This window comes from Stegostoma tigrinum, chromosome 16 (genome assembly GCF_030684315.1).
Source record: "Stegostoma tigrinum isolate sSteTig4 chromosome 16, sSteTig4.hap1, whole genome shotgun sequence".
Taxonomy (NCBI): Eukaryota; Metazoa; Chordata; class Chondrichthyes; order Orectolobiformes; family Stegostomatidae; genus Stegostoma; species Stegostoma tigrinum.
The window spans coordinates 8974924-9119102 of record NC_081369.1 but is presented as its reverse complement, the minus strand read 5'-3'; the positions used below and the strand labels follow the sequence as shown (position 1 = coordinate 9119102).

Here is a 144179-nt window from a genome sequence, read left to right as displayed (position 1 = left end):
AAGATAGGTGGAGAGGAGAGTATAGGTGGGGAGGTAGGGAGGGGATAGGTCAGTCCAGGGAAGACGGACAGGTCAAGGAGGTGGGATGAGGTTAGTAGGTAGGAGATGGAGGTGCGGCTTGGGGTGGGAGGAAGGGATGGGTGAGAAGAAGAATAGGTTAGGGAGGCAGAGAAAGGCTGGGCTGGTTTTGGGATGCAGTGGGGGAAGGGGAGATTTTGAAGCTGGTGAAGTCCACATTGATACCATTGGGCTGCAGGGTTCCCAAGCGGAATATGAGTTGCTATTCCTGCAACCTTCGGGTGGCATCATTGTGGCACTGCAGGAGGCCCACGATGGACATGTCATCTGAAGAATGGGAGGGGGAGTTAAAATGGTTCGCGACTGGGAGGTGCAGTTGTTTATTGCGAACTAAGCGGAGGTGTTCTGCAAAGCGGTCCCAAAGCCTCTGCTTGGTTTCCCCAATGTAGAGGAAGCCATACCGGGTACAATGGATACAGTATACCACATTGGCGGATGTGCAGGTGAACCTCTGCTTAATATGGAAAGTCATCTTGGGGCCTGGGATGGGGGTGAGGGAGGTGGTGTAGGGGCAAGTGTAGCATTTCCTGCGGGTGCAGGGGTAGGTGCCGGGTGTGGTGGGGTTGGAGGGCACTGTGGAGCGAACAAGGGAGTCACAGAGAGAGTGGTCTCTCCGGAAGGCAGACAAGGGTGGGCATGGAAAAATGTCTTGGGTGGTGGGGTCGGATTGTAGATGGCGGAAGTGTCGGAGGATGATGCGTTGTATCCGGAGGTTGTTGGGGTGGTGTGTGAGAACGAGGGGCATCCTCTTTGGGCGGTTGTGGCGGGGGCGGGGTGTGAGGGATGTGTTGCGGGAAATGCGGGAGACGCGGTCAAGGGCGTTCTCGACCACTGCGGGTGAAAGTTGCGGTCCTTGAAGAACTTGGACATCTGGGATGTGCGGGAGTGGAATGCCTCATCCTGGGAGCAGATGCGGCAGAGGCGGAGGAATTGGGAATAGGGGATGGAATTTTTACAGGAGGGTGGGTGGGAGGAGGTGTATTCCAGGTAGCTGTGGGAGTCGGTGGGCTTGAAATGGACATCAGTGAAGCTGAACATGAGAATACCAAAAGGAATCACAACTCAGTAGCTGCTTTTGAGCAGCAAAGAACATAAAGAAATATGGATCGGTAACAAGAAGGACAGGAATTTTCTCCCTCTGGTTCATCTAAGTCATCTCAACAATAGCAACTGATGAAAAGTTTTAAGTTTTGATGGCTGCTTGCTGAAAAGACATGAAAATATTTGTTGGAAGCTACTGAGAGAGGGTTAAAGACAGGAGAGGGGATGCCAATTCATTGCTCTTTACCTGGTCATGAAAGTATTCATCACACAGAGGAGATTATCTGGGGAAAACAAAAACTGGTGGCCCTTCTGAAATCACGGACATCTAGAAGATTGTAACTCTGATCTTGCTTTGGAGGGCAGTTCAGAAGCAGGATGTGATGTGGCGAGACACTGGGACTGTAGCCTGCGCAGCGGGAAAGGTAACTGTCGATGCCAGCCCGGCTAGAGAACATGATCAAGTTGCGAGTCCTGCAGCAGAGGAACTCAGACAGAAGCATCAATGGGCCTACCTCACAGAAAAGTTCCACAGCCATACACACAGAAATGCTGCACACCAATCAGGACAGAACCATGCAGAAAACAAATACACTGCAATGAGCAACACTCCCTTTAAGACATAGTATAGGGGGGTGCATAACAGTCTCAAAGGGATTATGTAGTGCAACAAGCAGGCCATATACATATTAGAGGGAACACTGATATATTGACAAAAGCAGCAGTCACTATCAAGGAGAGTAGAGGAGAGCTTGGCATCAAACACTGCGCAGAGCTTAGAGCCCATCCCTTGTAATGTGACTCAGAATAGTGCAGCCTCTCATGATGGATGTCTTCGCACCCAGTACAGCACTAGCAGAAGCCAAACAACAGCAGAGTGCTGCAGTGGAAGACCAGATTGACGTTTCTCAAGACCAGCTTATTGCAGCCCACGCTGCCACCTGGGGGCCTTGTAGGGACTCTGGAGCAGTCAGCAAGCTACACACGACAGATGTACGTCCTCCCACTCACTCACTCTTCTGTCGCCCTTATACCATCCAACCCATATGGTCACTGTCCAACTCTAGGAACCAAGCACAGTTGCTTGTGGTCTTTCTCTAAGGCCTTTTACAGCCTTTGGCTTTCATAGTCAGGAACACTTTGCCAATCATACTCTGTCAGAATACCAGAATATTAAAAGAAACACTTGAAAGACAGGCACAAGGGGAACACATAACAGTGGGTGGTTGATCTTTGGAATTTTGGATGGTTTGATAAAGCTTTTGGGTTTGTTTTTAATTAAGTGATGGTTTTATTTCAACTTTGTGGCTGAGGGAACACCTCGAGGATCAGTTACAGTGGGATGGTGAGGTGAAGGATTTCAGCGAATAGGGAAATTAGGATTGCAGGCACTAAAATTGCAGCCAGATGAGCTGATCGCAGGCTGCCCAGTCAGAATAAGCATGTGTGTGAGTGCGTACCATCTACCACTCCTCTTCCCCCACTGTTCATCCTGTTCAGTTACTGCTGGTGGCCAGGGTCGTGCTGTCATGATTATTGAATCATAGAATCCCTCCAGTGTGGAAAGTGGCCATTCAGCCCATTGTGTTTACACTGACTCTCCAAAAAGCATCTCACCCAAACCTAAGCCTCCCACCATATCTCCGTAACACTACATTTCCCATGGCTAGCCCACCTATGCTACACAATGCACTGACCTGTAGAGGCATGCATACCAAACGCCTTCTTCACCACAAACTCACCAAGGAACAGTGTGCTTGACATCTCCATTTTCCTGAAGTCTGCCAGTGATACAGATTCAGCATGAAACACTGGAGCCCAGACAAAGATATGCCAATGCTGGAAAAGCTCAGCAGGTCTGGCCGCATCTGTGGAGGAGTAAACAAGGTTAATGTTTCGGGTCTGGTGACCCTTCCTCAGAACTGATGGTGGCTGGGAAAACGTCAGTTTATAGCCTCCCAGCCACCATCAGTTCTGAGGAAGGGTCATTGGACCTGAAACATTAACTCTGTTTTCTCCTCCACAGATGCGGCCAGACCTGCTGAGCTTTTCCAGCAACTTTTGTTTTTGTTCCTGATTTACAGCACGCACAGTTCTTTTTGGCTGTTATATGCCAATGGTGGCTGCAGTCAGTAGTTATTTTGTACAGAGCTGCTTCCAGGCTGAACAGTAGAGGGAGGGGGCATCTCCAACGTTTCTACCCACCATCGTAATAAGTTGAGGAGATATATATACATCACATTCCGTTTATCCAGAGAGGAAATTGTTGTAAGGATCCAGGTTGGACAGGATTCCTTTGGTGCTGATTGGCTGTGTACGCACACCACTTTGTGGACAGCGTGTGCATTTGGTACGCAATCACTCAGTATTCAGCTGGTGTGTCAGGCTTGTCAGTACCCAGTATCCTGGCAGCAGTCCCAGAGTCTTTACTACCCGTCAGCGTTGGAACCACATTGAGAAACCAGGGGGAGTGTACCAGGTGACAACAGCTAACTGCTGTTCATCCATCCCCTGGTTCCTGTGTACTACCTATGCACTTGATGTACTGAATGCATGCGGTAGAAGCCATGCTGCCGCATGAAATGTCACATTGGCATACTTAAGCTGAACATACATTGTCGGGATCACTCTGGACGAGAGCTGTAATCATCTTCGCAGTCTGTCTTTCGCATCCTGCATGGCCTCAGTCCAGTGCTTTCCCTGGAGCGTTGGAGGATAAGGGATGACCTTAAAGAGGTTTATAAAATCGTGAAGGGAATGGATAGGGTGAATAGACAAGGTCTTTTCCACTGAACGGGGGAATCCAAAACCAGAGGGCATAGGTTTAAGGTCAGAGGGGAAAGATTTAAAACGCCCTTTCTCATGCAATGGGTAAATGGATGTATGGAGTGAACTATGAGAGGACATGGTGGAGGCTGGAATAATTACAACATTTAAAAAGCATCTGGATGGTTCATGAATATGAAGGGTTTAGAGAGATATGGGCCAAATGCTGGCAAATAGGACTAGATTTATTTAGGATATCTGGTCGGCATGGACAAGTTGGACTGAAGGGTCTGCTTCCATGCTGTACAACTCTATGAGTCTATGAGTCTATGACTCTATGCCAGAGAATTTCTCTCAGAAGACTCTAAGTGGATATGGCCTTCCACTGAAACCCCTTTTCCTCCTCCTTTCCCTAAATGTCATTCGAATGGAGAAAGATTGCAGAAAGCTACAAAACAGAGGGATTTGGGAGTGCTCCTGCATAAATCACAAAAAGCTAACATTACAAGTTCAGAATCAAAGAAGCCCTAGAAGCAGGCCATTCAGCCCACAAAAACCCTCAGAAGAACATCCTACACCCCTATCCTGTAATCCCCATGGTGAATACACCTAGCCTGCATATCGCTGGACCCTATGCGGCAATTTAGTGTGGCCAATCCACCTAACATGCACATGTTTGAATTGTGGGAGGAAACCCACACAGATACAGGCAGAATGTGCGAACTCCACACAGACACAGGGAGTATATGCAAACTCCACATGGACAGTTGCCCAAGGATTGAATTGAATGCAGGTCCCTGGTGCTGTGAGGCAGCAATGTTAACCACTGAGCCACCATGGCACCCCAATTCATTTCCAAGGAAAAGGACCATATAAATAGAGAGATCTTGTTAAAATTACACAAGGCACTAGTCAGCTGACATATTTTGCACAGTTATGGTTCCCTTATCTAAGGAAAGATATGCTGGCATTGGAGGCAGTCCAACAGAAGATTCCAGTTGATCCGCTGTCTGGAGGGATTTTCTTATGTTAAAAGCTTGAATAGGTTGGACCTGTACTCACTGGAGTTTAATACAATGACAGGCAATGTAATTGAAACATATAAACTTCTTAGGGGATGTAACAGGATAGATTCTGAGAGGTTGTGTCCCCTTGCAGGAGAGTCTAGGGCCATAATCTCAAAATAAGAGATTGGCCACTTAGGACAGAGATGAGGAGGAATTTCTTGTCCTAGAGAGTAGTAAATCTATGGAATCCTTAACTGTAGAGGGCTGCCAAGATTGGCTCATTAAGTATATTCAAGACTGAGATAGACAGATCTTTAATCAGTGAGGGAATCAAAAGACATGGCAGGGAAGTGAAGTTGAGGATGATCAGATCAGCCATGATCTCTTCAAATGGCACAGCAGACTGAATGAGCTGAATGGCCTACTTCTGCTCTTATGACATCTAGAAGGGTCATTTATTCATAAGGAGTGATCTGTTCTCTACAAACAAAAAGAATGTGTTTGATCTTTCTTCTTTTTCATTGTGTGGGAGTTTGTGGAGTCTATACTTTCCCATTACTTTATGCATTGTAATATCTCAGGCACTGATCCAAGTTGCAGATGAATTGACACCCATTTCTCTTGCAGTCTAAATCATCATGTTTGTTTGAAATTTGGCACTTTTGCATTTATCCTGATGAGTGCAAGAAAGAAAGCTTTGGCAACGTGTTTGACTTTACAGCAATAAATGGCCAATCTCTCATTTTGAGATTATATCCTCTGGCCTGAGACTCTCCTGCAAGAAGGGAAACTTTGGCAACATGTTTGACTTTACAGCAATATTCAAGATAACATACGCAGTCTAAAAGTTCAACTTTAAGAATGAAGGCACCAGGAGCAGGAGATAAATGGTGATTTGTGAGGGCCAGCATCTCTGTTGTTCCAAACGTGCCCATGCTGCTGTAATATCAATATCAGTCAGCAGAGGTCACTGAAGCGCCATGTATCATTTACCAAGGCCTTTCTCCCACTTGACACTACCACAGAAAATTTATAGATAATAAAGTGTAAGGCTGGATGAACACAGCAGGCCCCGCAGCATCTCAGGAGCACAAAAGCTGATGTTTCGGGCCTAGACCCTTCATCAGACAGGGGGATGGGGTGAGGGTTCTGGAATAAATAGGGAGAGAGGGGGGAGGCGGACCGAAGATGGAGAGAAAAGAAGATAGGTGGAGAGGAGAGTATAGGTGGGGAAGTAGGGAGGGGATAGGTCAGTCCAGGGAAGACGGACAGGTCAAGGAGGTGGGATGAGGTTAGTCGGTAGGAGATGGAGGTGCGGCTTGGGGTGGGAGGAAGGGATGGGTGAGAGGAAGAACAGGTTAGGGAGGCAGAGACAGGGTGGACTGGTTTTGGGATGCAGTGGGTGGAGGGGAAGAGCTGGGCTGGTTTTGTGGTGCAGTGGGGGGAGGGGACGAACTGGGCTGGTTTTGGGATGCGGTGGGGGAAGGGGAGATTTTGAAGCTGGTGAAGTCCACATTGATACCAGTCCAACCTGCCTCTGTCTCCCTAACCTGTTCTTCCTCTCCCCCATCCCTTCCTCCCACCCCAAGCCGCACCTCCATCTCCTACCGACTAACCTCATCCCACCTCCTTGACCTGTCCGTCTTCCGTGGACAGACCTATCCCCTCCCTACCTCCTCACCTATACTCTCCTCTCCACCTATCTTCTTTTCTCTCCATCTTCGGTCCGCCTCCCCCCTCTCTCCCTATTTATTCCAGAACCCTCACCCCATCCCCCTCTCTGATGAAGGGTCTAGGCCCGAAACGTCAGCTTTTGTGCTCCTGAGATGCTGCTGGGCCTGCTGTGTTCATCCAGCCTCACATTTTATTATCTTGGATTCTCCAGCATCTGCAGTTCCCATTATCACAGAAAATTTATCATTGTTTTAAAATAGTTGAAGCCACAATGGTGGCTTTTTGTGCATAGCAAGCTCCCACAAATGAGATAAACACAAAAAGCAGAACTATCACAGAGCAAAATTAGGCCACTCAGTCCAATTTTTCTGCTCAAAAAGTGCAATTCACCCCAAGCGATTTTCTGCATAACCCTGCAGATCATTTCAGGCAGCAATCAGACTCTATCTTGAATAGTTCAATTGAATCTGGCCCTCAACACATTTTCCAGCAGTGCATTCCAGACCCTAAGCACTAGAGGTCTGATAATAGATTTTATCCTCAAATCACTCTTGCTTCTTTTGCCAAAAGTGCACAAGTCAACCCACCCTCTCCTAGGAGAGGGCTCAGGGTCTTCAGATGGAAAGACTGACACACTGACTACTCTGCTAGGAAGGCAAGCCATAACAATAGTCAGTGACTAGACTGTTTTGCTGGAAATTCTGGACAAACACCCTTGATCCTCTTCTGCTAAAAGAAACTCAGAGAGATGGTGTACAAGGCGTCTCGTTTCCTACACTGCGCGTGGGATTTGATTGCCCTGAAGCCAGAAGGCCCAATGTGGCAGCAGGCCAGTTAACGTAGGTATTGAGAGTGTAGAAATGTGAAGTTGCAGTGAAGTTCAGACCTGTTGCTATCAGGCACTCGCCATGTTCCTTAAATACAGATCACCCTGCATTGTAGAGCATGGACTTGTGAGAATCTGTCCTGTTACAGAGATGGTAGGAACTGCAGGTGCTGGAGTCTGAGATAATATGGTGTGAAGCTGGATGAACACAGCAGGCCAAGCAGCATCAGAGGAGCAGGAAAGCTTGACGTTTTGGGTCGGGACCCATCTTCAGAAAAGAAGAAGGGTCCTGACGCAAAACGTCAAGCTTTCCAGAATCTCTCCTGTCACCGTTTCTGCCACTTGCAGGTAGATCATTGCGGCCTGACTCACTCACAAAGTGGAAAACAAAGTGTGTAGCTGGATGAACACAGCAGGCCAAGCAGCATCTCAGGAGCACAAAAGCTGACGTTTCGGGCCTAGGCCTTTCATCAGAGAGGGGGATGGGGAGAGGGAACTGGAATAAATAGAGAGAGAGGGGGAGGCGGATGAAGATGGATAGAGGAGAAGATAGGTGGAGAGGAGAGTATAGGAGGGAAGGTGGTCTGCCTCCCCCTCTCTTCCTATTTATTTCAGAACCCTCCCCCCATCCCCCTCTCTGATAAAGGGTCTAGGCCCGAAACTTCAGCTTTTGTGCTCCTGAGATGCTGCTTGGCCTGCTGTGTTCATCCAGCTACACACTTTGTTATCTTGGATTCTCTAGCATCTGCAGTTCCCATTATCTCTGATCACTCACAAAGTGGACATCTTCATTTGTCTCTGCCTTTCTACTGGGTCTGAGCACTGGGCAGCCAATGCCAGTTCCAGTGCCAGCTTGGAGCTTATCTGCAGTGTGAATCCTCTCCAGCACTCAAGGATGGTAAGGGGCTGAGTGAGTAGTTCCCATTTACACCCTTTCCTTACAGGCAGCTTCCAAGACTTTTATCCCTCAACTCCTCGGATGTGTGATACCACTTTAAGGAATGGCCTCCTTGCACCTCAGCTGTGCTTGCCCTTCACTCTGACGTGGGTTTATTACCTGATGTTATGCCCTTCGGGAACAGGACTGTCTGCCTTTCCCACACAGAGAAGTCCCTATGGACAATATATTACTCTATGATTCTATCTCCTGGACCTCAAAAGGACTCCCACAGACCCCATTTCGGAAGAAGGGTCCAGACCCGAAACGTCAGCTTTCCTTCCCCTCTGATGCTGCCTGGCCTGCTGTATTCCTCCAGCTCCACACCTTGTTACCTACAGAGATGTCATTTACACACTGCCAGCTTTGACTGAGTGGATAACTAAAAGCATGGGAGGCTGGGCAACACTCATTAACTTTGGGAGATTACATTAAATCCTAGCAGAGCATTGCATACAATTTAAAATTAAGCATCTTGTCATGCATGGGTTGCTTTCTACAATCTTTCTCCATTTAAATAATATCCAAATATCCAAATAATGTCTATTCTTCCTGGCAAAGTGCATAACCTTACATTTCACTACATAATATTCCATCTGCCAAGACTTTCACTCAAAGTTAAATCTGTCTATATCCCTCTGCAGACTGTTTTTGTCATGCTTGCCTTCCTGCCTATTTTTGTGTGATCCCCAAGCATTCATTTTCCTCATTCAACTCATTAATACTGTAAATAAGTGTGGTCCTGAGAAATGCCACTGATCCCTGTGGCACTCCATTAGTTACAGGTTGCCATCCTGAAAAAGCCACCCTTATCAACTCTCTGTCTTTTATAAGTTGGCCAATTCCTTATCAATGCTAATTTACGATCTCCAACACCATGGGCTCTTATCAGATTAAGTAGCTTAATGTGTGGTACCTTATCAAATAATTTCTAATAAATTTGTCAGGTATTAATCCCTCCTTCATGAAGCTATGTTGACTCTGCTTGATTATATTATATGCTTCTAAACACTCTGCCATTCTACATTTAGAACAGACTCCGATGTTTTCCCAATGACAGATGTCAAACTAACTATCCTACAGTTACCTGATATGGTTTCCTTCCTATTTTAATAAGGGTGTTACATTGGCAGTTGTCCTTGGCTTTAAGTAAGAAAAAGTCAAATGTAAATTACCTTTGAGAAAATGATTCCTTTCTAAAATCAAGGACATACAAGCAAATTAGATTATTGGCTGGAGCCACGTGAGAATGTCTGATTTCAATTTTCAAGACATTTTATTGTACAGTAAAATTTGTCCTGAATGCAATAGAATCATAGTTAACAGGTTGCCCCACTTTGCATGGGGATGGGAATAACTCACTTTGGGTGCATTTCAGTGGAATATATTTGTTATCTACGTAGGAGATAGCGAAGGGAAAGCATAGATGAGTCTCATAGGTCAATATTTTCCTCTTTGAGAGTTTTTTTCCTTTGGCCTTTGAAATTTTTAAAAGAAATTAATTTGTTAATCTGGCTAGCACTGGAGATATCAGGATTTTACAGAGGTGAGACAAGGATGTCTAGTTTTGACCTTTTGACGCAATTACCTTGAAGTGGAGAATGTGTGGGATGATATAGCTTGCTCCTGCTCCTAATCTGTATGTTTGTATGTAAATTCATAAATTGGAATACTGGTGTAAGTGTGCAGAAGTGATTTGTTACATGGGAAGTAACTAACATACAAGAGTGGACATGAAGTTTCAGCGAAGACAGGTCCCGTACATGTACAAAATGATTTCTGTGCCCAAGGACCAAGGAAGCACATTATAAACCATCAAGGCAATGACACCTCATTTACAGGGAAACAGACTTTAAGGCAATCAAAGTGGTACTGGTGAGGGGGGGCGTGAAAAGGAATTGTGGCTTGCAACAGGAGAAATCCAAATGAAAATAATAAGCATAAGAATGATCCACAAGATGGATATAGGAAAAGGTTCAGCTGGAGAAGCTTTCTGGTCCATGCATTATCTATCGACTTAATCGTCCATATGTGCATGTTAAAAGCCTAGAAATTAACATCTCTCTGACAAAATGATGAGGAATGTCACTTAGTACGAGGATCAATAGGATGTACTAATACTGTTTAATTTGGTCATTCATGTTCCAAGCCTAGAATGTTGATCAAAATCTGTAAGAAGATCATATATAAACCAGGTAGGTAAGTGGAACTACGGTCCTCACTCAACATTCTGACAAGAAACTTTTTCTCTTTCTTTCAGGCATTAAGGAAGACAAGCTGCAATAACTCCTAGATACCAACACTCTTCTGGACCCTTCCTCCCCCACCCCTTCCCTCTGTCTCCATCCCCATCCCAAACCCTACCTCTTGTCAGGTATGACTATCCCTTTTGACCTTCTACTCACTGATGCTGAATGTTCTGTACTCAGCAAAGAACCTACCTTCTGTCCGCAAAAATTATCCCTGGGCTTCCAGTTGCTTGCCACTTCAATACACCACCGTGTTCGCTGGCCCAAATGTTTGCCTCGGGCTTGCTGCAGTGTTCAAGCAAGGCTCAATGGAAGCCGGAAGAACACCACCTCATTTCTCACTTGTGGGACCCTGCAGCCTTCAGGACTTGATATTGAAATTAATCATTATTGACCCTGAACACCTCTGTCTATGTCCTTTACGAAATCCCCACCCACCAGGCCCTGTCATGAAATAGACTGCTTTCAGCACATCCAACCCCTTCTCACCCACTTACAGTTTTCTTTTTTCATAGAATCCCTACAGTGTGGAAACGGGCCTATCAGCCCAACAAGTCCACCCTGACCCTCAGAGAGTCCCCCTATAACCCACCTAATCTACACATCCATGAACGCTACAGGCAATTTAGCATGGCCAATCCACCTAACCCGCACATCTTTGGACTGTGGGAGGAAACCATAGCACCTGGAAGAAACCCACCCAGACACTGGGAGAAGGTGCAAACTCTGCACAGTTATGTGAAGGTGGAATTGAACCCAGGCTCCTGGCACTGTGAGGCAGCAGCGCTAACCACTGAGCCACCATGCCGCTCCCACCAACTATACCCAACTTTACTTTCTTCCTGGGTGACTATTATCCATCCCTTTGGCTGCCCACCTGCTGTGCTCATGTCTCTCTGGGCTCTCTCCTTCCCTCAGCCCACCTCAACCCCATCTTCAGAATATGTTCTGGGGACCTGGGTTCAAATCTTGCCAAAGCAGATGGTGAATTTCATGCAAATCTGAAACTGAAAGTCAAATGGTGACTGTGGGTTGATTGTCAATTGTTGGTGGGGGGCGGGGGGGAATCCATCTGGTTCACAGATGTCTAATTCTTACCTGGTCTGGTCTCCCTGTGACTTCTGACCACACAGCAACGTGGTCGACTCTTAACTGCCCTCCGGGCATGTAGGGGTGGGCAATAAATGCTGGCCTGGCCAATGATGGCCTCATCCCATGAATGGATAGATACATATATTTAAAAAAGGAGCCAATAGGAAAAATAACTAAAATCTTCGTCAGAGAGAGAGACAGATTTTAAGGTGGGCTTCAAAATGGAAATGGAGAGACTTAGAAGGGAAATTCCAAGGCTTAAATTCTCGATTGCTATAAATAAGGGCATTGATAATTCAAAAAGACACACAAGAGCTTTGGAGCAGAGGAGGCTGAGGCGGGAACCTGCTGGAGATATATGAGATTATGAGGGAAATGGAAAAGGTGAAGAGGAAGCAGCTGATCTGCCTGGTCAAAGGGTCAATAAAATGAAGCTTTAAAGGGGCTTTGAGAAAAACCTTTTCGCACAGAGGTGAAAGGGCCTGGAATGCATTGTCTGGGAGGATAGTTGAGGCAGGAAACCTTGCAACCTTTAAATGGTTTCAGAGATAGTAGGAACTGCAGATGCTGGAGAATCTGAGATAACAAGGTGTACAGCTGGATGAACACAGCAGGCCAAGCAGCATCAGAGAAGCAGGAAAGCAGACGTTTTGGGCCCAAACCCTTCTTCATAAGAAGGGTCTAGGCCCGAAACTGTCAGACTTCCTGCTCCTCTAATGTTGCTGGCCTGCTGCGTTCATCCAGCCCTGACCTTGTTATCTCTAACCTTTAAATGGTACTTAGATGAACACTTGAAGTGTCATAACATTCAAGACTATGGGCCTAGTACAGGAAAGTGAGACTAGTATAAGTAAGAGTATATTTTTGGTGGTACAGACTTGATACGCCAAAAGGCCTCTTCTGTATACAGAATGATTGTGTGAGGTTGTGCAGAGTTCTCAGAGGGTGGGAGGTTGGAGGAAGTTAGCAATAGGGAAGGAGAAGTTCTGGAAAGATTTAAAAGGTGGATGACTCTTTTTAATTTGAAGATTTACCAGTCCAAAAGCCAATGTGGTTTGGCAAAGTGTAAGGACGATGGGCAAACAGAAAGATGCAAGTTAGGATATAAACCACATGATTTTGGCTGAGCTAAAGTCATCAGCGAGTGGAGGGAGCTGAGAGTTGGGTTAGTCAAGTCTGGAACCAGTATTAGGGGAGACTGTAAACCAGCGATCCATTCATTTTTACTGGGGAGCAGGCATGCAATTATGCCATAGGGATGGAACAAAAGCTCACCACACTCACATAGGAATTTTAACTACTGGGTGGGAAGATTGGCCACTGAGTACCCAGTCTGTCTGGGGTTTCCAGCTCATTTTTCACATTATTATCTGGCTAGGTGACTTCTTTATTGAAATGGGTGGCAACATGTTGCTGGGAAATAGCAGAAGGTCAGGCAGTTGGAGGTCCAAGTTAAATGCAGGATTTAGGATCACAACTGCAGTCAGGATTACAGGACAAGATGTAGGAAAGGTCTGTCCTTATAGGAATAGAAGGCTCACTACTGATTGAACCTACCTGGATAGGGGCCTCTCAGGTCTTTGGGCCTGGACCCCAGTTGTTGTCGGCAACATGATCGCTCTCAGATGCAGAGGTGTATAGCAACAGGATCTTAATTTACACTACGTACTTGCCTGCCTCACATTACCAGAGATCAGGCATTTAAAATTGGTGCAGCACGAAATGAAAAGGGGATTACATTTTAAACTCTGCACATTTTCAGTTCTGGTCGCAGAGATATGAGGAACTGCCGATGCAGGAGAATCTGAGACAACAAGCTGTACAGCTGGTTGAACACAGCAGGCCAAGCAGCATCAGAGGAGCAAGAAAGCTGACGTTTAGGGTCTATATTCTTCATCAGAAATGGGGGAGGGGAAGGGGATCCTGAAATCAATAGGGAGAGAGGGGGAGGCTGATAGAAAATGGATAAAGGAGAAGATAGGTGGAGAGGAGACAGACAGGTCAAGGAGGCAGGGTTGGAGCTAGTAATGGTGAGTGTAGTTGGGGAGAGGTGCCACAACGATGGCACCTGAAAGTTGCAGGAACAGCATCTCATATTTTGCTTGGGAGCCCTGCAGCCTAATGGTATCAATGTGGACTTCACAAGCTTCAAAATCTCCCGTCCCTCAACTGCATCCCAAAACCAGCCCAGCTTGTACCTGCCGCCCTAACCATTCCTCCCACCTGTCCACTCTGCCCACCTCAAGCCCCAACCCCATCTCCTACCTACTCGCCTCATCCTGCCTCCTTGACCTGTCTGTCCTCCCTAGACCAACCTATCCCCTCCCTAACTCCCTACCTACACTCACCTTTACTGGCTCCAACCCCACCTCCTTGACCTATCTGTCTCTTCTCCACCTATCTTCTGCTGTGTCCATCTTCTAACTGCCTCGCCCTTTCTCCCTATCTATTTCAGAATCCTCTTCCCCTCCCCCATTTCTGAAGAAGAATCCAGACCCGAAACATCAGCCTTCCTGCTCCTCCGATGCTGCTCGGCCTCTGTGTTCATCCAGCTCTACATCTTGTTGTCTTCAGTTCTGGTCTCCCTGCTACAGGAAAGATGTTGTGTAACTTGAACGGGTTCAGAAAATGTTACAAGGACATTGCCAGAGTTCGAGACTTTGAGCTACAGGAAGAGACTGAATAGGCTGGGGCTATTTTAAGACCATAAGACCATAAGATATAGGAGTGAAAGTAAGGCCATTCGGCCCATCAAGTCCACTCTGCCATTTAAATCATGGCTGATGGGCATTTCAACTCCACTTCCCTGCACTCTCCCCGTAGCCCTTGATTCCTTCTGAGATCAAGAATTTGTCAATCTCTGCCTTGAAGGCATCCAACGTCCTGGCGTCCACTGCACTCCGTGGCAATGAATTCCACAAGCCCACCACTCTCTGGCTGAAGAAATGACGTCTCATTTCAGTTTTAAATTTACCCCCTCTAATTTTAAGGCTGTGCCCACGGGTCCTAGTCTCCCCGCCTAATGGAAACAACTTCCTAGCGTCCACCCCTTCTAAGCCATACATTATCTTGTAAGTTTCTATTAGATCTCCCCTCAACCTTCTGAACTCTAATGAGTACAACCCCAGGATCCTTAGCCGTTCATCATACGTTAAACCTACCATTCCAGGGATCATCCATGTGAATCTCCGCTGGACATGCTTCAGGGCTAGTATGTCCTTCCTGAGGTGTGGGGCCCAAAATTGGAAACAGTATTCTAAATGGGACCTAACTAGAGCTTTATAAAGCCTCAGAAGCTCATTGCTGCTTTTATATTCCAACCCTCTTGAGATAAGCGACAACATTACATTCGCTTTCTTAATTACGGACTCTACCTGCAAGTTAACCTTTACAGAATCCTGGACCAACACTCCCAGATTCCTTTGTGCTTCTGCTTTGCGAATTTTCTCACCAGTTAGAAAATAGTCCATGCCTGTATTTTTTTTTCCAAAGTGCAAAACCTCACATTTACTCACATTGAATTTCATCAGCTATTTCCTGGACTACTCGTCTAAACTGTCTAAATCTTTCTGCAGCTTCCCCACCTCCTCAGTATTACCTGCCTGTCCACCTATCTTTGTATCATCGGCAAACTTTGCCAGAATGCCCCCAGTACCTTCATCCAGATCGTTAATATATAAGGTGAACAGCTGCGGCCCCAACACTGAACCCTGCGGGATACCACTCGTCACCGGTTGCCATTCCGAAAAAGAGCCTTTTATCCCAACTCTCTGCATCTGTCAGACAGCCAATCCTCAATCCAAGCCAGTAGCTCACCTTGAACACCATGGGCCCTCACCTTGCTCAGCAGCCTCCCGTGAGGCACCGTATCAAAGGCCTTTTGGAAGTCTAGATAGATAACATCTACTGGGTTTCCCTGGTCTAACATACTTGTTACCTCTTCAAAGAATTCTAACAGGTTTATCAGGCACGACCTCCCCTTACTAAATCCATGCTGACTTGTTTTAATCTGAGCCTGCACTTCCAGGAATTTAGAAATCTCATCCTTGACAATGGATTCTAGAATTTTACCAACTACCAATGTTAGGCTAATCCAAATGAATCCAAAACCAGAGGGGCACAGGTTTAAGGTGAGAGGGGAAAGATTTAAAAGGGACCTGAGAGGCAACTTTTTCACACAGAGGGTGGTGCGTGTATGGAATGAGCTGGCAAAGGAAACGGTGGGGGCTTGTACAAATACAACATTTAAAAGGGTCTGTGTGCAACTATATGGCTCTATCACTCTATTCCAAACCTTTAACAGTTAGTGAAGTAATATTTTTGGAATGTGTAGTCACTATAGTAAGGTAGGAAATGCAGAAGCCAATTTGTGTCCAGGAAACTCCCACAAATAGTTAACATAATTGCAAATTATATCAATTGAGGTTAAGTCCAATTGAGTGGAGGGTATTGATTGATTGGGTATTTGAGCACAAATAAAGAGACGTAGAGTGACACAGGGAGATTAATACCTGAGATAATGGGAACTGGAGATGTTGGAGAATTCCAAGATAATAAAATGTGAGGCTGGATGAACACAGCAGGCCAAGCAGCATCTCAGGAGCACAAAAGCTGACGTTTCGGGCCTGGACCCTTCATCAGAGAGCTCCGATGGGGAGAGGGAACTGGAATAAATAGGGAGAGAGGGGGAGGCGGACCGAAGATGGAGAGAAAAGAAGATAGGTGGAGAGAGTATAGGTGGGGAGGTAGGGAGGGGATAGGTCAGTCCAGGGAAGACGGACAGGTCAAGGAGGTGGGATGAGGTTAGTAGGTAGATGGGGGTGCGGCTTGGGGTGGGAGGAAGGGATGGGTGAGAGGAAGAACCGGTTAGGGAGGCAGAGACAGGTTGGACTGGTTTTGGGATGCAGTGGGTGGGGGGGGAAGAGCTGGGCTGGTTGTGTGGTGCAGTGGGGGGAGGGGACGAACTGGGCTGGTTTAGGGATGCAGTAGGGGAAGGGGAGATTTTGAAACTGGTGAAGTCCACATTGATACCATTAGGCTGCAGGGTTCCCAGGCGGAATATGAGTTGCTGTTCCTGCAACCTTCGGGTGGCATCATTGTGGCAGTGCAGGAGGCCCATGATGGACATGTCATCTAGAGAATGGGAGGGGGAGTGGAAATGGTTTGCGACTGGGAGGTGCAGTTGTTTGTTGCGAACTGAGCGGAGGTGTTCTGCAAAGCGGTCTCCAAGCCTCCGCTTGGTTTCCCCAATGTAGAGGAAGCCGCACCGGGTACAGTGGATGCAGTATACCACATTGGCAGATGTGCAGGTGAACCTCTGCTTAATGTGGAATGTCATCTTGGGGCCTGGGATAGGGGTGAGGGAGGAGGTGTGGGGGCAAGTGTAGCATTTCCTGCGGTTGCAGGGGAAGGTGCCGGGTGTGGTGGGGTTGGAGGGCACTGTGGAGCGAACAAGGGAGTCACGGAGAGAGTGGTCTCTCCGGAAAGCAGACAGGGGTGGGGATGGAAAAATGTCTTGGGTGGTGGGGTCGGATTGTAAATGGCGGAAGTGTCGGAGGATGATGCGTTGTATCCGGAGGTTGGTAGGGTGGTGTGTGAGAACGAGGGGGATCCTCTTAGGGCGGTTGTGGCGGGGGCGGGGTGTGAGGGATGTGTTGCGGGAAATACGGGAGACGCGGTCAAGGGCGTTCTCGATCACTGTGGGGGGAAAGTTGCGGCCCTTAAAGAACTTGGACATCTGGGATGTGTGGGAGTGGAATGTCTTATCGTGGGAGCAGATGCGGCGGAGGCGGAGGAATGGGAATAGGGGATGGAATTTTTACAGGAGGGTGGGTGGGAGGAGGTGTATTCTAGGTAGCTGTGGGAGTCGGTGGGCTTGAAATGGACATCAGTTACAAGCTGGTTGCCTGAGATGGAGACTGAGAGGTCCAGGAAGGTGAGGGATGTGCTGGAGATGGCCCAGGTGAACTGACGGTTCTCACCCACTCCAACCTCTCCCCCGCAGAACGGGCAGCCCTCCGCTCCCTCCGCTCCAACCCCAACCTCACCATCAAACCCGCAGACAAGGGTGGAGCAGTGGTAGTATGGCGCACTGACCTCTACATCGCCGAGGCCAGACGCCAACTCTCCGACACCACCTCCTACCGCCCCCTCGATCATGACCCCACACCCGAGCACCAAACCATCATCTCCAACACCATTCACGACCTCATCACCTCAGGGGACCTCCCACCCACAGCCTCCAACCTCATTGTTCCCCAACCCCGCACGGCCCGTTTCTATCTCCTTCCCAAAATCCACAAACCTGCCTGCCCTGGTCGACCCATCGTCTCAGCCTGCTCCTGCCCCACCGAACTCATCTCCACCTATCTGGACTCCATTTTCTCCCCTTTGGTCCAGGAACTCCCCACCTACATCCGTGACACCACCCATGCCCTCCACCTCCTCCAGGACTTCCAATTCCCTGGCCCCCAACACCTCATATTCACCATGGACGTCCAGTCCCTATACACCTGCATTCCGCATGCAGATGGCCTCAAGGCCCTCCGCTTCTTCCTGTCCCGCAGACCCGACCAGTCCCCCTCCACCGACACTCTCATCCGCCTAGCTGAACTCGTCCTCACCCTCAACAACTTCTCTTTTGACTCCTCCCACTTCCTACAGACTAAGGGGGTGGCCATGGGCACCGGCATGGGCCCCAGCTATGCCTGCCTCTTTGTAGGTTACGTGGAACAGTCCCTCTTCCGCACCTACACAGGCCCCAAACCCCACCTCTTCCTCCGGTACATTGATGACTGTATCGGCGCCACCTCTTGCTCCCCAGAGGAGCTCGAACAGTTCATCCACTTCACCAACACGTTCCACCCCAACCTTCAGTTCACCTGGGCCATCTCCAGCACATCCCTCATTTATACCTGTTATATTTTTTCTCTGTGAATAAATCTATTCCAAATAAATCTGGTTTCTTTCTAGCCCTACAATCTGATCTAAAACAGTGAGGTGGGCAAAACAATTTTTTTTGCATATGTGATGTCAATTGAGGCACTATTACTTGGCTGGGAAAGTGTGGATGACATTGCAGGTCTTCCTTGAAGGGTTTTTTGTGTCCATTCAAAACAGCAGATGGTTTAAAATCTAATCTAAAAGGCAACACTTACAGCACTGCAACCCTGCTGCACAGGAATGAAGTGGGTGTTTCATCTTGTCTCAGTAAAATTCCAGTGGGAGGGTGGAGTTCAAATTCCCCACCTGTTGCCGCAGCATCTGTGGGAACAATGGGCGAGACACCAGAGTGAAACAAGCAGAACCTGTAAGCCAGCATGAATCAGTATGGGCAGTAAAGGCCTGGCAATAATTGGAAGAGGTGATAATTGACTCTTACCACAGAGTTTGCGGAATGCTTTGTTCCAGTGTAGGTGGTGTTAACGTCAACAGTACAAGCCCATCATCACAATAGAAACCTTGAAATCAGCGTAGCAACGGATGGTAAATATGCTTTTCATATTGCTGACACCCAACTTAAGTAAACAAAGATATTGAAATGTACACAGGATGTATAATTCACCATGTACCTATGCTAATCCCATACAACCATCCCTTCTGTAACTTCTTCTGATTGCTCAGTTCTGGCTATCCCCATAAGACGCTAAAGCTCGATATAGAGTCATAGAGTTATGTCACTCTACGTCTCTTTACTTGTGCTCAAATACCCAATCAATCAACACAGAAACAGACCCAATGGGATCAATGTGGACTTCACCAGCTTCAATATCTCCCCTCCCCTGACTGCATCCCACTACCAGCCCAGCTCATCCCCGTCTCCCTAACCTCTCTGTCCTTCCTCCCACCTATCCCCTCCTCCCACCTCAAGCCCCACCCTTAACTCCTACCTACCAGCCTCATCCTGCTTCCTTGACCTGTCCGTCCTCCCTGGACTGACCTATCCCCACCCTAACCCCCCACCTACACTCACCCTTACAGTCTCCATCCCCGCCTCTTTGATCTGTCTGTCTCCTCTCCACCTATCAGGTCCTTTCTCCATCTTCCATCCACCTCCCCCCTCCCTCTATTTATTTCAAAATCCCTTCCCCTCCCCCATTTCTGAAGAAGAGTCCAGGCCCGAAATGTCAGCCTTCCCACTCTTCTGATGCTGCTTGGCCTGCTGTGTTCATCCAGTTCTCCACCTTGTTATCACAGAAACAGACCCATCTCTCCAGTCAGTTGGTGCCAACCAATCCACAATTAACCTAGTCTAACCTGCCTGCTCCTGGCCCACATCTCTCCAAACATTTCTTATTCAAATACTTATCCAAATGTCTTTTAAATGTTGTAACTGTACCAGCATCCACTGCTTCCTCTGAAAGTTCATTCCACACACAAACTGCTCTCTGTGTAAAAACATTGCCCCTCATGCCTTTTTTTTTAAATCTTTCTCTTCTTCTTAAAAATTTGTCCCCTAGACTTAAAATCCCCCATCCTAGAGAAAAGACTCCCACAGTTCATCTTATGTATACCCCTCATGACTTCAAAAACTTCTCTAAGGTCACCCCTCAACCTCCCACACTCTTGTGAAAAAAGTTCCAGCCTATCCAGCCTCCCTATTCCTGGTAACATTTTGGTAAATCTTTCCTGAACCCTCTCCAGCTTACTAATATCCTGCCCTTAACAGAGCAATCAGAACTGGGGACAAGACTCTAGAAGTGGCCTCACTAATGTCCTCTACAACCTCGAAATAACATCTCAACGCTCTATATAAGAAAAGAAGGCGTGTGCTAAACACTTTCTTAACCACACTTTCTACGTGATGCAAACTTCAAAGAATTATGTACCTGAACCCCTAACTCTCTCTGTTCTACAACACTACCTGTGGCCCTACCTTTAATTGGAGAAATCCTACCCTTGTTTGTTTTACCAAAATGCAAGACTTCGCAATTATCCATATTAAACTTCATCTGCCATGACCAACAGTTGTATTGAGAAATAACACAGAGCATCTTTTTGAAAAGGTTAAACTTCTGCTTGGATGTTGTCACAAAGCCAGGCACATCCACAGAGCAGCTTGTGAGCTGTGAATATGTGTGGCTCATTTAGCACACCTTCCACACCATCCCTCACCCCAACAAAAGCTTTTATTTTTGAAGTGTTCCGATCTAAGAATAACCAGCTGCACAGCTCTTCGCTAAAACAAGATAAAGATTCATTAGTTCAAAAATACTTCCATGGTTTGGTTATTCAAATAAAAGTGATAATATTGTTAGCAAACAAAATAAAGCTTAAAAGTAGGTACAAATAAAACTCATTTGTTAAGATGAATGATTTCTATGTGAAAATGGGACATACGGTTAGTGAGTTTGCAGAAGATACCAAAATTGCAGGTGTGGTGGACAGCAAAAGAAGGTTACTTCAGAGTACAAGGTGGGCCAATGGCCCGAGGAGCGACGGATGGAGTTCAATTTAGATAAATGTGAGGTGTTGCATTTTGGAAAGGCAAATCAGCGAAGGGCTTATACACTTAATGATAAGATCTGGGGAGTGTTGCTGAACCAAAAGACCTTGGAGTGCAGGTTCATAGTTCTTTGAAGGTGGTGGTACAGATAGCTAGGATAGTGAAGAAGGCATTTAGTACGGTTGCCTTTACTGGACAGTGCATTGAGTATTGTGGTTGGGAGGTCATGTTGTAGCCGTACAGGGCGTTGGTTAGGCCACTTTTGGAATTCTGTGTCCAATCCAGTCACCCTGCTATGGGAAGGATGTTGTGAAACTTGAAAGGGTGCAGAAAAGATATACGAGGATGTTGCTGGGGTTGGAGGGTTTGCACCGTAGGGAGAGACTGAATAGGCTGGGGCTATCTTCCTTGGAGTGTCAGAGGCTGAGGGGGTGACCTTATAAAGGTTTATAAAATCATGAGGGGCATGGACTGAGTAAACAGACAAGGCCTGGGGTGGGGGAGTCAAAAACTAGAGGGCATAGTTTTAAGGTGACAGAGGAAAGATTTAAAAGGGACCTAAGAGACAACTTTTTCACGCAGATGGTGGTTTGTGTATGGAATGAGCTGCCAGACAAAGTAGTCGAGACTGGTACAATTACAACATTTGCAAGGGCCCGGGTTTGATTCCAGCCTCGGGCGACTGTCTGTGTGGAGTCTGCACATTCTCCCCGTGTCTGCATGGGTTTCCTCCAGGTGCTCCAGTTTCCTCCCATAGTCCAAAGATGTGCAGGTTAGGTGGATCGACCATGCTAAATTGCCCGTAGTGTTCAGGGGTGTGTGGGTTATAGGAGGACGATGTTTCAAGGGGCGATGTGGACTTGTCGGGCCAAACAGCCTACTTCCACACTGTAGGGAATCTAATCTAATCTAATCTAATATAAAGAAAGGCAACTGGATGGGGACATGAATAAAAAGGGCTCAGAGAGATATGGGCCAAATGCTGGCAAATGGGACGAAATTCATTCAGGATTTCTGGTCAACGTGAATGAGTTGGACTGAATGGTCTGTTTCCGTGCTGTAATTCTCTATGACTCTGTGACAGTAATCAAGGAATGTTATCATTGCAGACCCGGCATGATTGAAAATTTCTCTTTTTGAGATGGTGGGATTGAAAATGTGAAGTCAGTATTCAGCAGCAACAGTGGCTCGTGTAGTTAATTTGAGGTTGGGACTGAACAGAAAAGTTTCTGGGAAGGACTGAAAGCTTGCTTCTTTCGTGTGCAGGTTGTGGCACTTGGTGGCAGCTCTTCATCTGGTGTTCGTTTGTCCATCCCTCAGTCAAGAACTTTTTTTCTCTGTTGGGGGCCTCAGAGCTATTCTTAGAGTTCTGCTCAAAATGGTGTCTGCAGCCTCACATCACAACCAAAGCAAAACAACTGCGATGTATCATCGCTCCTCAAAGTAAAGTGAGTTACGTTGAAATTTCTTGTTGTGTTCTTCCAGTTTCTGGTTCCCTTTGAATTCTTACACCTTCAGAAAAATCCACGCTGCTGCCCACAATTGAATTCTAATTGCTGCTCCATTTCTGATTGGTTTTGGGATGACATTCCAGCAAATCTGCAGATCAAAAGTGCATTCACGTTGTGGAGCCATATATGGAAATCACTGGCTACATGCAGGACGTCTATCAATGGCCCACTGATGTTTGGATAGTGACAGAGCTTCCCTTCCAGAGGCTCCATGTCCAGGGAGAGACCCAATGGGTATCATTGGCTGCTTCTGCAATCTTAGTGTCACCTCCGGATCATTCACACTGTTGTATGAGGGTGCCAGCTCAATAAGTTATATGAACTTCTGCCCATAATAAATGTTGTTGCCATCATCCTTTTTAAGGGGGGAAAAATGCTGGTGTGACAGATAAAAACTTGATGGTCTATCTAAAAGTCCCTTAGTGACCAAGTGCATGTTAGCAGCTCGGTATGGATCTGCCTTCTAAAGTCAAAGGAATGCAATTTTAAGTAACCTGTGCTCCTGACTTAACACTTTAAGCTCCAGTGTCATTCTAATGTGTATTTGCATTGTATCCTCTCCAGTATTTCAGGAGGTGCTAAAGATGAATATATTACTCTGGATGAGACTTTATACGACACAGCGCTTGACATTATAGGAACATCAAGCAATGAACCACAGAACTGTTGCAGAGAAATAGGCCATTCAGCCCATCATGCCTGCACCAGTCAATTTCCCAATGCATTCCATATCCCTCCACACCATTTCTACCCAGATAACCATCCAACACCCTGCTGAATACCTCAAATCCGGGTTTCCCTGCAAAGGGATGTTGCTGTGAAACTTGAAGGGGTTCAGAAAAGATTTACAACTCTGGATATTGCCAGGGTGGGAGTGTTTGAGCTGTAGGGAGAGCCTGAATAGGCTGAGGCTATTTTCCGTGGAGCGTTAGAGGCTGACGGGTGACCTGATAGAAATTTATAAAATCATGAGGGGCATGGATAGGGAAAATAGCCAAGGTCTTTTGCCGAGGGCAGGGCAGACCAAAACTAGAGGGGCATAGGTTTAAGGTGAGAGGGGAAAGATTTAAAAGGGGCCTAAGGGGCAACTTCTTCCACTCAGAGGTATGGAATGAGCTGCCAGAGGAAGTGGTGGAGGACGGTATAACTGCAACATTTAAAAGGCATCTGGAATGGTTCAAAAACGGGAATGGTTCAGCGGGATATAGGCCAATGCTAACAAATGGAACTGGATTAATTTAGGGTACCTGGCTGGCATGGACGAGTTGGTCCGAAGGGTCTCTATGACTGTAATCGGACTTCTCTTCATTACATTGCCAGTGCATTCCATACCCCAACTATTCGCTGTGTGGAAAACGATTTTTTTTCTCTCTCTCTCACACACCACCCCCGCTCCTTTTGTCCAACAGTTCAAAACTTATAAATGACGCGCCAATCAGCTAGAAACAGTAAGTCGCCCCTGAACGCAAAACTGCAGCCAAACGAATACACCTCCTCCCACCCACCCTCCTGCAAAAATTCCATCCCCTATTCCCAATTCCTCCTCCGCATCTGCTCCCACGATAAGACATTCCACTCCCGCACATCCCAGATGTCCAAGTTCTTTAAGGACCGCAACTTTCCCCCCACAGTGATCGAGAACGCCCTTGACCGCGTCTCCCGTATTTCCCGCAACATATCCCTCACACCCCGCCCCCGCCACAACCGCCCCAAGAGGATCCCCCTCGTTCTCACACACCACCCTACCAACCTCCGGATACAACGCATCATCCTCCGACACTTCCGCCATTTACAATCCGACCCCACCACCCAAGACATTTTTCCATCCCCTCCCCTGTCTGCTTTCCGGAGAGACCACTCTCTCCGTGACTCCCTTGTTCGCTCCACACTGCCCTCCAACCCCACCACACCCGGCACCTTCCCCTGCAACCGCAGGAAATGCTACACTTGTCCCCACACCTCCTCCCTCACCCCTATCGCAGGCCCCAAGATGACATTCCACATCAAGCAGAGGTTCACCTGCACATCTGCCAATGTGGCATACTGCATCCATTGTACCCGGTGCGGCTTCCTCTACATTGGGGAAACCAAGCGGAGGCTTGGGGACCGCTTTGCATAACACCTCCGCTCAGTTCGCAACAAACAACTGCACCTCCCAGTCGCAAACCATTTCCACTCCCCCTCCCATTCTCTAGATGACATGTCCATCATGGGCCTCCTGCACTGCCACAATGATGCCACCCAAAGGTTGCAGGAACAGCAACTCATATTCCGCCTGGGAACCCTGCAGCCATATGGTATCAATGTGGACTTCACCAGTTTCAAAATCTCCCCTTCCCCTACTGCATCCCTCAACCAGCCCAGTTCGTCCCCTCCCCCCACTGCACCACACAACCAGCCCAGCTCTTCCCCCCCACCCACTGCATCCCAAAACCAGTCCAACCTGTCTCTGCCTCCCCAACCGGTTCTTCCTCTCACCCATCCCTTCCTCCCACACCAAGCCGCACCCCCAGCTACCTACTAACCTCATCCCACCTCCTTGACCTGTCCGTCTTCCCTGGACTGACCTATCCCCTCCCTACCTCCCCACCTATACTCTCTCCACCTATCTTCTTTTCTCTCCATCTTCGGTCCGCCTCCCCCTCTCTCCCTATTTATTCCAGTTCCCTCTCCCCATCGGAGCTCTCTGATGAAGGGTCCAGGCCCGAAACGTCAGCTTTTGTGCTCCTGAGATGCTGCTTGGCCTGCTGTGTTCATCCAGCCTCACATTTGATTATCTTGGAATTCTCCAGCATCTGCAGTTCCCATTATCTCTGATGAAGGGAACTGACGGTCGTGAAGGGCGGTGTCGTCGAAAAAAATATTATCACAAAAAACTTCTTGTTAGCAAGACCACGCCTTCTCCCAGTTGCCATTGGTGCCGGAGGAGACCTGTCCGGGAAGCCAAGTGTGTGACTATTCAAAAAAACAAATAAACAGGTAGCCAGTCTGGAGACTTGTTGTGTCAGGCTAGGGGCTAAATGTATTGCATTGCAGATCCTTCCTGCAAGTGTTTGTAGCTCGGTTATTGCATTCGGGAAATCTGGAAGCCGTCGTCTTACCAACACTAACCGGGTAGGTCTTTCAGTTGATCCACTGGCCAATGTTTTGGAGAGTTGGTAAAGTTACGAATACTGCGACAGAAGATTTTGATTCTGTTTCAGGATTGTGGGAGGGGCGTTTTTTTAAAAAAATAAACTTTTTCGTTGGAATTTACTTCGTTTCACATTTCAGGAACCGTGACCACTCTGAACACAGCAGAGGTCCAGGGCTGAGAGTTTAGATCTGGCATATTGCATCTTGGAGTCTTAAAAAACATGGAAATCCTCCTTTTTAAAAAAAGTACGCTACGTTTAATTTTTAAGAGACACTCAGCGCACCAGCCACAGCGTTGAATACCATTCAAACAGGCCGTGTCCCGGTTTCCTGGTATAGCACAGGTGGCAGTGACTGTTTATTCTGAATGTCATGGGTGAGGATGTGAATTAATCCTTCCTTCATTCAGGGCTGACCCGAGCACGTTATTTGTAAAAACAAAACATTCATCAAGCTGCTCGGGAGACCTGGAACAACGATACTCCCAGCGCACACAGGTTAGCAGGAAGAAAGATCCACCCAGATTTCGGTGAGGAAGATTCCTTATGCCTGAAATGTGAAGTGTTTTCCCCAGTGACGCTGCCTGGCCCACGGGGGTTTCCAGCCTCTATTATTCTGGGGACAGACAGCCAGATCCACGGGGAGGGGCTGGGGTTAGAGGTTTTGCTTGGCATGTGATGCTCAGTCGCTTCATCACAGCAAACAGGCGGGGCTGGAATGGTCAGTGTGAAAATGTGTCCTCTACGCTGTCGCCTAGAACAGTAAATGTTTTACTGTGAGATAGTAGGAACTGCCGATGCTGGATATAACAAGGTGTGGAGCTGGAGGAACACAGCAGGCCAGGCAGCATCAGAGGAGCAGGAAAGCTGATGTTTCGGGTCTGGACCCTTCTTAAGAAAAATGTTTTACTGTATCTGCCTTCCCTTCTTGTGACATGGTCCCTGGAATGCAAGTCTGCCAGACTAGGCCAAGCTATGTTCTGGAGATCTACCTGTTTAAACGCTGACATGATCCCAGCTGAAGGTAAGACCGGTCAAGTCAGATTCCAGACTGAAACCTGGCTCCTTTCAGTTTTGAATGCAATTTGGTTACCATTTTGGTTAGCCACTGGACATACTCACTGCCCTGAGTTGGAAATGCATCTCCGGTCCTTCACTGTCGCTGGGTCAAAATCCTGGAACTGCCTCCCACATAACATCGGATGGACTGCAGCAGTTCAAAAATGCAGTTCACCAGCACCTTCTCAGGGCAACTAGGGATGAGCAGTTAATATAATGCCAACCAGAGAATCCCACATCCCATGAAGGATTGAGAAACAAGAGACTGCCAATGTCCTTTAAACAAAATAATTTAGGTTATTCTATAAGACAAGGTAAAAGCTACAAAAACAAGTCAATTTGGAACTCTTATGACAAATGGCAAAAAAGAATCAACCACTTATCCCAGCAATAACTTGTACAGAAACTCAACCCCAATGAAGAATCAGCCCTATCTTCACTGTTTAATTTCTTACTCAACTGATGAAATTGCTGGCATTTCCTTTCAGTGAATTTCTCCAAATTCACCAGAAGTGACTCTCACCATGACTGTCTTTCATCAAGATTTGCTTGAATAGGCTAATTCCCTAACATTGCTCCACAAAACTATAAGACAATTTCAGAGCTTTTACAATAGATAATAGGAACTGCAGATGCTGGAGAATCTGAGATAACAAAGTATGAGCTGGATGAACACAGCAGGCCAAGCAGCATCTTAGGAGCAGGAAAGCTGACGTTTTCAGACCTAGAAAGGGTCTAGGCCCGAAACATCAGCTTTTGTGCTCCTAAAATGCTGCTTGGCCTGCTGTGTTCATCCAGCTCCACACCTTGTTATCTGAGTTTTTTACAAGTCTTGTCTACTTGAACTGCTAAAACAGCTTAAGATTTCTTTCTGGTTCTGATGGCCTGATCGACCAAAACACAACTGCTATTGTGCTGTTATGGACATTTTCTTCTGAACTCAACCTGCTTCCAGCCTCTCTTCCTGTACTCCATAAAAGCTCAACATAGTAACCACATCAGCAGTTATATCACCAGGTAGCTTACCTAATCATTTGGCTTAAACTGTATAATTTCTTGGACGTGCTATTTTGACCCACTGCTGAAAAGAAAATTGAGTTTCTAATCCTTTAAAAGAGCATTCGAACAGGAGTGAGCCTTTCAGCCCATCAAACCTGGTAGACTACTCAAACATTTCAATGCCTTTAACCTATTCCATCTCCATAACTCTCTTTGTCTCTGGGATTCAGATATCTATCAATCAAGAAAAAAAGGAACAATCTCTATCTTAAACATATTCAAAAACTAAGCTCCACAGCTCTCAGTGGTAAAGAAGTCCAAATATCCATAACCCTTTGCGTGAAAGTAATTCCTTTCATCTCAATCCCAAATGGTATCCCCCTAACTTTTAAATTATGCCCTTAACTCCCTAACCAGGGTAAACGTCTCACCCTGTATCTATCCTATCTATCCATATAAATAATTTATAGGTTTCAGTCTCATTCTTCAAAACTGTGGAGAATACAGCAAGTTTGCCCAATCCCTCTTCATAGGACAGTCCTATCATCCTGATAACAAATCCTAGTGAACCCTCATTGTGCTCCATCCCTCAGCCAATTTGTGCCTCTTACCTCCATGCTTTCCCTTACTCAGATTTAATGCCCTTGCTTCAGATTGAGCTCCCTTCCTTTCAAATGTAATGAAAATTCTATCCTATTGCGATCACTCATCCCTAAAGGATTTCTTTTAACTGCAAGATTATTAATTAGTCTTTTATCGTTACATAATAGATCTAAAATAGTTTGTCCTCTAGTAGGTTGCTTGACATTCAGCTTTAGAAAGCCATCTGTAACAGAAACTCGTCCAGAAAGTTGTTTCAGCTTTAGCACTCGGCTGGTTTACCCAGTATGTATGTAGATAAAATTTACTCATGCTTATAGTGCTGTCCATCTCCTAATTAATATCATGCCGTACACTATCACTATTATTTGGTAGTCTATAAATAAGTTCATTGTTTGTGCCCTTCGCTATTTCGTAGTTCCACCTGAACAGATTCCACAGGTTGCTGTTCTGATCTGAGACCTTCCCTTACTAATCCCATCCCTTATTATCAGTTCTTCTCTGCCACTTTTTCATCCTGTCTGACCTTTCTACATGTTGAATATTCAATTCCCAGCCCCGGTCACCATGCAGCATTGGTTTTGTAATTGCAATTACCTCACATGCATTTACCTTTTTGTGCCTTTTAGGTCATCTACCTTGTTATGAAAGCTGCATGCATTCAGGTAGAAAACCCTTAATTTTGTTCTTTTGACATCACTCTGCATTTGAAGCAGCATGGAAATAGACCCTTCAGTCCAACTCATCCATGCTGACCAGATATCCTAAATAAATCTAGTCCCATTTGGTCCATATCCCTGTCAACCTTTTCCATTCATATACCTATCCAGATGCCTTTTAAGTGGTGTAATTATACCAGCCTCCACGACTTCCTCTGGCAGTTCATTCCATTCATGCACCATCCTCTGCGTGAAAAAGTTGCCTCTTAAGTCCCTTTTAAATCTTTGCCCTGTCACCTTAAACCTACACCCTTTAATTTTGGACTCCCCCACATTGGGGGATAAGACCTTGGCTATTCACCCTATCTATGCCCCTCATGATTTTAGAAACCTGTATAAGGTCACCCCTCAGCCTTTAATGCTACAAGGAAAATAGCCCCAGCCTATTCAGCCTGTACCTATAGGTCAAACACTCCAACTCTGGCAACATCCTTGTAAATCTTTTCTGCACCCTTTTCAAGTTTCACAACGTCCTTCCCATAACAGGAAGTCCAGAATTGAATGCAGTATTCCAAAAGTGACCTAACCAATATCCCGTACGGCTGCAACATGACCTGCCAACTCTGATACTCAGTGCACTGACTAATAAAGGCAAGCACGTCAAACGCTGCCTTCACTATCCTGTCTACCTGGGATTCCAATTTTAAGAAACAATGTACCTGCGTTTAAAGGTCTCTTTGTTTAGCAACGCTCCCCAGGACCTTGCCATTATTTGATACTAGACTTAGTTTGTCCTGCCATCCAATTTTCCAACCAGCTTTTTGACTTCCTATTAACAATGTTGCTTTCTTCCTATTTGGGTTACCCCTCAGGTTCCCAGTCCCCTGACAAGCTAGTTTAAACCCACGCCAACAGCACTAAATACCATTGCAGAGATGTCTGTCCGAGCCCTGTTAAGCTGTCATCACTCCTGTTGATGCAGATCATGTCCATCCCAAAATTGATCCAAAACACTCAGAAATCTGATGCCCTCCCACCTACACCAGTTCACCAACCACATCTTTAATTGATCAATCCTGCTGGTCTTACTCCCAGTACCAATTTACAAGAATAGCATTAAAAAATCGTAGAATCCTTACAGTGCTGAAAGAGGCCACTTGACCCATTGAGTCAAACCAACTTTCTGAAGAGCATTTCACCCAGACCCCTACCCGATCCCCATGCTTCCCATGGCTAACCCATGTAGCCTATGTGTCCCTCGACTCTAGGAGCAATTTAGCATGGCCAATCCACCTAAACTGCACATGATTGTGGGAGGAAACCGGAGCACCCAGCAGAAACCCATGTAGACACAGGGTGAATGTGCACACTCCACACAGACAATTGTTCCTGGTGTTGTGAGGCAGTGGTGCTAACCGCTGAGCCACCATGCTACCCAAAGTAATCCTGAGATTATGCTTTTGAAGTTCTGCTTCTTACATTTCAGGCAATTGTCCTGTCTATGCTCTTGGTACAAGTGTGGACCACACCTCTCACTAATTCTCCCTTCCACAGAAAGATGGTCCTGCTGCTTCTCTGTGATATTCTTGACACAGCAGTAGAGAGGCAACTCCCAATCCTGCAGTTACTTTTAATGGCACAGAAATGCCCAAGTAATCCCTTGACTCAGGAATCCCCTGTCACTACAGTCCTTCCATTCTTCTTGACCACCCATCCAGTTGAGACATTTATGTGCACACTCCCAAGGAATCATCCCTCCCACCAGTTTTCAAAATGCAACAACTATTAGCAAGCTCAATAGACTCCAGGGAGTCCTGCCCTCCCCCCTGGTTGCACTTTCACAGAACAGAGGAAACTGAAGGCAAAAATCTATCCCGTTAAAAGGCAAGTTAAAAAAACTAGTCAGTGAGGACACACTAGGGTTGAAATAAGAGAAGAGTTGAAAGTAAAGTAAAAGGTATACATCGAGTACCTGGACAAAAACAGAGGAAAATGGAAAGGGAATATTAACAGGTTAGGAAAGAAAAACCATAACTAGCAAAGTAGAAGAGAAATTGCAAAATCAAATTATCATGGAATCGTAAATAGATTTTAAAAAATTACAAAACAAAAAATAGGGTAGGTTAGGATTCTAAGAAATACATATGAGAAACTCATAGGCAATGATAGCAGGAGAACTAAATAATTACTTTGCCTGGAGACTTAGCAGGGAAGTTACTTGGTCGACATAACTTTAGAAAAAGAGATCTTAGAGTATGAAGACACACAGATTGGAAGTGTAGACAGAAGTAATAAATTAATTAGAGAAGATAAAACCCCACAGTAGACAGACTGTCTCTAAGTATATTAGAGGAAATCAGGGAGGAGATGGCAGAAGCAGTAGAGTCATAGGATTTTGTAATGCAAAAAGAGGCCATTTGGTCCATCATGTCTGTACTGGCTCCTGACAGCGCCACTCAACTAGGCTTGTTCTCTAGCCCCATCTCCTCCGTAACCCTCTAAACTCATCACTTTCAAATATATATCCTCTTCTCTTGTAAAAACATAATACCTTTTGTTAAATAAAAGAATTAATTAGAAAAGGAAGAGTGTGTGAAGACTTGTGGATAGGAAATGTCATCTGTATGTGTATATATGTACATGCACATAAAACTAGATGTGCTCATGAGATCAGATAAAGAAAGATGGGAGGAACACTAGCCTAACCCATTGCGCTGAATGGCTGGTTCTGTCCTGCAACTAGATTGTAATCCCTAGATAGGGTTGCAATTTGAGGGTAAATTCATCACAAGTTAGTTAATTTGGCTACTTATTAAGAAATCTCACAATCAAGTACTGAAACAATGATTTGAAGTTTATTGCATGTAGTAACCAAAGTAAAACCCCTCAAGTAAGCCTCGCAACACAAATTGGCTATTACTCGATTTTAATGATGGAACTTGGCCAGGGATTTGACCAACAGTGTCTGTCTCTGGAAGTATGAACGGTTCAATCCTTGTACAATGTTGTTCTTTGAAGTTCTACTACTGATTTGTCCTGGTGTTGAATTCTTATGGAATGTTCTCTCTTTAGAGCTTGTGGTGTGACATTATTGATGATACAATAGATTCTTACATTCCCAATATCGACTATTCTTTCAGAGACCTCAAGTGTATCGATTGCCTTCGTATCAATAGTGGTTCTCCTATTCCTTGTTACATTCAGGGTTAGCTGTCTAAAACACAGCTTTGCCTGGGGTTAACATCTTAAATTGTTCTGCAGGGCAATCTTTGTCCTTTGCAATAATAGAGCACCAGGTTATCAAGCAGATATCAAAGCAGTTGTTATCTCCTTTTCTGTCAGGAAGCAGATTATTTGTTAATGTAGCTTCTTCCCAGGCATGGTTAATCCAAGAGATAGTAGGAACTGCAGATGCTGGAGAATCTGAGATAACAATGCGTAGAGCTGGATGAACACAGCAGGCCAAGCAGCATCTTAGAAGCAGGAAAGCTCACGTTTCGGGTCTAGACCCTTCTTCAGAAATCCCAAATATTGCTTTCAGTCTCTTTTGTAACAGCTTGTCTTTTTCTCTTACATCTTGAAAAACTGTTTATTGCTGACACAGTTATGCTGATTCTTTCACGAATGACAGCTTATCTTTGATTCATTCAATCAATGAAGTTATTAAAGTTGTGAAGTTTACAAACTGGTGGACGTTGCTACACTTTTTAGCTTTTGTATTACATCTTTTGCTGCTTTTATAATAGGAGCTTAACATAGATGTCCACACTCCCCAGTGTAAATTGGCCAATCTATCGGTAGTATCCGTTCTCACAGCTCTCTAAAACTGCTCTTGGAACCAAAATTAGACCTTCCAAAATGCATCACCACGCATTTGTTCGAATTAAATTCCATTTGCCATTTCTCCGCCCAAGTCTCCAGCCTATCTATATTCTTCTTTATCCTCTGGCAAATCCTCCTCAGTATCTGCATCACCCCCAATCTGTGTCATCTGCAAATTTACTAATCAGACTACCTGCATTCTCCTCCACATCATTTACATTACAAACAACAGGGGTCCTAACACTTATCCCTAGTCACATATCAGCAATCTGAAAAACACCCTTCCACTGCTACTCTCTGTCTTCTATGACCATGTCAGTTCTGTGTCCATTTTTTTAGCAGCTGATCATGGGGGATGTGACTTCAGCTTGTGTATTAGCCTGCCATAAGTCTACTGTCAAAGACTGTTATCCAATTTTCCACCTTTGCCTGCACTATGTCTGTATCCCCAGTGCCTTTAATATGTAGTTACAGTAGCTGAGTTAATAAAGGAACACTTGCAGATTTATGTGATAATGCAGTATTCACTGACTCTTCTACTTCAGATAAAACAATGTACTCAAATATCCTGAGGTGTAATTGCAACGTGCATACTCCTATCATCTGGACATATAATACTGTTCCCAAAGTGAACATATAATGTATTTTAAATTGTCTGTTCCTGCAGAGCAAACATTCTCAAATAGTGAGCTCATGCCGCATTCCTGAGACTTGAACAAAATCTAGGCTGGCATTTCTGGGCTGGACTGAGAGACAGCTGTATTGTCGAAGGTGACGTATTTTTAACAAATGGATTGATGTAAAAGGTCTCCCTCACCACATGAAGATGTGGACAGTTCTCCCCAGTGCCCTCGCTAGGATTTATCCCTCAAACAGCAATTTAAATGACGAGATGGCTCATTTATTTCATTATCATCTGTGACAGTTTGATATGTACAAATTCATTAAAGTGACTCACTACATTCTAGCACTCAGCAGCTATTTCATTGGATGTCCAACAAACACGATTAGCGGTGTATAAAGGTGTGTTCTTTCACATTTTTCAAAGGGACCAAGTCACTATTTTTTAGAGTTAGCAACTAGGCAAATACATTGTCCAGAGAACCTACTGCCATAACAAGCTGTCTGTAGGAGTGTCTGTCCACACCCAAAGTTTGAGTAAAGCCAGCTACAGATTGCAAAGCAAGTGGCTTAGGTTTATAATATTTCTGAAGAAGGGTCCCGACCCGAAATGTCAGCTTTTCTGCTCCTCTGATGCTGCCTGGCCTGCTGTGTTCCTCTAGCTGTACACTATTATCTTAGACTCCAGCATCGGCAGTTCTCACTGTCTCTGGCTTAACTTTATATTGGGCCTTTCAGTTATAGCCATTAAAATGGTAATTCCAGTTTCAGGATATGCTCCCACTTATCATGAACCCCTATTTGTCCTGGCAAAATGATGGGTACTGGCATAATTCTCTCTAGTTTATTTTGACAATTTGTTTAAGTGCCTGGTCTCTTTTTAAGTCTTTTAGTGCAGCAGCACGAGAGGCAACTTAAAGGGACTGCTCTGTTAATAGCCTGCATTGGGAACTTCAGGTAGATGTTCGTTTACACAATGAGACTTTACTGATGGGCTTTTTGCTCAAGCTGCTGCTGTTCATGTGGTGATAGTGCTTCCACAACAGGGAAAAGGAAAGAATTCCAGCCTCGACTCCTGGCCGCCTGGTTAACATTTGAGATACAGCCATCTAACCAAGGCTGGCAAGTTGTTAGCCAACACAGTGACTGAGAGGATCTAATTATACTGTAATAGCAGCACAGCATAGCCCACAAGAACTTGTGAAACTCAAAGCTCAAGCCCCATATCATAAGACATGAAGGGTCTAGGCCCGAAACATCAGCTTTTCTGCTCCTAAGATGCTGCTTGGCCTGCTGTGTTCATCCAGCTCCACACTGTGTTATCTCTCTCCACATGGAAGGGTTGTCCATGACCTGATTTATTGGGTTGATAATGAGAAGGGAATCCTTCACTACCTTCACACTATTCCTCAAAACAGAAGAAAGGTGTTTGAAAGTATACTGTCTTTTTAAAAACGTGCCTAACTGAATATGCGCAGAGGAGTTCTCTAACCTTATGCGCTCTGATGCTTAATGGTCTGTGCTCAGGAAAGGATTCAGTCCTGTGTCCCTGCCTCTGTGTATTTCAGACACAGTATAATATTGAACTGTTCTTCCATCACCTTTGCCTGTGTACCCACTTCTTTCAACAGGAGCCCACTCATTGTTCGGCAGACCTTTCCAACCCTCTGTAATCATTCCCTCTCCACCTGGACCCCTTCCCTGGGCCTTTTAGCTAGATCTCTTCATTGAGAATTCTCAATGTGATATCAGCTGTCTTTTCTTTTTGAGATAACACTCACAGACTTCCTCTTGTCTCCCCCTGCAGATCATGACCCCACCATTGAACATCAAGCTGTTGTTTCCAGAGCTGCCATGGACCTTATCTTCTTTGAAGGTCTTCCTTCCACAGCTTCCACCTCAGTCCCTCAACAACGCACAGCCCGCTTCTACCTCCCTCCCAAAATCCAAAAACAGGACTTCCCTGGTAGACCGTGGTTCTTATGGTTTCTGCTCCGTTTGAACTTATTTCTTCCTATCTTGACTTTCTTGTTCAATTTCTCCCTGGTTATGTTTGTGATCCTTCTCACGGTTTACATCTGTTCCACATATTCCCTTACTGGTCCCAGCCACTTTCCCTTCACCGTGGATGTGCATCCATCTGGATGGTCTGAAGGCTTTCTTCCCTCCTTGAGAGGAGGTCTGCAGTCTCCATCCACCATCCTCTTCAATATCTGAGCCTGTACTCACTTTGAACAGTTTCTCCTTCAACTCATCTCACTTTCTCCAAGACAAATGTGTAACTATGACTACGCATATGGATCGCGGTTGTGCCCGTCTCTTTGTGGGGTATCTGGCAAGTTCCTCTTTCCAAGCCCCACCTACAACTCTCTCTTCAGTACATAGATGCCATTATCTGTGCTGCTTCCTGCTGTTGTCTGAAAATTGAATAAATTGTTAGTTTTTCTTCAAATTTCCATCCTTCCCTCACCTTAACCTGGTCCATCTCTGATTCTTCCCATCCCTTCCTGACTTCTCTGTTTCCATTTCCGTGGATAGGCTGGCCAAAAATATGCATTTGAAACCCACCAATCCCCACAGTTGCCCTGACTGTATGTCCACACCCACTGCTTTCAACAGGAAATCCTATTTGTTCTCCCAGTTTCTCCATCTCTGCTGCATCTGTTCCAAAAGATGTTACTTCCAACGTGTGTACCTCCAGCATGTCCTCCTTTTAGTTCAACTGAAGACAAAGGGCTCCATGACTCCTGAGCCGTTTCTAACATTTGGGCCCTGACACCTTCCTAGAACAATGAGAGTTATCCAATTGTTCTCACTTTCTGCCCCACATTCTCCATTTTCCAAAGATCATTTTCCACCATTTTGACCAAATCCAACAGCTTGCAACCACCAAACACATCTTCCCTACCTCTTGCTTATCAGCATTTTGTGTGACCGCTCCCTCCACGACACCCTGGTCTACCTGGCTGTCACTCCTTAGTACTTTCTCAACCCCGTCCCCATCTCTATAGCGCCTTACCTTGCAATCAGAGATGGAGTTACACTTGCCTTCCACCTCTTCCGTCTTTACTGTTTGAGGCCCCAAACACATCATCTAAGTGAAACAGCATTTTATTTATACTTATTTGAATCTAATCTATTGCATTTGCTGCTCACACTGTGGTCTTCTTTACAGTCTGTGTGACTGTTTTGCCAAACACCTGCAACTCTGTCCCTAAGAATGACCCCAACTTTCCTGTTGATTGCCATTTCAATGCATCATGTTGATGTTGTGTAGTGACTTCTGTCACAGTCCTGCCTTGGTGTTTCAGTGAAGCCCAACATAAGCCACAGGAACATCCTCTTAATTTCTGTTTAGGCACTTTACAGCCTTCAAGGCTCAACAGTTTCCAACCCTGAATACTGTCCTCCGTTTAATTACATCTGCTCTTCCCCAGCACTTTGTTTGCACGGATTCTTAACAAAGCCAAACAATTTTGACTATTGACACCTTTCATTAACACCTAGTATGGATTGATATCACTCCTTTACTACTGTTAGCACTCCATTTTATCTTTTGCTCTGGCTGCCCTCACTGACTGTTTCAAACACTGCACTTCCCCTTTGCCAACAACATAAAACCCATCATTTAGCCTCTTTTGGTTCCGAAGAAGAGACATTGGACTCAAACCATTCAATTTGTTTCCCTCTCCCCAAGGTACTGAGTTTCTCCAGTACGTTGTTTTTATTTCAGACCTCCAGCATCCACAATATTTGCTTTAATGTTTTAATGTGGTGGGGAGTGTTTGGTGTATAAACAACAATTTTAAATGAAGTGGGGGGGGGGAAAAAATCAAGAGATAGACCTTCACCAAACTAAACATTTATTTAGAAATGGACTGAATCATCATTTGATTTGATCCAGTGTTTTTTGGCTCTTGAGATTGGTTGCCTGGATTTGGCTGATGTGGAAAGGTCAATTAATGCATGGGTTTATGAACAAATCACTTGTAACTGTTGCACCAAAATACTACTGTTAATGTGGGATGTCAACATACTACTTGGCTAGTTCTTTCTTTGGGTGTATATTTGAGCTCATCAAAGGAGTGGGAGGTGATTTGAATGAGTGTGGAGGGCTTCCAGTTCTTCTCTATAACAGGGCACCTAGATTATTAATCCAATTGTCAACATGAGAGTGCATCCAACAGAAGCAAAACCATGCCCCTGAGATCAACTACAGTCTTACTTTCACACCACCTATTATTAAGGGCTTGTCTCCTCCAGGTTTAACCTGCAAACTGTTCAACTGGGAGCGGTAGGGTAGGGGAGGTAACAGGAGAGCTCCAATTTCAGAGTTGATTTGTTAAGATTCCAGTCTCTAATTGTAGCAAAAGGCCTTTTCTACCATGTGCTTGATTTTTATTTGGTTTTAATTTGCTCCATGTTTAACTCTAATCTTTGTAGACCTCCATTTTTGGACATTCCACCCCTGCTCAATCCTTGTGCGTATTGATGTATCAAACGTGAAAAATCAATGCAAACCACAATTTCAAGTCATTCTAGTTTTCTATTCAAGTGGCATGTTGGGAATGAACACCAGAGGGTCAATGATGGAACAGTGTCAATGTTACTGTGCTAGCAATCCATAACCTGAATACTCCAAAGATATGAGTTCAGATCCCACTAATAACAAGGAAATTGAAATTTAAATTTAAATTTATTAATATGTCTGAAGTAAAACGCTCATATGCTTAATAAGCATGACACTAATTGACGATATAAACTCATCTGACTTATTGAGTTCATGGAGTCATAGATACGTACGGCATGAAAACAGACCCAACTCGTCCATGCTGACCATTCTAAATTAATCTAGTCCCCTTTGCTAGCATTTGGCCCATATGTCTCTAAACCCTTCCTATTATGTACTCATCCAGATGTCTTCTAAATGTTGTAATTGTACCTAGATCTGACATCACCTCCGGCAGCTCATTCCATACACACACCACCCTCTGTAAGAAAAAGTTGTCCTTCAGCTCCCTCTTAAATCTTTCCCTTTCATTTTAAGCCTATACCCTCTAGTTTTGAACTCACCTATCCTGGGGAAATCCCCTTAGCTATTCATCCTATCCATGCCCCTCTTGATTTTATAAACTTCTATAAAGTCACGCCCTCAGCCGCTGACGCTCCGGGGGAAAAGTCCCAGCCTGTTCAGTCTCTCCTTATGGCTCAAAAACCTCAAATCCCAGCAACATCCTTTGTAAATCTTTTCTGAACCCTTTTCAAGTTTCACAACATCTTTCCAATAGCAGGGAGATCAGAATTGAAAGCAGTATTCTAAAAGTGTTATATACAAACATAATATGACATCCCAACTCGTATACTCAATGCACTCATAACTGCCCTCTGGATAATAAATGCTGGTCTAGATGGTAATGCCCTCATCATATACATGAATAATTGAGAAACCAGGCACTCTAAAGCCTTTCTGGGCAGTTTAGATTCAACCACATTGCTGTGGGTCTTGAATCCCTTCTCGATGAGGCTAGGTAAAGATGGCAGAGATCATGGGAACTGCAGATGCTGGAGAATGCAAGATAACAAAGTGTGGAGCTGGATGAAAACAGCAGGCCAAGCAGCATCTCAGGAGCTCCTGAGATGCTGCTTGGCCTGCTGCGTCCATCCAGGTCCACACTTTGTTATCTAGGTAAAGATGGCAGTTTCCTTCCCTAAAGGAAGTTGGCGAACCAGGTGGGCTTTTCCAACAATCGGACATTGGTCCCCATTAGACCCGTAATTACAGATTTTTCTTACTTTGGATCAGTCACTTTCTGCCGCTTTAGAGAACCCGTGCCTGATATCTCTCTGTTTATAATGGGAAGGAGGACGTACATAATCTGCCCATTGATTAATGGCAGCTCTTCATTTCACCCCTGTCTGGTCCCAGGCCCAGCAGTGCATTTGAATATAACCAAAGCTGTTGTGGTGCTTTTGAAATGGTCTAATTTAATGAGCTCTTGTGCTTGCTGTTGGTGGATGTGAACAAATGACGGTGAATCTCTCCTCCAGGAAGACAAAAGTGAGATGGGCTACCACTTGAGCCGCCACCAGCCGCGGCGTGAGCCGAGACCCTCGCACCTGAAGCAGCACCGAGGGCCGTACCTCAGCGGGACGTGGAGCTTTGCGGACGCGGCCTGCTGTCGCGTCAACATTAACACGGCCACCGAGGAGGAGCTGATGACGCTGCAGGGCATCGGCAGGACTCTGGCGCACAACATCGTGGTTCACCGGCACAAGATCGGCGGCTTCCGCAAAGTCGAGGACGTGGCTTTAGCGCCGGGAGTAGGGGCTGCGAGGCTGCAACAGATCCGGCCCGAGATCTGTGTGAGCAGCCGGGGCTCCCCTCAGTCCGTGGGGAATTTGTCGAGTTTCGATCTGCTGTCCTCCACCCGGCTGAACGTCAATGTCGCCTCGGAGAAGCAGCTCGCGGCATCGCTGGGGATCGCGCCAGATCTCGCCCAGAGTCTTGTCCAACACCGCACCTTGCACGGACCTTTCCAACGTGTCGAGGATTTGCTTCAGGTGGACGGGGTTGATGTGCCTTTGCTGAGCGCGATCAGATCGAAACTCAGCGTCTCCCTTCCCAGACCGGTCTCCGCCTCCTCATGCACCCGGTTGGTGAACAGACCCGATCAAATGTCCTCTTACTACAGCTTGCAGGACCTCAACTTGAACCATGGTGTTTGTGGTCGCTTCACTTCAGCTGGGAGCCCAGCTGAGGCCTTCAGTGGGATTTTTGACAGGAGGAAGGTAATCCGTATCGGCACTTGGAACCTACAGAGCCTCACGTTGGACAAGGTCAACAATCCAGGAGTGAGGGAGGTCATCTGCTTGACTCTGCTTGAGAATGGGTTTGTCACAACTTCTGTCATTCATAGAATTACTTTAGTTCTGATTATTTGGTAGTACAGCATGGAAACGGGCCCTTCAGCCCAACTTGTCCATGCCAACCAGGTTTCCTAGACTGAACTAGTCTCCTGAGATGCTGCTTGGCCTGCTGTGTTATCCAGCCTCACATTTTATTATCTTGGAATCTCCAGCATCTGCAGTTCCCATTATCTCTGAACTAGTCCCATTTGCCTGTATTTGGCCCATATCCTTCTAAACCTTTCCCCTATCTGAGTACCCATCCAGATTTCTTTTTTAAGTGTTGTAATTGTGCCTGCCTGTACCACTTCCTCTGGCAGCTTGTTCTATCTATGCACCACCCTCTGTGCTAAAACGTTGCCCCTCTGGTCCCCTTTAAATCTTTTCCCTCTCACCGTAAACCTATGCCCTCTAGTTTTGGACTTCCCTACCCTGGGGAAATGATCTTGTTTATTTACCTTATTTATGTCCCTCATGATTTTTATAAACCTCTATATGGTCATCCATCAGCCTCCGACGCTGCAGGGAAAAATGTTCCAGCCTACCCAGCCTCTCCTTTATAACTCAAACCCTCTAGAGTTGATCCTCTTGGCCTCCGTCCCCATCCTTCATCTCAGCCAATCAGCCTAACCTTCTAAACAATTCTTTCCAACTAGGTGTGTGTTTGTATTCCCTTTAAATGCATCATTTTCTTCCAGAGACCTGGAATTTCCAGAAGGGTCACCTGAATTGTCTGAGCGTACCATAACATCGTTGCTTAACTCAGAGAGGCAGAATTGACAGTGTGGAATTTGAGCTCAGTTTGCGAGAGAATCTGGAAGAGTAACCCTAGCTCAGGAAATAGAGTTGTGTAGTTGTCAGGAGGTCATGAATACCCGAATTATTCACAAGAGTCCTTTAGCGAAAGAGAGCTGCTGGTCAAATCTGGTCCGGTTCCATCTCCACATTTAACATGGCTAACTCTGAGGTCACTCAGCAAGTTTTATGAGAAGAAATCGAGTAGGCTGGAACTATACTCATTGGAGTTTGGAAGACTGAGGAGGAGGAGAGGATCTTAAAGAAACATGCAAAATCATGAAGGGTATAGTTAAGATAGGAGCAGTGAGGTTGTTTCCATGGGCAGATGAAACTAGAACTAGGGGGACATGACCTCAGAATGAGGAGGAGCAGATTAGCACTGAGTTGAGGAAGAACTTATTCACCCGAAGGGTTGTGAATTTGTGGAATTCGCAGTGAGGCAGTTGAGGCTACATCGTTGAATGTTTTTAAGGAAAATACAGACAGATTGAGTGTAAATGAAAAGTTTGAATAAAAAGGCTTGTTTTCAGCAATACTCTTGTCCTGTATCATCAAATGACTACTTGATCAACCATTCTTTTTGTTTCTTCTCTCTTGTTTACTGACTTCTGTCGCGACATACTTTCCCAAATAAAATTTAGCTTTACTCTCCAGATTGTCCCTGGGTGTGGTTTTCTGGTAAACAACAATCAAACTAAAGTAAAAGGAGATGCATTTGGGGAAGTTGCATGAATAAATGAGAAGGAAAGGGACAGACGCAACATGATGCCCACGTTGATCCAGTCAAGACCTCTCTGGGTTCTTATGTTTCGACAAAGTCACCTCTTACTCCTGTGAACTCCTGCAGATGCCAGCCTGCCTCTGCAATGTTTGTCCATAAGAGAAGCTGCCCATTCCATGTTAATCTAGTAAACCTGCTCTGAACTGCTTCCAGTATGTTTGTATCATTCCCTAAATAATAAAATGAACAGTACTCCAGATATGGCCCTGTCGTTGCCCTGTATAATTGAAGCATTACTTCCCTCCTTGTGCATTGAATTTATTTCTCAATTAGCAATCAGTTGATATTAGCTGTCCTAATTATGTGTTGTACCAACGTACTAACCTTCGGCAAGTCATGTATAGGACACTCAGATCTTTCTCCATCTCAAACCTCTGTAATCTCTCACCATCTCATCATGTGTTTTTTCTCTGCTTGCTACAATGGTCACTTTCACATTTTCCTACAATCTGCTCTATTTGCCAGGTCTTTGTTCACGTACTGACCTTAACCTCATCCATATTCCTTCATGGATGCCTAAGGTCCTCTTTCCTACATATTTTTGTCTCAATTTCAGCAACAATACATTCAAGCCCATTGTCCAAGTAATTCATATTAAATGAAACTTGAATGCTAGGAGATTTGTGTATAGTATGACTGCTGGCATTCACCAGGTGAGTCAATTTGCCTGTTCTATGTGTAATCTCACTGATGCTTCCTTGCCAAGAGATTTAGTTGGGGCTGGGTTTTCCAAATTAGGTCCAGAATCATGACAATGACTTCAATCCCCAGTTTGGGAACCCCAGAAATTGGCCAAATGGGGTGTCAATCGCGGTCATCCAGGAGGCCACCAGGCACAAAGCTGCCTCCAGGAGCCATGCCTGATTAAGTATGGCAGCGGAATTGGGAGACCAGGTCAGAGGGTCAGTCATGACGACTGGCTGGTGAGGTGGGCACTTGCAAAAATGCCCTTTGACAACACTGTCAAATAAAATGATTTATGGGCAGAGGTGGTCACAGTGTGGAGGACCCTTTAATGGGCCCAGTGATACACCTCTGTGAGGTGATTGGGGGCGTTGCGGTGGTGTGGGCTCATGTTGGAATTAAGTGATGTTGTAGGGAAAGCTAGTTCTGAGCTTCAGCTTCAGTGGTTTGTGGGTTCGGATGTGGTCGGGGCCAATCATTTGCAGTTGTGAGGATTCTGGTGGCGCCACCAATTTGACTCTATCTGAGAGCATAATGAAGCCTAATTAGCTAAGCACCACTGGATGGATTATGGTGCCAGTCAGAATCTGCCTTGGCCAAAGTTGTAAACAGGCAGATTGCAGAGTTCAGGTTCTCTCTCCCACCACGCCCGTCCTCCAACAATGTAAGATTCTGTAGTTCTGCTCCTCATCTTACCTCCATGGAAATGGGAAATCTTCACTTAGCCATGAGGTAAAGTGACTGATATCAGATTGTGTCTTTTGTAGGATTAAGTTATTGGCGGTACAGGAGATACTGCATGAAGATGCTTTGGAAAAGGTAACTCGCGGCTTGTTTTTCTATTGAATGTTATATGAAATACATAAATATATAATATACACTATGGAAACTGCGAGAGACCATTCAGCCATTCGTTTAAGATGATAATTCAATTCCTTCACGAAAGCCCTGATAGGATCTATATCTGGAAAATGCTGGAAATATTTAGTAGTCTCAGTCAGTGCATTCTGAAACGTAACCACTTGCTTTCAGAAAAAGCTTTTCGTCAAGTGTCCATTTCTGCTTTTGCCAGTTACCTTGAAACAAGTGTTTCTGCAGTGGCAGAACCACCAATGGGAACAGTTTTTTCCCTGTCTAGACTCTTCAGTGCTGTCATGCTATCACATCTCCCATTAGCCTTCTCTTCCTCAGGAAAAGCTGCCCTAGCCTCTCCAATCTATCTAAATGATTGAAGTTCCTCTCTCCTGGAATCTCATGTATGGAAATACTCCCAACGTGTTATTCAGTCTAAAGGGGAATTTTCCACAGAGCAATTTCTTCATTGACATTTTACATTGGCCTCTATGGTTTCTGCTGCATTACACAAGATAACAGGAACACTGTGGGACATTCTCCATTTAAGGCATTTCTGTATCAGTGGTAGTCTCCAAGACATGACATTCCAGTCAAGTGTTCCTGTTATTTTGGGGTTAGCAAGTCATAGTTATGAGCCAGCACTACGAAATTTGACCTACTGAATATTTCCAGCATTTTCCATTTGAAGCCGACAATAACCACCTTTTCCTCTGGAAAAACTGTGACAGAGATAACGTGTGACATCTCCGGGTTGGAACTCAGGAAACAGGCAGTTTGCTCACCCCTCGCACGTTGAGAGTTTTATTCATAAAGTGCATTTAGTCTAGTTTCAGAACTGTCAAAATTATTATTCCTATAAATCAAACCAAAAAAAGGGAATTCGGGAGATCCAAGATGTTGGTTGATATCAGCTCAGGAGGCCCAAACCATAGGGTTAAGTTTCGTTTGAATTGGAGGCCTCAGTGCAATATGCCTGTTGTGGGAGGCTGACAAATGGACCTAATGACTCTAAAGTAGTCAGCAAGCTTGGGCTGAGAGAGAAGGGAGGGAATCTGGAAGTGGGGAAGGAAGACAATCTGTTGGGGGTGAGGGTGTTCATTTCTGGAGAGAGGGGGAGAATGCTGGGGTTGGAGAGATGAGAATGGAAGATAGTGAGGTAACTCAGCTTGGCACAGTGTAGAGGAATGATTGCATCTTGTGCTGGTGGACAGGTAACCCCCATGTGGGATCGGGGCGATCAGGCAGGAATGAGTGAAGGAGAAGCAATTCAGAGGCAGAAGTATTTGGGGAGAGAGCTCAAAAGCATTCTTCTTTGGATGGGACCTTTAGTTGCTCCTACTTCACCTTGGGATCACAAAATGAAAAACAGATTTTTAGAACTTTTTGTTCATCAGCCTTTTCACGTCAGAAACTTGAGATTTCTACCAGCTTGTGGGACAGACTGAGAATTTATAAATCTGGGAATCCAGAAGGTATGCATTAAGTGGACCCAAAACCAAGAAAATTGGACATTAGTGAGCATTTCTAACGGAATGTTCTCTCAAAAAGATGAAATAGTTGTGTGAGTAACAAAGTAGGAATAGTGACATTGATGGATTGAATGAGTTTTTCCAGTTTAACAGGTTCTCCTGCTGTGATTAACACACACTCTCTGTAACGACCACATTAGTTGCACATTCCTTTCATTTTAAATTTTAGTTAGAATACATTTTGGTTCTTTTGACCTTTTGCACCAGGGGCCTAAGGGCTGCAACAGTTTAGTTAACCCCACGTTGATCCCTTGTCACAGTATATGATAGGTATGCAGTTTTTTCAACCTGGTCCCTGAAAGTGGACTCGTTCCTTTATGATTAATTGGATTCCAAGCATGTATTGTTTTTCAAGCATATGTCTGCAACGCAGGCCCATTGCTAAATATAGATGTGAATATTTATCATGCCTTGGAATATTTGTGAACTGGATTGTTGTCTGTCACAGGAGCATGTTGCTGCTTTTATGGTCTCCTACAGTAAATCCTGGCTGCAGCCTCTCCTGTAAATATTTCAATCTGGTTCAGAAAGGGAGAGGATCAAGCATGAATCATTGGTTTTAGAATTCCCTATGCCTGAGAGTGAAGATAGGGAACCTTCCACTTACTACCTTCCCTGGTGGTCTAGGGGGTAGCATTTAGTGTTTCCACCATCGCAGTCTGGGTTTGGGTCCCAGTCAGTGAATAAGATTTTACGTATTTTTCCAATTTATTGAGTGGCTCAGTGGTTAGCACTGCTGTTTCACAGTAGCAGGGTCCCAGGTTTGATTACAGCCTTGGGAGACTGTGTGGAGTTTGTATGCTCTCCCCATGCGTATCCTCCCAGAGTCCAAAGATGTGCAGGTTGGGTGAATTGGCCATGTTAGATTCCCTATGATGTCCAGGAATGCGCAGGCCAGGTAGGTTAGCCATGGCAAATGTGAAGTTAGAGGATTGGGGGGATGCTCATTAGAGGGTCGGTGTGGACTCCATGGCCTGCTTCCACACTGTAGGGATTCTAAGAGGAAATTCTGTAAGCCTGGTCTGTAATTTTTTAGCCTGCAACCAGAATGCAAAGCCGTCCTGCTCTGTGCTCCCAATATGGCCCTAAAGCAATAAAGTAACTTCCATTATGTAACTCCATTGATACCACTTCGAACTGCTCGAAGGGAGATACCAATGCCCAAGAAAACTGAGCCCAAATGGACTGTTTGTTGTGAGGCAGACCATCTGTTGCCATGAGGGGAAGTTGCGTCCGTGTCTGGAACGGTGGTCAATGCCTACATATCCTCAGCAGGATTTTGGCAACTGACCAGGAGCTCTCCCTAGATCAGATCCTGTACAGTCATCAGGAGCCGTTGCTCTCAAGTACCTCCCTGGTCGGACATCAAATTTTCCAGCACTTCCTGTTTCAGCATTCTCCTAATTAATGAGGTATTGTCCACAACCCCAGCCCAGCAAGCTGCTTGGGAGTGAGTGGTGTATTGAGGGAGGTCGATGCAGGAATTCTTTCTGTCAGTCTGTTCCACAGACAGCCACCAGTTCACTGGACACCTTGAGGGCCTACTCAGGCTGTGTTCATAGTTTCCTTGGTGGTTCTTTGTTTCCAAACTGCTTTGGCCCATTCCAAAGATTTACAACAACTGTACACAGAGGATGCCGACCGATGTGTCTGTTGTGTACAATTGATGTTTCAGCTGAGGCTCGCTCTGTTCATGAAGTTTATGAATGCACTCAAAAGTCAAACAAGGTAAAACAGAAAAAACAAGTTAAAGGGCACAATTTTAAACTGAGTGTAGGAGAGGAGAGACCTGAGTACACCAAATCACGGAATTAACTATCCCTTAAAAGGGCACCATGGCAAGAATTATTTGAACAAATGCAGAGAAACGGTTCTCATTGATGAGAGGATTGAAAACTAGTGGGCTCTGACTTAAGGTTGTTGGTAACAAGAGGAAAAATATTCTTGTGCAGCGAATGGCTAGTATCTGGAAAGCAGTACCTGACAATGCGCTGGAGGCAGTCATCTGTTTGCCTTTGATAGAAATTAGTTAATTATCTGAAGAGCAGGACTGCAGGGAACAGGTGGTACTGAGACCAGCTTGATAGCTTACAGGGAGCTAAGACCAACATGACGGGATGAATGGCCTGCTCGAATACTAGTTTCATTCTGTGATTTTCTCACATGATGCTGCAATGTAGTGGTGCGTGAAGCCAACAAACCTCAGAGTGACATTTTTGATTTACTGTACAGTGGGCAGAAGCCTGGTTACCACTCAATGGAGCCTAAGTACATCCACTATGAAACAGCAGGAATGATCAGGCTTTGACCATTTGTTGGGTATTTCCACCGACTTGACCTTTAGCCATTGTGACTGGTTACAAAGCATGAATGGTGAAAGCCTTAGACAAATTTATGACCAACCTCCTTGCTGTGAGCTGCAAGAGTGGAACAAAGAAAGCAGAGAAAATAATCTTGCCCTGACCTACAGGAAATATCTGGATCTGTTGGCATTTTAGATGGGGGGCGCATTTTGGTGTGTTAGCACCTGCTGGTGTTTAGACAGGAGGAATTTAGTGGGTTGTCATTTGTCAGTTTCTCTGAGTTAATTGACAGTCCTGAGTATATAACCTGAGCTGACACCTTGTAGCATTAATGTTAAGCTCTGTGTGGCACTGGAGATCCCGCTCCTGGATGAAAAGTCAAACCAAGAACTCACGTGGCCTTTAGGGTGAATGTTAGATCACAACCTGATTTGAGCCCTGTGTTCTCCAGTGAACCAGTGAACATTCCTCCCTTGAATCAGAAAATTCAGAGTTGTTCATTTCACTGCTCTGGCAACTTGCAGCGTGGAAAATGATAGTTATGTTTGCGTACTAAGACAGAGATGCAACTTGAAATGAATCTGAAATAATTCCACCGAGGCTGGTATCTCGTCAACAAATCACCTTTTATTTACACATGCATAGTACTTGACACTGATCCGGCTTTCTCAGAGCGAACAGACCCCCTGACACTTCTGTTTATATCTGGCAGCCAGGGCTCTCTGATTGGACCAGCTTAACAGTCCCAATCAGGGAACCCATTCTGAGGTCCCCTGGCTGATCTCATTACAGTCACTATAGAATCTGTGTGAACTGTGTTTTGACATGTTTGTCATAGGAGCCCCACAAATATAACTGTCTTCTTCACCAATCGGGTTGCTGTGCCCTTCAACTGTTTCACTGATGGAGGACACCAGCTCAGCACATTCACATCATTGTTACCTTCTCCAATGCTTCATTTCCCCAGATATGCCTGGAGCTTGAGAAACCGACTATTGCTACAGTGCAAGAATGGAAAGGAGACCGTGGCAAGTGGAAATATGTTGCATTAAATACCTCACTAGGACAGGAAAAACGGGTATGTTCGCAAGCAAACATATTTAATAAATTAAAAGATCTGCCTGAAACAAATTTGAAATTATGTCTGTAATAGCATAAAACAATGCATGGTGCCTGACAGGAGTGCTAGTCCACAAAACTTCACACCAGTCCACTCAAACATATAGATGACCAAATGTTTAGTTAAGAAGGTTGTGAGGGGAACCTTAATAAGGAAACGTTTACAGGGGAATTTCAGAGCCTAAGGCTTTGAGGATTGAAGGCATTTCACAGCACCTAGATTCAGGAATGCATGACAGGTGGAATTGATCTTTTAGAGGATTGTGGACCAGAGGAGATTACAGAAGCAAGATGGCAAAATGTTTGATTCAACAACAATTGGTACACTGAGATAGAAATTTAAGGCTTAGTATAAAACACAAACACAGAAGAGATGTCGAAGCAGGTGTAAACCTTTTAGTTCCACTGGACTTAGTATAATAGGAGAAAAAGTTCTGTGATCTCTTGAACTCCTGCTATATCTTCAGTGGCAGATCAGCAGAAATCCTGAAGATCGAGTGGAACAATTGCTCCCCAAGGATCTAGTAATTTTCAACCAAAGCTGGGAGAACCTGTCTGTGAAATACCCTGTAATGCGAGAGGTGGAAAATCTTAGAGTAGGAATGGAAACAAAACTGCAGTAGTTAATTTTGGAAATGGAAGTGGATTCATTGTTTGGAAAAATGAGAATTTAAAAGTGTATGAGGAAATGGCAGGACAGTGGACCTAAAGAGATTTTGCTTTGAGAGGTGGCCTGGGAAAGAGCCCCTTTCTGTCCAGTGAAATTCCATGCGTGTGTTAATCCAATACTTTTATGGACTTTATAGAAGTATCTCACTCGATAGATGTTTACTCAAGAAGTACAAATCAGGGATAAAGTTCCAAACACACAGGATACACTGTATCTTATCCTCTGACGAAGGAGGCTGTGACAATGAGTCATCGTTCTAAAACTGTGCGAGAGTATGTGAGTGGAGGTGCAGAGAAACTTGTACAAGCCATGTTGTGCATTACCTTCCTTATGCTGTCTTCACAACAGCTTAGTTCCATTGGTTTGACAGTTGATGTAGCCTAGAAATGCTTGGAGCAAGCAGAAAAAGATAGATTTCTGCTGAGGGAGAAGGGAGAAATGAGAACAGTTTTTGACTACCCTACAAATAATCGGTGCAGTGTGAATGACTGAATAAAAGGAAGAACATTTTATTTAGCCTCCTTCTGAGCTGATAAGATCCATGGCTCTAATACTATATTGCTTGAATTAGGATTATTGTCGTGTTTTCACAAGTGCAGTGTAAAGTTCACTCACCACCATCTTGGATACAAAAGTGTCTAGATATGGAATGTTAGTTACAAAGCAGAAAATAAGGAAAACAATGTTTAAAAAATTAAACATTACTTTCTTACTAAATGTTTTTAAAAAAAAAAGAAATTCAGTTAACAGTTCAACGTCATAGCCCATAAATGCCTAGCCATGTGCGACTCGCACTCCTCACAAGAGCTCGATCTCCCTGACTCCAGGTTTGACCTCATCCCCATTAACGCTGTAGGCCGCCTGCTCCTGCTCTCGCTGCTGGCCACACAGGACCGCCAGCTTGCAAGGTCTGACCTTACTGTGTTGTATCAATTTGAAGCAACAGATTTTGTTACTTGTACACAGGCAGTAGGTATTCCTTGAAGCTTCAGTTATAGCCCTATAACTAGGACCAGCCTGAAAATGTAGTTGTCAGGCAAGGAGATGCATGTTTGTCGTTTGCAAGAATTAATTTGAAGAGAATCAAAGATTGTATCCAGGCCTATCCTGCATTGCCTGACCTTCCAGATTGTAAACTGATTGAATTCCAGACACGGTAACAAAGAAGTTAGCGCTGACACTTTAGTGTATAACCGAGGGCGTGTGCTCCATCAGAGCTGGCATCTTTCAGATGAAGTCTCCAGTCAGTGCCCTCTCATTTGGTCATGAAAGTCTCACAGCACTAAATGGAAGAAGAACAGGGGTTATCCCCAGGATCTGGTCAATATTTATCCCTCAAACAATATCACAAAAACAGTATATCTGATTATCAGATTGTTGTTTATGAGAGCTTGCTGTGGGTAGTTTGACTGTTACATTTCCTCCATTACAGTAACACCTGAACTTAGGGAGTGTTCCATTGGCTGAAAAATACTTTGGGATGTTCTATGGTTGTTTAAGGTACTATACAAACGTAAATATTTTTTATTTTTTTATTAATATTTTTGGATGAGGCCTTTCGGTAATGACCTCTTCCTTTGCTGCCGATGTGGCTTCATCTTTTAGCTTCATATGAAGGAAGCATGGATTTTATTCTGGGAAAAGCTCCATGTAGATTGCATATAAAAGCAAGTCCTCTCGTCCGTAAAATAATACAGAGGTAGTGTGCACTTCAGTAAGTGAATGGGGATTAGTATTCACACCACTTCTCACTTTGTGCGGTGTTGCCCGAATATGATTCGTTTAGATATTTGTCTTCTTTAAGTGAAAACTCACAGGTTTCAACTTTTGCTCCTACCCCTACCACAGAATGTTGAACAGGTGGCCTTCCTTTGGGACACTACCTCAGGCCTTGAGCTGGACCGGGCCATCAGCCTAGAGAAGCTGCTGGAACAGTATAACAGACATCAGCCATACAGCCAACCTTTGCTAGGCTTCTTTAAGGTAAAAATTTAGTCGAAAAGTCTTTGTTGTGACTTGACACTATCTGTATTAAATCTGTGCATCAAGGAATGGGAAAGGGAAAGATCCAACATTCCACACCTACGGTGTGGAAGCAAGCCATTCAGCCCATCAAGTCCACGCCACCCCTCTAAAGAGCAACCCACATAGACTCACCCCACCTACTGTATCCTCATAACCCTGCATTCCCATGGCTACTTCACCTACATGTCCCTGAAAACTTAGCATGCCAATCCACCTAACCCTGCACGTCTTTGGATTAGATTAGACTCCCTACAGTGTGGAAACAGGCCCTTCGGCCCAGCAAGTCCACACTGCCCCTTGAAGCATCCTACCCAGACCCATCCCTCTATAACCCACACACCCCTGATCACTACGGGCAATTTAGCATGGCCGATCCACCTAACCTGCACATCTTTGGACTGTGGGAGGAAACTGGAGCAACCGGAAGAAACCCACGCAGACACGGGGAGAATGTGCAAACTCCACACAGTCGCCCAGGGCTAGAATCGAACCCGGGCCCCTGGTGCTGTGAGGCTGCGGTGCTAACCACTGAGCCACTGTGCCACCTTTTTTTTTGGAAAGGAAATTTCACTGTTAGAACTTTATTTTAGCAGCACAGACATAATTGAGACTGCACACCATTTGCACAAAATATTATGGCAATGGTGAATAAGAGAATTCCTTATTAGTAAGATTGACATGGGTCCTGATGGTCTTCGTGGTAAGTGAAAGAACTTCCAGGTTCCACCACCTGTGCATTATGTTCTATATAATGAATTTTTTCTTGATATTTTAGCTCCTATTCCCAGCAGAATCCTGGGCTCTGGAATTCTCACCAAATCACAGATTAAAACCGATTGGTCAATTTCATGTCCAAACTTTAGATAAATTTCTGGGAATAAACTTAGAAAGCAGTAAACAGGTTACAACAGTACAAAGGGCTGTTTGCTGGTCCTGGAGTTGAGCATTTTAGAATCACGTTAATAGGTTTTTTTTTCAGTTGTGTTTTTTTTGGCTGGGCTGCCAGAAAGAGTGCTACCAAGCAGTAAATGGTCCCGCCAATTGTCAATGCCATTGTAGCCCTGTGTAGTAGTCGATCAGGGACACCTTGCTTCAAATGTACAGGCAGACTATCTGACTGTGGGAGAAAACTGGAGCACGCACACATGGAGAGAATGTTCAACTCCTCAGAGAAAGTCGCCCGAGGCCGGAATCAAACTTGTGTCCCTGGTTCTGTGAGGCAACAGTGCTAACCACTGAGCCACTGTGCCACCCCATAGAGTGTCACTGAATAGCAATACTGCCTCTTTCACCCTGCCATATCAGAACGTCAGAGGATACCGGGTGGTGCAAGAAACCTAGTTGAAAAGTTATGCAGTTCTGTTTGTCTCATTCTTTACAACTTTCCCCTTCTATCAGGCTCAATATAACTCAGCTAATTTTGCCCCTGTCCAGAGTGTAGACTCGAGGCTGATACAAATTGCACCTCTGAGTGCAGCATGGTCAAAGGTTGCCTCCTTTATTTGCACCGTGAAACTAGGCCCCTGCACTTTCTGCAGTGCATCTTGTAGACAGTACACATTGCTGCTATTGAGGGTTGGTGGTGGCGGAAATGGATGCTTGTTGATCTGTTGCTGATCAAGTGGGCCACTTTGTCCTGGATGGTGTCAAGTTTCTCAAGTGTTGCTAGAGCTCTTCTAGTCAGGGCAAATGGGGAGCATTCCATCACATTCGTGCCTTGTAGATGGTGGACAGACTTTGGAGAGTCAGCAGGTGAGTTACTCACCACAGTGTCCATAGCCTCCTCTTCATTATCTTGGCGATGATAATGCTTTGTCTTTTAAGATATAGTATCGTATAGTGATTTAAACCTGGTTGAAATTTAGTTGCCTTGTCTACAGAGTTCGAGATGAAAAGTTTTCTTATCCCGTACCTTCAAGTCCATTGCTACAATTTCACTAAAGTCTCTTACCTAGATTCCCTAGATATGTGATAGTATCCTCCCCTATGTTTTACATATTACTAACCCCTTCTATAAATTTACTGAATTCGTTTTCCTTTACTCCTGTATCCTCCAGTTGAGGTTTGAACCTGTTATAAGGCACATGGACAAGCTGCTGATGTTATTTTGAAATAGTTAGCTCTTTTTCTTAATATTTTAGCTCCTATTCCCTGATACCATTAACACTGCTTTCATATTTTGACTAGAGAGATGTGGTCTGATGAAAAGGATACAGTAATGTCTATGATCGGGTAAACTGTAAAACCTAATGACTTGCCAAAAACAGTTGCCTGTATTTCATTTGAGCCTTTTGTATAGACAACTCATTCAAAATCAACCTCATACACAATTGTATGAATTATGTGCTTTATCCCACTTATTTTACATGGAATGACTGCTCTTTTCATTCTTACATTCACCAATTCTTGTTGTCTATCAACTGCTGAAGGTACCTCTGTTATCACTGTCTGTATGATTATCTTTCAAATTGACACTTGCATCCCCTTTTTAGGACAGTCTCAAAATGCCAGTGCTACTGAACCCTCCATTCCTCGTGTTACTGTTGAATGTTATGAAAGCTACTGGAAACTAGTACTTATCCTCAGGGATAATGGGAACTGCAGATGCGGGAGAATTCCAAGATAATAAAATGTGAGGCTGGATGAACACAGCAGGCCAAGCAGCATCTCAGGAGCACAAAAGCTTCCAAGATAATAAAATGTGATAAAATTGTGCTCCTGAGATGCTGCTTGGCCTGCTGTGTTCATCCAGCCTCACACTTATCCTCAGGCCTTCCTTTCTTTGATGTTTCTGATATCTGTTCTAAAAGTGTGCTTTTTTTTTCTGAAAACTTAACTCAAGCTAATATTAAAAGTCTATCCATTTTTAACACTTCTGAACCGACAATGTAAAGGCAAGCATTGAATTATGAATCTCGAAGTAAAATGTTAGCAATCTTGCGTATATTGTTCTGTAGAATATCCATCCAGTTTTTAAAATTTCTCTGTCTGACAATGCCCCCTCACATACATTTAATATGTCATCTTTCTTATAAAGTTTTATTCATGAATTTTGATAGAATATCCAAATCTTCTTCAGTGTCCAATTATTAAGCCTCTAGCTCTAGACATTTTATCTGACTTTGCTTCTCATAGTTCATGATTGTGCCAAACTAATCCTTTACCCTTTTTCTCCACCTTTGCACTTAATTTTTCCATTGTTTTAAAGAACCTAATTCAAACGAAGTCGGTGGAAAATCATACACTGACATTTTGCACTTGGCTTTAGCCATTCTTCTCCGAAATAACTCCAATTACAATTTTCTGTCTGAAAGAAGTCTTTGTTCCTGGTCTGCACTTCTAGCAGCTGCCCTCTGCTGTCATAGAATCCATACAATGAAGTTAGAGGCTAGTTGATCTGTTGAGTCTGCACTGACCACCTCACTCCCCATCCCCTGTAACCCCACAGTTCCTATTGTTAATCCACCTACTCCAGCATCCCTGGACACAGAGTGGAGCAGTTTATTCAGTCTGAGTTGTAGAGATGTACAGCACTGAAACAGACCCATCAGACCAACCTGTCTATGCTGACCAGATATCCGAAATTAATTTAGACCCATTTGGCCCATATCCATCTAAACCCTTCCTGTTGGTGTACCCATCCAGATTCCTTTTAAATCTTGCTATTGTACCAGCTTCCACCACCTCCTCTGGCTGATCATTCCATGCACGCACCACCCTCTGTGTAAAGAAGTTGCCGCTTAGGTCCTTTTTAAATCTTTCCCCTCTCACTTAAACCTGTGCCCTCAAGCTTAGGACTCCCCTACCCTGGGAAAAAGACCTTGGCTATTCACCCTATCCATGCCCCTCTTGATTTTATAAACCTCTGTAAGGTCACCCCTCAGTCTCTTGACGCTCCAGGGAAAATAGTCCTGGCCTATTCAGCCTAGTGTACCAATCTATCTAACCTGTGCATCTTTGGACTGTGGTAGTAAACCAGAGCACCAAGAGGAAACCCATGCCAACACATGGAGAATGTACAAACTCCACACAGGCAGTCACCCGAGATTAGAGTCGAATCCGGGTCCCTGGCGCTGCATGGGCTAACCACTGTGTGTCATTGTTCCACCCTGTGTTATTGCTGTTCATAGATCTCTAGCCAGTTGGAGAAACAGAAGAAAAAAACAACACAATTGCATTTGCTTTTGGAGGGGAGAGTTTGTTGACTTCCTCAGTCTTACTCCTCTCTTTCCGTGCCCTGTGTCACATCTGCTCCCTATGTCTGTGTTTCAGACAATGAATATACATTGCCTGTTTGTCTTCACCTTGAATAAAGACCTTAACAATGTGATGAACCGGACATTAACAGATTGGCTGGTGATAAATTCATGTGAGGGTTCAGAGAATATAATTAGCTTGAACTTTTGTTATCTTCAAAGTATACAGTTACTGCTTTGCAACGATACCCTGCCGTCTGTCTCCAGAAAAATGTTCAATGTCACATAACATCCTTTCAATCAAATTGCATTTCCCTCACCTCCAGCCTATGAAAGTGTGCACTTGGTCGAGATGAGGGGCAAACTATGGCAGCCAAATTCCCATTGTAACTTGGAGAGACACCCTGCTATGTTGTTACTCTGCTTTCTCCTGCCCATAACAGGGTGGCACGGTGGCTCAGTGGTTAGCACTGCTGCGTCACAGCGCCAGGGACTCGGGTTCAATTCCAGCCTCAGGCAACTGTCTGTGTGGAGTTTGCATGCTCTCCCCACGTATGCGTGGGTTTCCTCTGGGTGCTCCGGTTTCCTCCCACAGTCCAAAGTGTGCGGGTTAGAGTGGATTGGCCATGCTAAATTGCCCGTAGTGTTCAGGGATGTGTAGGTTAGGTGGCTTAGCTGTGGGAAATGCAGGGTTATAGGGACAGGCTGCAGGAGTGGGTCTGGGCAGGATGCTCCCCTGGAGGAGCAGTGTAGACCTAATGGCCTGCTTCCACACTTAGGGATTCTGTGATTTCCCACCTCCATTAGGGTTATTGATCCTCCCAGGCTAGCTGGGAGTCAAGAAAATTTGTTATGTCTTGGCAACCAGTAAAAGCAATACTGGGGAAATTTAAAACATTGATTTTGTGATCCCATTTTGTTACGTTGACCTTGGCCGCTTGGTGACAGTTGTGTTTGAAGCAGCCACACGGTATGACGACACACACGCACACACAGCATCAGTTGCCAGAGCTGCCCTGTGTGGTTTGTGTACACTGTGGGTTGCCTCACTGCTGCCATCTCAATCTCTTTTTTACTCCTGCAATCGCTGTCTGAATCTCAAGTCGACTTCGGGAGTCTCAACCAACGACCTAAACGTAGGAAGTGCCTTTTTTTTTGGCATACCAGCGACAAGTACCCACGTGAGAGTCATGGGTGGGCACTGGGCCTCACAAGTGACCTAGATCTCAAAAGCGGGTGAAGATTCCTTCCTGGGTTGGAGCTGCTCTTTTAGGGCCAATCCGACTGTGAATGGAGTAGGTGAGATCCTGGCAACATACCGCTTCTGCATCCTGGGCAAACTGGGGATTGAATTTCTATGGGCTTGAGGCAGACAGTCTCCAAGCAATCCTCCCAAAGTTGCACATGTGCCAACTTGCCATCACCACCCCCATGAGAAGGAGGTGCCCTCCCACTGACCCTTATCTGCTCAATCTTCAATACAACTATGTGGGCTCGTGAGGTCCTTGCTGTTATCTTTAGGGTAAAGCTGTGTCATGTGTTCACCAAAGCTATGCATCTGAAAGATTAAGCAGCTTTCTTGCTGACTTTATCCCACCTGTGACTCGCGTAGGTAGGAACGCTTTTGCTCAACATCATCAACGTTCATCTTAAGTCCAAATCGGATCCTGAAGTCGTCACAGGCGTCCCACAAAAAACCCTGCCAATGGACACGCTCCAAGCACATCTCGCAGGTATTTATTTATTGTCGTCCCATGTACCTAGAAAAGTTTTTTTGTTTTGCATGGAGTCCAGGCAGATTATACCATCCAAAGTGCTTTGGGGTAATAGAACAGAACAACATGATGGAAAGAAAACAGAAGTCATACCAGATTTACGAGCTGGAAAGCGAGCTGTGGGGTCAAGGTGAGTGAGCAGAGCAGCTCTGGTCCTTAAAAGCTCAGTTAAGGGGAGGAGTGCATGACTGGGGAGCTCTCCAGGGAGTTGCAACCACATAGCTCAAACTGGGGTAAAGACAGACTCAGATGTGAGCTGAAACTGAAAGACAGAGTTGAGGGGTTGCGAAAAGAGTATTGTAGAGAAGGTTTCAAAGGAAGAAACAGAGGAACATAAAAATGGGAGGAGTAGGCCATTCAGCCTTTTGAGCCTGTTCTGTATGATCATGGCTGCTCATCCAACTCAGTCGCCTGTTCTCATACTCTCCCCGTACCCTTTGGTCCCTTTAGAACTAAGAACTATACTTAATTCCTCCTTGAAATCATACACTGTTTTGGTCTCAAGTGCTTTCAGCGGCAAAGAATTCCACAGGAATTTCTCCTCATCTCAGGAAAGGATAGATGGGGAGAGAGAGAAAAAACAGGAAGGAATGGGTAAAGGTGACCCTAGGAGAGTCAGTAGCTGCTAATGGGGACCATTAGTGGCTGCTGGTGGATTTTTTTTTGTGGTGGCAGCCCATGTGATGACAAGGCCTGGTGAGTGGGGGTTGGGCTAAGGACACAGGAGAAGATGCTCAGGCCATAAAATTATTGAACTTGATAGTGAGTCTAGAAAGACTCGTTTACTCCTTCCCTCAACCCCATCTTGAGTGTATATACCAACATTTTCAGCAGTGCTAACCACTAAGCTGCCGTGCCACCAAATTGTGAATGAATTGGCTGCTCAGAAGGCTGTCAACCCTCCGCATTTGCTGAATCTGAGAAACAACCTTGACTCCCATGCTCCAGGGGAGATCAAGATGGCACACTTTATTTAAAATAAAAAGTTCAAGAGTGAAGACAATCGACAATGAGCGAGAAGGAAATACGAGTGGAGTTTTATTATTAGCTAGCAAGACCTGGAATAAACTGCCTCAAACCACGGGGGAAGCAAATCCAACAGCAACCCGTAAAAAGGCAGCTGGATAAATGTTTGAAAGGGAAAAGTGTTCAGACTGGAGTGGGAGTGAGGAAACTACTGGACAGCTCTTTCAATGAGCATCGGCTGCATGGCCACCTTTGGCGCTGCATGATGCTATCATAGGTTTAAATGGAGGAAAATAAGAAATTTCAAGTTCTGACTGATTAAATTCCTGAGCTGAAATTTATCCTTTTGCCCTGTCTTCCAGACCAGAAGCAGCTCATCATTCTGGGGCACTTTGGTTTGCAGCCCGATGCCATTGAGTTCAATATACTGAGAGAGAACCACTTCCAACACTGCGTCCCCAGTGACGTATTCACGAACGTCAGCAGCAATGACCAGGACAGAGATGTCACCCAGGGCAACATCTGGTGGAACCAGGAAGTTGCAAATGCTTACACAGGTAAAAGAAATGTCACTTCCCGTCTCCTTCCTCCCAAGGAGCAAATCACATTGTCTACCAGACAGCCCCCTCTGAAAGAAACTGAGCCATTGTTCAAAAGCAAATGAAGAACGTACATTGAGTCACTTCATTCAGCGACCAAGATGCCGTTGTATCACTTCTTGATGGGGTTTTTTTTAGTAACTTAGTTACAAGAATCTCAGTCATTTCCCATCTCTCTCCACCTGACTTGAGATGGAATGGCTCATTTGTTGGACTCGCTGTTCCCAAACATGATGTGAAAACATATTTGTCTCTGAATTAGAAGGAGCAGGTTTTGAACCCTGCTTCAGATAGTCCAGTTGAGAGGAGACCAGTGGTGGGATGTTGAACTTAATATTGACTAGGATAAGCTGGCCATGGATACTTAGGGGGTTCAGGGTAGATAGGCAATGGCAGACATTTGAAGAACACTTGGATGAACTTTAACAACTGTACATCCCTGTCTGGTGTAGGAGTAAAACAAGGAAGTTGGCTTAACCATGGCTAACAAGGGAAATCGGGGATAGTGTTAAAACCAAAGAGGAGGCATATAAATTGGCCAAAAAAATTAGACTGTTAATCCAGACACCTAGACAAGGTGCTAGGGACCCGGGTTCCAATCCTGCCTCAACAGATGATGGAATTTGAATTCAGTTTAAAAAAAAAGTCCGGAATTAAGAATCTAATGGCAACCACGTAATCATTGTTGTAAAACTCCCATCCAATTCACTAATGTCCTTCAGGGAAGGCAATCTGCAGTCTTTACTGGTCTGGCCCACAGTGACTCCAAACCCATTTACAATGTGGTTGACAATTAAGGCTGGGCAATAAATGCTGGCCTAGCCAGTGACGCCGTCATCCCATGAGTGAATTTTTTTAAAACGTGTGCTGGCGGCAATTATGATCCATGCTGGAGGGGAGGGTATCTCCTGCTTATCTTTTGGTGCTTCCTCCGTCACTTTCAGCTCTGAGCAGCTGTGTGCAAATTGACCCACACAGGCCGCTTTTGTTACCAACTGGAGAATTAAGGCAGCTCAGAAACAGGGCCTTTGACAGGCTCCTGAAATTACAGTCTTAAACAGGCTGCCTGCTACTTCTTGTCATGAAGACCAGGGCCAGCGAGCTGCATGCCCCCACTGCTTCTGGCCCATTTACAAACCCAGCTTGGAGTGCTGGCATTCAGTAGGAGGTTCACGTCTCACAGATAAGGATTCCATTTGTCCACACACTGAGCTTGTCAATCCCAGGCTGAGCGCTGTGGGTTGTAAAAGCCCCTGATACTTTCCCATGGCATTTTTAAAAACAATTCATTCATTGAACATGAGCAGTACTGGCTAGGCAGGTATTTATTGCCCATCTCTAATTGTCAACCACATTGCCATGGGTTTGGAGTCACATAGATTCCCTACACTGTGGAAGCAGGCCATTTGGCCCATCAAGTACACACTGACTGTCTGAAAAGCATCCAACCCAGACCCACTTCCCCCATCCTAGATTTCCCTTTGCTAACCCGTGTAGCCTGCACACTACGGGCAATCTAACATGGCCAATTCACCTAACCTGCACATCTTCAGACTGTGGGAGGAAACCAGAGCACCCAGAGGAAACCTGCACAGACATGGGAAGAATGTGCAAACTCCACACAGGCAGTTGCCTGAGGGTAGAATTGAACCCAGGCCTCTGACGCTGTGGGGCAACAGTGCTAACCCCTGAGCTACCGTGCCGCCCAAAGTCTGGGCCATGCAGTGACTGCATATTGCCTTCCCTGAAAGATGCTAGTGAATTGGATGGAAGTTTTACGACGATGACTATATGGTTGCCATTAGGATAGCTTTTCCATTCCTTTTGTTATAGAATTGAATTCACATTTCACCACTTGCCGTGATGGAATTCGAAACCATGTCTCTAGAATAGTAGCCTGAGATTCTGAATTTATGAACCTACTGACATTACCGCTGTACCACCATCAACAGGGCTAGTGATATATCAGCTGGTATAAAGGTAATTATAACCATGGAAAAAGTGTTCACTTAACATAGTGTCAAGAATGTAAATCCTTCTGCCATTTCACATTATTCCAAAGCAAAGAGTACAACAACAGCTGTTACTCCATTTGAGTCCAGAAAGTTCACCCGACGAATTTCATACCCTATGTGTTTTAGTGCACAAAGGCCTCGATTTGTTATTAAGCCAAGAAATCTTTGCAAAAGGTTGTTAATTTTCTTTCTTAAATATGCTCTTTTCCTGTGAGACTCTGTGTGATTGTTCTCGAATGCTATCCCAGCTGTCTGTCTCAGCCTGCCGGAAACTTGTCTCATTTGTTTCCCAGGGAGATGGGGGGTAATTCGACAGGGCCTCAGCAGCCCCTGGATTCCAGATGGTTGGAAATGGGGAGGAGTCATTTCCCAGCATTGCCCAGTTTGGATGGAGATCTTCACTGACGAGAAATAAACCAGGAAAATCAATTTACACTGAAACAGCCATCAAGAATGACAGAGAAAATGGGCTGGCAGGATGATTTCAAGTAGCTTGTTTGTTTGGTTTTCCAATTCAATGACTCTTGGGCAAGGTTTTTCATTGACCTGTAGAATCTTCTAATTCAGTTACCAGCAGACAATCTTGATTTCCTGTAAATCCCGATCACCTCGCAGACTACAGGGTGCCTACAGCAGTCGCGTGGCATGGAAAACATTGATTTTGACGACTGTTTGGTCATCGGTTAAAATCTTGTTGGTCAGCAATTGGGAAAACCTCTGTAGAGCTTCAGTGGATTCAGACTTGGATTTTACTTGTTGCCTTTGGGCCTCTGGGCAGCAGAGTGTCTCAGAAACCCTCCGATACCAATCTATTGGAAACAGGAAGGCTTCACAACATTGGTTCGTCTTACCTCTGAGATCATCATAATGACTGACATTAATGGATGCCAATAGACTTTTGGATTGAGGTCCACATTCCACAAGGTGCACCTTCCAGGTTAGTTTGATCCTGTCATCCATTTCTATATTTTTTTTATTTTGAAAATGCCTTCATTTGCTCATCAAAACTGACGCCAGTGTTATAGCTGGGGTGCATTCTGTGCTGTTGCCACTCTTGTGCTTCCTGCAAGTGGTGTCGAGCACCACCCTTCAGGGGTCTTCATTGTTCCTGAAGAGTTTGTTCCATTTTTCTCCATGCAGATGCTGTGCATTTACTCATTTTCTGCTTTTTTTTTCAGATTTCTAGCATCTGCTACAGTTTGCTCTCTTTTTGTGTTTGACAGAGTCTTCAGGTTTCTCTTCCACCCTGCTCAATAGAAAGTCCACTTGTAATTCTTCAGATTTTTTGTATAATTGGAAACATTTTCTCCCCCGCCGGCTTCTTATTAAAAGCACTGGGCATGCCGTGTTACAGTGTCACAGACATTGGCAGCTCTCTCGTTCCAGCTTGAAATGGTCATTCTCTAACAGCAAGCCCGACTATGAAGGATGAAGGGCATTTTGGAACCATAAAGGTATCATATTATACCTTCCCAGCTTGTTTCTCAGCAGAGACTGTTACAAAATGAAGAAAATCAGGAAACTGTCTAATTAATGCAACTTTCCAACAAATCTTTTGAAACAATACAGTTAGCATTCCACTTTCCCGCAGACAAAACTAAACTGTTGCTCTGTCTAACCACAGATGAAAAGTCTTTTCCCAGTACTGACTTAATGTAACTTATTTGTACCTGGCACACTTTTTTATTCAGTCATTCAAAGCTGTGCACTTTGTTTGTAGATATGTTTGCTGTTTGACAGTTTGTTTGCACTTTTAGTGACTATTGCCATTACTTTTGCTTGTACTAGAATTAATACCATCATGATGTTTAATGGGTGCTTCCCAAATTATAGTGTTCTGATTGTTCTTCAAATCCACTCTCCATCGAGATGATTGTATGCCATTCTCGTGTGTAACTCTTGTGTGAATCACTGAGCACTTTGTTACTGACGTATCGTGTGTATTTCCTCTCCCTCAAGTTCATAGGATCCCTGGTGTGGAAGCAGGCCATTCAGCCCATCGAGTCCGCACTGACCCTCCGAGGAGCAGCCCTCCCAGACCCATACCCCCTACTTTAACCCTGCATTTTCCATGTTAATCCACCTAGCCTGCACATCCCTGGACTATGGGAGTAAACTGGAGGAAAACAAAAGCATACCCAGAGAGAACGTGCAAAATCCCCATAGGCAGTCATCCGAGAGTGCAGTCAAACCTGCGTCCCTAGCAATGTGAGGCAGCGGTGTTAATCGCTGTGCCACCATGCTGCCCAAGTTCTCAGACCATCTTGCAGACAAGTTACGTTTCACAAGTAGAACACCACAGCTAAAACAAAAATCGCAGCAGAACTTTTACTACTTTAAAATAGGAATTTCAAATGAAAAAAAATGCACAGACCTCAAGTAAATAAAGCCCCATCTCTTCTCCAGATATAGGTCTGAACTGAAACCACTGAAGCATATCCACTTATTTTAGCAGTGTGGTATTCCTCACAGCTATCCTTGCCGCCCCTCTGAGGATGGCTAACAGGTTACGGGCAACATAGTAGCATTGACTGATGTTCGTTAATGGGGTGGGCACTAAACCCATTTTAATGGAAGGAAACCTTCAGCCTATCGACCTGGGCAGGATTCGAATCCAGGTCAGTGAGGGGGGAAAAGGGCACCCTGCTGTTTCACTGAAGTAGAGTGCCAGAAGTGTCATACAATTTGTGTAATTTTGGATTTAAAGTGTATAATAAATATCTTTTCATATTGTAAACATAAAAACGTATCACTGGTCCTCGCGGTCATTTCAAGTTTATTGTACACAACACGATACAGAACTCCAGACATGATCTAAAAAAATTTCAGTCATTTCCACTGGTTTTCAGTGTTGCAGGTAAAGGTTGACTTCAAAAGCGGGAGAGTATTCCTTCATTCTGACATTAAGTTTTGCTCTCCCATTGCATTCAGTATCTCCAGTTGCCTGGAAAAGAAGGAAGCATGACCTTTGAACCCAGGGTGGCCAACTCTGCTTGAACATACTGCCAGGGGTTCCATCACCAAGAGGACCTCCTGATTCCAACCACCCTGCCCAGTTAAAACGGCCTTCCCCAAATTTTCCATTACCTCTATAATAACCTGTTACATGAAATTGATCAAAAGGAACTGAAAATAACACAACACAGTTCTTTTAATGGCAGTGACTTTTCTCCTGAAGTGGAGTATCCTCCACCTTTAATTCCTGGAGGCTGTCAGCCTAACCCTGGAGGATCTCAGATTTTATAGGTGTCACCTTAACTTCCCCATTAATGAGGTTTCAAAACCGATCGCAGAGCACTGGCATGTTATCAGACATCCATGTGTAAGCAACGGCAGCATTTGGACCAGAGAGAAAACATACACTCTGACATAACCAGCTGATCGGTCGCCAGTCAGTTTGGACAGGCTCAATCCTCTAACCTGTACCTGGTCTGTGTCAGGGAGCTCAGGACTCATGTTAGGAAGGAGCCCCAAGCCATAACATCTGTCAAGGGAATTTGGGTCATTTCATTACAAATGCTTTCAATATCAGTGATGTGCCACCTTTCAATTTCTGGACTCAACCGTCATGTATCCAGAGATGTATATTCAAAGCTAGGCCACGAAAACATACCTTTTATTTTAAAAAAACATCTGTTTTTACCCCAGTTGTTTCTCCATCTTGTGATATGGTGGCCGTCATTACAAGGCTACCTGGTACAGACGGAGGCTATTCAACTCATTCAGACTATTTTGGTGAGCTACCCAATAAATCTCACTCCTTTGCCCGTTCTCCAAAGCTACAGATACATTCCCTGAATGTATTTATACAGTTAGCATTTGAATGGTTTTATTAAATCTACTCCCAACCGCAGTCATTCGCAACAACTTCATGTTCACTTATCTTGCCTTCGGGCCTATTGCAACGTGTCCCCTGGACAATTCCATTCTGGGGGCAACCACTCATGACTTACTCCAACAAAACCCCTTCATTATTTTGAACACCTCTATCAGACTTCCTCCTAACCATCTTTGTTCTTTGGAGAACAATCCCAGCTTCACTAAATAATTGAGTCTGCCCAAGTACTGTTCTTGTAAAACTATTCTTCATCCTTTCTAAATGATTAGTATCTTTCCCAAAGTATGGTGCCCAGAATTGAAACTATTATTCTAACTGAGACCTAACCGATATTTGATCAGGGTCAGCATATTGTCCTTGCTTTCGTACTCTATTAACAAAGCCAAGGATCCCCCAAGCTCTCTAACTGTCTTCTCAACTGGATATGAAGATTGAAGATGTGAATTAGGACCAGGAGTGGTCTCTCGCCTGCTCCACTATTCCATAAGGTCATGGCTGATCTGATTGTGGCCTCAGTCCTATTTTTCTGCCACCTCCCAATATTCTTCAACAAAGGACTTTAATCAACTTATCCTTAGACCTTCAGAGATTCATGTATAGACATCCCCAGGTCTCTGTGACATTTAAAATTGCAACACTTAGATAATAATGTCTCTTACAATTTTCCCACTCGAAGCAATCACTTCACACTTCTCTGGGTTAAACTGCATCTTCTAAATGTCTGCCCATTTCATTACTGTATCTCTGGCCTACTAGTATTTACCCCATAACTTGCAAAGTTTTCTGCTAAGTCATTTTCAGCTTTTTTTTCTGTCTTTATTTTTAAATTTCATTTGAGCATAAAGTTTTCATCGAAACAATGATGCAGAACTGGTTCAAAAATGCAATGGCTCTGACAGGGGGCTGGCTTGCTCTACAGAGGGCTGGAATGAATTTGAAGGGCCAAGTGGCTTCTTTCGGTTTATAATGACTCTATAACTGAACCAACATCATGCCTTTACTCAGCCTGAGCAAAGCCCTGTCACAACCACCGATAGAATGCACACGGACAATACTGAAAGAAATGTCTAATTTTTTCATCCATCCCTCCCTTCCCACCCCAACCAACCTTTCTAGCAAGAATTTAAATTTTTTTTTTAAAAGCAGCACCTTTGCAAACAATAAATACAAGTTTAAATAGGAAATGCGTGGCACACAAAGGACAGAGGTCAGAGGGTGAAGCTGCAGCTCCAGGCTTTAGCTTCAAATAGAAACAGTTCCACAATTTTTCATACAAATGTCCATCGATGCTCCAGGGCATCACCGCAAAAATTTAAGGCCACTGTGCCTTTGGGGGGTGTGTGTGTGTGTATGTATGTGTTTACATGCACTGCAATGAAGCAGTACATTGAAAAGCAGACTGGATAAAAAGCCTTTTGAGAGGCTCCCTCTTCCATCACCAGCACCATCTACTTGGGGATAAGCCGCAGCAACTCCTCGTCTGTCAGTCCATTGACTGCGGTGATGTGGTGTAGCTGATCCAGGTAGCGGGCCTGATCCCTCATGAAGTGCGGGATGCGCGTGTTTTGGAGGATGGCGCACTTCTTCAAATGCTCCACGTCTTCGAAGGAGACCTGGTTAACATTATTGAGCATTATTATTAAACTGGGAGACAGACAAATGGGTAGCAAGATCACTGACACTGAAATAATGTCTTAACGTATTATAATGCTCCCAGTGCTTCCCAGAGGTGTCATCAGAAAATAATCTGATGCCACACACTGGTAGAGAGAGAGATGCAGAGAGGTTGTGGAAGGGAAGTCAAGGGACTTACGGCTGTCTAGCCCAGCCTTGGCCATTTAACAATGCAACCCTGTTTTGGTTGAAAATGTCAAAGGTTCACAATTGTTTCATTGGGGAAAAAAAAGGTCATCATCTCAGTCCTAAACAATAGGCTGTTTAGCCCAAGCCTAAGTTCTAGATTCCCCATTCCTGTCAGTATGTACCCTGTCAAATGCCTGCAGAATCAGATACATTTCAATTAAATCACCTCTCATTCTTCTGAACCGCAGAGAATATAAGCTCAATTAATTGGCATCTTACCGTAGTTCAACCCATTCATCCCAGGAACTTAATCTATGCTCTACAACTTTCAGGACAAGCTTTCCTCAGAAATGGAAGGTTAGACAGCGATTACCTTTCCAAGTGCTGCCAGCATCTTGAAGTCAATGGTCTTTCTGTACCGAAGCAGGAGCAACACGCCATCCAAGTACACCTGGTCTTTACTGAAACAACCTGCAAAGGAGACAACAGCCAGTCAGGCACAGCCGAGACGACATGGCAAACAGTAATCATTGACTGTGTTCCCTCCACTCCCAGCACCAAATCCCCCCGAGAAAAGATTACTGACATGACTCCCTCTTCATTGTGAAAGCTATTTTTGAGAGATGGCTAAGCTAGTTAGTGTTGATTCATTCAAATAGCAATTAGGTAAGATTTATTGGGGATGCAGTATATATGTTACAGTCATACAGCAAGGAAACAGCTCCTTCGGTCCAACCAGTCCATACTGACCATGTTCCTAAACTAAACTCGCTCCACTTGTGTGCTTTTGGCCTACGTTCCTCCAAACCTTTCCCATTCATGAATCTGTCCAAGTATCTTTTAAACATTTTAACTGTACCTGCATCCACAACCTTCTCTGGCAGTTCATTCCACACAAAAAACCCACTCTCTGTACATGAAACAGTTATTCCTCATGCTTTTCTCCTCTCGCCTTAAAAGTATGCCCTCTAGTCTTGAACTCCCCCACCCTACGGAAAGGGCCTTCTCATTCATTGTATCTTATTCATGACATGTCGTGAGTACAGCAAAGCCAGGCGAGAACAAATTAATTTGGGATCAATGATTTTAAACACTCCTCACGACTGAGTTTCCCTCCGAGCAGACAACAGCATGGGGTTAATGCCACATGTCTTTATTCGTAATCCAGAGGCCCAGGCCAATGCTTCAGGGTAATGGGTTCAAATTCAACCACTGCTGTTATATCTCAGCTGGTTTTCAAGAGCACTCAGTAGGAGTGAGACTGATGAATGGAACTCAAGGCATGTTACCTAATGTCAATCACTGCTTGTTGTAAAAATCAACGTTCACTTACGTTAAAATTTACCCTCTTTACCTGGTATGGTCTAAATCACTCTGGATCCAAGATAATGCGGTTGACTCTTAACTACTCTCTGAGGTAGACTAGTTGCCATTCAATTGAGGGCAGTTGGGGGTGTGCAAGAAATATTGGCTTTGCCTGTGTCTCGCACGTCCCATGAAAGAATTTAAAAAGTAGTCTGAATCTCATTGATGGAAACTGATTGGCTGACAGCCATCAGCAAACAGGATCTCCATCAGCGTCTTTAGTCATGGGGGAATCTCTGATGTTGACCACTTATGTGCCTGAAAAGCACTCAATTCCATCAAATCCACTGGTGAGAGTATGGCTGAGGAACCTCTGCCAGGACAAAGTGTCACTGAGTCACAGTGTTTCTCAAGGGGTGTCTGAGACTGGTGGGGAAAACGAGCTTAACAGAATCAAGTGTTTTTCAGGCATTTAACTGGCCACCATTAGGTGGTCTTTGTTCAGGTCACTGTTTTCCACTGAATATCTGTAGCCTTCATGTTGTTCAAATACCCAACTGATTTGTTAGGGATTTTCCAGAGTATAGTTCCTCTTCTATTAGATCTTGGGAATTTTGCTTCCTTCCTTGCCTATTCCTGGAGATTCATGGCATAGTGTGAGGTGAGGGCTGGGTGGAACTAAACATACTGCATTGCATTGTGGGACAGGCTCCAAGGCCCAGCTGGTCCTTTCCTGTCATTCAACATTGTACATTGCTGTAGGTCATGGCCCTGAGGCATCTAACATAATAGAGGGCTACAGCACAGAAAGAGGCCCTTCAGCCCATCGTGTCTGCATATTAGAGGCATACAGCACAGCGACAGACCCTTCAATCCAAACTGTCCATGCCAACCATAATCCCAAACTAAATTAGTCCCACCTGCATGTGTTTGGCCCATATCCCTCCAAAACATTTCTTATTCATGTACTTATCCAAATACCTTTTAAATGTTATAACCGTACCCGGATCCACCAATTCCTCTGGAAGTTCATTCCACACATTAACCATTCTGTGTGTGAAAAAATTGCCCCTATGTCTTTTCTAAATCCTTCTCCTCTCACCTTAAAATGATGCCCCCTGGTCTCAAAATTTCCCACTGTGGGAAAGACACCTACCATTTCCTTATCTATGCCAGTCATAACTTTATAAATCTCTGTAAGGTCACCCCTCAACTTCCGACACTCCAGTGAAAAAAGTCTCAGCCTATTCACCCTCTCCTTAGAAATCAAACCCTCCATTCCTGGCAATATCCTGGTAAATCTCTTCTGAACCCTCTCCAGCTTAATAATATCCTTCCTAAGTACACATCTAAATACTGAAATAAATAGTGTGAAGGGAATGGGAAATGAAGCAAGTTTGCAGCAAAATAACAGTCTTAATTCAGCAGCCGTTTAAAATTTGTTCACAGTTACAACACCTCAGAACTTTGAGCAGAAAAGCAACGCAGAAAGCTCGATGATCAACTGCGTGGATGATGTGATGAGAGGGGTCAAGTTTTGGAGAGTTTTGAAGGGCTGGGGTAGACGGGATGTAAGATCATCTACTCATAAAGTCAAAGTGTGTGGAGAGCACATCAATCCCCAGAACGGGAGGCACGAAAGATTTACAGACATCAGGGACAACGGCAAGAATTTTCAGGTCAATACTCTGGAGTTCAAAGAAGTCAGGGAGGCTTAGCACAGAGCTGGAGAGTGGAAATAGGTTTTGGATCAGATATTTAGATAAGGAACAAAAGGAGTTTACTCTGAACAGTATGAAGATGATTGGACAAGGAAATGGATTAATTTTTTTTGCTAGAAAGAAAGATGGAAGAAAGATCATTCCCAAAGTGAAAAAAATATCAGATTTACCAATGAGTTGCATCTGATCTAGCAAGGTCAGCTCAGGGCAACCAAATCGTGAGGGGTTTGGACAAGCTGAGGCAGAAATGTTTTCATCTTATTTGGCCTTGATGCTCAAAGTGCATTGAAACAGATTTACAACTGCGTTCAGACTAATGGTCGGGACAAAGCAATAGAAGTAGTGATAACAAAGTGTAGAGCTGGAGAGACACAGCAGGCCAGGCAGCATCAGAGGAGTAGGAAAGTTGATGTTTCAGGTCAGAACCCTTCTTCAGAAACAGGAAGGAGAAAGACAGCTCAGAAATAAATAGAGAGGAGAGGTGGGGTTGGGGAAGGTAGGTGAGATGGTGATAGGTGAGTGCAGGTAGGGAGTGGAGGGGTTTGGTCAGTGAGGTAGGAAGAGCAGATAGGTGGGAGAGAAGATGGTCAGGTTGTGTCAGGTCAATGAGGTGGGGTTGAGAGGAAGGGTTGGTCATGGGATGAGGGAGATTTTGAAACTGGTAAAATCCATATTGAGGCCATCGAACTGCAGGCCCCTGAGGTGGAATATGAAGCACTGCTCCTCCAGTTTCTGGGTGGCGTCATTGTGACACTGGAGGAGACCCAGGATGGACATATCACCCAGGAAGCAGAAGGGGGGAGTTAAAATGTTTTGCCACTGGAAGGTGTTGTTTGTCATGTACAGAGCGCAGATGCTCTACAAAATGGTTTCCGTAGAATACTGTCCACATTGTGTATAAAACATGACCTGCTGTTCTGAGGGTGGGGCAGTGACTCAGTAGATAGGGTGCAGTAGGGACAGCTTCATTCGGTACCTGGTTCTGCTAGAGCTCATCAAGGCACAGCCTAAAGAGGGAAAAACTCATTTGTGGTAATACCCTTACCCCTACTTTACAAAATGTGTAAATATTCTTTAAAGTACTTCTTTCAAATTTCCACTATCACTGGTTATTTACCACCCATCCATAACTTCCCTTGAGAAAGTCATTTGGAATCACCCATTGCACATCTTTGGACTGTGGGAGGAAGTTGAAGCACCCAGAGGAAACCCACTAGGGCACAGGGAGAACGTGCAAACTCCACACAGACGGTCAGCTGAGGGTGGAATCGAACCCGGGTCCCTAGTGCTGTGAGACAGCTGTGCTAACCACTGAGCCACCCCACTTCAGTGGGCAATATTCAAAGCAAAAAGTCAACCACCTCGCTGAGGATGTGGAGTCTCAAATAGGTCAGCGTGGATCAGGGCAACAGATTTCCTTTTCTAATCATATTGGGTTCTCTTCCAGCAGTGGTCACACAGTCACCCTGGCCAATTTTTATCCCACCTCTTAGTTTAATTAACAGGAAATACACTTCCCAGCTGTTATGGAGGGATTTCACCTCCATTTTCTGGATCATTATCGCATTATTAGCTGTAATGTTATTAAAGGCAGGGCAGGGTCAAGGGACCGAATGGCCTGCTCCTGCTCCTAATTTGCATGTTCTTCTTAGTTCAGGATGTTGGATTGTTAGCCCAGTTTAATACAACAACAAGATATCACTCCGAATTCAGCTTAGAAGAAGTTATTTGAAAATACGTGTGACCTGGTTGAGAAGTGTCCATTTGACCTCTCTTGGCTCTCACACAATACTCCCAGCGAGTGTTTGGATCCTCCACAAACTTGGCGATGTCTTCAAAGAGCTGACAGAAGGGCATCCGACTGGCCTGGAAGACGGTATAGTACAGCAGGGCAGCCCTCCACAAGAATGGGTACTTGCGGTACAGGACACTGTTCAGGCTGGCAAGGCCTTCTTCTGTCGGGTTGGCTGGCTTCAGGCCATACAGCTTCCTGCCCGCTGCACTGTGCCAGGGTTGGTAGCTGTTGTTAACGCCTCGGATGTAGTGCGTCCCTGATATCAGACAAGGCTTATTAAGAGGAGCAAGGGCAGGAAGAAAGTATCACCACATCACAGAGCGAGCTTCTGCCTCCGAGTCAGTCACAGAACACCATTTCAGTCAGTGATTAGCAGAATGTTACACATTTCCAGGGCAGTACCAGTTGTTTGAGAGCAGCCAGTTCCACTGTGGGCAGGGACCAAGATGTGACCCTGGGCTGAGGGTAACTAAGAGGGAGGGACACCTCAAAGCTAGAAAGTGACAGCGGGGATAGCATAAGTGTTCGCCGGGCCATGGTGGGCTTTGGCACAGCTTACATTGTAGTGTTTTACGTGGAAGAAAATGTTGTCCCATGCTTTATCATGAAGACAGGAGGTCTTTAACATGCTCTCCCCAGTGCTTGCAGAGTGATCTGGCAGACTTTGTAACCCAAAGTCAATTTCAGTGACTGTAAACTAAAGTCAATTTCAGCCAGCGAGGTGAATTTCAGCCAGTGAACGTCAATAAGTTTCAGCCAATGAACTACAGTGAATGTAAGTGAATTTCAACTGGCCAGTGAGGGAATGCTCTGTCAGATGGTTCAATACACTGGCTGAGCATGGAACAGAGCCAAACTGGATAGGGCGAAGGAACACAGACTGCAGGAGAGCCACCGCAATTGTCTGAATACCTTTGGACTCTGGTGAAGAACTGGTATGAAGAGCAGCCAGTGCCCCGGCTCCTCGCCTGGTTACAGTGACCCTGTTGCATGTGGCTATATTGAGGTTTGACACTGATCAGCCCATGACTGCCCTCAATGGAACAAACATGCTCAGCCCAGACTCACACGGAGAGTAATAGCAAAGGGCTGATGGTGGCCGATGGGACCCTCTTAGTAGTCAGGGTCTTCAAGATAAAGGGCAGAAAGGAAAACTGACTGGGGATGACAATAAAACACAAAATTTGCCTTTGATCCTACCTGAGTCACTTGCAAAACTGACCTATCTCATGGCGTAACATTCCCTCTAGCCAGTACTGACGTGCTCCTGCAAGGTTAATCGTCAGTGTGGGCCGGCAGTTCTCCACCATCATCACCGCCTGAGACAGCAGGTCTTCACTGAGCCGCACCACGACCTGCAGAGAGAGAGGAGAGAGAGAGGAACAGCTTCAGTCAGGTGACCATATCCCACAGAGGCACTCATCAGTACGCTGAGAAAGCCTGTCCCTAATACCCAGCCTGCTTGTTTGTCACTACATCCCTCAACCCCTTCTTCTTGGCTTTCGTCACCTGCTTCAGTGAAAGAAAGACGTGCATTCCCATCGCGCCTGTCACCGCCTCAGGCAGGGCGCCCTGAGGTCATGGCCAGTGAAGTGCTTGTGACTTCTCATCATTCACAGGAATGTTGGAAGCCAGTAAGCTAACACACACAGCAAAGGAGATAACTAACCAGTTCACCTACTTTTTAGGTATTGAGTAACAGCAAAAGTAGTGCTAACTTCTATTTATACAGTGACGTTAAAAATCTTCCTATACGTACTAGGCGTTGTAAAACAAAATATGACACTAAGCCACGTAAAGCTATGTTAGGTCAGATGACTAAAACTGTGTTCAAACAGGGAGGCTTTAAGGGCGTTGTAAAGGTGTCATAGGGTTGTAGAAAAATGACAGAAGGGAACTATAATCCAGCCTGGCTTGAGTGCACTCATTACCAGAGTAATTCCAGCAACAGTTCCTTTCCCTGCCTTTCCAGGACTAAATGTTAAATCCTTCAAGAGTTTATCGTTGGTTTCTCTTCATCTTTGCCTTGAAAGCACGGTCGGATATGAGACCAGCTTTCATGTGTGTCAGTGACGCTCCCATATATATAGCCTTTGCTGATCATCCAATACATCGTCCTTACTGGAGAAGCAGTTTCCCCACAGATCTCCATTGCTAAACCTGCAACCATTATTATCAGTCTCTGCAGCAAACTCTGCAGCCTCGCCAGCAATTACACCCCAATCATAGGCCATTATCTCAGGCTGAATGAGGCCTTTTGCAAACTCTAATCACTCGTCAACACTGGATTGACTTTCAGACCCAGCATAGTCTCCATTGCAAAGACCATCCCACTGTTATTTCTGTAATGATGTCCACATCTGCTCTTGCCCTAGCCCCTGTGCTGTTTTATCCATGTCTTACCATCTTCTGCAGCCACAACTATCCCAGTTCTTTATACAAGTCTCTCTAAACTTTAGCTCATCCAAAAGACTCATTCTGAATTGTGCTCAGTTTTTGCTTATTCGTCATCTCTGTTCTTGTTAAATATTGACCAGTTTAGCAGAAGAACTCGATCCTTTGTAAATAGTGCGACTGGATCTTTCACAAGGGAAAGATTTGAGGGAATATGTGATTAAATCAATCATATTCATTCAGAACAACTCCACCACCTGCCTCCTTCTTCTGGTGCCTAGGAAGAGATTAATAGCTAAGAACAGGCAGACAGAGAGCACTTAGTGCTCAGTTCCTTAAAAAAAAATCCTTTCGGATCAATCAAGTTATGGAGACAATTAATGGATTGGTGCAGACTGGCCAAGGAGAACTGGCAGGCATAGGACACAAATGCAGCCAAATGCTGAGGTACACTGTTCTATCGAGGAAGGTCTTCTAAAGACACATGGATGGGACAGAGACATTCAAATTCAACCAAGGAAAAGGAATGAAATTTCAGGGTAGTCAGCATCCAAGATTTCGAGCTAACACATCACCAATAATGGATTTTGAAACAATGATGTTACGGGCTTGTCAGGAAAGCTGACTACCAACTTAATACAGGAGAGTTTAATCGCTGGTGTTATTTATCATACAGAGTTACAGATCATCAGTGACATCTATTTGGAGAGCAACACTCTGGGGATAGACTTAAAATATCCATTTCTGTAAGCTTTGTGAATTGCCAGCCAAGTCCTTCTAGGAGGTCAGTTTGACCTTTGCTCAGAAAATGACCTTTGGTTCTGAATTCTCAGCTGAAAAATACAAATGGCATAAAAATGGAGGAAGGTCAAAAGCTTTTTGCTACCAGTGCCTTGGCCCTTAAATTGCTTCTTCTGTATCCATTCTGCCCCCCATTTTACGATGAAAATATCTTCCTTCCTCTGTGATGACCAACCTCACCCATAACAATCTACTTCTTGACTCCCCAGCAGATGGTTAGCTGATCATTTACCAACCCTCCAATGCTGTTAGCCAGCTAAAACTCCCTTCTACCTCCTTCTTAGCCTACACCCAATGAAATCCTTCTCCCCTCATGAGGAGGAGACAGTGAATGGTGTACACTCTGGATCTGTGTCAGGAATTCCTTGTGAATTGTCAACATTTGCATGGTGTTCTGGGAGTGAGTCCATATGTACGACACAGCAAGGAGAGGCAGTGGGGTTCCTGGCTATGTTCCCTCTAAAATGACAACTGAGTAGTTATACACTAAGCTGTCACATGTATTAATACCACATACACAAGACCCAGACATGCAGATTAACTGCCGCTCCGCTACTGAATACTTTGTGAAGCCATCATGCCACACATGGTTGAAGGCCCACTGATGCTGACCAGACCACATGGTAGCAGAGGATTGGATGGCAGCTCACCCAACGTTAGTGCAAGAAGAGGGAGTGTGATGGAAGCAGGAAAATGTAGAGGGAAAGTAGATGCCATTTGAAGAGTTGGGGAGTTTGTGAGACTTGCTGTGAACCAGCTACCCTTTTCCGAGGGCCTGTGAACTCCGCAGTTTCTAATAAGGATTCCTAGCACAAAATCTGATACAATTATTTATTTGGCCCAATTTTAACGTGAGATGTGAGGATTTACAGAACACGCTGTGGTCAGGGGAGGAGGCGAGTAGGTGGAATCAGCTAGTCAGGAGAGGCAACGAGCAGGAGAGAAAATGGCAGACGGGAGGGTTGGTGAGGAGGGAGAGGCAGCGAGTGAAGGAAGCAGTGAGTGGCGAGGAAGGACAGGCAGCAAAGCTGTAGGTGGCACGTGAGACAATTAGGAGATCAGTTATTAAGAGGATTTTTGGCCCACTTAGGTTCAAGGCAATCAATTGTTTTTCAATGTAAAATTTACAGGGCAGAGTCATTGCACACCATTATTACTTATTTCCTTAAGGAAATGAGGAAATAAGGAATTATTTCCATGTCCTAAGTAAGGGACAGCTGTTCTTCACTGGCTGTAAAGCATGTTGGAAACCTCCTGAGGTGGTGGAAGATACTATATAAATGTAAGATCTTTCGTTTATACACTCTGAATTTTGGCAAGTGCTGACACCATCATACTGCTGACTGGTAAGTAATGGTAATAAATTTAAATTCAATTAAGTTTGAAAAGGTACAGTGACATTGTGTTGGCTTGAATAGGTCTATGAAGTTGCTTGCAACCCCTTCCTTTTAACAACCAGGTCCTAACAAAAGCAAATATTTGTTTCCATGGTATTGCGCATCAATACATCACATTGATATTCGTGTGCATTTAAAGAAAAATCATTCTGCAAATGGATGGAAAAAAATTAGTGGGAATATTGGTCCCTGGAAGTCTATCAGTATTTACAAGGGGTCCTTAGGAACGTGTCACTTTTCACAAGGAGAGTCCGGAAGAGTATCAGCATTTAAAGGAATGTGTAATGTGTGTCAGCTTTTAAAAGGGGATTTCTGGAATGTGTCTACGTTTACAGGGTGTGTGTCACAAGTTAGACAGGGCTCCCAGGCTAGTGTCTCAGTATTTGTAGAGATTCCCAGGTGTTCATCAGTATCTACAGGAGTCCCAGGCGTAAGTATTTCCCGGGTATTTGGGTTTGTGCCAGAATTTACAGAGGGTCTCCAGCAACGCTAGAGGAGTGGGAGTGGGATAGCATCTGCAGCCGAACTCCAAGAGTGTGACAGCATTGAAAGGGGTTTCCCCCAGAGCTTGTCAGTATTTATGGGAATGAGTTTCACTCTTTACAGCTGCATCCCAGGATTTTGCCACTAGAGGGCCCCACAATGCCAAGTATTCAGAGAGCACCCAAGATAATAAAATGTGAGGCTGGATGAACACAGCAGGCCAAGCAGCATCTCAGGAGCACAAAAGCTGACGTTTCGGGCCTCGACCCTTCATCAGAGAGGGGGATGGGGTGAGGGTTCTGGAATAAATAGGGAGAGAGGGGGAGGCGGACTGAAGATGGAGAAAAGAAGATAGGTGGAGAGAGTATAGGTGGGGAGGTAGGGAGGGGATAGGTCAGTCCAGGGAAGACGGACAGGTCAAGGAGGTGGGATGAGGTTAGTAGGTAGATGGGGGTGCGGCTTGGGGTGGGAGGAAGGGATGGGTGAGAGGAAGAACAGGTTAGGGAGGCAGAGACAGGTTGGACTGGTTTTGAGATGCAGTGGGTGGAGGGGAAGAGCTGGGCTGGTTGTGTGGTGCAATGGGGGGAGGGGACGAACTGGGCTGGTTTAGGGATGCAGTAGGGGAAGGGGAGATTTTGAAACTGGTGAAGTCAACATTGATACCATTAGGCTGCAGGGTTCCCAGGCGGAATATGAGTTGCTGTTCCTGCAACATTCGGGTGGCATCATTGTGGCACTGCAGGAGGCAATGACATTCCACATTAAGCAGAGGTTCACATGCACATCTGCCAATGTGGTATACTGCATCCACTGTACCCGGTGTGGCTTCCTCTACATTGGGGAAACCAAGCGGAGGCTTGGGGACCGCTTTGCAGAACACCTCCGCTCAGTTCGCAACTAACAACTGCACCTCCCAGTCGCAAACCATTTCCACTCCCCCTCCCATTCTTTAGATGACATGTCCATCATGGGCCTCCTGCAGTGCCACAATGATGCCACCCGAAGGTTGCAGGAACAGCAACTCATATTCCGCCTGGGAACCCTGCAGCCTAATGGTATCAATGTTGACTTCACCAGTGTCAAAATCTCCCCTTCCCCCACCGCATCCCTAAACCAGCCCAGTTCGTCCCCTCCCCCCACTGCACCACACAACCAGCCCAGCTCTTCCCCTCCACCCACTGCATCCCAAAACCAGTCCAACCTGTCTCTGCCTCCCTAACCTGTTCTTCCTCTCACCCATCCCTTCCTCCCACCCCAAGCCGCACCCCCATCTACCTACTAACCTCATCCCACCTCCTTGACCTGTCCGTCTTCCCTGGACTGACCTATCCCCTCCCTACCTCCCCACCTATACTCTCTCCACCTATCTTCTTTTCTCTCCATCTTCGGTCCGCCTCCCCCTCTCTCCCTATTTATTCCAGAACACTCAACCCATCCCCCTCTCTGATGAAGGGTCTAGGCCCGAAACGTCAGCTTTTGTGCTCCTGAGATGCTGCTTGGCCTGCTGTGTTCATCCAGCCTCACATTTTATTATCTTGGATTCTCCAGCATCTGCAGTTCCCATTATCTCTTTCATAGAGCACCCAGCTAGCACATCAGTGCTTATGAGGGTCTGCGGATGTCAGCATTTACAGAGAGGTCCTGACAGTGTGTGTGTTCCCTCCCTAACAGCATTGTGGGCCTATCTACAGCACATGGACTGAAGAAGTTCAAGAGGGCAACTTCTCAAGGACATCTCGGGACAGACATTAAATTATGCAGCCGTGTCCAATAAGTGAAATGAAAAAGTGACCATTTTTACATTCCTGGCCCAAGACTAACAACAGAACACCATTCCATCGTCAGTAGTGTCCCTTGTCAGCTCAACTGTGGACCCTGAGACGTAGCTCCCTATGACTATTTTCATGAGATAACTAATTGCAGCAAACTTCTGTTCCTTCATTTAGATTTATCTTTGCCCTCAACAGCACAAAAGCAAATCAGCTGGTCATTACCTCATTGCTGTTTTGGGATCATGCTACACAAAAATTGGCTGTGACTTTCTCTATATCGCAACAATGACGGCACTTCATAAGATTCCTTTTAAGAAAAAACAGAGGCTGAGAAATCCACTCCACACAAAAAGTGGGGAACTGGATATACATAGAACATTACAGCACCGTACAGGCCCTTCGGCCATCGATGTTGTGCCGACCTGTCATACCGACCTCAAGCCCATCTGACCTACACTATTCCATGTACGTCCATATGCTTATCCAATAACGACTTAAATGTACCTAAAGTTGGCGAATCTACTACCGTTGCAGGCAAAGCGTTCCATTCCCTTACTACTTAAGGAGTGGTTGACTTGAGGAGGAAGCTAGACCTTCAATGCAGAAAGAAATAGAGAATTACAATGGGAGGGGAGGAGGTTCAGATTGGGCATAAATAACAGCAGTTATAAAATATTTGTGGTTTATTATTTGGAAACTTGGGTACTAAAATGCATGAAAAATGGATTTTAATTCATCAGTTGTAGGCGAATGCCAATTTTTTAAATGTACAAATTGATTTTTTGACCCTGAGTTAAACACAGAAATGCAGTTAAATATAGAAACTAGGATCAGGAGTAGGCACATCAGCCCTTTGAGACTGATCCGCTGTTCAGTATGATCATGGCTAACTCTCCATCTCAATGCCATATTCCCATTTACTCCCCATATACCTTGACGCCTTTAAGATCTGTCTCCTTCTTGAAAATATTCAGTGACCTGGCCTCTACAGTTTTCTGTGGTACAGAATTCAACAGGGTCACTACCCTCTGAGTGAAGGAATTTTTCCTCAACTCAGTCTGAAATGGTCTTCCCCATATCCCGAGACTGTGACCTCTGGTTCTAGACTCCCTAGTCAGGAGAAACAACCTCCCCATATCTAGTCTGTCCAACTCTGTTGGAATTCTATATATTTTAATCAGATCCTCTCTTTCACCCTTCTAAACTAGAGTCAATACAGGCATAGTTGAATCAATCTCTTAAATGAAGTCATGGGATGTCAGCTAAATTGTCAGCATGTTATGTGGGGAGATAATTGCTATAAAGTACTTACTGACTTCAGTTTTACAACCACTACACAGACAGAGAGATAGATAGAGAGAGACAGAGAGGAAGACCTGAAGCAGATTGATTCGGAAAGAAATTCATAACAGCACAGGTGTTATTATTAGCAATCTCCAAACAGGTAGGGTTGGAAGAAGTCCTCAGCTGATTAGAAATCAGTGGACAAAACAAAACTGCAGTAGCAGATGGCCGTGGAGGTTTCAGAAAAGAAGACATCCTGCAAAGTTGCTGAAGATGAGAGTTTAGAGAACCTGTGTTAAGCAATATGTGAGCTGAGTTAGCAGTTTGTTTTAAGGGTCTTGGGGAGAGATGTTAATTGAAGAAAATAGCATTATATGAATGCACAGAAAAAGTTGCCAAGACGAATCTGATTATAGCCGTGCCAACTGTGAAACAAGCGTTAGCGTGGAGATGGGGTGACACTTCATAGAGGTTTAAGTATCTGTGTGAGATTACTATTGGGCGAAAGGGTTGACGCTTTCTGATATTTGCAAAAAGATTCCTCAAATTGGTCTTGTATAGTGCAATGTAGAGCATGCTTTTTATTCTTTTGTAAACTTCTAGGAAGGACACTGAAATTAAGTTCAGGAAGACAGTAAACAAAGAGAAATAAAACCTATCATCTCTGGAATCTGGCTTGTCCAGTAATATGTTGGGATCACCATGAAGCATGAATTGGTTGGGATGAATGGCCATTTTGTCTCCTGTAAATCTACGTAATTGGCTGTAAAGCAATTTGAATCATCCTGAAGTTGAGAAAATATTTGTGCAAGTGCAAATGTTTCTTTTTGTTGTGAAACATATCCCATTTAAGAAAAATGGGCTGCGCAGTAATGGTCCTGCCCCTTCACTCCATCCTCTATCCAATCAGCCCCATCCAGTGTTTCTTTTTGCCTCTGGTCACATTCCTTCACATTCTCTTCGGGTCTCCTGGACTTGACCCTGAAGTCAGTGTTTAAGTGCAGTCTGTATACACTGCCTATGTGTGAGTTAGTAATTGCTTGCAGAGCTCTGAGAAAAAAAAGACTGAAATCATTCATTCACTGATCAGGACACAGCATTCCACACTGTCCCTTCTGGAGTTTCTGTGACTCATGCACTGTTGCTCATGCCAAAAGCAGTCTAAACTATAATTTCACTAGAAAGCATATTGTTAAAGGCAACAGGTCAATGTCACTAATATCAGTGTGATGATATTATGGTTTTAAGAGGTGTATTTTGTCCTTTTTTAATGAAGTAAGGTTGAAATACAGGCATCAAGTAGTCTGCTCAAAGTAAACATCTTTGAGGCCTTGGCCTTTTTTTAAAACAATGTTGGAACAATAGACGCAGCCTGGATGTGTGGGGTCAAGCTCCCACAAACCAGGATTTGCAGTTTTTGCTTTCTGCAGTTGTTGGGATATTGAAGCTGCATGTGGAAGCTTTTATTCCTCTCTCTGCGACAGCTAAAAGCTGGGGTTCTCTTCCTGCTGCTAGAAAACCGCATGAGACCATCTATTTTACTGAATTTGCCTTTGCCAAGGGTCTGCCTATTGGATATTACTACAGGTAATTAGTAATGGTCCTACAGATATATTAGATATATTATTATTTTGTTAATCATTTTGATAGAATTGCAGTCAAGTCAATTCTTTTATTTTTACTTTGTCTGTATTTTAACTGTGGTGTAAAAACTAAAGCGTGTTTTGCTAAATGTCAAGTAGTTTGAATAACTGAATTACGCCTGGAACGCAACATCTTACATTTACATTTAAAATAAGAAAAAGTTAGGAGATAGGCCAGCTTCTTAATATATTTTGAAGGAGTTTGGTCTGATGCATAATAATTAGAAATGAATTTTGACTTGAACATCAGACAGAAAACAGATTGTAATTGACTGGCTGCTCAGTATAAACGCCACAAACTGTTTGATTCTTTGATATCAATGGACTAAAACTAAAATAGTGCATTACAAACACTACCCTTACCACAGAATACCCAAATAAAGATCACACATTTAAACAAAACTGTATAATCCTATACATTATCACAATATGCTATTGACACTGTGCGTTCTGACAAAGTATGAAATACTATACTACAAGAAATTTGGATTAACACTGTACACTGCCACAATAAAGCATATTAAAAGGTCCAGTTTGGCTATTCTAAGCTTCATGTACACTACAACAGTCTATCTCCGATACTATATTTATTTACAATACACAATGTATACTGCATACAATAACAAGTATTTGCATTTATGTGCATTGACATGATGAAAGTCCACAAGAACATTATAAATCAACTTGTGACAAGAAGCCACATACATAGAACATAGAACATTACAGCACAGTACAGGCCCTTCGGCCATCGATGTTGTGCCGACCTGTCATACCGATCTCAAGCCCATCTAACCTACACTATTCCATGTACGTCCATATGCTTGTCCAATGACGACTTAAAAGTACCTAAAGTTGGTGAATCTACTACCGTTGCAGGCAAAGCGTTCCATTCCCTTACTACTCTCTGAGTAAAGAAACTACCTCTGACATCTGTCCTATATCTTTCACCCCTCAATTTAAAGCTATGCCCCCTCGTGCTCGCCGTCACCATCCTAGGAAAAAGGCTCTCCCTATCCACCCTACCTAACCCTCTGATTATTTTATATGTTTCAATTAAGTCACCTCTCAACCTTCTCTCTAACGAAAACAGCCTCAAGTCCCTCAGCCTTTCCTTGTAAGACCTTCCCTCTAAACCAGGCAACATCCTAGCAAATCTCCTCTGCACCCTTTCCAAAGCTTCCACATCCTTCTTATAATGTGGTGACCAGAACTGTACACAATACTCCAAGTGCGGCCGCACCTGAGTTTTGCACAGCTTCACCATAACCTCTTGGTTCCGGAACTCGATCCCTCTATTAATAAAAGCTAAAACACTGTATGCCTTCTTAACAGCCCTGTCAACCTGGGTGGCAACTTTCAAGGATCTGTGTACATGGACACCGAGATCTCTCTGCTCATCTATACTGCTAAGAATCTTACCATTAGCCCTGTACTTTGCCTTCCGGTTATTCCTACCAAAGTGCATCACCTCACACTTGTCTGCATTAAACTCCATTTGCCACCTCTCAGCCCAGCTCTGCAGCTTATCTATGTCTCTCTGCAACCTACAGCATCCTTCGTCACTATCCACAACTCCACCGACCTTAGTGTCGTCTGCAAATTTACTAACATATCTTTCTACGCCCTCATTCAAGTCATTTATAAAAATGACAAACAGCAGTGGACCCAACACCGACCCTTGCGGTACACCACTAGTAACTGGTCTCCAGGATGAACATTTCCCATCAACTACCACCCTCTGTCTTCTTTCAGCAAGCCAATTTCCGATCCAAACTGCTATGTCTCCCACAATTCCATTCCTCCGCATTTTGTACAATAGCCTATTGTGGGGAACCTTATCGAATGCCTTGCTGAAATCCATATACACCACATCAACCGGTTTACTCTCATCTACCTGTTTGGTCACCTTCTCAAAGAACTCAATAAGGTTTGTGAGGCACGACCTTCCCTTCACAAAACCGTGCTGACTATCCCTAATCAATTTATTCTTTTCTAGATGATTATAAATCCTATCCCTCATAACCTTTTCCAACACTTGACCAACAACTGAGGTAAGGCTCACTGGTCTATAATTACCAGGGTTGTCTCTACTCCCCTTCTTGAACAGGGGAACCACATTTGCTATCCTCCAGTCATCTGGCACTATTCCTGTAGACAATGACGAGTTAAAGATCAATGCCAAAGGCTCGGCAAGCTCCTCCCTGGCTTCCCAGAGAATCTGAGGATAAATCCCATCCAGCCCAGGGGACTTATCTATCTTCACCTTCTGAAGGATTTCTAATACCTCTTCCGTGTGAACCTCAATCCCACCTAGTCTAGTAGCCTGTATCTCAGTATTTTCCTCGACAACATTCACATCTAGAGTGAATACTGTTGAAAAATATTCATTTAATGCTTCCCCTATCTCATCTGACTCCACACACAACTTACCACTACTATCTTTGATTGGGCCTAATCTTACTTTAATCATTCTTTTATTCCTTAAATACCTATAGAAAGCCTTAGGGTTTACCCTGATCCTATCCGCCAACAACTTCTCATGTCTCCTCCTGGCTCTTCTGACCTCTCTCTTTAGGTCTTTCCTGGCTACCTCGTAGCCCTCAAGTGCCCTAACTGAGCCTTCACATCTCATCCTAACATGAGCCTTCTTCTTCCTCTTGACCAGAGATTCCACATGACGGAAAATAACCGAAAAGTTACTCAAAGACAAATGTTTTAAGGAGCTTCATAAAATAGGGGAGAGGAGATGATCAGCAACTGATGGTACAGCCACCATCTGTTGGAACAGTGAAAAGTTGATGATACTCAACTAGCCAAATTTAAAGGAATGCAGATAATCGATCCATGTAACCCCGCATTTTCCATGGCTAATCGATCTAATCGACACATTCCATGGACACCACAAGGCAATTTAGCATAGCCGATCACCTAACCTGCATACATTTGAACTGTGGGAGGAAATCCATGCAGACACGGGGAGAATGTGCAAACTCCACACAGACAGTCACCTGAGAGGGGAATCAAACCCGGGTCCCCAGAGCTGCAAGTCAGCAGTGCTAACCACTGAGCCACTGTGTCCAACTGGAGCTGATTGAAAGAGCAGTCCCATCCTGACGGATGACAGAAAGGAGGTGTTGGAGGAGAATAGTTTGGTCAGCCATATCAAAGTCTGCAGGCAGGTCAAAAGGGACTTGTGCCATAATCACACATTGGCGATTTGGTAAGCGATGGACGGAAAGCTGATGGAGGGATACCAACATGGAATTCCAGGAAATATAAGGGAAGGTAACAACACATCCAGAATTGGGGCAGGAAGTAGTGTTGGAGATAGGACTCCAGGTTATAAGGGGACTGGAACAAGTGTCTTTGTTTGAAATGGGTGACTACAGCATATTTGAGAGGGTAGAAGAACAAGGTTGCTTACACCAGGTAACTTTTACAATCGGGAATGAAATCTGGTTGATGAAGTTAGTGGGTATACGGTCAAGGGAGGTGGTGTTGGGTCTCAGTAACGATCTCAGACAGAGTGTGTTATGCGATTGCAAACTGTACAGGTTACAATTAAAGAAAAGAATATGTACTAGATCACAGTCAATGCAGAAACTGGAAACACGAATCTCCGACTCAGGGCCCAACATCAGTGAGAAGATTGGCAGTGCCTTAAACAATGATGTATATATAATACATGGACTTTGTTGTAACCCAATCAGTTAGTTAGACTTGTTCAGTTCACTCCACTTTAAAACATTGCAAAACAATTACGCATCCTGGCTAGAACAGGTTTACCAGGATTAGCAGTGAGAGGGAAACTTGCTACTTGATTTCAAGGTTCAGACAGAGTTCAGTGAGACAACAGCAGTATATTAAAACACAGGGCAGATCTGCATCTGTACAGACTGCCTTAGATGGAGCATAAGTTCAAATCAGTCAAAATATCCTAAAAATCAGACACAACCAGACCAGTGAGATCCAGGTGTATGAGACTTGAATGTGGCTGACTGCTTCAGCCTGCTCTCTGGTGGATAATCCCTGGCACTCAGTCAAAGACGAAAATTAGAGAGGTGCAGAGCTACCGACCATCTTGGCAAGAGACCAGTGACAGAAAAGTGGTCGTGCACGATCTGTAGGTAACGGTTAATGAGTCTCAGCAACATGATCTGAGAAAAAGACAGACTCAGAGTGCAGATGTGCAAATTCTCTTGCACTCGGGATATCTCTGATCTTGAAAGGATGCAAGGAGATTGCGCAGATTTTGTTGTAATCAGAATGATGGAAAACTGCAGCATTTAGGCTTGGCGTCAGATTCCTACTTTTATTGCCGGAACTGCAGCAGCGAGGCACATCGACATTTACTAGTGATGCCAGAAGGGGCGGTCACATCTGTGACACTCCCCCGCGCTTCAGAAACTCAACAATAGCAGACAATCATTTACCCAGCAAAAGAAATCTGTGTAGCACTCTGGGAACCTTTGTCTGGAGCTCCAGGATTCAACTTTACATTGACAATGCCTTATTCAGCAGAGGCTGGAAGAGAAATATTGCAATGTAGGAAGTCAAGAATGGAGCAAGGAGAAGGAAAAGGAGATGAGAATTGAGAGTTAACATAGAATGAGTTGGAAGGAAAGGAGAGCCAGAGATAAATAGAGAGAGCAAAAAGAAACAATAGGAAAACGCTCAAATGAACGAGAGAAACAAAGGGAATATGTTGAAAGGAAAAGTTAATCTGAGAGCAGAAAACGAGAAAATAGAGAAAGGGAACACAGATGTAAAAAGAGAACAGAATGCAATAGAAAACACAATCAATATCTGAAGAAAAAGAAGAAGAGTTCAGACAGTCCAAAAATAGAGCAGTGGAAAAGGAAAAATAAACATGAAAGAAACTCAGCCTTTGTATTTTAAACTTATTTTATGTAACACTTTTCATATACCCGCGCCTTCACAAACGTGCTTTATAATCACTGATGCACTTTTGAAGTGTAGTCACTGCTGCGATATGAAAGGAGACAGACAATGTCTACACGGAAAGGTAGGCTCAAAGCAAAGAATAATGTGATAATGGGATGTTGGCTAAGGACTAAATGTTGGATGAGATTCCAGGGGAAACTTGCTCACTTTTCTTCAAAATAGAGATCTTTTGCATCCATTTGAGAAAGTTACCAAAGTGGAGCACTATTGAATAACTTCTGCCTTTTAAATGAGTTGGTAGACAAAGGACCCATCAGATCTATCTTTCATAAAGATCCAATACCAATATTTCATAATGGTAAAGAGGTTCAGACCAATATTTATCCTTCAATCATTTAAAAGATGAAATAAGAAATCATGAGATTATCTGGGGGTTACCTCATACTGTTAGTGGGATTTTGCAATGAGCAAACAGATTCCTGTGTTTCCAATATTACAACACTTCAAAACTACTTCATTTGTTGCAAAGTGCTTTGGCACATTCCTAAATAGCACAATGTAAATTTGGGAATTTCTCAAGGCCTACTGAGGTTAGGCAAGCCTAACAAGCCAGAAAATCATTCTTAAAATTCCTTACATGATGAAATAGCGTAGCCAAGGAGGAAGGAATCACAGTGAAGAGAAACACCAGCGACAAAATATGAATCAAATTTACTGGGGGTTGGAAAAGCAAATCAATTGTGGGCCTCAGAGGAAACAAAACATCAGAACGTGCGTGCGTGCGCGCAGGCGCACACACACACACACATACACACACACACACACGTGCACGCGCGCACGAAACAGTCAGATATTTGAGCACTGACATGCATATTTCATGACAACACAGACACATCAACGTTTCATGTCCCTCACCTCTCCAGAGCATCCCTCCTTCCTCATGTAACTTCTGATACAGGTCCATATTTTACTCTTTGACAGCATTGCACCCCCAGTGGCCACCTCGAAGTTCTCGTAGCTGCCATACATCTTCACCACACTCTTCATGATCCGCACAGCCTGGAAGAAAGATGAGGGAATGGTGCTTTGGTTACTGCACAGCATCTTCTGCAGACTCTTCCCTAGTTAATAGCTTGCCATCTCGAGACTTACGCAGGTTTGTACTGATCTGGTGGAGCACCCCTGAATTCTTACTCAGCACTTCCAAAGATGGGAGTCCAACAAGGCACCAGTAAACTGTTAAATATTGGTTACCTACAGCTCAGTAAATATGCACAAGGAAAAAGTGCGGTACTGACCACTGCCAACTAGTAGATCTCAGTGTCATGGACAGGTAGGTGAAATCAATTTGAACTTGGGGGGGAGCTGGGAAGTACTCTAATGGTGTTCTCAAACTCAGAAGCAAAGAAAATCAGCCAAGATTTCCACTTCTTGATTTCTGTCTAGCACCACTGTTTGACAGAATGAGCATGTGCAATGCTGTCAAGGTAAATTAATGAAGAATCCCAGTCTAATGTTCAGGGGACATGGGTTAAAATCCCACATGAGATTTGAACAACAATTTTGAATTCAATAAAAGTAAATCTGGGTAAAGTTGGCTTAATGGCAACCACATCACTGTTGATTGCCATAAATCTAATGTCTTGCCAGAAAGTAAATCTGTCACCCTTTCATGGTCTGGCCTACATGTGACTCCAGACCCACAGCAATGTGGTTGGCTCCTGCAGCCTGATGGGCAATTAGGGATGGGAACATAGGAAGGCAATAAATGCTGGGCCTAGCCAGCAACATCCACATCCTGTGAACAAATTAAACATTTTTTAAAAGCATTTGTGGAAGGCCACGCTGTTCAGGCAGACATGACAGCTTTTGGACCATTCATCAAGCTGAGGCCCGTTCCCCCCCTCTCAAACACACAGGGACACAAAAAGGAGACAAACATTTTGGAGAAACGACAAAGAGCGAGAGGCATCGTAACTAAATTTGCAGGCTTTGTACCAATAGTAGGCGAACGGCAAACTGGGAGTCTGCAGCTAAAGAAAAGAGAAAGATGAGGCATCTACAGATCAGTCATGATTTCACTGAATGGTGGAGCAGATTCAACGGGCAGAATGGCCTACCTCTTCTCTTACATTTTATGATTTTGTGGCCTCCTGGTTATACAGACTAAAGCAGAGACTGTGACTGAGAACGGAAGTGGGGGAAGAGAGAAAGTAAGAGGTCGACAAAAATACAAGAGAGGAAGAATGGAGATGGATGTAAGGAGACATAAAACACACAGAGGCACATGCATGCAGAATTGCAGAGTTGAATTAAATGTAAGATCTGGGCCATCTCTTCAATCCTGAGGTCATGCAATGATTTACCTTGGTAATATTGTTTTGTTCAAAAAGTCTCTCCTTAGTCTACACCCTTTGACTCTGCTGTTTATTTGTCATTTTTAATGGACTTTATGTGGCAAAGCAAAGGGCACTGATATCGCTAGTAGTTGTGCCACCAATACCCTGGTCATGTGCTCTGAACAGGGCAAAGATCAAGGACTGAATGTGGCATTATTCAGCAGCAGGGTAAACTTCAATCTTTCTGCCATCAAAGCCACTCAGCCTTCAGAGCAGCACAAAAAGATTTGAAATTGACAAACAAAACCCATTAAACACAACCTATGATTATCTATAGGCAGAGAATACAATTCTCCTGACAGTACAAAGTTTTCCACATTCGGCAGCTTGGAATTGATTGTCAAACTGAATCAGATGCTAATATTGCGGACTGACAGGTCCATATGAATCTCAAGATAGTGGAGAGATGGCGCCACTAATGTAAGCCAACAGCGAGGCAGAAACTGCAAAAAACTGCAGCCCAATTGCAAACACCACATCAGAAACTCATTCCCTCCACTCATTACCCAACAAGGCTTAAAAGCAGCTGACCAGCACAGAATCTGGTATCTCCTTGACCTGCACAGATCAGTATGATATCGAACAGTGCTAAACGTCCGCTTTGCCATCAGAATTATTTTTGTTGACTTTGTTTTCCTGAGGTGTTCACACAGTTCACACACAGCTGATGGAAAGCACACCACCAAAAGAGCGAAATGCATTTATGTAGCGCCTGCATTGCAATATCCATTACACAGGGCTGTGGAAGCACATTTTGAGTATGCTTAAAGTAGGAACTGATAAATTTCTGACTAACAGTGGCCTACAGGATTACCGGAATGGAGGGAATAAAAGGCATTACAGTGCTCTGTCAGCTATGATTGTACTGAATGGCAAGGCAGGCTTGATGGGCTGAGTGGCCTAATCCTGTTCCTAGGTAGTAAAACTTTCAAAGGTGTTTCACCAGATCAACGAAAAACGAGAAAAGGACTACAGCTGCTGCAGATCTGAAACTGAAAATAGGAATAGCTGGAGAAACTCAGCAAGTCTGTGGACAGAAAGCAGAGCTAATGTTTTGGGTCTTCATCAGAATTACAAACAGGGCTTTGCGAAGCTCTATTAAGGCAGGTGAGTAAAACAACAGAGGTAGGTTGGAAGAAAAGTCTTAAAAGAGGAGACAGGACAAGGCTTAGGGAGGGAATTTGGCTCAATCTGAATGGTGGAGCGGTGGAATTTGGAGGCGCACAAGAATCTACATTCAGGAAAGATCAAAGATCAGATTGAACTGGAGGAGGGTACAGAGATTGGGTGCATTCAAGGTTGAATCATGGGTAGACAGGGCACTGAAGAAGGCATTTGGTATGCTTACCTTTACTGGTCAGTGCATTGAGTGTAAGAGTTGGGATGTCATGTTGCGGCTGTACAGGACACAGGTTTGGCCATTTTTGGAAGACTGCGTTCAATTCTGGTCTCCTTGCTATAGGAATGATGTTGTGAAACTTGAAATGGTGCAGAAAAGATTTACAAGAAGGGTGACAGGGTCAGAGGGCTTGAGCTACAGGAAGAGGCTGAACGGGCCGGGGCTGTTCTCCCTGGACTGTCAGAGGTGACCGTATAGAGGTTTATTAAATCATGAGGGGCATGGATAGGGTGAATAGCTAAGGTCCTTTCCCCAGGGTAGGGGAGTTCAAAACAGAAGGGCATAGTTTAAAGCTGAGAGGGGAGTTTTAAAATGGACCTAAGGGACAACTTTTTCACACAGAGAGTGGTGCGTGTATGGAATGAGCTGCCAGAGGAAGTGGTGGAGGCTGGTACAATTACAACATTTAAAGGGCATCTGGACGTGTACATGAATAGGAAAGGTTCAGAGCGATATATGCCAAATGCTAGCAAGTGGGACAAGATTAATTTAGGATATCTGGTTGGTATGGAAGAGTTGCACTGAAGGGTCTGTTTCCATGCCGTACAGCTCTATGACTCGGTAAAAATTGTGGAGGGATTGAACACAAGGTTGAGTATTTGAAAGTTATGATGTTGACAGACCTGGAGTCAATGCGGGTGAGTGAGATCAAGGTCGAAGGATGAATGGGACCTGGTGTGAGTCAGGGAGTGGGCAGCGGCATTTGTCAATGAGCTAAAATGCATGGAAAGCATCAGAGGCTGAGGGATGACCTTATGAAGGTTGATAAAACCATGAGGGGCATGGATACGGTGAATAGACAAGATTGTTTTCGCCAGAGTAGGGGAATCCAAAATTACAGGGCATGGATTGGGCTGAGAGACAACTGTGGAAGTAATGGAGTCCAGTCACTTCAGAAGAAGCTCTTACCTGTTCAATGAAGCGGTCAGAGGCCACACTGTACTTGCTCATGATGCTGCTGCTGAGGGGCTCAGAGTACTCAAACTGAGGATTGTAAGCATACTTAGACTGGAAGAACAGCTCTTTCTCTTTGTCAACGTTTGTTGGTCGCAGCGCCACCAAGAGGCAGGGGCTTTTAACAGGCGGTGGCTCCCGAGCGTTATACCTGGCTATGTGCGGGAGAGACATGGCGCTCCTGATCCGGGTCCTGGGGCAATCGGAACCTGTGCTGTTCACACTGTAGGAGCTTTCGCTCCGCCTCATCCAGCTGCAGTGTCCATTACCGACAGGACTCGATCCTGCTCCGAGGACCCGGTTAACCTTCAAACTGCAAGTGAGCGTCCCGGACGTCTGCGGCGCAGTCCGTACAGGCCCCTCTGCCTGCGGGCCAGCGGGGCTACTCTGTGACTGGACCCCGTTCTTCTCGCCGTTCTTTCGCTCGGCTGCTTTCTTGAGCACTTTGGCTGTGCCTGTCCTCTTGCTCTTCTGAGGCCCAGCCAAAGCCTGAGCTGCTGGATCAAGCACCATCGCCGAGGCCAGGAGGCAGTATGTTGGGAAGCGAAACTTTAACCTCGATCTACCCTTCTGCACAAATGGAAGAAAAGAAATGAAATCACTTCCTCCGTGGAATTAAGTCATGGGCCACTTTAAACTTGACACCTCACTTCCTGCCCAAGGAACTGACCGTTTTAAACAGAGTTAGAATTAAGATTAAAATTAAAAATATTTTAAAAACACATAAAAGGCTTCCTCCGTTGGCCTGGCAAGCTAGGAAGTCTTGAGTTGGATTACACATTAATCTTAATTGAGGGCCACAGAGATTATAATCGGAATTTTATGGCCTGCCAATACAAGTATGTCTCCAGACAGTCATTGAGCCACTCTGAATCAGGGGCTGCACTGGTCAATATCTTGCAAAGATGGCTGTGGGAACACTGCGTGATTGGAATCGGTAACACTGTTTCAGAGGCTGAAATTGACTGCCTGACAAAAATGGCTCAGCTTCAGATTCAGAAATCATTCCTGATCACTTTGAAATAAACAAGACAACTCATTATCTTTTGCAAAAGCAAAATTCCGCTGACACTGGAAATCTGAAAAAAAATCTCAGCGGGCATTTGCAAAGAGAGAAAGACAGTTAACTTCCCTGACCTTACTTCAGCAGTTGCACAACACAGGTTTCATTCTGTAACTGACAGCAAATGGGAACTCCAGAACAAACACACTTCATTTTCTTGAAAGGAATGTATACGGTTGACTCTCGAAATCCTCTGGGGATGGCTAACTTCCCATAGCACTGACACAAAAGATTGAAAGTGGTCCTGCATGGTCTTTTCCTGCAGAGGTTCACTGAATTTACAGTGTAAGAGAAGACAATCCCCGTGTCAAATCATGGCCAGCTCTGTCTTACCAGCAGGATAATGCATTGTGGATTGTGGTCCAATCCTTCTGTCTTCATGCAGCATCATACTCCCAATTACTACAAAGAGTACTTCAAATATTGGCAGATCACACCCTCACACCATGTACAAATGTACATTATCGAAAAATAATTCCTTTGCCTGGTTGAGTTTTGCTGAGTTGTATTTTACAACAACAATTAATACAGCACCTTTGGTGTAGCAAAACAGCTCAAGGCCCTTCACAGGGGCATTTTTTTTCTCTTTAATCTTGCATGGGACGTGCATGTCAAGAACAAAGTCAGCACTTACTACCCATCCTTAATTGCCCTTGAATTAAGCAGCTTGCAAGTCCATTTCAGAGTGCATTTAAAGTTCAACTGCACTGTTGCAAGGTTGGAATCACACAGAGGCCAGACCAGAGAAGGACAGCAGATTTCCTTCTCTAAAAGGATATCAGTGAGGCAGATGGGTTTTCTGGCAGCAATCAATGGTAGTATCATGGTCATCATCATTTGGACTGGCTATTAATTCCAGATTTATTCATTAATTGAACATTAATCCCACCAGTTACTCTAGATAAAGAGTCATCCAGACTCGAAGCATTGGCTTGCTCTCTCTCCATGGATGCAGCCTGATCCACTGTGATTTCCAGCATTTTCTTTTTTGTTTTCAGTACAGGTTCCAGCATCGGCAGTAATTTGCTCCAATATGGTAGGGTGTGAACCTGTATTCCCAGAGCATAAGCCACTGACATTATCACAGCACCATTGTCACCTCCAGAGAAAACATTTAAGTGCTACAGAAACGCTAGGATGGACTGGTTGAGTCAAATGGCCTGCTTTTTTCTGTGCTTTACATTAGATGTAAAAATTTGACACTATTATGTTAGGCGACCAAAAGTGCGGGCCAAAAATAATGTCTTGAAAGAGGAGAGATCTAGAGTGGCACAAACAGTATGCAGTCACTAAACCAGTTAAGAAAAACACATGTTCCAGTAAGAGGTATGCTGATTTACATTTGACTGCAGTCCAAGTGATCTAAATTTAAAATCTGCTTCTGTCCTGACAAGTCTACATTTGGAGGCGGCTTCTCGCTGCTGGCTTTAACACTGCACCAGCTGTTAGGAGTTTTATTTCCTCTCACTTCCTGAAATTTACGCTATTGAACTATCAAAAGCTCCGTTGGCTCAACAATGAGGAGTTGTGGAGTCCCAGGCGAAATTGTGAGACTGCCTGGGAACCATGGTTTGGCCTTCAGTCAATTCCACTAGGAAGTAACAAAGCCATATTTTCATTTGGCAGTCAAGGTATGAACCAAATACCTGGTAGTAAATTGGCTGAAAATTAATTAAACAAAATTGTGATGTGATCATATCCACTCCCAACAGTGAACAGCTTATAAAAAAGGGAGGTATAAAAAGCATTCCCTACTATATATGTTGTTGTTTGTTATTCATTCAGGGGATGTGAACATTGCTGACTGGGCCAGTATTTATTGCCCATCATTAATTCCCAAGTGCCAGTTAAAAGTCAACACATTACTTTGGGCCTGGAGTCATACACAGGCCAGACTGGGTGAGGATAGCAGTTTTCTTCCCTTAAGAACATTAGGGAACCAGGTGGGCTTTTCCTGATGACTGGCAACAGTTGTCGTGGTCATCATTAGGTTCTTAATTCCAGATTTGTTGTTGAATTCAAATCTCACCACCTGCCGTAATGAGATTTCAACACAGGTTCCCAGAACATTTTTACCTGGATCTCTGGGTGAATAACCCAGCGATAACACCGCTAGACTATCACTTCCCACTTTATTGTTGCAATTTGAATTATCTTTTTCTTTAATTTCATTGAATTTTGAAATAACGCAGCACAAAAGACAACCAAATTTGCCGATCACGTCCATTTTCATGCTGTGAATAAACTACCCAATTTTTTTTCCAAATCATACCAAAGAACTTCTTTATCTTCATTGCTCTTTCCTGTTACCTTGTGTTCTTTTGTATACCTGAATTCTATGTCGTCTGGTTAGTGACACACCTGCCACTGGAAATTGTTTCTCCTTATTTACTTCATCAATGTGATCACATCGAGCAGATTTCTGTTTAACCTTCTCTGTTGCAAGGAGACCAGTTTCTCCAGTGACTGCAGATCCCCAATTGCATGCTAATTGATGTCTTCTGCTCCCACTTTAAGGCCTTGACATCCTAAATTCATGTACTCACAATCTGATCCTCTTTGAAGGCCACCTTACTGCTCACTTACTGCATAACCTGATCATTTTCAATTTCAGTCCAGATCCCTTTCCAATCCAATGAAACTCACCTTCCTCCCAGCTGAATATTTCCACATTTGTACTTTCCATAGCTACGCTACCTAACAACAAAATGACCACTGTGTCCAAAATGCACCCCACCGAAATATACTCCATTTGCCCCTTAGTTCCTTTTTAAATCTTTCCCCTCTCATCTTAAATCTATGCCCTCTAGTTTTGGACTCCCCCATCTTGGGTAAAAAGGTCTTGGCGATTCATCCTATCCATGCTCCTCATAATTTCATAAACCTCTCTAAAGTCACCCTTCACCCTCCTATGCTCCAGGGAAAATAGCCTCAGCCTCTATTCAGCTTCTCCCTATAACTCAAACCCTCCAATCACAGCAACATCCTTGTAGATCCTTTCTGAACCCTTTCCAGTTTCACAACATCTTTCCTATAGCAGAGAGACCAGAAATGAACATATTTCGGGAGTTCCTGCCCCTCTTTGCTCATTACTCAGTTTTGCTCAGTTATTTCCCCAGTCAATAGGTAAAGTTTTTGCTGCAATTCACTCCAGGTCTTCTCTCTGTTTGTTGGTGACCACGAAAATGGACAGATATAGGATTCTCGCTGTGCATTGTACTATAGACTGTATAATGAAGACAATATGCTGCACAATGTGTGCCTTTAAGGCCACTAAGGGGGAACTGTTGCTAAGAAAACATTGAATGACATGAAAGTTTAAATTAGTCTTTAAGCTGCACACTGAATACTGGAGAATTTTTTTCCCCAAACTACACCATGCAGAATACAGGAAGGAAACGCTTATCAAAAGCTGTCAATTAATTCCATCAAAAAAGAAAACAATTCCAGGACAAGGAACGTAGAGAGACAGAAGTAACAGGGTTGAAGGTATAGATAGATTAGATTAGTTTAGATTCCCTACAGTGTGGAAACGGGCCCTTCAGCCCAGCAGGTCCACACCGCCCCTTGAAGCATCCCACCCAGACCCATCCCCCTATAACCCACGCACCCCTGAACACTACGGACAATTTTAGCATGGCCAATCCACCTAGCCTGCACATCTTTGGACTGTGGGAGGAAACCGGAGCACCTGCAGGAAACCCACACAGACATGGGGAGAATGTGCAAACTCCGCACAGACAGTTACCCGAGGCTGGAATTGAACCCGGGTCCCTGGCACTGTGAGGCTGCAGTGCTAACCACTGAGCCACTATGCCACCCGTTAGCAGAACACAAAGCTGCTGACTTCATTTGTAAAACGTAACTGGCTTTGTGTGAAGTACAGAGGCAGGAGAATGAGTAGACAATTATTTTTGATGCAGAACCTAATGGTGATTGGTACTCAGCCCATAAACACACCATTCCTTCAAAGCATCAGAAGTACGTTTGACAATTTATAATATCCTGCTCTTCATTACTTGTATATAATGGCCAGAAACGGCTTCAATAACTATAATTATTAAAAAAGAAAAATCAGTAACTCCATATGCTGCAAGATGCCCTGCTTGAGAAAGATCAAGTCTGATGTGTTTTTCAAAATTCCTTTTAAAGTTGATCCATCTGACAATGGAAGCCTTGCTTATGGCAGCTACTATAAATAATCTTCTGCTTTTCTAGTGCCTCGTCATCATCTCAAACACAATACATCATTTTCAACCTCATAAAGAAGGTTCTGTTATCATTTACGCTCCATTAAATTTGATCTTGTTCTCATGGTTCTACTGAATTCCACACAGCCTCATAACCACTCTCCCCTACATCAAAGACATTTCCGAAATGACTGCCAGACTACTCAGACCTCTTGGCATCAGGGTAGCCCACAGACCCACCAACACACTAAAACAGCAGCTAATGAACTTAAAAGACCCTATACAGACAACAAGCAAAACGAACGTCATCTACAAAATACTTGCAAGAACTGTGACGAACACTACATTGGACAAACTGGCAGCAGGCTAGCCACCAGGATACATGAACATCAGCTAGCCACAAAACGACATGACCCACTATCACTCGTATCCTTACATACAGATAAGGAAGGACACCACTTTGATTGGGACAACACATCCATCCTAGGACAAGCCAAACAGAGACATGCACGAGAGTTCCTAGAAGCATGGCATTCCAACTGGAATTCCATCAACAAACACATTGACTTGGAGCCAATCTACCATCCCCTGAGAAAAAGAACAGGAAATGACATCACCAACCCAAGGAAACCTAACCAGATAAATAGAAAGCGGGACATAACACCAGCGCTTCGTCGGAGGCTCACTGATGATGTTACCTAGAATGGTGACGAAACGTCAGAAAACTAACCTTCCAGCTCAGCGAGCAAACTCACATCCAGAACCTCAACCTGAGCTACAAATCTTCTCAAAACTTGCTAACAGCCTCAATCCTTGGAGGTGATGGCCTCAGGGCATTATCACTATACGATTAATACAGAAACTCTAGCTAATGTCCCAGGGATCCAGGTTCATAATCTGGCCAACGGCATGTTTTGAAATGTGAATTTAATTTTCAAAAAATTTGAATTTAAGAATCTACTGATGACCATGAAACCAATGTCAATTGTTGGAAAACCTCATCTGGCTCACTACTGTCCTTCAAGGAAGGACATTTCCCACCTCACCTGGTCTGGTCTACATGTGACTCTAGACTGACAGCAATATGCTTGACTTTCAACTTCCCTCTGAAATGGTCTACCAAGCCACTCCATTCAAGGGCAACTACAGGCAGAGAACTAGTGCTGTCCAGCCAGCGATGCCCATCTCCCCATAATGATTAAAAAAAATCTCCATTTCAGTCCGCCTCCCCCTCTCTCCCTATTTATTCCAATTCCCTCTCCCCATCCCCCTCTCTGATGAAGGGTCGAGGCCCGAAACGTCAGCTTTTGTGCTCATGAGATGCTGCTTGGCCTGCTGTGTTCATCCAGCCCCACACTTTGCTATCTTGGATTCTCCAGCATCTGCAGTTCCCATTACCTCTCCATTTCCAGTGTGTTTGGTATCGAATGAGGGAGAAACGGAGACCAGGGGAGCTGAGAACTCTCCTGCTCTTCTTTGAATAGCACCCCAGTATCTTTTGCATCCAACACAGAGGTTTCACCTTTCATCCAAAGGTTTGCAATTCTAGTGGTGCAATGTTCCTTCAAGTGACACCCAGGGTTATGTACTCAAATCTGGAGGGTTGGATTTAACCCCACAACTTCTGTCTCATGAGCTGAGAATGCTGCCACTGAACCATATTTGACAGTTGGGGAATCTGTGAGTTTCACCGAGATAATGGGAACTGCAGATGCTGGAGAATCTGAGATAACAAAGTGTGAAGTTGGATGAACACAGCAGGCCAAGCAGCATCTCAGGAGCACAAAAGCTGACGTTTCGGTCCTAGACCTTTCATCAGAAAAGGGGGATGGGGAGAGGATCCTGAAATAAATAGGGAGAGGGGGGAGGCGGACTGAAGATGGATAGAGGAGAAGATAGGTGGACAGGAGAGTATAGGTGGGGAGGTGGGGAAGGGATAGGTCAGTCCGGGGAGGACAGACAGGTCAAGGGGGCGGGATGAGGTTAGTAGGTAGGAAATGGAGATGCGGCTTGAGGTGGGAGGAGGGGCTAGGTGAGAGGAAGAACAGGTTAGGGAGGTGGGGATGAGCTGGGCTGGTTTTGTGATGCAGTGGGATGAGAGGACAAGCTGGGCTTGTTTTGGAATGCAGTGGGGGAGGGGGTGATTTTGAAGCTTGTGAAGTCCACATTGATACCATTGGGCTGCAGGGTTCCCAAGTGGAATATGAGTTGCTGTTCCTGCAACCTTCGGGTGGCATCATTGTGGCACTGCAGGAGGCCCAGGATGAACATGTCGTCTGGGGAATGGGAGGGGGAGTTAAAATGGTTTGCGACTGGGAGGTGCAGTTGTTTATTGTGAACCGAGCGGAGGTGTGCTGCAAAGCAGTCCCCAAGCCTCCGCTTGGTTTCCCCAATGTAGGGGAAGCCACACCGGGCACAGTGGATACAGTATACCACATTGGCGGATGTGCAGGTGAACATCTGCTTGATGTGGAAAGTCATCTTGGGGCCTGGGATGGGGGTGAGGGAGGAGGTGTGGGGGCAAGTGTAGCACTTCCTGCGGTTGCAGGGGAAGGTGCCGGGTGTGGTGGGGTTGGAGGGGAGTATGGACCGGACAAGGGAGTCGCGGAGAGAGTGGTCTCTCCGGAAGGCAGACAAGGGTGGGGATGCAAAACTGTCCAGGGTGGTGGGGTCGGATTGTAGTTGACGGAAGTGTTGGAGGATGATGCATTGTGTCCGGAGGTTGGTGGGGTGGTATGTGCGGACTAGGGGGATCCTCTTTGGGCGGTTATTGCAGGGGCGGGGTGTGAGGGATGTGTTGCGGGAAATGCAGGAGACATGGTCTAGGGCGTTCTCGAACACTGCAGGTGGGGTGGGGGGGGTGCGGTGGGGGGGGGAGTTGCGGTCTTTGAGGAACGCGGACATCTGGGATGTGTGGAAGTGGAATGCCTCATGCTGGGAGCAGATGCGGCGGAGGCAAAGGGATTGGGAATAGGGATGGAATTTTTGCAGGAGGGCGGGTGGGAGGAGGTGTATTCTGGGTAGCTGTGGGAGTTGGTGGGCTTGAAATGGACATAGTTGCTAGCTGGTTGCCTGAGATGGAGACTGAAAGATCCAGGATGGTGGGGGATTTGTTGGAGATGGCCCAGGTGAACGTGAGGTCGGGGTGGAAGGTGTTGGTGAAGTGGTTGAACTGTTTGAGCTCCTCTTGGGAGCATGAGGCATCGCCGATACAGTCATCAATGTAACAGAGGAAGTGGTGGGGTTTAGGGCCAGTGTACGTACAGAAGAGGGATTGTTCCACGTAACCCACAAAGAGGCAGGCATAGCTTGGGCCCATGCGGGTACCCATGGCCACCCCCTTTGTCTGTAGGAAGTGGGAGGAATTGAAAGAGAAGTTGTTGAGGGTGAGGATGAGTTCGGCTAGGCGGATGACGGTGTCGGTGGAGGGGGACTGGTTGGGCCTGCGGGACAGGAAGAAGCTCATCCCCACCTCCCTAACCTGATCTACCTCTCACCTATCCCATCCTCCCACCTCAAGCCGCACCTCCATTTCCTACCAACTAACCTCATCCCGCCCTCTTGACCTGTCCGTCCTCCCCGGACTGACCTGTCCTCTCCCTATGTCCCCACCTATACTCTCCTCGCTACCTATCTTCTCCTCTATCCATCTTCGGTCCGCCTCCCCCTCTCTCCCTATTTATTTCAGAACCCTCTCCCCATCCCCCTCTCTGATGAAGGGTCTAAGCCCAAAATGTCAGCTTTTATGCTCCTGAGATGATGCTTGGCCTGCTGTGTTCATCCAGCTTCACACTTTCTTATCTGTGAGTTTCACTGAGTTAACATTGTATCATATTCTATTATAATATGGTACATGTTTAGTCTTAAAAGTATTTATACACATGTGGGAACTACAGTGTAATTAACACAGTGTGGAGCTGACGGAACACAGCAGGCCAGGCAGCATCAGAAGAACAGGAAAGTTGACGTTTCAGGTCGGGACCATGCTTCAGAAAATGAAGACCTTTCTGATGCGAAACATCAGCTTTTCTGTTCCTCTGATTCTGTCTGGCCTGCTGTGTTTCTCCAGCTCCACGCTGTGTTATCTCTGACTCCAGCATCTGCAGTGCTTACTATCTCTGCAGTGTAACTAACTTTGTTTTATGGAACAACACTATGAAGGTTAACTTAGCAGGCATTTTGCCTTGGTTGTGATAAAGACAATCATACGTGAGATACCATTTTGTCAGAACTCCAAGAAGAACGCAAAGGGTAATATCAGAGAGAAAGGGGCTTGGGTGGGAAGATAGGAAATCACAAACCACCTAAGATCTACTGTACTGAAATAGTCTACCAATCTGGATGCCTTTGAGGCAAACTAAAAGAAGTATTCTCTCCCACCCAGAGCCTCTGACGGAAACCTGTTCAAATACAGAAGATATTGAGCTGCTGAATTCTGACCTCAAATTTGCAACCCTTTCAACTTGGAGAGGGAAATCTTCTATCAAACCCGGCTTGCAATGATAATAGGCTGATCTTACGTTCACCTTTACAAGCAACTTTTATACAGACCTACTTTTAATCTTTGTACCTCCTTAAGAGTGAATAAATGGATCGGTTTTTACTTAGTACCATTCAGTGGTAGTTGTGTAATAAAGTGACCTTTGATCATTTTTAAAGACTAAAGCGTTGCTGTTGGTGGGTTTTAAATTGGAACTCTTACAAAATGAAAAGGTGACTAAATTAGCAACAATAATTCACAGATTATGACCACTTTATGGGCACATGTGGTATAGTTGTGACAATATTAGTGACTTATCCAAAGAGGCAGAGAGTAATATATCGACTGATGCTACAAGTACAGTTTGAAAAGGAAAGTCTGACAAGGACACAAATAGATATATATTAAGCATGTGGACAAGATGACAAATTGCATATAATTATGTCAATTTCCAAATGCTTAAAAATTGTAACAGCTGATGTCCAGACAGTCATGTGTGCATCTGTTCAAGCAACTGAAAAACCAGAATGCAAGTATGGCCAGCCATTTGCAACACAAATCACACTTTTGTTTTAAAATTACAACTGGATTGAAAGATTGGTCAGAGTATTCGGAATTTGCCCCTTGGTGTGAGTTTAGAAGAATGGACAGGTGATCTCACAGAAATTTTCATGATGATGAAGGCACTTAGATACTGAGATGTTGTTGCCCAGTTAGGGAATCCAGAATAAGTTTGAGAATGAGGGGCCAAATATTTAGGACTGAGATGAGGAGAATTTCTTCAGTCAAGGGGCTGGGATCTTTGGGAATCTTTACTCCAGGGGTTGTGGATTATTGATTATATTTAGAGCTGAAATAAACAGATCATTGGGCTTTCAAAGAACATGCAACACAGCAGCTAGCACTGCTACCTCAAAATTCTGACTGTCTGTGTGGAGTTTGTACATTCTCTCTGTGTCTGCATGGGTTTCCTCCAGGTGCTGTGGTTTCATCCCCCAGTCCAAGGATGTGCCGATTAGGAGAACTGCATTGCCCACAGTGTCCAGGGATGTGCAGACAAGGTGGATTGGCTGTGGGAAATGCAGGGTTACAGGGATAGATTATGGGATGGGTCCGGGTGGTGTGCTCTTCAGAGGGTGGGTGTAGCATCAAGGGGCTGAATGGCCTCCTTCCACAATGTCGGGATTCTAAGGGATAGAAAGACCAGGCAAGAAAGTGGAGCAAAGTACAAAACACTCAATATATATTCCCGCTTATTCTGATATCCTTCTGTGCCTTAACAAAAATCTACCTCCGCCTTATTCAAGGACTCAAGATTCTACCACCCAGTGTGTGTTTTAAATTGGGCGACAGCCTGATTTTTAAACAGAAATCTCGTCCACCCTTGCTCTTCATACCTATGTTCTGACACTTTGAAATGCTGACGGCCTGCTCACGCAATCGGAGTATTTTGGTTGGTAGATAGTGGGATGGGAGGAGGGAGCCGCAAGAAGAAATCTTCTGCCCCAACCAAACTTTGCATTCAGCCAACCACCTTCCGTTATTTCCTGCATTTACGGCGCCAGCATTCGAATATCAGCGGTTCTAATGCGATTTCTCCAACATTCTTCCATCCCAGCTTTTGTTGTAGCCCGGGCGCCCTCCCCTGCGGGTAAACGGATCTATTATATCGGCCTGCCTACCATGATTTCCTCCGGTCTGGAGCGTGGCAGATCCTGCAGACAGTGATCTCCTGCACATCATACACAAATTCAGAGATTGTCAGGATGAGCCCATTGGTGCTGCTCTCACGCCCGAATTAAATCTCTCTCACTCTTACAATTTCGACTGTCCTATCAATCTTGCACTATTTCCCTGGTCTGTGTCTCCTCCAGCTGCTCTGGGCCCTTCTATCGCCGGCTCCTGTCATGTCAACCCCTCTTAACTGCCACTGAAGCATTTCTTGGGAAATTCATTTCTCTATATTTTCCCTAGCGCTGTATCCCACGCCCCTTCCCCATTTCCTTTGTTCTGCTCTGTTCTAATAAGCTGCTCCCTATCGTTCAGTCCAGCATTCCAGGCGGACTATAGGGTCCTGAAGATCCAAGATTCCAGAAATACTGAGCATTTTTCATGAAAGTTTTAAACAATTTAAAAAAAAAAATTGTACATATTCAGATTGCATATACTGTATATTCGGGATTTTTAATTTTCTTTTGTTTAACAAAAGATTCCATATATTCAGATTCCACATATTGTACGTTTTGGATTTTTAAATCATTTTTGAATTTTTTTTAAAAATTGCACATATTCAGATTGCGCATATTGATGCTCTGGACTTTTAAACAAATATTTAAATCGTGTTTTAATTGCACATATTGTATGTTCTGGGTTTTTTAATAAATTTTTGATTTTTTTGAAAAAATACATATTCAGATTGCGCATATTATACTCCTGAATGTAAATGCCTACGTTAGAGCACTGGATCCTGAGTACCAGTGCTTGTGTACCTTTGAATATCGACTCAACCACATTAATCTTTTGAAAATCTTTTTTCTGTTTCAAAACCGCGAACCCGAACTTGCCATTCTACGACCGGTAGTTTAGGCACTGCTGAGATCTGTTAGTCAACATCATAAAAGATAGAATAGTTTTCTTTCTTGTTTAAACAACGTGGAAATAAAGAGCTTTCTGAACCCCTTTAAAGCTGAGCAGACAAAAAATATTGCGTGTTGATATTGCCTGACTCAGGACTCCAAACTCTGTTACAGCCCTGGTTAGCACCAGTCACCACCCCCACATTTGCCTCCAACTTGACAACTGCTGTTCACTTCGGCCAGTGAGTCAATCTCAGGCAATGGGTGGGTCAGGAACAAACAATAGAAACAGATGGGGAAGACAGGGAGATGTCTAGCCGTCAGTAGCAGGTAAGCAAAACAGAAAACACAGGTAACCAAAACATAAACTTACACTGCTCCGCTTGCCAGATCATATCAGCATCTGCACCGCTCCTAGGCAAACAAATAATGCCGTATAATAAGAATCAGTGAACTCTGTGGCAAAAAAAGTGTATAAAGGCGGGTCTCACAACGGGTCCGCCTGCTGATTGTCCAATAAACAGATTGTTGGATAATGCCGTTCATACAGCACAGAGCGGGACTCACTCGCACAATAAACAGTCCTTTTCTTTCTCTCTTTCTCACACACACACACACAAATACACTGAACCACTGGTGATAGCTCCCTCAGCCGATTTTGACATTCTTTGTAACCCCATCTGCCGCAGAATTCTCCCTAAGAATTGCACAAACCGCCCGAGACATATCTGAAAAATATCACTTTTAAAGAAAAGCGACGAATGTCCGATCTGGGACTTTGTTTTGGACGTGGGGGAAGAGGATATATCAGAGCGGAAATAAAATCACCCACTTACATGTCAGTCGTTATAAAAGCGTGCTACCCCTCCAAAAAAAATGTACAGCCCCTGGCGGCGGAGAGAGTCTCAGCTTAAAAACCTTCCCTTTGCAGGATTTGTCTTCTGTGCAGAGGAAGCAGGCTGCTGGAGGCGCTATTCTAAGAGTAGGGGAAGGAGATGAAGGGAAGCAGCTGACAACCTTTGCTATTATTAACGCAGGACAGCGAGCCGATGATCACAGTTTATTCGACTGCCCCGTTCCCGAAGAAAAGGGATTCAGAGGACAACAGGGGGATTACAGTACGGCCATCCTTAATCATCCCCATACACACACACACACACTGCAGCCGCAGCTCTGAGCCAACAGGGCGGGCATTACTGCTGTTGGCGCTGACGAATGAATGAAAAAAAATCGCTTCCTTTACCGATCCCGCTGGGTCACTCTCGGCCTGTAGTACCGTTAGAATTTTGCAATGTTGCAGCACGCCCACTGATTAAACCGACCAGCGATTCTTCTCTCTCGAATGAGAGAGCAACCCCTGTAGTCTTCTGGGACTATGGCGACTTTACCTTTTACAAGTTCCTTGCAAGTTCTGTAATATTGGAGTGGAATGTTTTGTGTTTTCGTTACAGATTTTATAAATAAAGTATTTTTTTGGGAGGGAGGAATAGAAACTCCTCCCATATTGAAATGAGGAACAGGATCGAAGAGCCAAACGGCCTACTCCTGCTCCTATTTCACTCTTTTTCTATATTCATTGGTAACAAAGAGTCTAATCAGTTGGAGAGTCAAGGAGTTACAGAGTGTGAGGTCCACATTTTCCACCTCACTCTGCATTATTTGCCTTGCCAAAGCTGACGTTTCTGTTGTCCTCCAGGAAGCCAGGTATCCATTGTCAGCTCAAGTCATAAATATCAGGAAAACAAAGGAACAGAAATGAATGAATGCAATGTCTCATGGTATGTTCTGTGAATTGGTCAATTTTACACCCACTTGAATTAGAGTCAGAACTCATAGGATTTTTTTTAATGTTGTCAACACCCTTCTGAATTTGACCACAGTTTCAGAGTTCAGAACAAGTACCTGTAAATAGGAGGAAGGCCCTGTAGTTGCTGGTATGTCAGACATCGCTAGGCCTCTGGCCTGATGGCTGAGCCCTCCCCAAATTTTCAATATTGAGGCAGGAAGATCTTACAGAGAACTTTATTCAAGATGAGGAACTTGGGCTACTGCTTCACTCTTGACTGCAAAATATCAGCCATTGGCTTCGAGCTTACAATGGCAATAGGTGTGAATATTCAGATGTTCATTGCTGTGGCAATGCAAATTGTGAAGGAGAACTGGCTTGTACAGTATTAATTCAGGAAAAACAAGCTTACAATGGGCAAAATTACACTGACAAGGGTGTTCCAAGAATGTCTCAGACCTTGACTTTAAGTTGGCATAGTGGCACAGTGGTTAGCACTGCAGCCTCACAATGCCAGCGACCTAGGTTTGATTCCAGCCTTAGCTGTCTGTGTGGAGTTTGCACATTCTCCCTGTATCTGCATAGGTTTCCCCTGGGTGCTCGGGTTTCCTGCCACAGTCCAAAGGTGGAACGGCATGCTATATTGCCCCGTAGTGTCTGGGGATGTGCAGGCTAGGAGATTTAGCCATGGGAGATGTGGAATTATGGGGAGAGGATGGGGGACTGGGTCCAGATGGGATGCTCTTCTGAGAGTTGGTATTGACTTGATGGGCTGAATGATCTCTTTCCACCCTGTAGGGAATCTCAGGGGTGGAGATTTGGGCTTTATGCCTATACCTACCTGGATATTTATCCTGGGACTGTCCTGCTGCTAATCTGAGGCAAAGGACAATGGTCAATGGCAGGTACCGCTGTTGCTGATGGCCTCATAACCTACGCACTCTCTAATAGACTCCCACAACCTCAACAACGCTCACTTCCCCACCCTAAACAATATTCACACCTTGCATCGCTCCTGACATTGCTCACTCCCTCCAGTATCATCCAGAATGCTTAGATCTCCAATCTCCTCCTAACATTGCTTATCCCCCACATTGCTGCGAATGCTCCCTCTACTCTACACCCTCATTAACCTTCACAACGCTGACCATCTCCCCATTCTCTTGTCATGGCAACTCTTGCAACAATGCACTGCTTCCTCCACTTGCAGTAATGCTCATCTCCAGCAATACTCTCCCCATGCACTCAAGAAACTGCATCCCCAACAACATTTATCTCCCTTAATCACGCCTCCCAACAAAGCTCACTCACCTTTCCCAGCAGCTGCAAGTGTTCCTTCCCATCATTCCCTCTTCCAAAAACTCTCCTGTCCTCTCACGACGATGCTCACCCCGACAACCCTGACCTCACCGTCATCAATCAGCACCCCCACCACAAATACATAATGATCACCACAAGCTTCAAATGTTAAGGTTGAATGGTTAGTTTTGTTAACTTGAATCAGTACAAAAAATATTAAGAAGTTTTACAAATATCACATCTCTAAGGGTAGGAGGCCCTTAAAGGGACTTATTTAAATTGACGACAAGTAGAAGTAGACCTTACCATTCTCAGTCCACTTTAATTCCCCTGTGATGATTTCTTACTCTGAGAAAGAAGTCGTGTAACATAGTGAAAAATGGTAAGGGGTGCACTTTAAGCTGTGACCAGTGACAGCATTAGTTTGGCCACAAACTGTTGTAAATTCTAGCCGATAACAACCCAAATAAGGTCAATGGGACGACCTGAACATAAAATCTATTGATCCATTTGGTAAATGAATTAAAATTAGGGGTAGAGAAAGGAGCAAAGCAAAAATAGGAATAGGGTGAAATAGAGTCAAATTGGATACAAAAAGAGAAACAAAAAATGGGAAGAATTTGAGAAAGGCAGGTCAAAATGTTAAAAATTAAAAGTTTAATCCAAAAAATCCCTTATGAACATTTTACTCCCTGCTGAAGTGAGATTTGTCAGTTTCAATTTTTCCCCATTTCAGGACTGCAGGTTGGGGTTTCATTTTCAGGACTTAAATGGCGTAATTGACAGGATCTTTGCAACATGAATTATCAGTCCTCAATGTTTGCAATGAGATACATTCATGTTTGTGGTGCAAAGTTAACTGTTTTCTGATACTCACGGGGATGCTGGCATTGAGCTCATGTTTGGCAAGGCTAATGGCACAGTAATGTAAATCACTCAACAACAATTTTGATGTTTTTTGTTTGTGGGATGTGAATATCATTGGCAAAACAGCATTTGTTGCCCATCTGTATAGTTGTCCTAGTGCAGGTAGTTGAGCTGCTTTCGTGAATGCTGCAGTACTTGTTGCTTTTGAACACTAATATTGTTAGCAAGGGAATAGACCCGTGGGAAGGGAACCTGAATAAGGTGATGCTCCCCCGAATCTGTTGCCCTTGTCCTTTTAGGTGGGATATGGCACAGGTTTGGAAGGTACAGTTGAAGAAACCTGATGCAGTGCTTCTTACGTATAGCAAATATTGACAAACTGTATCAGTGGTTGATGGTAAGAATGTTCAAATGATGGATGGGGGACCACTTTGTCCCCATAAAAACTCTTGATTCGATTTGATTTATTATTGCCACATGTACTGAGATACAGTGAAAAATATTGTTTTGAGTGCTATACAGGCAGATTGTACCATACAAAGTGCATCAGGGTAGAGGGACAGAGTGCATAATACAGTGCTACAGCCGCAGAAAAGGTGTAGAGAGAGAGATTAGAATTAACATTTGAGAGGTCCATTCAAAAGTGTGATAACAGCTGGGAAGAAGCTGTTCTTGAAACTGCTCGGATATTTATTCAAACTTGTGTATTTTCTGCCCAACAGAAGAGGGTGAAAAAGACTATAATGGAGTGGGAGGGGTCTTTGATTCTGTTGGTTGCTTTCCCGGGGCAGCAAGAGATATAGATGGAGTCAATGGTTGGGAAGCTGGTTTACGTGATTGCCTGGGCTGTGTTCACGACTCTGTCGTTTCTTGTGGTCCTGGGCAGAGCAGTTGCCATACCATGCTGTGATGCATCCAGATAGAATGCTTTCTATGGTGCACCTATAAAAATTGGTAAGGTCATTGCGGACATGCCAAATTTCCTTCGCTTCCTGAGGAAGTAGAGACATTGTTGTGCTTTCTTCACCATTGTATCCACAGGGATGGACAAGACAGATTGTTAGTGATCATGACTCCTAGGAATTTGACAATTTCCACCTCAGCACTGTTGGTATGGACATGGTGTGCCCTCCGCTCCACTTCCTGAAGTTGATTATCAGCTCTATCATTTTGCTGATGTTGATGGAGAAGTTGTTGACTTTACACCAGGCTGCTCAGCACTCCATCTCCTTCCTGTACTCCACCTCATTGTTGTTTGAAATCCGCCCTAAAATCATGGTGTCATCAACAAACTTATAAATGGAGCTGGAGTGGAATTTGGCCACACAGTCATGAGTGTGTAAGGAGTACAGTGGGGGACTGAGCATGTAGCCTTGCAGAGTACCAGTGTTGAGGATTATAGTGAAGGAGGTGTTGTCACCTATTCTGACTGATTGCGGTTTATGGGTCAGGAAGTCAAGGATCCAGTTACAGAGGGGGAGCCAAGATCAGGGTCTTGGAGTTTGAAGATGAGCTTGTTTGGTATTGTGGTATTCGAGGCAGAGCTGTAGTGAATAAGTAGGAGCCTGACGCAGATACCCTTGTTACCTAGATGTTCCAGAGATGGGTGTAGGGCCAGGGAGATGGCATGTGCAGTGGACCTGTTGTACCAGCAGGTGAATTGTAAAGGATCAAGGTAATCTGGGAGGCTGAAGATGTGAGCTATGACTGACCAAGCACTTCATAATTATGGAGGTCAGAGCTACAGGATGGTGGTCTTTGAGGCAGACTGAATGATTTTTCTTTGGCACTGGGATGATGGTGGTCTTGGTGAAGCAGGTGGGGACTTAAGATTGACTAAGGAGAGGTTAAAGATGTTTACGAATACTCCAGCCAGCTGGTCCACACTGGATCTGAGTGCATGGCCGGGGATTCCATTCAGGTCAGTCGCTTTCTATGGGTTCATTCTCAAGAAGGCTGATCTAACATCTGCGGGAGTGACCATGGGTACAGGTGCATCGGAGGCTGTTGGGATAGGTGCCATCATTTTACTGACCTTCTGTTCAAAGCGAGCATAGAATGCATTGAGCTCATCGAGTGCTACTGGAGCTGCAGTCGTGCATGCAAATACAATGTTGTTGCAAATATCGAATTCATGATTCATGTATTTTAGTATATCATTTTTAGTATTAGAAATTAAAGTTTAATCATTGAAAATGGGTTAAATGCAATTGAAGCCCTTTGAAGTCATGCTGCTTTAACCTTTAAGGAGGTAACATATTTAAAATATTGGGCATTAGTGATTGCTAGGCCACTAAGAACAGGTTGCAATGCAGAAGGATACCCATAGAATGAGAATTGAAGAGAGAAAACTGAAATAACTCCACAGAGGCTGGTATCCCATCACCAAGTCACCCTTTATTTACACATGGAGAGTCCTTGACAATGATCCAGCTCTCTCAGATGCAGCTGTCAAGAGTGAACAGGCAGGCTGTTTCTGTCTGTCAGCGAGGGCTCCCTGATTGGACCAGGTTAACAGCCCCAGTTGGGGAACTCATTTCCTAGGTGGTCCACCTGGCTGTTTTCATTACAATCCCGCCCCCTGGCAGTCTGAGGACAAAGTTTTTTTTGTAGCTCCCCCTGAGACACTATAGCACTGGGTCAGGATCCTCCAACTCTGCTCTGAAACTGGTGGCATGTATTGCACAGTAGCTCGCCTCACGCTTGGAGCATCTCAGAAGAAACTCATTCTCCTCTTCAGGTGGCAAAAGCATTGAGAAGGTGACATCTGCTGTGTCCATCTCAGATTCCAACTTATTTTCAACGGTTGATGGAGAGGGAGGACCCAAGGGTTCCAGAACCTTTGAAAAGGCAGTCGAGGAGCCAGAAATGCTTTGCTCCAGCACCATTTGCAAGTATGCAACTTTCATATGGTCCATGTGCCTATTCAGGACAGTTGCACCCAGTCAAACTTTACATGGCACTGGACCTGACCTTGTGTCAATCATGCCTCTTACCCATGCATGGCCATTCCTGTGGTTCCTACATGAAACTTCGTGGCCAGAAGTAAGCTGTATTTCTCACTTAGCGCAGTCTTGTGTTCCAGCATTAAAGTTCCTGATGCCATTTCAAGGTCCAGGAAGATCGGATTTAACCTGGTGCAGAGTCTTCTCCCCATTAGCAACTTGCTGGAGCAATCCCTGTAGATGCATGAGGGCTGGTCCTATAATCAAATAAGAACTGGAACAGAGATAACGGGAACTGCAGATAACAAAGTGTGGAGCTGGATGAACACAGCAGGCCAAGTAGCATCTTAGGAGCACAAAAGCTGACGTTTTGGGCCCAGACCCTTCATCAGAAGGGTCTGGGCCCAAAACATCAGTTTTTGTGCTCCTAAGGAACTGGAACAGTTTGGTATCTGGGAATATTGCAGGCCTTCAACATTTGAACCACTCCTTGGGCTGCCAGACCATTGGATGATTGATGATTTGGAGCTGTCCTTATGTGATGATTACCATCTGATTTTAGAAAACGCTCAAATTCCCTGCTGGTAAACTATGACCCGTTATCTGTGACCAATCCTTCCGGGAATCTGTGTATTGTAAAAGATGCAGACAGTTTTTGTACCGCGTTTGACAAATGAGTTTCGTGCACGTCCAGCCACTTTGAGTGGACATCCACAATGACAAACAACATTGAGCCCATGAAAGGGCCTGCACTATCAATGTGTAACTGAGTTCAGGCTTTACCCAGCCATTCCCACAAATGTGGTGGAGCTGCTGACCGTAATTCTTGTTGCTGGCACTCTAGGCATTTCCCCCCCACCAATACAGCTTTGTCTGCATCCAGTCCCAGCCACCAGACATACGTTCTTGCCAACATGTTCCTCTTGGAAACCCCTGGATGGCCATGGTGGAGTACAACCAGTAGCTGGAGGCTACCATTGCTGGGGGACAATCACTCTTGCTCCCCATAATAATATGCCAGCCTCAGTTGTGTTCTGGTCTCTCTGTGTCCAAAAAATGTTTCCACATCTGGTGTCCGAGGGAAAGTTAGGCTCCCCCAAATCTGCAAACCCTAGGCAATTGTGGGTAGCCAGTCCACCCAATCTGCACATCTTTGGACTGTAGGAGGAAACTGGAGCACCTGGAGGAAACCCTTGTAGACATGGGGAGAATATGCAAACTCCACACAGATAGCCTCCCGAAGGTGGAATCGAACCTGGGTTCCCAACACTCTGAGGCTGCAGTGCTAACCACTGAAGCACTGTGCCATCCCTCTATAAAATTAACAACTGACCTACTTCACTGGAAACATAGCTTTGCAAAGATTGCAGTAATGAAGGTTCAGAGAAATTGTTTTTGTGGTTAGGTTAAAAAGCATTCAGTGAACTCTGAAAGCCTGTAAAAACACAATGACTCAGAATAGGTATGTCACCTCAAGGCTGGGTGGAGCTTAAAAAAGTTCTTTGGTTTTAACTTATCTGAGAATTTGCTGCGAGTGCTTTGCTGTAACTTGAAACAGGAAGAGTGCTGAAGCCAAATAAAGGGAGCAATCCTTGGAAGGCATTGATGATGACTTTTCATCATCAATGACTTCTGAGTCATAGAGTCATACAGCACGGAAACAGACCCTTCCGTCCAAACAGTCCATGCAGAACATAATCCCAAACTAAACTAGTCCCACCTGCCTGCTCCGCCCATATCCCTCCAAACCCTTCCTATTCAGGTATCCATCCAAATGTCTTTTAGACATTCTAATTGTAATTGCATCCACCACTTCATCAGGAAGTTCATTCCACATGTGAACACCCTCTGTGTAAACAAATTGCGTCTTATGTCTTTCTTAAATCTCTCTCTTCTCACTTTAACAATGTGCCCCCAACTCTTGAAATTTCCCATCAAAGGGCAATATCAAGTACCATCAACTCTACCTCTCATTATTTTATAAACTTCTACCAGGGTCGCATCTCAACCTCCTGTGCTCCAATGAAAAAAGTCCCAGCCTATCCAGCCTTTCATAATAACTTAAACTTTCCATAACAAGCAACATTTTGGTAAATCTCTTCTGAACTCTCTCCAGCTTGACAATACCCTTCCTATATCCGAGTGACCAGAACTAGACATAGTATTCCAGAAAGAACTTCACCAATATCCTGTACAATCTCAACATAAAGTCCCAACTCCTATACTCAAAGGACTGAGCAATAAAGGGAAGCATGTCAAACACCTTTTTAACCATCCCATCTATATGTGACTGCAATCCTAAGTCCCTCTGTTCTACAACACTTACCCAAGGCACTACCGTTCATTGTAGAAGCTTACCCTTATTTGTTGTACCAAAATGCAATACCTCACACTTATCCAGATTGAACTCCATTTGCCATGTTTCAACCTCTTGACCCATTTGATCAAAATCCCTTTGTAATCTTAGAAAACCTTCGTCACTTTCTATGATGCCACCGATTTTGGTGTCATCCTCAAACTTACTAATCATGCCTTCCATATTCTCATCCAAATTATTTATATAAATGACAAAAGAGGACCTAGAACCGATCCCAATGGAATATCACTGGTCACAGGCCTCCAGTCAGAAAAGGAAGCCTCCACCATTACTCTCTGTCTCCTACCTTTTAGCCAGTTATGTATCCAATGTGCAAGCTCACCCTGAATCCCATGTGACCTAACTTTACAAATTAGTCTACTGTGTGAAACCTTGTCAAAGGCTTTACTGAAATGCAAATAAACAACGTTTACTGCTCTGTCATCAACCACCTTTTTGGTAACTTCCTCAAAAAACTCAATCAAGTTTGTGAGACATGATCTTCCACACATAAAACCATGCTTGCTATCCCTAATCAACACTTGCCTCTCTAAAAATCCTCAAATCCTGTTTATTTTATTCACCTCCACTAATTTACCCACAACTGAAGCCAGACTCACAGGTCTGCAGTTCCTCAGTTTCCCCTTAAAACCTTTCTTAAACAAAGGTACAACGTTAGCCAGCCTCCAGTCATCAGGCACCTCACTCATAGTTATAGATGATGCAAATATTTCTGCAAGGGGTCTCGTAATTTCCTCCCTTACTTCCCACAACGTTGTGTGATTGCTTGGTGCATCTGAGTGTGTGGTGAAGAAGGCTCACAATCAGTATTGATTCAGAGATAGTGGGAACTGCCGATGCTGGAGAATCTGAGATAACAAGGTGGAGAGCTGGATGAACACAGCAGGCCAAGCAGCATCAGAGGAGCAGGAAAGCTGACGTTTCAGGTCTGGACCGTTCTTCAGAAAATGAAGAAGGGTCCAGGCCCGAAACGCCAGTTTTCCTGCTCCTCTGATGCTGCTTGGCCTGCTGTGTTCATCCAGCTCTACACCTTATTATCTCACAATCAGTATTTGCATGATGCATCTGAGAAAGATTGTAGCTTGACTAAATTCAGTGACATCTTGGGAAGCTAACTGTTTTCTAAAAGTTTAAATTCTGCTGGTAAGTAAGTGTTGAGGACCTGTGCAACTTACTCTTGGAAGAAGAGATTGAAACATCAAGATATGGGCAACCTTTGAGGCAGTTTGAAGCAGAGAGATTTTTGAAGGGGTTCTGAAGCCAGATCTTAATGTGAAGAATTCAAATTCTTTGTAGAGGAGACAGTTTTAATGAGCTTTGGTGACCCACAACGTCATTAACATCTAGGGGTGGGGTCTGTTTTGACTGGACTAGCCAGTAAAGTGTAGTCTGTGGGAAGGTTAACCCCAGTTTGTCTATTAACATATTGTTACCTTATGTTAATTCTGGATGTTAAGAGTACAAGTTGTGTTAATATATTGCATATTTTTATCATTCCAATGTTGTATGGTAATGTTAATTTTGTTTGTTCAGACCAGTGTAATCTTGTGGCTTTTTCCTCTAATTATGTCCCCAACTTCATTTCATATGAAATTACTGGTCTACCGCCAAACTGTAACATAAATTTGGTGATCTTATCACAGGTTCTGACACTAATACTTTGCTCTCCTAACCTGTGTTTGCAGATAGTAGATAACGAAGTGTGGAGCTGGATGAACACGGCAGGCCAAGCAGCATCTCAGAAGCACAAAAGCTGACGTTTTGGGCCTAGACCCTTCATCAGAGAGGGGGATGCGGAGAGGGAACTGGAATAAATAGGGAGAGAGGGGGAGGCGGACTGAAGATGGAGAGGAAACAAGATAGGTAGGGGGAGAGTATAGTTGGGGCAGTAGGGAGGGAGTAGGTCGGTCCAGGGAAGATGGGCAGGTGAAGGAGGCGGAATGAGGTGGTAAGTAGGAAATGGAGGTGCGGCTTGAGGTGGGAGGAAGGGATGGGTGAGAGGAAGAACAGGTTAGGGAGGCAGGGACAGGCTGGGCTGGTTTTGGGATGCAGTGGGGGGAGGGGATGAGCTGGGCTGGTTGTGTGATGCAGTCAGGGGAGGGGACGAAATGGGCTGGTTTTGGGATGCGGTGGGGGAAGGGGAGATTTTGAAGCTTGTGAAGTCACACATCAGAACAGTGCTGATATGATATGGGTCCACTTCCCACCATTATCACCTGTTCATTCTGTGTGAGATGGCCCATTTGTACCACTTGGTTCAAATTAAGGGCTATGTTGTGTTTTATATCAACAAGCACAAAGAACCATTCGCTTTGACTATTCACAGCATTTCATTTAGATGCCTGAAAACAAGCATGGGCTTTCATCTTCTCAGTCTGGGATTCAAACACAATTTATAGGGCAGTTTGATGTTAGTATGCGTGAGGAACTAGACTAAGGCTGATACAATTATGTTGCATCTTTGAAGACAAATAGATGGGGAAATCTTTAAGGTTATCAGACCACATTTAACTTAGAACCAGCATTGTAAAGTAAAATAGGTACCAATGCTATGAGGGAGCAAACTCCACTGCTTGGAGTTACACCTGGCACATATTAAGGTGGTCGTCAGTCCATGACATCTCTGCAAGAGTTCCTCAGGGTAGTGTCCTCAGCCCAACCATCCTGAGCTGCTTCATCAATGATCTTCCTCCATCTTAAGGTCAGAAGTGGGGATATTGGACGATCATAGCACAATGTTCAGCACCATTTGTGATTCCTCAGGTACTGAAGCAGCCCGTGTCCAAATGCAACAAAATCTGGACAATATCCAGGCTTGGGCTTATAAGTGATCAGTAACATTTGTGTCACACAAATGCCAGGCAATTACATTCTCCAATTAGAAACAACCTAACCACCACCCCTTGACATTCAATGGTGTTGAATCCCCCAATATCAACATCCTTGGAGTTACTATTGATCAGAAACTCAACTGGGCTCACCACAAACACAATGGCTACAAGAGCAGGTCAGAGGTTAGGAATACTGCGGCGAGTAACTCACTCCTGACTCCCCAGAGCCAGTCCACCATCTACAAGGCACAAGTCAGGAGTGTGATAGAATACTCCCCACTTTCCTGGATGAGTGCAGCTCCAATAACATGCAAGAAACTTGGCACCATCCAGGAGAAAGCAGCCTGCTCAATTGGCATCAACGCACAAGCAACCACTCCCTCCACCATCAACATTTAGCAACAGCAGTGGGTACTACCTACAAGATGCACTACAGAAATTCACCAAGTAACCTTGAAGAGTACCTTCCAAACCCACTCAGCGATAGCAAGAACTGCAGATGCTGGAGTCAGAGATAACACAGTGTGGAGGTGAAGGAACACAGCAGGCCAGGCAGCATCAGAGGAACAGGAAAACTGATGTTTCAGGTCAGGACCCAGCTTCATAAAGAGGCCCAACCCAAAATATCAACTTTCGTGCTCCTCTGATGCTGCTTGGTCTGCTGTGTTCCTTCTTCCAAACTCATAACACTTACACCTAGAAGGACTAGTTCAGCAGACACATGGGAACGTCATCACATGCATGTTCCCCTCGAACTTAGCATCATAACTTGGAAAAATATTGCCATTCCTTTACTTTGCTACGTCAAAATCCTGGAATTCCTTCCCTACTTGTGGGTCAACTTCAGGCTACATGACTGAAGTGGTTCAAGAAGGCAGTTCACCACCACCTTCTCAATGGCAATTCGGGGATGGGCAATGAGTGCAGACCAGCCAATGACACCCAAGGGAATTTTTAAAATGCTAATTAGATAGATCATTGTACCATCCAATCTGACTGTGCATTGTTATCTGTTGTAATACATCGACTCCTTTTGATAGCCACCAGCAACAACCTCATGGTGGCAACAGTGAGTACAATCTACGTTGCAGCAACTCACCAAGGCACTTTCGATGGCCCTTTCAAAGCCACAACCATTACTACCTAGAAATCCAAGGTCCTGGAAACACTAAGACCTGCTGATTCCCCAAACAGACTTGGAACTGTAACACCTTTTATTCAAAATCCTGGAACCCCATTTTCAACAACACGATGGATGTACCTAGACCCAAAGACTGCAGTGACATAGAGATGTACAGCACAGAAACAGACTCATCAGCCCAATTTGTCCATGCTGACCAGATATCCTAAATTAATCTCGTCCTGTTTGGCCCATATCCCTCTAAACCCTTTCTAATCATGTACCATCCAGATGCCTTTTAAATGTTGTCATTGTACCAGCCTCCACCACTTCCTCTGGCAGCTCATTTCATACATGCAGAACCATCTGTGGGAAAAAGTTACCCTTAGGTCCCTTTTATATCCTTTCCCTCTCACCTTAAACCTATGCCCTCTAGTTTTGGACTCCCCCACCCTGCGGTAAAGACCTTGGCTATTCACCTTATCCAGGCCCCTCATGATTTAACAAAACTCTGTGAGGTCATCCCTCAGTCGCTGAATCTCTATGGAACATAGCCCTGGCCTATTCAGCTTCACCTTATAATCAAACACTTCAACCCTGGCAACATCCTTGTAAATCTTTCCTGAACTGTTTCAAGCTTCACAACATCCTTCCTATAGCAGGGAGATCAGAATTGCATCCGTGATAATGGGAACTGCAGATGCTGGAGAATTCCAAGATAATAAAATGTGAGGCTGGATGAGCACAGCAGGCCAAGCAGCATCTCAGGAGCACAAAAGCTGACGTTTCGGGCCTAGACCCTTCATCAGAGAGCCACAAAAGCTGACGTTTCGGGCCTAGACCCCGATGAAGGGTCTAGGCCCGAAACGTCAGCTTTTGTGCTCCTGAGATGCTGCTTGGCCTGCTGTGTTCATCCAGCCTCACATTTTATTATCTTAGATCAGAATTGCATGCAGTATTCCAATAGCGGCCTAACCAATGTCCTGTACACCCGCAATATGACCACCAACTCGTGTAATCAAAGCACTGACCATTAAAGGCAAGCACACCAAATGCGTTCTTCACTACCCTGTCTACCTGCCATTCTACTTTCAAGGAACTGTGAACCTGCTCTCCAAGGTCTCTTTGTTCAGCAACACTCTCCAGGACCTTACCATTAATCATATAAGCCCTGCCCTGATTTGCCTTTCCAAAATGCAGCACCTCACATTTATCTATATTAAACTCCATCTGCCACTCCTCGGCCCATTGGCCCACCTGATCAAGGTCCTGTTGTACTCTGAGGTAAACTTCTTTGCTGTCCACTACACCTCCCGTTTTGGTGTCATCTGTAAACTTACTAACCATATCTTCTATGTTCACACCCAAATCATTTATATAAATGATAAAAAGCAGTGGACCCAGCACCGATCCTTGTGGCACACCACTGGTCATAGGCCCCCAGTTTCAAAAGCAACCATCCAACACTGCCCTTTTACTTCAGCCTTCACACTAGTTCTGTAACCAAATGGCTAGTTCTTACTGCATTCCATGTGATCCAACCTTGCCAAACAGTCTACCATGAGGAACCCTGCCAAATGCCTTGCTCAAGTCCTTGTGTATCATGTCTCCTGCTCTGTCTTCATCAATCCTCTTCACTACTTCTGTAAAAATACTCAATCAAGTTAGTGAGAGATGTTTTTCCATGCACAAAGCCATGTTGTTTATCCCTAATCAGTACTTGCCTTTCCAAATACAAGTAAATCCTGTCCCTCAGGATTTCCCCCAACAATTTGCCCACCACTAATGTCAGGCTCACTGTTGTATAGTGATTTAAGAAGGCAGTATGTCATCAACAAATTAGGGCTGGACTGGAAATACAGGCCTAGGCAGTGGCACCTCATCTCATAAACAGCAAAAAAAATTATATTTCACCATTGTCTCGAAATATTTTTCAATCATCCTATTTCAAGAAATAGCAGTCTGAAAAATCGGCAAATTGATTCCTGTGCCTGTGTTGTATTGACATTCTGTCTTGTGACTTGTGAGTTGTAACTAGTTTGTGCGCTTGATTATAAGAAAACACTTCACACTGAATTAAATGGTGTGAAGCGTAAAATAACAGCAACGGTAATGTTTATAGAAGACTGTTGTCTGGTTGCTTCCCAGTAAAGCACAGCAATCTTTCAGGGAAAACCAGCTGGGTGTTATTCAGCAAAAAGCATATAAAGATCCTTTCACAAAGTTGTGGGTTCGAATCCAGATTCAAGGACTTCTGCATGCAATCTGTTCTTTTGAAGGAATTGTTCAACCATTGCGTGATCGAATCGGCATGAGACTTCCAAACCCATCCGAGAGAAGAGGACCTCCCTCCCAGATTGTCCAGCTCTCCGCATCCTCAACAGCACCACCTGGAGTGGTGGTCACTTGTGAGATTGCGGTCACAACTGCACCATCTGAGTGGGGAGGTCAGTGGGGCAGGGGAGGGTTGGTGGTACATGGTTTTGCTGCAGTCAGTCTAGCAGTCCTCTGTGAGGAGGGAGGCCAGTCAGTACAATTGAAAGAACAGGGAGGCGGAACAAGAAAGAACGATGGGAGTAACCTCTGTTCGGCACAGGATGGCCAGCCTGTTGTCAGTCTGCTCAGACTCACATTGGCATTGCACCCTGCCAGGGTGGCAGGAGGCAGTATGTCAATGACCATTAAATAGCCACAAGAGGGTTTTGTTTGATCCAAGAGTTGGCAGGATCCCACATCACTGGTAACTGTAACCATGCACCACTGCAGAGGGGACTAGGCAACTGGCACAGTGCCTCCAATGTGCCACTCAATTTAATGCCTGCCACTCAATGCCTGCTAGTCTGCTCCTGGGAAGGGGATGAAATAAAATTCCAAACCTCAACTCAATGTAGAAAAGCAAGAAAAAGTAAATCATAATTTCCCAGATAGCAATTCACAGCAAATTTCCCAGAATTGTTGGTCTAACAAGATAGGATCTAGCTGTTGTGAAGCTTTGTTGAATATAAAATAATGAATAAAGGACTGAATAAAAAGTATAACTTTTTACAGTGTGTGGTTAGAGAGGGTATTTTACCTGGGCCCACACAGACTCAGACTGCAGTTCCACCACTATGATACAATTCCTTTCACACCTGATTATTATCCAGACTAAAATTATGTCTAGAAGGGCAAGTTTCCAGATAAGATCAAGTAAAGCAGTGTTTGTGCATATGCCTGTAAATTTCCCAAGAAACAAATTCCTTCAGAATGAATACCCTGGCAACACTCACTATATCATAGCAAGGGGTGACCATTTAATGAGTAAAGTCAGATATTCGTCTTGCGCAAAGTGGAAAGGCAAAAGAATAAAAAGGCTGGAAACAACGGAGAGAAGCCCTAGCTAAACTGGAATCAGTGTGATTCATGGGGCAAACTCTCCACTGGCCCATATTGCACCAAGCTGAGGAGCAGGATGGTATGGTGATTCAGTAGTTAGTATTGATGCCTCATAGTACCAGGGACCCAGATTCAATTCCACCTTTGGGTGACGGTCTACATGGGGTTTGCAACATTCTCCCTGTGTCTGCATGGATTAATGCCAGTTGCTCTGCTTTCCACCCACAGTCTAGAGATGTGCAGGTTAGGTGGATTGGCTGTGTGCTAAATTGCTCATATCATCCAAGGATGTGCAGGCTGGGTGGGTTAGTCATGGCAAATGCAGGGCTATAGCGCAGGTGGTTGAATCTGCGCAGGAAGCTCTTTGGAGGGCTGACATGGACTTGACAGACCAAATGGCCTGTTCCCACACTGTAGGGATTCCAGAACTTGCATGTGAGTAGTTGGAATTCACTGCAGCTGAGGGTGTAGATGATTATTATTTACTGTGTTCAAGACTGAGATCAATGAACTTTGGGGCACTAAGGAGATTAACGGAAATGGAAACAGGGTGAGAAAGTGGAGCTGATGTAAAGGATCAGGCATGATGTTAATGATTGACAGGTGCTATATGGCCCATACCTACTCCCAAATCTAATGAGAAGGGTAGGAGATGAAACACAACAAAGAATAACAGTGAAATTCACACTGCAGTGCATGGAGTGATCAATGTTTCATTGGAGGCACTCTGATTCTCAAAGGTTTGCTTCCACACAGTCAATGAAGAGCATGAGTTTTCCTACATTACCCAGAGTACCAAAAATAAACTCACAAAATATTCCAGTAACAAAAATACACTCCAAAAATAAACAGTTTGTCATAGGGTGGCAATCTATAATAGAAATCCAATATTTCAGGAAGGAACTGAAACTGCAAAAAGCATCACTGTCGATATTGATTAGGAGATGCAAAACCAGCTCTTACTGATAACACACAATTGTGTTTTTCTGTTAAGTATCCCACTGTCAATTATGGGCTTCATCAGACCGAGTCAATCTGCCCTCTGTAGGCACTCTCAGGTATGACAGCCATTGTGTGTAATGACTGTGGTTGCTTTGTAAGTAGCTGCTTCCATGGGGCTTATGTAGGAAAGGCAATGGGTCAGATCACCTGCTCTTGTTGATGGTGAGCTGAGAGTTGGAAAGTGTACTTAATTAGGTGAGATGGTGACATACCTAAACACCTACTGAATTAAGTTCTGGGCAAATCACCAAATCACCAACTGAGACAGTTAAGTGGCCAATTAATGGCCACATCAGGCCCTCTAACCCACTGCCCCAGGGATTATCCCAGCTGTTGATGTACTTGTCACCATGTTATGTGTGCAATACCTGAGACTGTGTGACTTAGTGGGAGGTGGGGAGGCAGTGGCCTAGTGGTATGATTGCTGGACTGTTAATCCAGAGACCCAGGTAATGTTCAGGTGACTTGGGTCCAAATCCTGCCATGATAGGTGGTGGAATTATTGAATTCACTGATTATGTGGAAATGATGACCATAAATCCATTGTTGATTTTTGGGAAAACCTGTCTGGCTCACTAAGGTCCTTTAGGGAAACCGCAATCCTTACCAGGTCTGGCCTACATGTGACTCCAGACCCACATCAATGTAGTTGACTCATAACTGCCCTCTGGGCAATAAATGCTGACTTATGCCCTCATCATGTGAATGAATTTTTTTTAAAAAATGGATTACAAAGGGGTGACCCTCTGATCAACAATGTTTGAGGGACCGGACAGCAGAAAGAAGAGGGAAACACATTGAGATCCAACCCCTGCTTTTGCCCCACAACATCCATCCTGTGAACAAACCCCTCCCAATGATTTCCCAGTGCCTGTCCTGTAAGTCCTGTGCCTGTCTTTCTGGCAGCAAGCACAACCATCCCAGTGGTACTGCTGCTGAGCACATGAGCCTCCAGTGCCTATCTCTCAATCGGTGATATTTGTATAACAAGGTCTCTGTTCCAGGGATGGGCTCACCGGCAGCTTCACCACTGCCTGGTTGGCTAGTGGTTCAATGGACTGTCCTATAAAGGGACAACCTGAGTGTCTCAACAGCTGTCCAGTTAGCAGATGATGCCCCCTACATATAGTCCTCCTGCAGCGTTGAAGCAAGCTATTCAGCCCCATTAAATCGACACTGACCCTCTAAAGAGCTTCCCACCCACCCTACATGCTCCTTGTAACCCCACATTCCCCAAGGCCAATCCACCTAACGTGCACATCTTTGGACTATGGGAGAAAAACAGCAGCATCCGGAGGAAACTGCTGCACAGACACAGGGAGAATGTGCAAACTCCACACAGACAGTTGCTTGAGGCTGGAATTGAACCCAGGTCCCTGGTGCTGTGAAGTAGCAGTGCTAACTCTGAGCCACCATGCCATTGCAATACCTAAACAAAATTCCACCCAGTATATTTTCCAGCTGAACCTGAATCTCACAATGTATCTGATGAAATAAGCAAATTGCAAAACATTCACTTAATTACAGACATTTAAAGGGAAGTTCAGCAAACATATTGTGATGCGTAATGACCAATAATTAAGTGACAGTTGAATTACCAGGAAGGGAGAGATAACTGGGAGACGAAGCTCTTCATTTTTATACATGTTCTGGCACAGTCAGAAAGGTGTCCAGCGATGGGTCGGTAAGTCTCAGATTTACCTGTAAACAAAATATACCCAGCAATCATCACAATCAAGCACTAATCAAGCTTTTAGCAGTAATTTGACAGAACTTGTAAACAGGATGAGTTGGAAGGAAGAGCAGCTTTTCTGAGAAGGCTGGTTATTCAGTGTGGAAACTCGTCTCCTAATTGTGGAAAGGAGAGAGGACTGTACCTTTCTGTTGGAAGAATTTTGAAAGCACTTTAACAAGAGATTGCTCAAAGGCAGCAATGCTCAGAAGGACAGGTTTCAGCTCAGGTCCTGGCAAATTTAACAGCAGGTTGAGAACTGACTGGCTTCAAGTCTGACAATATTTTTCAAATGTCAGCTTTTTATCTCTAGTGTTTACTGTAGATAAAAATCTCATAGGTTTTTGATGTTTTGGTGTTGATACATGGTGTTTTAGGGTTCTAATACAAAAAGGAAATCTAGCCTTATTTTCCAATCATAGGGTGTGGGCATCACTGGCCAGACCAATATATATTGTTCATCCCTAATTGCCCAGGAATAGGTGGTAGTAAGTTGTATTTTTAAACTGCTGCAGTCCTTGGGATGTAATGATGCACACACACACAGACAGTGCTACTGGGTAGAAGAGTATAAGAGTTCGACCCAGTGACAGGGAAGGAGCAGTGATACAGTTCCAAGTCACTTCACACTTACTTCATACTGCTTGGTGGCTTTTCCATTCAGGATGTATTCAGATGTCGGCCGTGGTTCAATAGATAGCACTGTCAGTGAGTCAGAGGATTGTGAGTTTAAGACACATTCTCGGGCGTAAGCTCCATCTGCCTTCGCAAATGGATGTAAAAGATCCCAGAGCAGTATTCATGACACAAAACAAAACCCAGAAGACCCAGTAGGTTAATGAGCACAGTGGCACATGGCATGGAACAGACAAAGGGCTTTGAATAAACTCACAGCGATGGAAGGTGAAAGATGGGATGGGAAAGATGAGATGGGATAATTGAGGCCGGAATTCCAAAGACCTTGATGAGGATTTCAGCAGTAGATGGGTTGATTTAGAAGTGTAGCTGGGTAATGATAAAGAGGTGAAAATAGATGTTGCTTGTGATGTCAAAGATATTTGATGTGACAAACTGCTCAGAATTGACTAAGATGCCTGAACAGCCTGGTTTGACCTGAGAGAGTGGCCAAGAAAGGAAAGGGGATTGCAGGCTCAGGGATTAGAAAAATAGAATAAAAGGTGCAGGAGTAGGCCATTCGGCCCTTTGAGATGCACCACCATTCAATACAATCATAGCTGATCATGCAATCTCAGTATCCCATTCCCGCTTTCTCCCCGTACCCCTTAATCCCTTTAGCTACAAGGGCCACATCCAGCTCCCTCTTGAATATACCTAACAAACTGGCCCTGATAGCTTCCTGTGGGAGACAATTCCACAGCTTCATAACTCTCTGGGTGAAGAAATTCCTCCTGATTTCAGTCCAGAATGACTTACCCCTCATTCGTAGACCGTGACCCTTAGTTCTGGACTTGCCCAACATCGGGAACATTCTTCCCGCATCTAACCTGTCCAGTCCCATCAGGACTTATTATGTTTCTATGAGATCTTCCTCATTCTTCCAAATTCCAGCCAGTACGAGCCCAGTAAATTCCATCTTTCCTCATATGCCAGTCCTGCCAGCCCGGGAATCAGCCCGGTGAGCCTTCACTGGAATCCCTCAATAGCCAAAATGTCCTTCCTCAGACAAAGAGACCAAAACTGCACACAGTACTCAGGGTGTGGCCTGGAATTAGCATGGAATTGAATTCTGGTGGTTGAATTAAGGTGTTTGTGTCAATGGTTGAAGACAGATTATTTCTGTTTTATAATGGGAGAAATCTGCAACACATGCAATGCAGGATTTTGGATAAATTGTCTAAGAATGCAAGGGCATTAAGGATCTTGAAGGTGGTGCTGGAGGGTAGAGGTGAGTACTGTCAGTCTGCCCTGAGGTTCGAAAGCCGTGAATCAGACTGAGAGGAGCTGGAGGGACAGATTATAATGTGTTTTAAAAAAGATAGTCTGTATGGATGGAGCAACATCATGCAGAGATTTTTAAAAAACAGCCTAGAGAAAGGAAAGCAGTTTAGTAAAATATAATTTAAAATAGTTAATTTGTATACATAAAGGGATGGGAATGAATGAGAAAGTAGAGAGAAAGCAAAAAGAAGTAATTAAAATTCGGCTTTAAATTTGGAATTTGAACATTTGTTTTGTGTTAATGTAATATGGGTGTTAGTGCCTCAGTGTGACAGCAGTAAAGCTGAGAAACTGGCTTCCCCAGGGACATGGTCAGGGTAGTTGAAGGGTTACAGTCATTGCCTGCTGTAATTCCGAACGAAGCCTTTCCACCTCGGAAGTACAACGGCCAGCGTTGCTCATGCAGCTGTGTAGAGCACAGCAGCTGGTGCAGACTGGGCTGCATGTGATATGTGGGACTGGAAGCATTGACAGAATGTTTCATCAGCTGTTTCTGTGAGGATTTGCCATGCAAAGTGAATCATGCAAACAGCTGCAGGGAACTTCACAAGGAAAAAAAAACACATTCAAAGCCAAGACCCTGTGCAATGGAGGAATGCATCATTCGGAATACTTACAGCATTGCAGTTTTGCAGTCAGGTTCTCCCTGAAGGAGTCTAGCTGTCAAAGCGCCTATAAAAATTGGTATTGACATGTTCTTTTCTTAAAGTGTAGCTGTGTGAAATCTTTACTCCTTATCCCACTCCATGACTGTGGTGACTCTGTTCTATGTGTGAGTCCCTGGGTTTGGCAGTAGCTCTCGACTCTCAGGTATGGCAGTCATTGGAAGACTGGAAAGGGAATGTCAGGAGGCTGTTCCACTGTTGGAACCGTTGCACCTCAGTCTAGTATGTCCCTCAGGTGACATGGCATAGCGATCCAGAAGACAGACACCACCTGGCATTACCTTCTACCAGCCTGGGATTCTGGAGCCAATTGTACAGCCCTCAGGCTCAAGGCTTTCCTGGTCTACTGATCCCACTCACTACCAGTCGTGGCACATCCATCTCTGTGGTCACGGCTTCTAGTTCCAAACCAGAGGCTGTAGCCCATATTCTCAGCAGAGACAGCCATGCAGTACTGAAGAAGGGCTGCTCTGTTGGAATGAGATGACATGTTAAAGCAAGGCTCTATCTACCTTCCCAGGTGACCGTCAAAGATCCCATGATGCCAAACCAAACAGAACAGGTATGCTTTCCCCACTGTCTTAGCCAAAACATAACCCTCATCCAGCATCACAAATGTAGAGGTCATTGTGGGCTCTTGCTGCGGGCGTATTTTCTACCAAGAAACAGTGACCATACCTCAACAAATAACTTAATTGATGGCGAAGAATTTCCAGGCATTCTGAGTTGTGAAAGATGCTTGTTTCATTTTGCACTTATCCAATACTTAAGAGGGGAAGCCTGAACTCTGTGACCAAAGTTTTTAATATAAAGCACTCCTCCACATGGAATGTAGAGAGTTATAGAATGAAAACAGGTCAACACCCCCATGCTCAGTTCCTGTAAGAGCTATTGGCCTAATCCTGTGGATATATTGTTTCCATATCCTATTACCTCCTTTTTATTCTTAAATGTTGATCTGAGAGAGGAACTTTCTCTCCCTGTTGAGCACAGTGGCCTTGGAACTGCGCAGAAACTGGTCCCAAAACCATTGCCAACATGTCTGCGCCTTTATCTCTCCACCCCAAGTCCCAGCCTCATTCACCGATGGGGTGCTGATGCTCCATTGATCTCAGCACTCAAGGGTGATTTTATGGAGAAGATATTCCCTTGAATTCCACGCAGTCCTTTTGAGAAATGTAACACCAGTTTTAAAGAGACACAGCTGCCTGCAGGTTCAGCAGCAAATACAGAAGTGTCTGGGAACTGTGTCCAGATCCAATTAATGTATTTTTTTTCTTTATTCATTCACAGGATGAGGATGTCACTGGCTAGGCAGCATTTATTGCCCATCCCTAATTGCCCAGCAGGCAGCTAAGAGTCAACCACATTGCTGTGGGTCTGGAGTCACATATGGGCCAGACCAAGTAAGGATGGCAGTTTCCTTGCCTAAAGGACATTTGTGAACCACATGGGTTTTTCCCCAAGAATCAATTCACGGTTATCATTCGATTCTGCCATGGTGGGATTCAAACCCAGGTCCCTAGGACATTATCCGGGTCTCTGGATTAACAGTCCGGCAATAATACACTCAGACATGACCTTCGCACCAATGTTCCATGAACTAACTGCTTTCACTGTATCTGGGCAGCTTACTGAAAGTTGCCTAGGTTAGGCACTCAAGTCTCTAGAGTGGGGCTTGGCTTTTCAGCCTGATGGTGAGAGGGCTACTCGCTATGTCCCAGCAGTGCCAATGTCCATGGCAGCTGGGTGCCAGTCTGAAGGCACTGCTACTCTTGAGGATGATCCTAGGCAGGCTGGCCTCACCTCTCATGTTCTATGGACACAGCATTCTGCAAGTTGGCATGGGTTGTGGGTTGCATGCAGCTGGAAGCTTGGCATGGGCTGCTGTTCTGGGGGAGTTCCAGGACCAGGCAGTGGAGGCTGCCAGGTGGCAAAATCCTTCTTTTCCTACACATCATCATCATCAGTCTCCTCCTGAAATGCCTCATCCTGCGGGAATGAAAGGAAGAAACGTGGCTTGCTGGTGCTTTGGAATAATGCCAGGGTGACATTATAGCCTAAGGTGGCATCACTAAGGAATTACCAAGCCTACCAACAACTTGGCGACATCTCAGTACTTCCACACAGGTGGCACAAAGGTGGAGGCAGTTTGAATGGCTGTCTGCTCTTCGGTGGGAAGCCAGTTTCCCTGCAAGTGGAAGAAGGACAAGATCTGCTGTTGTTGAGAAGATTATTATGGGTGGATCATGATAGAGAAGAGGTAACAGATGTGGGCGAGTGAGAGTGAGAAAGCCATATAGACATATAGAGAGATACAGAGGGGAGGAGATACCCGACACCAGAAGCGACAATGAATGGATCATTGTGGGAGTTTTAAGAGGATATTCGTTGATGCCCGGGGAAGAAAGGAAAGACAGAAGAGAATTATACAGTTTATCATTGGCCTGCACACAGACAAGGGTGGCGCAGTGGTAGTATGGCGCACTGACCTCCACATCACCGAGGCCAAACGCCAACTCTCCGACACCTCCTCCTACCGCCCCCTTGGTAATGACCCCACCCCCGAGCACCAAACCATCATCTCCAACACCATCCATGACCTCATCACCTCAGGGGACCTTCCACCCACAGCCTCCAACCTTATTATTCCCCAACCCCGCACGGCCCGTTTCTATCTCCTTCCCAAAATCCACAAATCTGCCTGCCCTGGTCGACCCATTGTCTCAGCCTGCTCCTGCCCCACCGAACTCATCTCCACCTATCTGGACTCCATTTTCTCCCCTTTGGTCCAGGAACTCCCCACCTACGTCCGTTACACCACCCACGCCCTCCACCTCCTCCAGGACTTCCAATTCCATGGCCCCCAACACTTCACTTTCACCATGGACGTCCAGTCCCTATACACCTGTATTCCTCATGCAGATGGCCTCAAGGCCCTCCGCTTCTTCCTGTCGCGCAGGCTCGACCAGTCCCCCTCCACCGACACAATCATCCGCCTAGCTGAACTTGTCCTCACCCTCAACAGCTTCTCTTTCAATTCCTCCCACTTCCTACAGACAAAACGGGTGGCCATGGGTACCCGCATGGGCCCAAGCTATGCCTGCCTCTTTGTAGATTATGTGGAACAGTCCCTCTTCAGCACCTACACAGGCCCCAAACCCCACCTCTTCCTCCGTTACATTAACGACTGTATCGGTGCTGCCTCTTGCTCCCCAGAAGAGCTCAAACAGTTCATCCACTTTACCAACACCTTCCACCCCAACCTCAAGTTCACCTGGGCCATCTCCAACACATCTCTCACTTTCCTGGACCTCTCAGTCTCCATCTCAGGTAACCAGCTAGAAACTGATGTCCATTTCAAGCCCACTGACTCCCACAGCTACCTAGAATACACCTCCTCCCACCCACCCTCCTGCAAAAATTCCATCCCCTATTCCCAATTCCTCCGCCTCCGACGCATCTGCTCCCAGGATGAGGCATTCCATTCCCGCAGATCGCAGATGTCCACGTTCTTCAAGGACCGCAACCTTCCCCCCGCAGTGGTCGAGAACGCCCTTGACCGCATCTCCCGCATTTCCTGCAACACATCCCTCACTCCCCGCCCCCGCCACAACTGCCCCCAGAGGATCCCCCTCATTCTTACATACCACCCCACCAACCTCCTGATACAACGTATCATCCTCTGACACTTCCACTATCTAGAATCTGACCCCACCACCCAAGTTACTTTTCTATCCCCACTCTTGTCTGCCTTCCAGAGAGACCACTCTCTCCGCGACTCCCTTGTCTGCTCCACACCTGGCACCTTCCCCTGCAACCGCAGGAAGTGCTACACTTGCCCCCACACCACCTCCCTCACCCCCATCCCAGGCCCCAAGATGACCTTCCATATCAAGCAGATGTTCACCTGCACATCTGCCAATATGGTATATTGTATCCATTGCACCCGGTGTGGCTTCCTCTACATTGGGGAAACAAAGCAGAGGCTTGGGGATCGCTTTACAGAACACCTCCACTTGGTTCGCAACAAACAACTGCACACCCCAGTCGCGAACCATTTCAACTCCCCCTGCCACTCCTCAGACAACATGTCCATCATGGGCCTCCTGCAGTGCCACAGTGATGCCACCTGAAGGTTGCAAGAACAGCAACTCATATTCCGCTTGGGAACCCTGCAGCCCAATGGTAGCAACGTGGACTTCACAAGCTTCGAAATCTCCCCTTCCCCCACTGCATCCCAAAACCAGCCCAGTTCTTCCCCTTCCCCACTGCATCAGAAAATCAGCCCAGCTCATCCCCTCCCTCCACTGCATCCCAAAACCAGCCCAGCCTGTCTCTGCTTCCCTAACCTGTTCTTCCTCTCACCCATCCCATCCTCCCACCTCAACCCGCACCTCCATTTCCTACCTACCACCTCATCCCGCCTCCTTGACCTGTCTGTCTTCCCTGGACTGACCTATCCTCTCCCTCCCTCCCCACCTATACTCTCCTCTCTACCTATCTTTTTTTCTCTCCATCTTCGGTCCGCCTCCCCCCTCTCCCTATTTATTCCAGTTCCCTCTCCCCATTCCCCCTCTCTGGTGAAGGGCCTAGGCCCGAAACGTCAGCTTTTGTGCTCCTGAGATGCTGCTTGGCCTGCTGTGTTCATCCAGCTCCACACTTTGTAATAATGGATCTCTGCTGTATACAGGGTAAGGACATGGGAGAGCTGGGAAGATCAACAGTGATGACAGCTTTCTTTTGGCTAATTCTGAGCAATTACCTCACACCCTGGGGTAATTGTTGCTCTACCTTCAAAACCCTCAACAACAACACAATAAAAATATCCTGTGGCACTTAACCGATGTTCCCAACAAAGACTAACATTGAGCAGCATTCAGGGATATTGAAGAAGGTGAGAAAGAGATTAGGTCAAAGCAATAAGTTTTAAGGAGGGTCTTCATTGAGTTAGAAACACAAAGATGTTTAGGGAGAGAATTCCAGGGTTCAGGAACTAGGCGCCTGAAGAGACATCCATCAGAGACAGAGGGATTAAAATCAGCAATGCCAAAAAAGAAGGGCTAGAATTGGAGAAGTAGAGAGGGTTGGGAGGGTAGAGATAGCAAAAGGGAGAGATGGTGGGAGCTTTGCATGAAAGAATGAGAATTTAAAGATTGGAACTAGCTGATATGGGTTTGATGTAGTTCTAGTACGATGGGCGAATGGGTCTGGTTGCCAGTTATACGGGTGGCAGAGGAGGGTTTGAAAAGGTGAAAGTGGGCCATGCCCTGTGTCCTCTGGCCATGGACGGTGTTTGAATGCCCATGATCCTGTTCAAAAGTGATAAAAGGAATTGTAAGGCATACGGTGAAGACACTTCAGAGGGAAGTTAAATAGCCAAGAAATGTTTTTGTCTTACCTTCTTGTCTCCACCTGCCCTGCTGAACAGCACAGTGCACTTAACAAGCCGCAGAGATGACTACTTGTGTGTGAAAATAAATGTACCCAAGACAGTTACTGATGTCACTCATTCTAGAGGCCAATTGGTTGATATATGTTTTTTAAAGACGCAACACTGATGTAAATCACCTCAAAGAACTTCCAGGTCAGGTCTCTGCTTCAATCAATTATCCACCTCACAAGCCTGTGATTAAAGGATATTTCATATCTCTGTCCTAGTAGTTAACTTTATATTTAATGTCCCAGAGTCCTCGGTCATTGGGGCTGACTTGTCTTCAACTACTTCATAGATGCAAATAGTTCATCTCAAGTCATCCCACACTCTCCCCCATCCCTCACTGACAGTTAGGATTCGAGGATAATGGAGCACCCTGCATTTTCTCCTGAGGTGAAAGCTTTATCATGTAATGCTTTGCATTGTTGCAGCCCAGTGACCTCATGAATGGCTTGTTGCAAACTGGATTACACATCCCATTCATGACATCATTGCCTTATGAGGGACAATTCTCTAAAAATCCATCCATTTCCAAACAGCCCTTTGCCAGGAGCACAGTGCAATTACAATGGTTGGCTGCAAAATACCAGTAAGTGCATAAGCATTGTATATAATGTCAAGAAAAGTCATGTGCCATTTATACAATTGGTAGGTAGACAAAGTAAAGGCCAAGTCCATCTGGTTGACCCTCTGATAGCCAACAATGCAATGATAATAAAGCTAATGACTATTTCAACCATTATTCTTCAGTGCGTAGCTCTGGGGCTGACCAGTATCCATTGATTAATTAATCATTCAATGACGAAAAGAAGTCAGGATTGTGTGTGATACACCCCAGAGTTGAACAGCCTGCTTTCACTCAATGCCTGTTGTTGCGAAGTTGGATTGAGTACTTGTCAATTGGGAGGAAGGAAGTTAGAATTTGGCGTTTGTAAAACACTAGGAGGTAAATGTTGCATGGTCCCTTTAAAAGATGTTGTGCTTTTTTAATGACTGGAGATGTAAAATCGATGTCTGTGAGCAGCAGTTTTAAAGTTTGCGAGTACAAAGAGAGCAGCTGAACTGAAACATTTGTCTTGAAAGGCCTTACTGTTAGTGGGCCAAGCAGCAGTTTTTATCAAGACAACAAGTTTTGAATTTAACCAATTAATTTGAACGAGGTTCTTAAATACCAAAACAAAATTAAATTTAAATCTGATGGTTTTGACAACACAGGACCAGTTCTAGTGCAAAAAATTGATATGTCATCAAGCATATAAAAGGAGAGGGCAGTTGGACAAAGACAGGAGAGCTAACTGCCATCTGCCAGAGTTAACAGCTCTCAGCTTTCAAGAGAGAATCGCTGACTTTCACAGTCTTCTCCAAATCTTAGGGAAAGCACGTAAAAAGAACAAAGGTATTCATGGCACAACGAGCTAATATTCCTGACAGAACATTCGACAGAGAAGGCATGGAACATTCCAGAAGACACGTAACCTGGCTATAATTTTGAGTGGCTAAATTCTGTTTCTATTTTATATAACTGTGACTTGTATTCATTGGAACAGCATACCATTAGAATCCTGTTTTATTTGGGAATAGATAGGAGTTAGAAGGGATTTATTTGGTTTCTTAATTGTTTAGTTAATTTGTTCACAGTTGGAGTTAGATAAATAAATTATTACTTGTTGATTTTAAAATGAGTGTCAGGGATTTAATTTATTTAACCACTAGAAGTTGCTGAAAGGCAGGTTACACCACTTTTCACAATCCTTTTACAGATTATAGGGTGGGCTGTTTCCCTTTGGGTGTTTCAGTTTTAGTCCTCAGAGGGGGTCAACCTCTGCTCTATAAGACTATGTAGAAAGGATCATTGATATTAAAAAGGGTGGCCCAGTGCCCATAAATCTATATTATAGCAGGACCCAGGGTCTCAGAGAGTTTAGAACAATTCTGTTATGATTTTTGTTGTAATATCAATATACTGTATTTTGCAGAAAGAATATCAAATCCAGGCTGACTATTAGGGGCTGTGTTAAGAATATAAGAGGTTTTAAGAACAAATAAAGCTGTTGCACGCCAACAAACACATTCCTCTTTGATAAAACAACTCTAGCTCTTCACTTCTCACTGTATACTTCAACTTTTTGCCCTCCAGACATTTTCCTTTCCACAGTCTCTCTGCATCCTGAAGCTGCATTCCTAACGTTACCTGATTTCTCTGGCCTCATGCCAAAGATGCTCAGTCCCCATTGGTTCTCGTGAATGCCAATGAGGAAGTGGACCCTCCTTAATGCCAGACATCTCCACCAACTACTGCTAGTCTCCTCCTTTCCCTCCATATGTCTCCCAATTCCCAATCTATTTGGGCTTCAGTTTAGCCCATAAACAGGAGAATGCAGGGTGTTGTCACTGAAACCTCTTTATTCTGTCCACCTAAGGTGCCAAAACCCCACAATGCTACCAAGGTGAAAGGAGCAAGGTTTGCCTTTAAATAGTGCCTCTCATGATCGGGGCCACAAACTATATTACAACCAACAGAGTGTCATTGAATTGAGCATTAAGTTAGCCGTTAATTTATCTAGTTACTGTCACTTCCCAGAACCTACCATTACCTCCAATGGATGGGCCCTCAAGCAAGTGATGAATGTTAGAGAGAAATGCTTGCATTGTTTCCTCTCCCAGCTCTCATTGCAGAAGGTTAAAAAATAATTGAGAAGTGAGGAGGCTGTAATCTCTCCAGTCTAGGAATTCAAAATCTGGAAATACCAGTAGTTTGGGATTTTGTTCGGAGCGCGCCGACGGCAGTTCAAGTTGTGATTTGGTGAATGTCATGTCCTTTGTGGTCATTCTAATGGTCCTGCCACTTCTGCGGTTAACAATAACAATCTTTGGCTGGTTGGGTCCAAAGTGGAAGACAACCCCACCTCGCACGCAACCCCACAGCCCACTGGGAAGGCCAGTCAGCTTTACTGACTGTCATCCCACAAGACCAAGGGGCATGCTGTTAAGGTGAGAGGAGAGAGATTCAAAGAAGAAATGAGGGTGAAGTATGGTTTGCGCATGGAATGAACTTCCTGAGGGAACCGTGCATGAAGGCACAATTACGTCTAAAAGACATTTAGATAAGTACATAAATAAGAAACATTTTGGAGGAATATGGGCCAGGGGCAGACGGATGGGACCAGTTTAGTTTGGGATTGTGATCGGCATGGACTGGTTGGACCAAAAGATCTGTTTCCATTCCAAATAAGTCTCTGACTCTATGAACTTGGTCCCTCTCAGCATGGCCAATATGCCAGCAGAGGTCAGAGTCTGCTGGTTGGCCATTTAAGGACTCCAATGGTCTCCAAACAGACTGGTCCTATGCCATATTTCCCTCTACTCGCAACACGACATGGCAGCAGGAACACATTGGGTGAGAATGAGAATCTGAAATTTGGGTGCAGGCACAAGATGGTTGCTGGTGCAAGTTGGCAACAAAATGGCTTCCAGCCTGGCAACTGTGAATTCTGCTAGACCTGCTCTTTTAGCCTGGGAACTTTGCATTCTGCTAGGGCTGCAGCATAAATAATGTTGTAATGGTAAGATAATGCAGTACTAACCATTCTAGCTGACCTTCGGTAGCAAATGTTATGGCACTGTATGGCGAGATAAAAAGTAACCTAAGCATTGTGACATAATTTGTTTTCCAGTTAACACAATTGGATTATGTAACTGTCAATGAAGCAATATCATGTATTGATTGGTAATTGTTTGAATACACTATGCGATCACACCATCTACCCTGCTTTAAGAAAAGTATAAAAATGTCTTTGTATTAATCTATGATGTGCAGCTCCTCCGAGGAATACGGAAGTGCTCAACTTCTGTGTTATCCGGATGATCTGCCGATTGAAGAAATAAAGAGTATAGTCTTAAACAGCCAGACTGACTGCGAGTGCTCATTGACTGATCACGGAAACGAGAGACCCTGCCGGGGGTCTAGATTTACAAGGACACCCCTCCAAGCCTGACTACATACTTTTGAAACATTTCCCTATCTCCTAACCCATCCCCAAAAGGCTGGTAAAATTCACTTATTTGTGGCTAATAATGGGGAGGCTATGGGAGGCACAAAGAGACTGAGACAGGTAATTCCGCAGCTTAATATCCAGCCAGCTGAAGATCTGCCATTGATAGACCAAAGGAAGTTGGGACAAGAGGCCAGTGTTGGTGGAACACAGAGGGTCATCTGAGTACCCAATGGGAATTGCCAAGAGAGTAGGTGTTTTTGCTGGTGAATACAATGCTAGATTGTTGTATTACCCTCAAGCACAAGAGGTTATACCAATAACAGTTTATATTTTACCGTGTCTCTGATGCAGTAAATATCCCAAAGCTCCTGCTCAAAAGTATACAAAGCGAAGTGCGACACACCAAGATCCATTAGCAAATACTAGGACAAGTGACCAAAACATCATCAGAGAAGTAAGCTTTCAAGGGTGAATTTTTGGGAGAGATCACAAATCTGAGTGATGTGGAGAGGGAGATACATGGTTAAATGCCTAGGTAGCAGGAAACATGATGAGTGAATAAAATTGGGAAAGCTAAACAGGCCAGAATTGAAGGGCCACAATGATTTATGTGGAACAATTTGTGTTTACATCACACATTTAATCTAGAAACCATCCTCGCTGCACCTCACAAGAGTGCTACTCAGCATAGAAGTGATTTCGGAAGAAGTGCTCACAACCTTGAGGAAAGGGGCAAATTTTAAGAAGTGTTTCAAACAAAGAATGTGGGGCAGATTGCTTTAGGGAGGGAATTCCAGAACTTGAGGCATAGATGATGGGAGGTTAGGCTGTATCATAGAACCCCTACAGTGTAGAAACAGGCCATTCAGCCCAACATGTCCACATCGACCCTCTGATGTGCATCCCATCCAGGTGCTTCCCCTTCCCTTTCCCTGTAACGCTGCATTTCCCAAAGCTAATGCACCGAACCTACAAGGGTCTAGGCCCGAAACATCAGCCTTCCTGCTCCTCTGATGCTGCTTGGCCTGATGTGTTCATCCAGCTCTACACTGTGTTATCTCAGATTCTCCAGCATCTGCAGTTCCTACTACCCCTAACCTAACCGTCCCTGGACACTATGAGGTAATTTAGCATGGTCAATCCACTTAATTTTCATATCTTTGCACTGTGGGAGGAACCTGGAGCATGCAGCAGAAACCCACGCAGACATGGGGAGAGTGTGCAAACTCCACACAGTCACTGAAGGGTGGAATTGAACCCAGGTCCCTTGCACTGTGAGGTAGTAGTGCTAAATGCTGAGCCACCGTGCCATCCAAGCGGCTCCTTGTTGCCTAACACAAACTTAATGGTCTATTTTTCTGCAGGTGGATGTGATGGACTATCATGGAAGGTAATGATTAATGTACAAGGTTAGAAAAACTTCTGCATAGGAGAAAAGGTATCACAAGATAACCTAAAGGACTACTGTGAAAAAGGAGATATAAAATGTGTACCTTGGACATGGTTCAATGGATATCTGACAAGAGATATAAAGGCAAAACAATTGATCATCACAGAAGTAGATTTTAATATCTTGGTATTAGAAGTGTGGGTTTTGTCAGATAGAGACTAGCACATCAGATTGTTAGGATTATGTAGGTCAAAGCTAAGAAAGCAGTTATGTGATCTGTCTAAGCTGCAGGCTTGAATAAAGAATTATGTCTAGCTTGAGCACAATGTGGCTGTGTAAGCTGCTATTATTCTGCAAAGTTGTGAAGTTTGTAATATTTTTGGCCTCCATTACCCAGTGAAAATGTCTGTGATGAAACATTGCCATCTACTGGTGGAGCCGTGTATGGCACATAAGAATAATAAGATTTATCGCATAATGCTTAGCAATGAAACATAGGGTAAACCTTAGTTTTATTTTTTTCCCGTTGTCTTTAACATATTTAAATTAAGCTTTGCCTTGAATTCTGACTTTTTGCTTTATTTCCCTTGTGTTTTACATTCTCCCAGTATCTATGTGGGTTTCCTCCATGTGCTCTTGTTTCTTCCCACAGTCCAGAGATGTGCAGGTTAGGTGGATTGGCCATGCTAAATTGTCTACTGTGTCCAGTGATGCGTAAGTTAGTTGGGTTAGCCGTGGGAAATGCAGGATTACAGGCATTGTGTCGGAGAGGGGGTTTGGGTGGGATGATCTTCTGAGGGCCAGTGTGGACTCGATGGGCAGAATGGCCTGCATCCACATTATGGAGATTCTATGCTAGGAAGGATGGAGTCCAGAAAAGGTACGAGTTACATCATGAAGAGACCACAATTGCATGATCTTGATCATGTGATTAGGTGCAAACATGAAACACAGCTTTGAAGACCATGTCATTGATAAAAGGAGCTGAGGAAGACGTGGAATTTCTAGGATGAGCACCCTCACAGGCAATCAGGAGGCAATGAGAATAGATTACAGTTGAGCAATTTTGCTCTGCACACTCAGCAAAGGGAACAAACCTGAAAACAACCTTAGGGATGGCCAAGAAAAAAAATTCCAGGTTGATCCTGGAGGTGTTTGTCTGAAGCTGAGGTGGAGGCATGTTGTTAGGCTAAAATAGTATGGATTTTTTTCCGTGATTGGTTGTGTTAGATTGATGTTGGAATTATAGTTCATTCTCCAGAGCAGACACCTGTCTCTTTAAGTAACAGAGGGAGCGAGAGACAAAATTGAAAAGAAGTACCAAATACCTATCAACTATCTTCTAACTGAACGATGGGATAGGTTCCTTCAACTGAATGCCCTCCTGTGCCAGCTCCTATGTTCCTGAAAGGAAGTACGGCTGCAACCTACATTGAACAAGGTCTTTGAGTAATTCTGTTAAATATTCTAGGATATAAGATTTTCAAGAAAAGATAGGGGATGAGGACTGGCAGCATTGATGAAGGATAACATTGCAGGGCTGGAGGGACAGATTATGTCTCAGAAGGATCACAGACTGAACCTATTTCTGGAGACACCATTAGACTACTGATTGTCCACTCTCGAGAAGATATACAGTGGAGCCAAAATGCAAGGATGTTTCAGAGAACTGCATGAACAATAGTGTAATGACAATGTGAGACTTTAATTGCTTAATTGTGGACTGAACTAATAATTATCTTCAGAAAAGACGTGCTGGTATGCTAAGGTGGAATGAGATTCGAAGAGGCTTGTGTGATCCACTAACACTGATTGAGAAAAGTTGAACTGACTGATGTAGTTCTGTATTGTAAATTCAAATAGAACAGGAGCAGGCTTTGCTATGGTGTCTTCCTGCTTTAAAGAGCGTGGTGATACCCATAAGGATTGTAAAGGATAGCGACTTAGACAAGTTGCCAAAGGTTGAATTGGGCTTGTCCCTTCAGGAGATGAATGGATACACATCGTGTTGGCTGTTGCCTTCAGGATGGGAATGAAACTTAAGCGGGGACTGTCTTCTTCAGATGATGAATAGATACGGAATGTAATGGGATTGAGAAAATAACTGGAGTAAAATAAATTTCAGGCAGGTTTTTGTCACAGATTTCCTGTCATTTTTGAAGAGGAAAGCTAATTACAAAATCTGGCTTTGACTGACACTTGTGTCTATAAAGGTTGCACTATACCTGGTCTTTTCTTGCAGTACGTCCTGATCTGCAAACTCTCAGACAAACTACCAAGTTCCTTTTTGCACTCCAGAAGCACATTGAGCCCTGGTAACAGGTAGGGCGGTCCCATTGTACAGGAATCACTTCCGATCTACTACTAACTGGTGAATGCCATCCCTTTACTGAACTCTGCAACAGTCTGCTTAGCTGAAACTTCCCAACATCACTAATTGTGATGCCATGTCTATAGTCACACAACATTGACTGTGCCATCATTATATCTGTGAATGCACACTGTATACAGTCCTGTGTGAATTATACATGAGTGTGCAATCCTTAAGCCAGTGCCATTTTACTGTAAAAAAATTACTCCTGTTGCTCCAATTCTAAAACCAAATCAGCCTGTGAATTCAGGCATAACAGATGGGACAGTAATATGGTCTAATTTAGTTCAGTTGAACATTCACTATGCTTCGTTCACTTACATTCATGGTTGGTATATTGAGCATTCATTTTTCCCTCTAAATCCAATCTGGGATATATTCAAGTCTTATTCTACTATGTCCACTTGCACTCAACAGTATCCGTCATCTAAAGCAGTAGAACTCCTTTCCTTCCAATACCTTCTGTCCTTTCTTGAACCTACAGGAATTTAAAACCCTGGTAATTATTTGCCTCAACTTCTTTTGGCCTTAGTGGTGATATCTCTTTGTAAGTAGATCTACCTCCCCAGCTGAAGAGCTGTAAAAAGTAAGGTTGGGAACAAGTCAATTAGCCTCCCAAGTGGATAAGAAATGGCATTGTGGTTAAGGCTGTGAACTTAGCTAGGAGACAAAATAATAATTATCTTCTTTTTTCATCGAAAATAGGAACATGAATAGGCCATTCAACACTTTGAGTCTGTTCTGCCAGTCAACATGACCATATGTGATCATGCAATGTTCTCATTTTCTCACCCATCCCTTTGGCCCTAAGCACCATATCTAACTCCTTCTTGAAAATCTTCAATGTTTTGGTCTCAACTGATTTCTGTGGTAGAGAATTCCACGGGCTAACCAAACTCTTGGTGAAGGCATTTCTCCTCATCCCAGTCCTAAATGTCCAACCCAAATCCTTAGACTGTGATTGTGACTCCTGGTTCTGGACTGGTCATTATGAACATCCTTCCTGAGTTTACCACCTATAGTCCTGTTAGAACTTTATAAGTCTCTATGAGATCTCCCCTCATTCTTCTAAACTCCAGTGAATATATTCCTAGCTAATCAGTCTGTCTTCATATGTCAGTGCTATCATCCCACGGTGGGATGAGTACATGAAGGCATGAAGTTCTTTTTCTTACCCCATCACATGCCCAAAAATTTTGCATTTTTGAAGCCACTAGCTCACAGGTGTTATTTTTAACCTTTGCTATCCCTCTCAAGTTCCTATTGTTCATGGGTGAAACTAGATATGATTGAACCTTGATACAACTAACTGAGCCAAATCTTAGACTCCAGGAAAGGAGTCAACTCTTCCAGGATTAGCGGGCAGGAAAGTGAGCTCATGACTTTTAGTTGGAAGTTAATTTTATTACTAATCTGCCACTGTGATTCTGGAGACTTCTCTTCAATCTTTAAAGGTCCCCATGGTCTCATGAGGGTTTTTGATTGAATCAGGAGAACAGAATCTTTGCCAGCTACTTACAAACCCAATAAAGCAAGGAGGAATTGGGAAGCTCAATGATATGTTCCCAGTCTTACCTAATACTGTTCTTCATACAGGGGCATACATGTCAGGCTCACCAGTTTATAATTCCCTGGCTTTTCCTTTACCACCTTTCTTAAATAATGGCACCACATTAGCCAACCTCCAGTCTTCCAGCATCTCATCTGTGGCTACCAATGATACAAAGATCTCACCAAGGGGCCCAGCAATCACTTCCCTAGCTTCCCACAGAATTCTGGGATACACTTGTTTGAGTCCCATGGATTTATCCACCTTTGTGCATTTTAAAATGTCCAGCACCTCCTCTTCTGTACTATGGATACTTTTCAAGCAATCACTATGTATTGGCCCAAGTTCTGTCACTTCCATATCCTCCTCCACAGTAAACACTAATGCAAAATACTCATTTGGTATCGCGCCCATCTCCTGTGGTTCCACACATAGATGGACTTGTTGATCTTTAAGGGGCCCTGTTCTGTCCCTCGTTCCTCTCTTGTCCTTAATGCATTTGTAGAATTTCTTTGGATTCTCCTTGACTCTACTTGCCAAAGCTGTCTCATGTCCCCTTTTGCCCTCCTGATTCCCCTCTTAAGTATATCCCTACTGCCCTTAGACTCCTCTTAGGAATTCACTTGATCCAAGCTGTCTATACTTTATATAAGCCTCCTTCTTTTTCTTGACCAGAGACTCTAGCATTCCCTACACCCACCTCACCCTTTGCACTAATAGGAACCTACTGTCTCTGAACTCTTATTTTCTCACTTTCACAGGTCCCCTCCCTCACTCTCCAATCACCCCTTTACCTGCGAAAAGCTTCTCCTGATCACTTTTGAAAGTTCCTGCCTGATACCATCAAAATTGGCCTTACTCCAATTTAGAAACAAAACTTTAGATCCGGCCCATCCTTTTCCATAACTGTTTTAAAACTAATAGAATTATGATCACTGGCCCCAAAGTGCTCCCTCACTGACTCCTCAGTCACTTTCCCTGCCTTATTTCACAAGAGAAAGCCATGTCCACACACTGAATAATAAAATTTTCTTGAACACACTAAACAAATTTCTCTCCGACCAAGCCCCAACACAATGGCAGGCCCAGTCTATGTTTGGAAAGTTAAAATCCCCTCCAGTTATAATCCTATTATTTTTACAGATGTCTGAGATCTCTTTATACATTTGCTTCTCAATTTCCCACTGACTATTTGGGGGACCTATAAGGTGATCATCCCTTTCTTATTTCTCAGTTCCACCCATATAACTTTACTGGATGTTCTCCCAGGAAATATCCTCATTCAGTACAGCCGTAATATTATCCTTAACCAAAAATGCTACTCCTTCTCCTTTCTTGCGCGCCCCCCCCCACCCCACCCACCATTTCTATCTTTTCTATAGCATCTTACCATGGAGCTTTAAGCTGTTAGTCTTGTGCATCCCTGAGCCACATTTCTGTAATAGCTATGATATTCCAGTCACAACTGTGCCCTGAGTTCATCTTCCTTATATGTCAGGCCTCTTGCATTGAAATAAATGTACTTTAATTTATCAGACCTACTTCATTCTCTACCTAGCTCTTGGCTGCCTTGACTATTTAACTTGCTCTTCTTCTTGACTGTACTAGACTCAGACTTATCTCTTTTCACAGTATCTCTTTGGGTTCCCCCGCCTTACTAGTTTAAAGCCTGTGGAGCAGCTCTGGCAAATCTGCCAGCCAGGAGATTGATCCCCTTCCAATTCAGGTGCAACTGTCCTTCTTATACAGGTCACTTGTACTCCAGAAGAGTTCTAAATGATCCAAAAATGTGAAACCCTGCCCCCGCCCCCCCACCACATCCTCAGCTGTGTGTTCATCTGCCCAATCCTCCCATTTCTACTCCCACTAGCGTATGGCACTGGGAGTTATCCAGATATTACTACCCTCAACGACCTACTCTTTAATCACTGGCCTAATTTCCTATATTCTCTCTGCAGAGCCGCATCCCTTTCTCTTCCTGTGTCATTGGTTCCAACGCATACATCAGCCTTCTGCTGGTCACTGTCCCCATTGAGAATGTTCTGCACCAGCCTCCTTTACCCTGGCACCAGAGAGGCAACACACCATTCTGACATCTTGCTGTCGGCTGCAGAAAGTCTGTCTGTGCATGACCAGAGAGTCCCCTGACACAACCGATTGTTTGGAAACTGACAAATCCATCATTACAGTGTCCGTACCTGAAACCTGGCTCTCAGTGATATATTCCCTTGAGAGACCATCATTCCCTACAGTATACAAAATGACACATCAGTTTGAGATGGGTTAGCCTCCAGAGACCCCCGCACTACCTGGCTACCTCTCCCACCCTTCTGAATGGCAAACCATATACCTGACTGTATCTGAAGATTTTCTCACTTCCTGAAACTCCCATCTGTCACTCTCCTAACTCCGGTAAATTCCTCATTGCTTCTAACTGCAGCTCCAGCCGAACCTGCAACCCAATGGGGTTCACAAACTTCCTGCAGAGATAATTTCCAGGAACATTGAAATTATCCCCTATCTCCAACGTCCAACAGGAAGAGCATATCATTCTACCAGAAGCTATCTCCGCCCTTTAATCTATACCTGATGAAGGTGCTGGGCTCTGAAAGCTTGTGATTTCAAATAAACCTGTTGGACTATAACCAGGTGTCATGTGACTTCTGCTGTAATCAGCAGCTTCCTTTCATGCCTAAAAAAACACCTTTATTGTTGCAAATGGATTGAAATTTTATTGCAGAATGTCAAAATCCCACTGCATTTTCTGCAAAGTCTGTAAGGTACTGTCTTCCACTTGTGGATAATTCATGAATGGAAATACGTAGTTTTAGGGTTATAACAGCCTCCTGCCGACAGGAGGCGATAGCCAGGGAGGGAGAGAGAGCGGCGCCCATCAGCAATGGGCCATCTTGCTTCAAAGGGACGGCGGGCTTTCTGTCTGACATGCGCAGTGCGTTGGTTAAGGCGGAGGAGGCGGGTGACGGTTGGTATCTGCGCATGTGCGGGAAAGGGCGCGGAATTTAAACGACAGGAGCGGCAGTTGGTGCGATCGGCGGAAGGGGTGAGTGTGAGTGGGCCCGGCCACCGCGGGGAGAGGATCGCTGATTCACCGCCGTTTCCACTGCAGGTCGGCGGCTGGCTCGTCTCACCGTTTTTAATGTACTTTTCTTTGCGAGCCTTGTCTTATTCTTTGATTATATGCTGTTTGATGTGGGGGAAAATCTCGTCGCCGTTTTTTTTAACCGAAAAAGACCGTCGTTTTGTTTGTTGAGTCTCTTCTTTTTTTTAAATTTAAAAGTGCGGAATGTTGCAGGAGTGTAAACGCATGTAATCTTCACCACCACCCAGCTCTGACTACCCAGAGAATAAGGATAAGTCACATTCTGAGGAAAACTTTGAGACACGACAAGACATCAAGGCAATGAAATGTGAAGCTGGATGAACACAGCAGGCCAAGCAGCATCTCAGGAGCACAAAAGCTGACGTTTCGGGCCGAGACCCTTCATCGGAGCTCTCTGATGAAGGGTCTAGGCCCGAAACGTCAGCTTTTGTGCTCCTGAGATGCTGCTTGGCCTGCTGTGCTCATCCAGCCTCACATTTCATTATCTTGGATTCTCCAGCATCTGCAGTTCCTATTATCACTAAGACATCAAGGCAGATGGCCAAACGTTCACCCCATTGAGAGCTTTTTGTTTTTTTTAAAATAATCGCCCCTTCCAACTGCTTGAACCTCCTTTCCTTAACCTCTCGCTACGTTCCCCCCGCCCCCCAAAGATTCTGCTGGAAACTGCCTCGGAATTTTTCATCTTGACGGAATTTGCCCACGCCCAGCTTACACGTTCCTGCATTATCAACGAATCTGCTCATTGCTCGTTAGACTCTGCAACTGTCAGCCTGCTGCCGTCACTGGGCACTAACCTTTGCAGTTGTAGTCTTCAGGGTTTCTTTTATATTTTCTTTTGAGAGATATAATGCATTGATCTACTAACTTTCATTATGCTGAACTGTTCCAATTTTCTGTCTGTTCTGAATGAAATTTCTGAAGTTCCAATCCGGTTGTGGAGCTGTAACAATGGAGTCTCATCCTGTAATTTGACTTTTAGGTATGTACTTACATCAAGTATGATTAAGGACACTGAATATGCTATCACGTTTCTTTGGTCGCATATTGAAGAGTTCAGTTGCTGCTGTCACTTAAATTGTGTTTGGCTAACTCAGTAAACAGGTCCATCTGTCACAACAAAGTCTCTGATAAAAGGAAAGAAACCAAACTGACAACCTGGTATTATCCAAGGCCCTGGAAGAAATAACAGCAAGCCCAGCCCTACTGACCCTGCAAACTTCTTCCAATTACCATCTAAGGCTGAAATTATCTCACAGTTGAATAGTCACAAAATGCCCCAGACATTACCTCCTTATGCATGAATCATAAAGTTAAAAGTGCATGTATATCCATCAGAGGAAGGCAAAAGGTCTGCTATGCTTTACTTAAATGGGACTGGGAATGAATGAGTGTCTTGCTAATGTTAATATAGT

The 144179-nt window shown here is 44.6% G+C and overlaps 2 protein-coding genes across 13 annotated transcripts; one reads left to right on the top strand and one right to left on the bottom strand.

Annotated features, from left to right (window-relative positions):
• Window positions 1-25554: 25554 nt before the first annotated feature.
• On the top strand, window positions 25555-63413 carry LOC125459847 (endonuclease/exonuclease/phosphatase family domain-containing protein 1-like). Of its 3 annotated transcripts, XR_007249126.2 has the most exons (9): window positions 25555-25740; window positions 39569-40410; window positions 43457-43508; window positions 48344-48454; window positions 51014-51148; window positions 56999-57119; window positions 58490-58684; window positions 61035-61678; window positions 61920-63413. XR_007249126.2 is itself a non-coding variant. In XM_048546782.2 (8 exons), exons 2-8 carry the CDS (start codon window positions 39584-39586, stop codon window positions 61154-61156), a joined length of 1563 nt encoding a protein of 520 aa, XP_048402739.1. In that variant the 5' UTR covers window positions 26635-26784; window positions 39569-39583; the 3' UTR covers window positions 61157-63413. The 3 variants fall into 3 exon arrangements, 2 of the variants coding, with proteins under 2 accessions (XP_048402739.1, XP_048402741.1); XM_048546782.2 differs by lacking the exon at window positions 25555-25740 and adding an exon at window positions 26635-26784 and having other exon boundaries at window positions 61035-63413; XM_048546784.2 differs by lacking the exon at window positions 25555-25740 and adding an exon at window positions 33652-33670 and having other exon boundaries at window positions 61035-63413.
• A 2277-nt stretch (window positions 63414-65690) lies between these two features.
• On the bottom strand, window positions 65691-122937 carry kiaa0895l. Of its 10 annotated transcripts, none has more exons than XM_059651595.1 (8): window positions 122912-122937; window positions 122144-122246; window positions 90590-91204; window positions 86798-86941; window positions 72426-72558; window positions 71154-71459; window positions 66756-66853; window positions 65691-66192 (listed from the first exon to the last, which is right to left on the bottom strand). In XM_059651595.1, exons 2-8 carry the CDS (start codon window positions 122189-122191, stop codon window positions 66028-66030), a joined length of 1509 nt encoding a protein of 502 aa, XP_059507578.1. In that variant the 5' UTR covers window positions 122192-122246; window positions 122912-122937; the 3' UTR covers window positions 65691-66027. The 10 variants fall into 10 exon arrangements, with proteins under 10 accessions (XP_059507578.1, XP_048402339.2, XP_048402338.2 ...); XM_048546382.2 differs by lacking the exons at window positions 122144-122246; window positions 122912-122937 and adding exons at window positions 103317-103357; window positions 104332-104350; XM_048546381.2 differs by lacking the exons at window positions 122144-122246; window positions 122912-122937 and adding exons at window positions 103317-103357; window positions 104187-104284.
• Between the last annotated feature and the right edge of the window lie 21242 nt (window positions 122938-144179).

Bases quoted from the DNA above. Each gene is read 5' to 3' on its own strand.
- LOC125459847 (XM_048546782.2), top strand. From the start codon at position 39,584: ATGGGCTACCACTTGAGCCGCCACCAGCCGCGGCGTGAGCCGAGACCC. The intron at 43,509-48,343 runs GTAACTCGCGGC...TCATTTCCCCAG, and splicing joins ATGAAGATGCTTTGGAAAAG to ATATGCCTGGAGCTTGAGAA. The intron at 57,120-58,489 runs GTATTTATTTAT...CCTGTCTTCCAG, and splicing joins GCTCCAAGCACATCTCGCAG to ACCAGAAGCAGCTCATCATT.
- kiaa0895l (XM_059651595.1), bottom strand. From the start codon at position 122,191: ATGTATAAAAATGAAGAGCTTCGTCTCCCAGTTATCTCTCCCTTCCTG. The intron at 91,205-122,143 runs GTAATTCAACTG...CCATTTGTGCAG, and splicing joins CAGTTATCTCTCCCTTCCTG to AAGGGTAGATCGAGGTTAAA. The intron at 72,559-86,797 runs GTGAGGGACATG...CTCTCTCTGCAG, and splicing joins AGGAGGGATGCTCTGGAGAG to GTCGTGGTGCGGCTCAGTGA.